This window comes from Camelus ferus, chromosome 28 (genome assembly GCF_009834535.1).
Source record: "Camelus ferus isolate YT-003-E chromosome 28, BCGSAC_Cfer_1.0, whole genome shotgun sequence".
NCBI classification, from domain to species: domain Eukaryota; kingdom Metazoa; phylum Chordata; class Mammalia; order Artiodactyla; family Camelidae; genus Camelus; species Camelus ferus.
The window spans coordinates 8468103-8612281 of NC_045723.1; positions in this window are offsets into that span (position 1 = coordinate 8468103).

Below are 144179 nucleotides of genomic sequence, written 5' to 3' on the forward strand. Positions count from 1 at the left end.
ATAGATTTTAATGAAGAATGAGATAAACAAGAATATACAAGTCCAATTTTAATTGATTCATTTCTCAGAATGCATTAATAATCAAAGCTGACCATGTGAGCTAGGAGTTCATTCCTCTGATCAAGATGATGTCAGTCCAGCTTTTTGTCCCCCTTGAATATATGACTATAGATTTGCAGCAAAGTATAATTAACCTTACAAAACAGAAGTAAAAAGAAAAAAAATCCAAAGTGTTATGTATTTTTTTGGCAACTTTATTTTCATGAAATTGTATTTTCTGCTTCATCTGTAATAGTACACTCAATTTTTAATTATGTATTGCAAAAACAAAGCTTATTTATTTTACTCCTTCAGTTATCAAATATTGTTTAAAATATGCCAGACAGTCTTCTTGGTACTGAAGATCCAGCAGAGAACAATCTAAAAAATGTTTTGTTTTCTTCTTTCTTAAAACTTAAAAGCTTATATTTTTGTTGTTTCTTCTTAATTCATGCTGTTACATTGTGAAACCAACTGGCAGGATTCTGCTCTGTTCTACTTTTGTTTTTCTTCCCTTTGGTGAGTCCAGAGCCAGGGGAATTTTCATTCATATTTCTATTTTTTATAGTAGCTGAGTTTAACCAAAGGAAGGCAATCATGAAATTCTCTTTTCCGCCCATTTTATTTTGATGAATCCACAAACTGTAGCACGATTTTTTTCTTTTTCTTTCTTTTTTTTTTTTTGCAATAACTAGAGTGTAAAATAATTCATTGATTTTGTTTGAGATTCTCTTCTTGAACCTCATATTTTGCCTTCTATAATGTTTAGGAAGCAGAAAGCAGTTTGTCCAAATTACACATCTAAATAAAAAGTGAAGCCAAAACCGGAAGGAAGGACTGTCACAATCACAAGGACATTGCAGAGGATCACCCTCCATATGGCTATTATTTTTAGTGTTTGATATTAATTTCATTTGCCTCTTAGTTGATATAGTCATTTGAAACATTTTCTTAGTGACTTAACTAGATTTTAGACTCAATAATCAAATGGCACTAAATTTCCAATTATTTATGATCAAGAACCATAAAAAATTTCAGGATTAATACATAATTATTATCTCTATCTACAGAGAAGTAGAGCCTTAAATACCACGGCAGGTCACTCTGAGTAGGACCACGTATCTGAATTAAATCGTGAAGCCATAGTCGAGAAACTCAGCAGTAATATTTAAATGAATTAGCTTCCATTAGTGAAGTTTCAACTCCCTAATAAATTGATATTATATAATATGTAACTATATTGAGTTTTGAGTTAAAAGAATCTAGCTCAGAAGCCACAAATTAGAGTGGTTAATATCATCACCACCATTATCACCACCATCATCATCATCAAATAGCAATGTTCTTATCTCACAAACTAAGGCAGGCGATGCCAGAAACATGTCTGGATTCACTTGTTATGCCAAGTTAACATAGCTTTATATTTTATCTCCAGTGTGTATCCATCCTATTAATTGTTGTAAAGAAAGTTTCAGCTGAACTGTTTTCATTATAAGTAAAGATCCTTGACCACATTTTTTTTTAACAATCTAAGACTAAAGAAAGGACAGTCCAGTGTCTCAAAATCCAACAGTGTGAGTGAAGAATAAGCTTTATGAGTGTGTAATTTAAGTCGCATTTCCTCCCTTTAAGGTAAGTTTCTAAACTAGTACCACTTAGCTAGACTAAGAGGTAAGCCACAAAGTAGCTAATAATTGTCTGTCAAATACTGTTTATTCACTGGTGTGACTGAGAGTTCACCACGGCATGTGAGGATCTCCATGAGCAGAGAGCATTTCCTTGAAGCACGTGACTAATCCGAATGACGGATGACCGTGATCAAGACCGATAAAGGCAAGGGGTCCAACTTTTTATTTATTTATTTATTTTTTTAGCATTTATATACTGGTCCCTTGGGATGGGAGGAGAGAGCCTCAGCTTGTCTCGTTAGCAACTGGAAGCCAACAGAGGAACCAACGTGAGCAAAACCCTTGGGTGAGGAGGTGACAGGTTGTGTGTCTGTGGGTAAATATTTCATTGTCCATAGACTGTAGGTATGTTGGTTGTAAGCGGGAAATGAGACTGTAAGAACACATAGCATCTAGGTTTTTAAGTGTCTCAGATACACTTGCAGCAACATGGGTGGATCTGGAGACCGTCATTCTAAGTGAAGCAAGCCAGAAAGAGAGAGAAAAATACCATATGATATCAGTCATTGGAACCTAAAAAAATAAATAAATAAAAAGGACACAAATGAACTTATTTACAAAACAGAAACAGACTCACAGACATAAAAAACAAACTTACGGTTACCAGTGGGGAAAGAGGGTGGGAAGGGATAAAACCCTGGAGGTCAAGATTTGCAGATACTAAGTACATTGTATAAAATAGATAAACAGTAAGTTTACACTGTACAGCACAGGGAACTAGATTCACCATCTTGTAGTCACGTATGGTGAAAAAGAACATGAAAACGAATATATGTACGCATATGTATGACTGAACCATGCTGTACACCAGAAACTGACACAACATTGCAAACTGACTAAATTTCAATTTAAAAGAAAATTAAAAAAATAAAATGCCTTGAATAATTGCAATGATCAATGAATGGTACATTTTATTAAATTGTTTGCCCCTGGGATACTGACTAGAAAGAAGGAGTTGGGGGCTGGGAGCGCTAAGGGGTGTGAGGCTGAGCTGAGCTGGGAAGAGATTAGAAAATCTATCAGGGTGATTTTAGGAAACACACTCACGTGCGTTTAAGCTTAGACGTCAAAAATGCAGATGTTAAGGTAGGAAGTCTGTCAGGGCTGTTCGGTGACTTAAGTCACCTAGTCATTTATTTACTCCACAGATCTAACAGAGATCTGAACTCGAGGCATGGGACAGACAGAGGGAAAACTTTAACATTCCGCTTTATCCTCAGGGCTGGTGAGAATCCTAACTGTTCCCAAATTCAGACTGATCAGGAGCGCCTCAGCCCCTGACACCCTGCTTTGGTGCCTTTGGAAGGGGAGGGACCCAGGAATCAGTGTGTCTAAGATGTTCCAAATGTGGAGACAGAGGAACACCACTTACTATCAACTCATCATAGTCAGTAACACTTGTGCAACTGAATGAATCCAGATGCAAAATCCTCAGTGGCTGTTGCCTTCCAATCCTTCGCCTTCCCTTCCCTGGACACACAGAGACCCAAGCTCAGGCCCAGGAGGTTCATTTTGTTTTGGTTTCAGCAATGGCCCTGCCCAACAACACTGAATCAGGTCCGTACTTCTGCTGTTTCCACGCCTACATAGGACCCGGGTTTTAAGCGCTTCCAAACGTCAAGTTGTATAGTCCTGGGTAATGTTTCTGACAGGAGTGGTCATTTAATGGATTCATTCACCTATTCATTCATTCATTCAACACACCCAGTGGATTTCTGACCTGAGCACTTTGCCTCAAAGATCACATCTGTAAGGCAGAGATGCTGCGAAGGTCTCCTTCTTATTGTGGTGAGAGTAAAGATTTCTCACCACAATCTTTGGTATAAAATACGTTTTCTAAAACATCAGCTAATAATAGAGATGATGACAATAGGTTTTCTGTTTCTTGGGATGATGTGAAAAACACTACTTATCCTAATTTTAGCAATTGGGTGCCTGCCTTGATTCTCAAATGATTGACTCTCTAGTTTGTTACTATTCATGGTTTCTCAGAAACTGAGACGCTGTTTTCGCAAGAGCTCTCCAGGTGTGGAATATTTTTCTTAATGGAAAATACGGAAAGCGAGAATTTGCAGTTCTGGTCTCCTGAGGGGCAATTTGGAGATGGTGGTGGTTGAAGAATAGACCACAGTTTGTGTTTAACACACAACATCACAACAGCGGGTGGTGTAGTGCTTGTCCACCGACAGGTGTTTCCTGAGCTCTCGTGATTATAATGCTTCCAACATGATTACCTCGCACTGGGCACCTATCACACACTAAGCCAACGCTACAGGGATCAGCTGCGGCATGAGGGGTTTATCAGTCATCCCTCCTATTTTACAGAAGAAGAGAAGGGAACTAGTGAAGTAGAGTGATGTGTTCAAGGCAACAAAATCAGCGTGAGAAATGAGATTCCAACCCAGCCTTGGTCACATCCAAAGGCCATGTTCTTTCTGTGTCTCTAAACATAAAGCTGTTTTAATATCTTGCAGTGTGCTTATTGTCCATCTTAGATTGATTTATCGCCTAGGGGTTGGGATTCAATGTCCTGAATGCAAAGAATACCAGTTACCTTTGCACACAGTAGCTCACTCTGGGTATCTACTTTACACTGTGCACAGTAACTTCATTTTTTTTTAAATAAAATGTCTAAGTGGTAATGAACATATGTCCCTCATTACCACAGAGGGAGTAAATACACAAAGATTGTCTTGATCTTCCTATAAATACTCGTTTCCATATCCGTCAATTACTGCACAGCACAAGTTACTAAGGGCAGCTTAAATGGTTACATAATCTGAAGGATCCAGTTTTAGATTTTTAGCAAGAAGTTAAATCTTAAATTGAAGGGAAAACATCTTTAACGGTGGACTCCTGAGGGGCAAAAATGTTCTCTATAAAGGACTCAGGTTTGGTCCCAACCACACAGCCACCTTAGGAACTCCTTAAATCAGATAATCTTCTATAGTTACGTTCTTCAAAACACATCATTTCTATCCTGGAGTTAAACTAAGCAGACAGCTGTAAATACAACATGGAAGCCAAGAAAAAGGGGAGATTTCCCCTCCATCAGAGAGACCCTAAACGAAAGCTGGAGCAGGCGTCTCTCGTGGGAAACACTAAACCCCTGGATGAGAATAGTCTAAAATAACTCCAGTTGAACGCTTGGTCTATTTTTCCCCAACTAATCTCATTATTGGACATTCCAGAGCAAAGTGTTCAAGACTGTGTGTGGCTTATTCAGAGAACTCCTTCCTAATTTCCTTGTGAAATAAAACAGAATTGAATGCCTTCCTATGATCTTGATTTGCTAGGGGAGTTTATTTCATATTCTTGTGCATTCATTTATCATAAATTTAAGTGTGTGCTAAGTAAAATCAAATGGCTTAAAGAATGGCAACATAATGACGTTATCTACTAGGCAAATCCACATCAATCATTTTAAATAATGCAACACACAACCTTCTAAAGAGGAGAAACTGTAGAATGAAGCTGCTCTGAAATTATTCTGTGAGCCCACGAGTAAAGTTGGGAAGGATGCTGAACACCATAGATTTAAATCGGAGAACTGTTTGGTAGCCACTCGCCGAGATCATGCTCAGCTCACGTAGCATGAAATGACGTGTAGTTATGGTTCTTCTAGTTATTCGCTGGTACCACTCACAAAAGAAAGTGTAGAATGAGAAGACGCTAGGCAGAGACCATCTGCAGAGGGATATCTGATTAACCCTCATCCTCTGTTGAAGACATGGACACCCACTGTGGTATACACCTGCTTATCTCTTCCAGATTCATTTAGTCATTTTAATTTTTATTCTTTATTTTTGACCTTGTGATCCCCAATATTTAATAATTTTGAACACCAACATGTCCTGTTGAAAAGCGATAAATGCAGTCCATTACTTAGCCTTTGTAGCTACCAAATGCTATTCAGACTGATTTTTTTCCCCTCCTAACAAGTGCTCTGATTATGCTGGCACCATGCAGAAGTCAGTTCATTGTGTCTTTACCATCAGTACAGGCATTAATGCCTCACGGCCTGATGACAGGCTTCCAGAGTAGGGTGAGGACGTTTGACAGAGAGCCAAGCCCAGAGGGTGGGAAGGGGAGGGGTTCTCTAAGGGGGGGATAACGGCAGATAAGGAGGCAGAGATGCTGAGGCATAGATGGGAGAGAGGACATCAGGCAGCCTGCCTAGTGGCAATACACATTTTACAGCCAAATATGACTTTTTTTTAAATTGAAGTATAATCAGGTACAATGTGTCAATTTCTGGTATACAGTGTATTGTCTCAGTCATATATATATATACATGTATATTTATTTTCATTAAAGGTTATTACAAGATATTGAATATAGCTCCCTGTACTATGCAGAAGAAATTTGTTTTTTATTTTTCTATTTTTTTATATAGTGGTTAACATTTGCAAATCTCCCAAACTCCCAAATTTATCCCTTCCCATCCCCTTTCCCCTGGTCACCATAAGATTGTTCACTCTGTCTGCAAATCTGTTTCTGTTTTGTAGATGAGTTCGTTAGTGTCCTCTTTTTTCCTTCTCTTCTGTTTTTTTTTTTTTTAGATTCCACATATGAGTGATATCATACGGTATTCTTTTTTCTAGTTCTTGCTTACTTTCATTTAGTTATTTTTATTCCTTGGATTTCCCATATAACCCCATTTCAGAGTATCTCAGACTTCCCCAGTCTTCATTTTTACACTTTTCCTTCCTCTCTATAAGAATTGAGGCAAGTTTCATACATTTATAATTATAAAGTATAGGCAGATGTTTTGATATTAAAAACATGTTTAATGATAAATCATAACTATGAATATTTTCTAAACATAACAGAAAAATTATATGTGAAAAATCATGCCTTGTTTTTCTCTCTTACTTCCTTTTATTGTAGTCGAAATTCCAGTGATGGAGTTTGTTTCAGGTTCTTGGCTTTTTTTGTTTGTTTGTTGTTTGTTTTTTTGTTTGAAACAGTGGGTTGACCTTGAAATAGGAAGAGATGAAAGCAGAGGACACTCAGGGCTCATCTGACAATGTGAGGTCTTCAGGGCTCCTGGCTAAAGCGAATTCGTCAACTCCGTTTCACACACCTCATAATATTTTCAGTGCGCTTTCTGACAACCATCTTACATATTCAAGATCTTGAGTTACCACCCGGACTCTGCTTTTCGGAGCTCCTGACATTATTTCCTTTGTCCTGCTATGTCCTAAGTCAATTCTGTTAACTGGTTTCTGCCTCTGATCTGGTTGCCAAAAGGTAGATTTTTTTTTCCCTCCACCCATGACAAGCCCTGAGGATTAATTTTTTTCTCAGCAGCTTATTAGAACTGGCCAAATTGTACAATAAACGTGAATATCTACCTATTATGCTCATATTATACACACACACACACTTTTTAAAGGATGAAGGATAAATACATTACAACCATCTATATTGATTATTTCCAATTAACTGCTACACAGCACGGCAGTCAGTGACTTGGGGTCCAGAAAGAAGCAGTGGGTTTAGACTTTTCCAGGAATAAGGGAACATGCAGGAGCGAGAAGTTTCACAGGAATGCAAAAGCAATTCTTTATTATATTATATTCAGTCTCCGTCATTTTATGTTTTCCTCTCTCTGCCGTGCCCGTCCCAAGTCTTTTAAATTTAAGAATGTTCCTGGAAGAAGTTGATTGACATGACGCAGACTTTCTGTCTGGGGTGAAGGAAAGTGGGTTTGTTGTTTTCATGTGATTCTACTGGTGGGAAAGCACCCAATTCTCCCCCGAGACTATGGCTTCTCTCAGCGTACGTGGCGACAGGCAGGATGAAGATGCAGGCATTTCTTTATTTATTAAAAAGAAACACATGATGGCGCTAGATCGTGACATCCGCTTCATAGTCACTCTGATATGTGTAGACAGTTTTCAGGAGAATTAGTGCCCAGGTAAAGACACGCTATCGTTGTTTTTGTTTGTTTTGTTATTTGGGGTTCATTCTGACTAATATTCCACACACCATTTGTTCCCACTAAGTACAACATGGCCCTATTCCAGGAGCACGTGAAGGTGGGACCAAAGGTCGGGGAAGAGAAAACAGAAAATTCCGTCTCCCATTTGAGTAATGCAGCCTTGGGTAGAGGTGGAACTCCGTGGGAGGGAGACCACAGGCACAATTGTGGAGATGCTGCAAGCGATGGTTCAGAGAAAGCCACCAAAACGAGGGGCCTGGGAACAGTCCTAGGATGCAAGCCAATGGCAACATGAGAAGCCACAGTCAGCTGACGGGCGTGTTGTGCTGGGCCACAGGGCACCTTTCCCAGCTGGGTCTGACTGGCTTCCATAAGCAGCACGTGCATTTGTCACTGCATCCTAGTGTCTTAAAAGCATAGTCCAACTTGCCATTGTCAACTCGTCAATTCGTCCTTTAACAACCACCTTGAACTGACCCTACTTCCTGGAAGCATTGGTAACCATGGCACTGAGTCAGTGCACTGCCGCGAATGCTTTCAGATACGCATCGAACATCAGCTCCTTGATTGTTCACTTTTGCTGCTACGTTGATCTCATTTCGCTCTCATGATCACCTCAAGGTGAGAGACTCATCCTCAGCTGAAACCTTCTTAATAAACAGAAGGATTTTACTTGGCTCGACTTGACTAATTTCATATCTGTAAACAGATAATTCGGTGCTCATTTTAGAGGAAAACGAGCAATATTTATTTTGTGGAATTGAAAACTTTGATGTAATTGATCACCAGTACCATACACCTTATTATCAACATAAACCCTGGAAAACATTTTTTTTTTTTAAATTTGAATGAGTGGCACTTAGAAAGTTATCTTTAAATTTTTTTTTTCCAACACCCATTCTGCATTTAAGAAATTTTCTAGCATTGCCCTATCTTCAGGAAAAATATCAGGGCAGCTAGCCAATGACTACTAGCTTTCCGGGCCATGAGTAATTCCACGGCAATTGTCTGAGTGTTTGGAATAGCAGGGGATGGACAGCAGATTCATTGCTGGGAAATATCATTTCTGTAATGGCCTTTGTCACATTTTGCAGCATATAAAACATTCCTGGGAGACAAAAATGACTCACTTAGTTTGCAGCTAGCTCTTTAGGGTCCATCCGTCTTCCCAGATGTGTCAGTAAAGACACTAACGTCATGGCGGAGTGTGTTCTTCAGGGAAGTTTCATTTACTCTTTAATGCAACCACCATTTGTAAAACACAGCTGGAGAAAACAGCCATTTCAAAGAAACTCATCAGCGGCAATCCCATCTTGTTCTGAAAGCCGGTTCGAACGAACGAAGCCAAAGCTGACTGAACTTTCACAGGGGTGTCCTCTGCTGATGAACCCCCTTCCGGGGCAGGAGAGCAACCCCAAAAGCTGGTGTTCTCTTCGCAGTTCCTGATGCAATGATGTGGCCCTGCTGGAGGACTTTCTTCCATGGGGTTCCCGCACTTGACAAGGCAGCTTTTCACACCCTTGTTCTCTATGGACTGCATCGTAATCATCTCACTGGGAAGCAGATGTGGAAAGAACATATTTGTTTATTTTGGACTGATAATGAGGACACCAAGCACCTTCTGCTCCCATCTGCAAGATCCGGTACGTTAAGTCAAATATACCGTTGGACTCACTGCATTTTTCAGTCTGGATCGTGTGGGTCTGCCATCTGAAGAGAACATTATCAACCGCATCCTTCAAGGAAATACTCACTTCTCATGAGAACCATTGCATAGGATGACAGGATGCCCACAGCACCTCAGGGAGTGATCAGTGATGGGCACCTTTACCATTTCTACCCTGTGGGTCACCTATCATTCAGTGTGAGCCCTTAGGTGTGCTGAGCTCACTCATTTTTCTACACTGGAAGGAGGCCCAAGATGCTCAAGTGATGGACGAATCCAGATTAAGTCTCAGTGCGGCTCTTTTGTTGGAGAAAAGGAAGTACAAATTGAGCACACAGGATCTTGGACATCCCATTTGGAAACTTCATTCAAATTAGAGGGGGCTGTATTTGGGGCTTACTGGCTCGCTCTCTAATAAATGAAAGCCATAGTCAACTGTGTGACTGCCGGGAGACAGTGCTCTGTGGGTCTCTCGTACCTCCAGCCTGTTTTCTGGATATATAGGCCTGTCACTGTGTTTGTGATGAGCAGTCTTGAGGAATGAGATAATGTCTCTCTGCAGAAAAGAGCAGACTTACTGACAGGCTGCTGCAAAGCAGTGGATTCCCTGGACACAGTCCCACTACATGCCCAGGCTCCATGGTCTGCAGAACACAGCCCGCCGGCCAGCATCTGTCTTGGCCAATGTTTCTCAGCTGGGGTGATCTGACCCCCAGGGGCACTGGGGCATATCTGGAGACATTCAACTGTGGTAATGTTTGGAATATACACATATTTTCTTATACAGATATACACACACATATATACATACACTCAGTGCATGTGTGTATATATATATATATATATATACACACATTGTTACACACACACACACACACACAGATAAATGGATGCTAGTAATGTCTGCTGCTCTTAAAATATGTAATATTTAGTGATCTGAATTTGACACCTTGCAACGGCATGCCACCATGCCTGTGCTGTTCCTGGCCACCGGTGACCCAGGCCATTAGCTATCTTCTTGAGGTAGAGACAGGACTTGACTGACGGTAAACAAAACAAAACAAACAAACGATAAACTCACTGCGCTCAAAACAAGAACTTTTATCGACTCCCTGGATAGCTACTTCATTTAGGTGACAATACACTTCAACTAATTTATTCAATTTGATTTAGACATAAGTGATAAAGAGGGAATCCAAAAAGTTGCTGTGATGGCAGTTAGAATGGGACACAGAGCTCCCAGAAATTTGGTCCAACATTGTGTTAGGTGTTCTCTGAAGGTGATGCTGGATGAGACTAACTTTTCACTGGTAGAAGATGTGAAATGGATCGTCCTTCGTAATATGGGTGGGCTTCGTCCAATCACATGAAGGCTTGAATACATTAAAATGTTGGCCTTTCCCGAGCACGAGCATGAGCGTATTCCTGCCTGATGGCCCTTGAGAGGGACCATTGCCTTTTCCTGCTTACACAGCAGCTTCTGACCTTCAGACTCGAACAAGTTTGGTTGTTTCTCTGGACAACCTTGACTAACACAGTTCTTTAGACATTAAAAAAACATTTTTTTTAAAGGAATGATCTTTTCCTTTCGACTCTGTGTTCTCCTTTCCTTTACACTTTCCTTGATATACATACACATCTTAACGATATTTTGCCTATTTATGTATAAAATATGAGACAGAGCAATGTCTTATTTACCAGTGTGTTTCCAGCGTCTTTGATATCTGGGACACATGCACATTCATTTTTTTTTGCATGATGCCAGTATGAATGAATATGTAATTAAAAACAAATTAATGTTAATGCCTGGATTATAATTCTTAATTTATTCTAAAAACAGTTTAAATAATGCCAGTAGCAGCAACAATTATCTTCAACGGGTAAAGAAATTATTCCATTGCATTCTAGGCTGAAAAATATGAAATGGATCAGACCACCAGCCAACATTTTGAGCAATATATTTTTCTACCCACTCTTCCAACAAATACAGTGGTTTACAGTGCTTTTTTTTTTTTTTCCTCTTTTTTTACTGCTTTCTGAACAAAGTATATAGTGAGAACTTACAGGGTAAGTTCAACCATTTCCAGGATTACCTTGATTCTTTACAAGATTTTTTTTCCAAAGAAATTGCACTTGTGTCAACCTTTCCAAAATTTTGCATTTTGCAGATGATTTTTTTTAATGAAGTATAGTCAGTTACAATGGGATAAATTTTGGAGTTTGAGATTCGCAAATGATAACCACTATATATAAAAATAGATAAACAACCAATTTCTTCTCTGTAGAGCACAGGGAACTATATTCAGTATCTTATAAAAACCTTTAAAGACAAAGAATATGAAAATGAATATATATATATACACATCTATGTATGACTGGAACATGATACTGTACAACAGAAATTGATACATTGTACATTTTACAGATAAATCAGGTCTTTTTAGTCTCTCATTCAAAACCCATAAAGGAGTTTCCACCACACTTAGGGGGAGAAATATGGCCTCCAGGCCCTGCTTCAATTTTTCAGATGCCTGGATTTACATTAAGATTGCCTGGACTGCTTTGATGATATTTCTATGCTCAGGACCTACCTGAGACCAGATAAAGCCCATTCTCTGCAGAAAGGTCTGAGCGTTCTCTTTCTCCCCTCTCCCCGCCGTATAGCTCCCCGGCATTGAAAATCATCCTCCCACATGACCTGGCTCAGGCATGCCTTTCTGAATTACTTCCCTAACATTTTCTTTCTTGCTTATGTAACTCGGGTTCCACTGATTTTTTTGTGGTTCTGATGCTGGTGGATCCAACCGGTGTTCCAGGTTCTTGTCCCGTCCCGGAAAGAATTCAGAGACAGGACACAGAGGTTAAAAAAAAAAAAGTGAAGTGAGGATTTATTAAGGGGTGGACAGGACACTGTCAAGGGGAGAGCGGGCAGGCTCAGGCGAGCGGCTGCCTTGAGTTTCTTTGGCAAGTTGGTTACAGAGGGTATAAAAATGAATGGGCGGAATAGTCATTGTGGAGGGAAGGGCTTGGAGTCATATTCCCTGATTATCATCCCAACTGCACCTTCCCAAAGGGAGGAGGGACTTTTGTCCCTATTTAGTCTGGATCAGAGGTGTCATGGTGTCCGTGCATGATGGGTACTTCTGATCTGCAAGGCTAATTTTATTGAAACGAGGGCAGCATAATGAGCAAAAAGGTTACATTCGGACACTGGAAATTCCTGCCTTTTCTGACCTTTCTTTGTTGGTCTCCAGGCCAAAAGGTGTGGCCCCTTATCAGCCTAAAGATTCCTGCTTTTCTTTCTCTGCCCAGGGACCCCTGGTGCTCACATGATGTGTGCATTTGGGCTGTGCCCCTCCTTTCTGCCCAATTCCTGCCCTTTGGTCTGTGTCCCCCTTTCTCTGCTCATATCTAGCTCTCTGCCTGCTCTGACAGTTCCTTGAATAACCAAACTCGTTTCCAGCTCAGAAACATTCACTTTCTGTTTGCTTGTGTTCCCCCAATATTGCTCATTTTCTCATTCCTCTCGAGTCTCTGCTCAAGAAAAAAAAAAAAAATCCCATTGCACGCTGAGTAGCAGTCTTACCAAGGGTTGCCCTACTTCGTTTTTCTTTATAGCACTTGTCACCCCAACTCGTATGTAGGCACGTGCTTCTGTCTCTTCCTCCAGAACACAGGGGCAGGATCATTTTCTGTCCAGTCTTTGATCTAACTTTAACCCTTAAAACTTTCATTAAAATACAAACACTTCATTAGTAACACCACATGGAAGAATATATCATTGGGACCCTCCAAGCAAAAGACAGGCAGTGATATCAGAAAATATCTGATGACCTGATGTGTGCCTTTTTCTCAGATAATAATCTACTTGGCAGCAAATACAGGGGTGAGAGTTCAGGAAACGTGGAACCAGGGCACTGTACCAGGAACCGATCTTGTAGACCTCTAGACTGCTTGCTGGTGTGGTCTGGTAGCTGTACCAGCTTCGAATGAAGATAGTCTGTGGTCCAAAAATTATTAAATGAATAAGCCAGTATCTTAGTATTGTATTTCCTCCCTCCATCAAGCTGAAAATGAGATGCACTTTCTTATCTCATGCTTACCTCTCATGGAGAGCCGGGGTGAACATTTTAGAAATACTTTTGTTTTTGAGGATGTGGATTTTAAAGAGAAAAAAAAAAGTATGGGGTTGTGGAGTCACATGAACTAGAGATGGGGTCTGACTTCACTGTTTGCTGGCATGATCTTTAATTAAACATGCATGGATATTACGATCGACATATAGTAGGTTTGGCTTATGATTATAACTAATGAGGGAAGGAAGAATAGAGAATACTTTTCACCTGGCTGTCTGCCTCCTGCAGGTAGCTGGATCCCACTGCTGACACACCTGCCTGCTTTTTGTTTCTTCCCAAGATGCCTGCGTTCATTCACCCCTGTCACACGTGATTAGGCACTCTGCATGTCTGCACGCCGTTTAGCATTTCCGTGTTGATTTGCAAACTATTCTTATGGCTAAACGCTAGCAAGTTGGAAGCAATGACACTGTCTGCCCAGTTCCAATTATAATTTTTACTACTGCGTCTCCTTCTTTCAAATAGTTCTATTTTTACTCAGAGAGCAATACACGTTCCTTTGCTTTCTCTTTCTCTTCAACTGTATCGCAAGAAGTTTTCGTTACATTTATGTAACTGGAATGATCTGTGGTGATGGTTCATAAAGGGGACAGAGCACAGTCTCGAGGTGTGTGCATTTCCTTCTATCACTTAGCATCAGAGATTTCAGCTCCAACACCTTCAGTCACTTTCCAGCAACATTCAGCTACTTGCTGGAGGACACAGTTTTCAGACGCCTCACCCTTGACTGGACATCGTCACCGGCTATAAATCTCCAGTTTCAAAACTAACTCCTCTGAATCAGTTTTCTATCAGTGTGAGCTAAATATGAACCGAAGATAAGCCTTGTATATAAAGTGTCCCACCAACCGAAGGGGTCTCAAAATCGCCTACTGTCACAGAAACTGACCCCTTTATAAAATAATTTTGCCCACCACCTTCACAAAGCCCCTCGATTGCCACCTTCATCATTGTTATTTGCCATATGGTGTCAGTGAAATTAAAGAGAGAAGATGTTTTGCCCACAACCTCTGAACTTCTAAGTGAAAGAGATTTCATTTCTCCAAAATCTCATGACACGCCCCCCCCCCCAAAACAAGGCTTCTTTTACTTAAGTGTGATGGGAAATTTCCCCATCTAAATTGACATGTTTTTTCTAATTCGAAAAGATACCTGCACCCCAGTGTTCATAGCATCACTATTTACAGTAGCCAAGACATGGAAGCAACCTAAATGTCCATCAACGGATGAGTGGATAAAGAAACTGGATAAAGAAGCTACACACACACACAATTCCATTGTGTCTGTAACATATATACACAGTGGAATACTACTCAGTCATAAAAAAGAATAAAACACTGCCATTTGCAGCAACACGGATGGGCCTGAGATTGTCATACTAAGTGAAGTAAGCCAGAAAGAGAAAGAAAAATACCATGTGACATCACTTAGGTGTGGAATCTGAAAAAATGACACAAATGAACTTATTTACAAAACAGAAACAGACTCACAGACACAGGAAACAAACTTATGGTTACCGGGGGCGGGGGAAGAGGGGGGAGGGATAAATTGGGAGTTCGAGATCTGAGGATACTAACTACTATATATAAAATAGATAAACAACAAAGTTCTTTTGTATAACGCAGGCAATTATACTCAATATCTCTTTAGTAACCTATCATGAAAAAGAAAATGAAAAGGACTATATATGTGTGTGTGTGTGTGTGTATAAAAATAAAACACTATGCTGTACACCAGAAATTAACACACTGTAAACCGAATATACTTCAATAAAAAAGGAAATAAAATAAATTGACATGTTTTTAACAAGGGTCAATGCTAGGCCACACACACGTCTGTGGAATCACACTTCTGTTTCTCCATGTCTTGACCTCTCAGACCAAAAGTGTCCTTGCCATCTTCTCTCACACGTGCCCTCCCTCCCTGAACGCCATGCAGACATTTAACCGCCCTCTTCGACCCCGCTTGCAGTTTCTGGCTCTGGCTGTAACCCAGTAAATCGATCCCAGTTGTGCTGTTCACCAGAAGGAAACACCTTCCATGTTCATCCTTCAGCCATCTTTGTAACTTGTGGCTATTCCATTAAAAAAAAATAAGAAGCCAAACTCTAAGTTGCAGTCCCAGGAGGCAGATTTAAAGAGTGAAAATGATCTCAGAGGGAACCACGTACAGCCCCTTCCACCATCTGTCAACTTTTGTTACCTTTTCTTATGATCCATTTGCTTGCGGTTGATTTTTCAAATTGTTAGAGTTCTAATGTAATAATATTAAAGAAGATACTGAAATTATCTATAATAATAATTGAGACGGAAAAATAAACTATATAAAGAAAAATCACAATATTTTCCTCAAAAGCACTTTTCAAACGTACGGATTGTCAAGTGTTCTGGCGGCTGTTTGTTCTCAGAGGCTTACGTCGCTAATCATAGTCTGCACTTTGTCGTTTGCCTGGGGTTAGGCCCTACTTCTCATGCCAGATGGATGGGCTCATTCCTGAAAGAGACTATTAGACCCCTCTCTGGACTGAGGCAGGGCCTAGCCCTGTCCCGACTGCAAAGGGAACGATCAGGCCAGATCATACGCTTTCCCTTAATGACGGAGAATCGTCCGTCTCACCTCCGCTTCTGTCTCCACCTGGCTGCAGAAATTGTCAAGTTTGCAGATTTCAGGCTTGCAACCAAAATGCATTGTGACTGTCAGACCCAGAATTTAGCGAGCAATTATGCCTCCAGAAAAGTACACAGGAAGCTCACTCAGTTCTGTGGAGTCTATGATGTTGCCGGAGCACTTTAAAATGGGAAGAAAATAACTCTAAAGTAGATATTCACTCCAGGTACCTTGAGCAGTGATTTTCGGGAGGGTTAATGTGATGGAACAGGGTTGGAAGAAGCCAACCCTGTTGGTTGAATCTGAGCTGCTGATTTTTTTTTTTAATTGAATTGATCTTCCCCTCATTCTCCTGCAGTACCTTCCTCCTTCCTCGCAGCACCTCCGGTAATCAAGGGGCTTTATCATGCAGAAGGAACGTTTGCAAAGCTGTTTTTTTTTTTTTTTTTTTTTTTGGCCTTTGCTTAATGTAAAAAGGCATCACAAGGATTTCAACAGGGCAAACAGGGATGTGAGACAAATGGAAAGCAGCAGAAACAGACTCACAGACTTAGTAAACAGTCTTATCTCTTATCGTACTGGGGAAAGGGGGTGGGAAGGGATAAATCTGAATGTCTGAGATTTACAAATGTTAGCCACTATATATAGAAGTAGATTAAAAAAAGGTTCTTCTGTAGAGCACAGGGACCTATGTTCAATATCTTGTAATAACCTTTAATGAAAAAAATGAAAATGAATATATGTATGTATATGCATGACTGGGACATTGTGCTGAACACCAGTCATGGACACATTGTAACTGACTATACTTCAATTAAAAAAAAAAAAATATATATATATATATATATATATAAATAAAAGACATCCTTGTCCCCTTTGCTGTGAGGAAGGAGAAAACAAAAGGTAAATTTGTCATCTTTGTCCAAGAATCAGGATGTATGTAAACTTGTTTGCTAAGTCCACTGGGTATTGATTTGGAAATTAGTCTGGCTGATAATTTCTGTGTCCCACTTTGGCCCACAGACAGCTTAGGCATCTCAAGAAGTTATGTTCTATGGGTGACTCCTGGAGTTCCGTTTTTGCCCTCTTGCACCCATTTATGACATTATATTATAAGCATTGTTCTTTCCTCAAGCCCAGTAGCCCTGGCAGGATCTATAAGTCCTGCTGCTTGACATTTTCAATACAAGAAATATTTGCTGATTTCTTATTTAAAGGATCACCTTGTAAACATCAGAGAGTGTCCGCTTTGGGGCCACTGAGCCATGTGGGCAGATACGTGGGTTCTCAGTCACTGAAGTGGTCTAAACTGGTGGTATTCAATGGGGGAGGCAATTTTGTCCCCGTGAGAAGATGTGGCAATGTCTGGAGACACTTCTGATGATCACAACTGGAGAGGGGGTGCTGCCGCCTAATGGGTAAATTCTAGGACTGCTGGTAAACTTCCTAGGCTTCACATGATAATCTCCTCTTAAGAAAGAATTATCTGGTCCGAAGCGTCAATAATGGAAAGCTTGAGAAACTCTGGTCTAGGCCAAAGCTGCATGACCACCGCTTAACAGGGATGCTAAATTGATTTGGCCTGGGTAGGATTTTGAATTTTGTATATTGGAGTTTCATTCCAACTTCAAAATATACGTCTTTCTTCCTCCCTGCCCTCCCTTAGTAAGGTCAACTCATCCACAAACAATATATTTGCAACAAAACATACCTATTAATGTTCAAAACCCCGGTATTTCTTACAGTCTCCATTTTGTTTTCAAAATACTTGTTCTCTGATACCAGCCACATGGGGGTCCACCCTCTTGTATTAGTGTAGTTGGACTCAGGAGTGGAGTTCATCTGCCCATCCTTGCCATCTGTCTGTTTCTGTATCCACGTATTATCTCTTTAGGGTTTTCTGGTTGCTTTTCACTTCCTTATGTTGGTTTTAGGCTTCCAGAACCCAATCTTGTTCCTACAGTTGAGCCAGGATCCAGCTAACTCTCCCTGAATTTCTAGCCTGCGGTAGGCAGGATTCACAGCACCACGCTCAGCATAAGCGACTAACCTGGTTACAACGCTGTGATTTCAGTATTTTCAATTATTTCCCTGACCCACTGAGCAATAATTCTTTAGGATGAATGCACGACATTCGGAGGAGGGCATATTTTAAAAGGCTAAAATTTTAAACCAGATTAACTCCTTGGAAGTGGGATTATGTCATCCCTAAATACATAGTCTAATTAATTTTCTTTGAAATCTTAAACCCGGACCCATCAGCAGACACGGAAGGGACTCTAAGTAACATATTTGTAGGCTGCTTAACTCAGGGATATGGAAATCTTTTTTTCGTTCCTTGAGAAATGAAGCAATTTTGTGTTCAGCGACCGCAAAGCCAACTGGAAATTGGTTCTCAAGGTGGAACTGTGAAGCTGCAGTCATTTCTAAATGAGTGTCATTCTTGAATAGAGTTGTTGGTGACATTTGCACAAATATCTGTCCCCTTTGTACCCAGAGAAAAGAAGAGAAATTAGTGCTTTTGCGATGTACTTCATTTAATTTCTTTTCTACTTCTATTTTGTTTGTTTGTTTGTTTGTTTGTTTCAAAACTCATGAAAAATATGAAGGGCAGGGAAAGCAAACTTAGGCAGCTGACAGAAGCCCTGGCTGAATTAGTAAGGAGAATAAGGTAGTTAATTTTTTTTGTCCCTACCTATTCCATGACTACTTCTATACAACTCTGCTAATGAAAAAAAAATGCAAATCCAAAGTTACAAACTTCCACTTATAAAATAAATAAGTCCTGGGGATGTAATGTCAGTTTATAATACTGTATTGCAAATTTGAAAGGTGCTAAGAGCATAAATCTTAACATTTATCATCACAAGAAGACAAATTCTGTAGCTACATATGGTGACGAATGTTAGGTAGACTTACTACGGTGATGACTTTACAATATATTCAAATACCAAATCATGATGTTAATATCACCTGAAATTAATGTCATGCTGCATGTTCATTGCATTGCAGCAAAAAGGCAGACACATGCAAGTCATCGCAGACACACACTTACTTTTTTTCCCACACCCTCCTGACCAGTACTTGTGGGAGGAGCAGCAGATCAGTAGTACTTACAAGCACTCATGAGTTCACAGAACCAACTTCTTTCTTCTTTTTTTAATCATTCAACAAATTATTTCTTTTTTGTTTGTTTGGTTTTGGAATTTTTTTTTAATTGAGTTGTAGTCAGTTTGCAATGCTGTGTCAAATTCCAGTGCAGAGCACAATTTTTCAGTTATACACGAACATACGTATATTCATTGTCACATTTTTTTCCACCGTGAGCTACCACAAGATCTTGTATACATTTCCCTGTGCTCTACGGTAAAATCTTGTTTATCCGTTCTACATATGCCTGTCAGTATCTACAAATTTCGAACTCCCAGTCTGTCCCTTCCCACCCCCCGCCCCCTTGGCAATCACAAGTTTTTATTCTATGTCTATGAGTCTGTTTCTGTTTTGTATTTATGTGGTTTTTTTTTTTTGTTTTTTTTTTTTTTAGATAGAACCAACTTAGCTCTTTATGTTCTGTACATTCATTTTATCATTCCTTGCTTAGAATTTCTCCTGGTCTACATAAGGTTGAAATAAAAAGATGGACCTTCGGGCTTGCACATGAAACAGTAACTAATATTGACTCAGGAGATGGAAGGATGTTTTATGATATTTGACAGGGAAGGAAAAGCCAGGGAAACGTATAAGAAATGTTGAGTATCTTCAGGGAATGGGATTCGCTTTACTGACGTGGTCTGAACGTGGTTCTCAGACACAGGAGGAATACAAAGAATGAGACAGTTCCAAAAAATCCAGAACGTCACGTTGATCATCTCTTTTATTTCACAGGTAACAGAAGATGAGACGATTAAGTTAGGTGCAAAGATTGGACAACCACGTTCCCTCTCGCGCTCATCACCCTTCTGATGGAAACAACCGGTCTGCAGCCTCTATTCAGAGGGCGTCCCTGCTGACCCCGTTTTCATAGAAATGATCAAGCTGCTTCCACCTGACCCCCACCATCTGACTGCAGCTAAACCAAAGGCATGGGGAGTCTGCGGTTATGAGGGCGGTGGGTATAAAGGTTCTGTTCAAACCTAGACACTGGCAATTGCTAAAGTTAGCCAGAGGTTTTGTATCCAGAAATTTGACCAGGTGGGGCCAGGAGACTGGAAGTTTGCAGCAGGCATGGAAGAAGAGAAGACATGGAAGATACTCTAAAGGAGCCAGGACAGGGGAAGACAGCCACATTAGAGGAAACGCACAAGCAATGGAAATGAGCAGGACTCGGCTTTGCACGGAGCTCTTGAGCATCACCGGAAATGACGGAAGGGAGGCGCACGGGTGCCGGGGTCTGCTACCTTTGTGTGAAAAACGAGGGGGTACATGTTCACAGTTTCTTATATTGTCACAAACACTAAAAAGATACACAAGTGACAAAAACATGCCTCTAGGAAAAAGGAAATGGGTGAAGTTGAGCAATATGGATGGAGACGGGGTGCTACGACCCCTCTCAACTCTGAGAATTTTTTTTATCTGAGATTTTATTCCTGGTTATTCATAACCTTGTAAGATAGAGTTTAAACGTTGGGAAACGTGTCTCATGCCTTTTCTGTCTACAATTCATTCTCCTCTTCAGGAAAATTATTGTCTAAGTCCTTATGAAATAATTAAGGGTAGGCTTATGCCCTCCCGAACCACAATCCCCCAAAAGGGATTCAACTGTCTCCCTTTCTGATTATTTCGGCTTCTGTGATAAATCAACCCGAAACAGCCAGACTTGGAATCGTCAGATGGTCTCTGTTCTCCCATCAAGTTTGCCTGAGGCCTCGGCTAGAGCCTTGGCCAGAAATAGAATCTTCCAGGAGAAAAATCAAAGAGAGTTAAGTTAGCTTTAGGTTCTCGATGAAGAGGATTATATCAAATATTCTTGGCAAACGATGCTTCAGGAATATAGACTCCTGGCTGCATCCTTCCCAGCAAAGCTAACCGGAGTGAGCCACCACTTGATAACTGAGCTAGGACCCTTATGCTCAGGATTTCTGCGAAACGGGTGATGAAAATAATCACTGTTCCTCGAACAAGACATAATTACAACACTTAAGGTAATAAATAAAGAAGGAAATTCTGCAGCATATTTTGAAAAAAATTTTTGGAATATTGTTCGTTTTTGCTTTTCAAAAACAGGCTTTTAAAGAATAGGTTTAGATTTACAGAAAAGTTGCAAAAATAGTACAGAGGATTTCAGCATACTTCATACCCAGGTCCCTCACTGTTAACCTATTACATTTATATGATACATTTGTCACGATTAATGAATTGATATGTTAATGAACCAATATAGTAATAATATTGATATATTATCATCATCTAAATATTAGACTTAACTTAAACTTCCTTAGTTATTCTATGTTGCCCTTTTTCTGTTTCAGGACTCATCCATATCAGCACGTTCGGTGATCATGTCTCCTCTGGCTCCTCTGTCCTGGAATAATTTCTCAGACTTTCATTGTTTGTGATGAGTTTGTCTGTTTTGAGGACTGCTGGTCAGGTATCTTGTACAGTGTCTGTCAGTTAGGTTTTGCTTGTGTTTTCCTGATTACACGGAAGTGATGGGCTCTTAGGAGGAAGACAGGCAGATGTGGAGGACCAGTCTCATTGCATGATGTCAAAGGTACGTGTAATTAACATGACTCGTCACTGTTAATGCTGACCTTCTTCACCTGCCTGAGGTCGGTTTGTACGGTTGTTACAGAGTAAAGTTACACTGTTTCCCTCCTTTCCATACTGTACTCTTTGGAAGGAAGTCATGATGAGCATTTATTTATAGTTTTTGGTGTGAACACAAATTTTCACTTATTTAGGGTTAAAACTGGAAAGTACCATCCTGGGTAATATAGTAAGGTAACATTTAGTTGTATAAGAAGTTGCTCAACATTTTTCCAAAGTGGCTGTACCCATTTTACATTCCTACCAACCATACACAAGAGATTTAGTTTCTCAGTATTCTTACCAGCACTTAATGTTTTCATTTTTTTCAATTTTAGCCATTTTGATTGGTGCGTTGTATCTCATTATTATTTTAATCTGCATTTTCCTTATGGCTAACAATATTGGAAGTCTTTTCACGTGTCATTTGCTATCTGTTTGCTTTCTTCTTTGCTGAAATTTCTCTTGATATTTTTGGCCAACTTTCTAATTGGATTGACAGAACTTGACTATGGCGGTGGGTAAGTGTACCTGCACGAGTGATAAAATTGAATAGAACCAAATATGCACACGCTTGAGTATAAGTAAGACTGGAGAACTCTAAATAAGATCAGTGGATCATATTACTCTTAATATCGTGCTTATAATAATATTATATAGTTTTGCAAAAGGTTATCACTGGGGAGAATCTGGCAAAATGCACATTGCTGTGTTTTTATTATTCCCAAAACAGCATGAAAATTTACAAATATCTCAAAAACATTTCAATTAAAAATAATATATTACTAGTTTATGCCACAAAGAGTATAATATTCTGTCTAGAATGAAACCTGAGAAATGCATTCATTGCTTTAATTCACAACTTTCTTTACATGATAGAAAGGAAAACAAAGTATTAGGGTACTCAGATATTCCCCCAAGTGTGTCTAAAGCAAGCTGGCAAATTAAAATTCAAAATTACTTTTTGCTCCCCTGTCTTTTCTCTTCTACTTATATGCAGGGAAATAAGATCAGTAAAATAGGAACTCTACATGTCTCTTTAGAATATAAGTAATTTTGCTCCACACAAGTAGTAGATGATCATTGATTAAAGTTTTAGTCTGAAGTTTTTATCTTGAATCTTCTTTGTGACAAAGAAAGGTTTATGTAACTCAACAGAAGACATATGTGTAGTCTGTTTGTTTCGACTTGACATGCATCCCCTTGTACCAGAAGAACAATTTGGATACAGTATGGAAATAACACTACGCAAAGCAATTTAGAACAGGAGGAGAGGAGCCAGTATCCACTGGTTCAGAGATCGAAGGTAGGAAAGAGTAAGTTGAGATGGGGTCGGGGCGAGTGGTAGGGATTCTCAGTGATTTTTCTGGAAGTAGTTTCTATGAAATGTTAGGAATTGACCACGGATTGCTCTTCAGAAATGAACGAGTGATGAGAAAACAGCAGAAAGTGTTGAATATATTTCGCTGCCGTAGACAAGAGATTGCAATGGAAACTTAAAATGAGACTGGGGGAATTCTGGCCAAGATAAGTCTATAGTTCATGCATTTAAATGGTCCCTTCCCTTCAAAAATGGCCATGTTAAAAGTACATAAAAATGAAACAAAATGAAATGATACAACTACAAGCAAAAAAAAAAAAAAAAAATTCCTTGGACCAGAATGTGAATAGAAACATGCCATAGCAAACAAGAGCAGAAGCTGTGTGCCTACTGGGATCAAGGACGGAATACATCAGAAGAGGGTCAGGTGTTTGAGTTCCTGCATGACAAGGTCCAAAAGCACCTTAGGCATTACTGAAGATCAAAGTCTGGCTCACCTTGTGAAACCAGAGGCTGGGGGCTCCCTACCTGTTAAAAGACACTGAAAAACCTGAGCCCAGCTGCCTGAGGTTTAATACAACTTCTTGCCTCAGTTGGCTGAAGGAAATAAACAAAACTAGCAAAACGTGCATGGCCAAGCTGGAACTAAGCTAGCCCCACGGTCAGGAGGCACCTCAGAGGGGCAGTGAAAGTCAATTATCAACCCAAAATATGGAATGTGTGAATATCAAGAGATGCTCCCCACTGACCTCTTTGAGGATCAGCCTGAGGATAGAAATGTCAAAATAAATGACAGAAACTACTATTCACATTGACAGCCGACATCTGCAAAAGCGAGGACCTACATTTACATTCAGCAATAATGAAAATCTGAATTATGATATGAGAAGATATATTTTTAAATTCCTTGGATAGATAGCCATGGGACTGACATCTATAGTACAATGATTCAAGGGGAAAGATTTTATAAACACAAATAGTAAGGTGTGAATTACCAACAGAGACAGATGAAAGAAAACAGACAAATATGAAAAAGAACAAACTAGACATTTGGAATTCATAAGGATAGTCATGAGAATCATAGACAATGGTGTGCAGATTGTCTATGTGTGACGTTGGAATTTGTAAATAGGGAGACAATAATGAAAAATTCATTCTTAATTAGCACATAAAAAACTTGGTGGTTATGAAAAGAGAAAAACATAAACAAAATCTCTAGTCTCACCTGGCCGTAGTTATCAAAGGAACAGAAGACAAGGTGGAGATCTCAATGCGATGGGGAAGGTGTGGATGCAAAGGCTTTACGTATGAAATGATGAGCTCAGCACGCGATAGGCAGCTGGGTTCCTGCACCTGACTCTCCGTTTCAAATAGAGATTTGAATTCACAGGGATCAGGATTATAGCTACCAAAAAAACCCCAAAACACAAGACTGAAAAAAAGACAAAGATTGGTGCATGGACGTCAAAGAATAATGATTGTAAAAGGAGAAAGAAACACGGGGACTGTTTCAAACTATAAGGAACCGAAAGGGCACACCACCACATAGAATGCAGAGTTTTGGATGAGGTCAAACGATCGGGTGCCTTTGAATATGGGCTGCACATTAGATGATATTATGGAATTTCTATTACTTTTGTTATGTGCAGGCATGTCATGCTGGGCCATATATGAAAAGTTTTTTAATATTTAGGACAAGTATATATGATGTTATGATGTCTACAATTTATTTCAAATGTCTTCAGCATTAAAACATAAAATTAACACAAGTAATATGATTGCAGATAGCCCATAGCGGAGATCGGAAAGTAAAGCTTTGAATTGTGTTTGCTGCAGATTCAGCAAGGATATTCTAACTGAGAATGATTTCTTACTTCTCTGAAAGTTTCTCGGTTTTTTAATAAGGGCGAGTGCTTTGGGGCCTTTTGGAGTGATTATAACACAAGGACCGCAAAGAGGGTATCTGAGATCCTAAGAATGTTCCCATGAAGTCACATAAATTGCCTCTACTCATTACGCCCAAGCAAACATGCCCAATAGTTAGAGCTGCTAACTGCTTCCGTTTGCTGGGACCATCCTGGTCTTAGCACTGAAAACCCCGCATCTCAGGTAACATATCAAGTAGTTAATAAGTTCCAGGAGGCAGAAATTTTATAAATGAAGCTTTGACTTTGCTGCAGTCAGTGCATGAATGCACACGAGTTGTAACTTTGTTTCCATAAAGGAGCCCTGTGTACATATTTGTTTTCATGCCCACGCAGCTCTCATTATTAGTTTTCTGATATTAGAGAAATCTGATTTGCCTGTTCACTTATGTAAGTTATGGCAGAAGTCTTTCCACATATATCTGCATTATAACATGCACAGAATGTTGCAAATACCCGCCATAACCCAAAAAGTTTAATGAAGTGCAAAGTAAATATATATTTTTGATATTATCTCAAATACACCAAAATCCTAACATTTTAAATTTTAGTGAAACCCTATATTAATTTTATATTTTATAACATGTATTAAATGAAGATTCATATGCAAATGAACATGATGAAGTCAAATTTTAGAGCAAATTGATTCATTTTATTGAGAGGAAAACTGCTTAAAAATGTATTTTATATAAATGCTATCAGTAACACACTGATTACAATATTCTTTCCTTTAGTTAGATTCAACAGCATTTCTACGTGGCAAGAAGTTGTTAGCTTTTTGTTAACTCACTCTAAATACTTGCAAGTAATGAAAGTAAAATAATGCATGTGAAAGCATTTTATAAGGACAAGAGTATTATGCCCGTGTTAGTTATGATCTCCTCACTCGAAAAGTACATTGTAAGTCTATTTTTCACTGAGTCAAACCTCAATTTCCGACTAAGTTAGAATTTACTGCAGAAGTATATGCTAATTCTATTTGTGACTTATCTCAATTACAACTATTTCATCTTGACAATTCAGCCTTTTCTCTAGAACTGTATTTAAGTTTGCAAAGGCATTACCTTCAATAATATAATCTATTTTGGCTTGAAAGATATGTTTTTTTAATTGATTTTCCTTTAGCATCAAAAGGAAATTATGACTGTGTACAGCTTCTCTTTTAATAAGATTATCAGACTAAATATAAAAAAAAAAGAGTCTTACTCTATTTTCTCTTCTATTGCTCATAAGATGCTAAATCTTGTAGGATTTATCACTGAGTGTCCAATGTAGGGAAGCTGTAGGCATTTAGATGCCAGTTCTTTCTAGCTCCTCTGTTCTTTGGCTTTTGCTTGTCTGTCTCTGTACCTGGGATATAGAAAGGTGCATGGGGCACCAATGGAATTTTACATCAAACATAATCCCATCAAAACTATTTCCAACAATTTGATGGACACAATTATTTACACTGTCTTCAGACACCTACTGTTGGACCTAAAAGGAACAAAATACCCGATCATTACAAAACAAGAGACTGTGTCCAGGAGCCCAGTTATCCAAGTGAGGAATTTGCACTTCCTGTTCCCAGACCCGTAGGATCTGTCAAATAATTGTCCCCGTTTCCTTTGGTGTGGGAGGTGGTGGTGGAATTCTGCTCTTACCAGGGGACAGAGTGGGGTACTCACTGAACTGCAGTCTGGGGTTATCACAGTGCTATTTGGGGCTGTACTTCTTGGGTTACTAGCAAAGGAACGAGTTATATTACTAGTAACCCGCCTGATCATCTCAAGGGTGACTGTGGGGGTAGGTTTACTGCCCCCATGGGACCCGTCAAGCTGCTTCTTGGTGCTTCCGTGCCCAACATTACATGAAAAATGGTCTGTTTGTGCAGCCATTTCCACAAGGACAAAGGACAAACCAGCTAAGTGTACAGACCGCCATGGGCTCGCCATGGCCTGTCCCTTCACATCAACCAAAGCGAGGACCACTGGTGAGGGGAACGCAGGCTAGATGGAGGAGGACAGAGATGGACAGAAATATTGACAGCTGTATTCTGCTTCGCTTTTCTATTTAACCCTTTTTGGAATATTTCAACTGGTGGAGGTGATCTTTAAGGACTGAATATATAGTCTCCTACCACTGAGGGCAACATTCTTTCCTACATGACTCAACTACACAAGAATGGTGCAAAAAATGGCCTTTACCAAACCACGTTATGTGTCACTCAAGTTATGCTCAACCTATCTACTTCTCCAACGTTAGACCTTGAATGCTTCCTTGTCCCCAGAAGGCCCTAGAGATGGTTCTAGCCCATATTTCTGACCACAAAGCAAGGATCTCACATGTGCGAAGTAACTGATAAGTTGAGACAGATGCATCTGGGCACCATTCAGTCTGGATACACAGAGCCTCTGACATCTCCAAATGCAAAGGTGAGGGGTCTGGTAACGTATCTTAGACATACAGATTTGTTAATGACCTCTGGGTGGATAGGCTTTGATTAATGTGGAATGGAAGCCGAGAAGAAGCCAGCAAATAACTTATTCTCTCATCCTACCTCCCCGAATTTCCCTGAGATACAGTGGTTTTATTTCGGCTTTATTACGATGTCCTACCGTCAACTGTGCTTACTGAGAACTAATATTCCTTTTTGTATTTTCTCGTTCAATTTTCCTGTCTCTCTCTTTTTTTTTTTTCCACTTTTGCTCCCCTCTGACTTCAAACCTCTATAATCTGATAGCACTGGGAACTTTCGCCCTAGGCTCCGTTATCTAGGAAACATGAAATACTTCATTATTTTGTATCTGCACACTTCTCATATTTTCCCTGTCATTTAACTCTTTTGACTCACCAATTTGAATAAGAAATTTGAGATGAAAAAGATCAATGTACACTCTGGACAGTCAGTAGGTGGCAAAATTTTATGAGAAAGATTAGGACTAATTATGGACAAAATCAGAATTTGGCAAATACGTTCTCTTGGTATTTCTAGGCTCACCCCTGGTGAACAACTTACCCCCCAATCCTGCCACTTGGTACCTAAATCTTTCCATGAAGAAACAGTGTCCTGCATTTCTAGTTACTACCACCATCCCATGTAGTATGAAACCAATTTTATTCTTTAATAGTTGTGATGATTTAATTGCATGCAGCCACACCAAGATAAATTATTAAGTGGCAAAAAAAAAAAAAAAAGGAAAGTATCAGGTGTATATAGGTCTTTAAATTGCTTCTTTTCAGACAATACAATGTACATCCTATTAACTAAAGAGTATTGGAACCAGCATCCCAGAATTATTCTGAGTATATGAAACTTTGATTGGACTTTTATATGGTGGAGTTGAATAATAAGTCTCTTCTTTGAAATGAGAAACATAGAGAGATTAATTTCCTTTACTTGATAGCCTGCGGATTTTCCTACCTATGCAATGCTCTGTGCAAAAATGACCAATTCTGAGGTTTAATCCATGGAGAAATTAAGCCACTCCTGTAAGAGTGATAAAGTATGTCTTGTCAGCCTCTGGGTCCCTCAAATGTCTCTCATTTTCTCCCAACCAATCATCCTGGCAGCACCCATGAGTGGTGTTCATTTCTTTCACAAGAATATATTCAATTAATGAAATTCCAAGAGTAACTGTTCTGAATTCTTTTTTGCTTTAAGCATACATTCCCCATTCCCTGGTATCAGGCTGTACTGTGAGAGTTAAAAAAAAAAAATTCCCCTTACAAAATAAAATATCATGAGATGGGTTTTATAATAACAAAAAGGGCAGCTATATTTTATCAGGCAGAGGCTTAATCCATAGTTGGCATATCAGGATGAACCAACTTGTTTATTACTATTTGAGAAAGTGATTATTATTAAAATTAATCATTCTTCCGTAGTGTCATATTCATCCTTCTGAAATCTGGAGTATGCGCACAAGGAAGGATTTGTTTTGTGTTCAGTTTACACAACATTGAGAGAGATCACAGGAGTAAACAGGATCGTTTCTCTACGAGAATTTAAAGACCAGTCTGGTGCTATTTAGAAGCACAGGCAGAGAGAATAGTGACGTGTGGTGGCTGCTGCCAGCTTTCACTGTTATTTTTGTTGGTCCATTTGTTTGTTTTCACATTTGAGTGTAAGCCTCTAAAGCTGGAGTAGCAGCTTTACCGGCCGAGTGACAATCCAGAAATGCTGAAAGGGACACAACTCTAATAAAGGATTCAGATGGTGCTCCTCGTCACTGTCATTTCCCAATCCCTTAGTTAATCCCAGAACTTGGTTCCCAGATTTTCTGCCTGTCCCAGCCTCTGCCATCATTTTGAGAGATGCTGCTATCCAGAAGGACAGTCCCTTAATCTTGTAAACAATATTCATTTCAACACGATTTCATCTCTATGTAACTATGGTGGCATACCAAGACTTGTCCTCGCAAACACCTGTACTCTCTCAGAAATCCTCAACTATAATTTTCATCCTCTGACATTGTAACCAACAGTTCTCTCATCTCCTGCACTCCTTTCTTTTCTACTCTTTTGTTTTCACTTCATCTGTTTAGTTCTTTGGGTTCATTGCTGTTTCCTGCAAACCACCAGCTTCATTTTTCTTGTTTGAGAGCTATCTGCAGATTGGATACTGTGTTTAGTGAGACATAGGATAAAGTATTCAACTTGCTGTAATTAGCAACAATTGAAATGTAATACTATGTGCTTGAAGGAATATGCAAACAAGAAATTTGCTTCATGATTATCGATAGAACTTGGTCAGCGTAGTAAATTATTTCACTGAAACCCTAACAGAATCCTGAAAGGTAAATGGGTGAATAACGCAAAACTCAAGTTCCCTGTCCTTAAATTTTAGATACTTGAATTTTTGTTCAACTCATGCAACTTTGTATTCATTATAGAGTCTATCAAGAACGCAGAAAAGGTAAGATCCCCAGCTACGTCCTAGCAACCTCATTGCCTTGCTCCACTTGCTTCACTGGGAACGTTTTGTACAATTTTATATATTGCAATCAGTATAAATGTTCTGTGCTCAGTATCTCCTAAGTCGTCAAAACAGAAATCATCATTTGCCCACCTTCTAAGTGCCTCTATCAGTTACTACTTCTAAATTTGCCAATTCTTCAAAATCTAAATCGTCAAGTTCCGAACTCCCAATTGCCTACCAAATTTCCAAATGTGTCTTTCCCATTCCTTCTTCAGTCCAGATGTAATCTCTCAATGTAAAGGTAATTCTACCATCTTCTGCCCTTTCAGGGCGGAGAGTGGTTGAGTAATTTCTCTCTTCTGTTTAATGCATTGATGATACAAACCACAGATGTTAAAAATGATTCCCTTGGTCACGACATGTAATCACAGGTTCTCTTCATTTCTTCTGGAGTTGGACGTTGATGCTACCAAAATAAATGAACGTTTGAAAGACAGTGGGTGATACCATAAAGTGTTAAAGTAATCTTGTCTTCTAAGACACTGTGTCCTATGCAGCATGCATCTTACTGCTTCTCCGAGAGGAGGAAGGGCAATGAACCAGGAGATGGGTCAGTACACTAGAGGGTGAGGGGGGAGGACTGCTCAGGAGGATGTCAGTGTTTGTGGGGAACACTCTCAGTCGTCAGTGGGATGACTGCTTATACAGTCACTCTGGGGCTGCCACTCTGTCAGTAAAATCCAAATGTCTAAATTCTCCCAAATATACTCTGCTGGTAATACCACAGTCTATTTGTAGATGGAGAGAACTATGCTTATTTTTAACCTGGAGGTGTGAAAATGCATTCTCCTGTATCAACTCTGAGCACTACGATTCGATGGCCACTAATCTCCATTTGATTCCGGTACTCTGTTCAATTGAGAAAACGAACGGCTTGAATCTCTTTAATCCCTGTTGATCCAGAATGGAGGAGCCCTTTTTCCACTCTTGCAGGCAGGCTTTTTATGGGACTCAGCTGGAGGAACGAGAGATTGTTTTGTTTGTTTTAGTCAGTTTGCCATGTTGTGCCCATTTCTGGTGCACAGCACAACGCTTCAGTCATATAGAAGCATACATATATTCGTTTTCATATTCTTTTTAAACATAAGTTACTACAAGATATTGAATATACTTCCCTGGGCTCTACAGTAGAAACTTGTTGCTAATCTATTCTGTAGGAACTGGGTTTTAAAGGATGGAGCTCTCTGACAAGAAGGCAGAGTGAAAGTGTTCCCAAGCCGGAAACTTACCCTCTTAGCTTTCACAGCCCAAAACCTCCTAGTAAACTAAGCAAAGCCTCAACAAGACAGTCATATTCTGAGGAAAGAGAGACTGACCTAAGCAAAGGCCTTTTATAGCATTAGGGAATAAACTCCAGTTAGAACCATCATTGCCCTGTTTTTTTGTTTGCTTGCTTGGGTTTTTTTGTTTGTTTGTTTTTGGGTTGCGGGTTTTTTGTTTGTTTGTTTGTTTTTTGGCAATTAATCCTCTCTTGAATTTTAATCTTAGAAATTCTAGTCTGTAGAACAAATAATGCCAGGGTTCCTGTGTTTCAGCAGGGCAGGATCCTGTAACTCCATCCCCCACTTCCCTTGTCTCCCGATGGTTCTGTGTGGAATCTTTTAGGCTCTGTGAGCCACATTGTGAAGACATCGGGGCTAGACACAGAAGTTTAATCCTGAATGCTGGATTTAGAAAGTTTTGTGAACAGCTAAGTGTTACGTGAGGAAAACTCTAGACTGTTCCTAAGCATCCATGGTTAAATAGTTTGGTAGCCAGGACGGGTCTTGTATTGACAAAAAAGTGCTTCCCGGTCTAATTCAAGATGAAAAAAAATTAAGAAAAATATTCTTTGGATTCCTCAACCTTTAGCAGCAGAGATTACTAAAGTGAGACCCTAGAAAAATCACAGGTGAAACTCGTTATTGTATAAATTACTAAATTACTTTATTTTCTTTTTGAGATAAGATCATGATTCTAGTATTTATTTTAGAATTAACATAGAAAAGAATATTTCTCGTGAAAGCATAAAACAGGTGATCAGGGGTAATAACGGTGCCTAATAATAAGACAGGGAAGATCTTCATAATTTAATTAAAATGAGTAGGAAGATGTATTTCTATACGACAGGCAATTACAAATGGTGATTCTGTCAGTCACTGTTGGCTTTCCTTTCCCACTCATTACCTTCTTCGTTCAAAAGTGAAACTTATATATGTATCACAGAATAGAAGAAAAAGTGCATCCATTCATTCAACTGAACAAAACACACACCTAGTATCTAATGTGAGAGAAGTACTAACGCTGTGCCAATATTAACGGATTGATTTACAAGAATAACAGGTTGTAATTATGTATGAAGTAAAGATAAATGGATTTTAAAGAATAAAGGAAAAAAGGGCAACAAGGAAAATAGTGAGAAAGAGAAAAGGATTGTTTTTAGTCTTCTTCTTGTTCTCAATTGATTGTGACTAAAGGACCCAGACTGAAAAAAAAAATAGCTTAATTCACAAAAAAATCCAGTAATTAATACTCAGGAAAATAAGACATACAGAACTTTTTACGTTGCTCAATTTGAAGGTTTTGAGAAGTAAATTATCCAGGTAACTGCTCCATGTTCCATTCTGTAACATCTATGGTTTTTTATCTACAGGCATATGGAGGCTTGAATTTTATTTACATGAAATACATAATAAAGTCTCACTGAAATTGTCTGAAGGTATTTAATGGCAAAGGAAGTTGAGCGAGTTGCTTAACTCTCTTAACTCAGGGAAATTGAAGAACACAAGCACGTGACGTTGATAATTATTTTGAACTGAGAATTATGAGGCTGATGGTCGTCTGGTGTAGGTTGTCAACACAATTCTGTGATTATATGAAAACGTTGACTGACAACTACTAAATTGGATTAAGGCATTTCATTTGGGCTGTGTGAATTCCAGCCACTCAGTTCAGTCTAACGATTATATTTGAGCTCTACATTTTTGCTGAATTCATATCTAAGACCTCTCTTGCCTCCAGCAAGTTTCTCAGTCACACTTTTGTGCACCTAACCCCAAAGTGCAGATCTAGTTTGGGAAACTCAAACAACTTGGTAATTGGTTCCACCATAATTTTTAACACCCAACTTCAACTGGACTGTGTTGACCGTGAAAGGTCAGTTGTGAAGATTCATTCATTCAATAAATAGTCAGTGAGCATCTACTCTGGGCCGTACACTGTATGTGGTACTGATGATGTAGCAATAAATAACACCAACCAACATCCAGCTCTAAGAGGACTTACATTTCCTCCAGCTGATCCAACATTCAATCTTGGCAACTATAGATTAGAGTTCTGTTATGAAACCTGTGTCTTCTCTTTAGTTTGATAATTAGATACTGCAGATAATATGTGAATATCCATCCCACACTTCTGGTTCATGAGCACAAGAAATTAAGTAAGACAACATGATGCGGGCGGGCAACGAAAAGACCCTGATTCCCATATGACCCACCTTTATGAAATAATCAATACAGAGTCAGTCTGTTACACCCCTCCGATCGGGGTATGCCTTATCAAGCAAAGAATATCACAAATTTCACAGTAGTTTTCTTGAAAACATACAACAAACATAATGTTGGTCATGGCTTTTTGTAAGTGAAAATTGTGTCTGAAGGTGTGGGAGAAAAACTTCACTGGACAGAGTTAAACAGGTAAGACATTTAATTCAAGACTGTTTTAATAAAGGTTAAGAATATTGCCAGAGGGAGAGACTGAACTTGATTACAGTGGGGGAAAAAAAAAAAGATGAGGGAACTTTTTAGTATATTAGAATGAGCTAATAGAACAGTACTGGAGGATGTTGGTGGGAGTTGTGTGTGGGGGTGTCGAGGATGGGGGACAGCGGTCTAAGTGATAAGGCCGCAGGTGTTCAGTAGTTGGCTGTGGCTGGAGTTGGTCTCCTACTATTCCAAAGAGACTGAGAAATAAAGGGAGCTCTCTTTCCCGGGGATTACATTCCAAGGCGCTGGCTCCCAGGTTCTTGGGAAGGACACTCCTGGGTTATAAAACGAGCAACAGGCTGGGAGAAGATGTGCCCCTCACGGAGGCAGAGAAGACAATTACAGTCATAAACTGTCTAAAGTAACTGCCCTAAGGAAAGGGAGAGCAGAGACCTACGGTCGAGAGGAAACCTTCCTGAACTTGAGTCAAGTAGGAATGAGGGCGGATGTTACAGCCATCTTTGTCAAAGGAAAAGAAATGTATATAAACTGAGTGCAGATTGATTTTTTTTTAAAAAAACTGAAGCTTAAAAAGCCACTTTCTCATATTCATCTATTAGTAGTGACAGAACAGAAATTAAAATGAATCTTTGTCTTTTCTTATCTAAACTGGCACATTTTCTTGCTGTTACTCTCTTTCAGTCCCAGTCCATTGCTCATTCTTATGTTTTCTGTGGCAGAGTACCTGAAGCAGAGTAAGATAAAGGATTTTCAGGTTCTGAAAAATTGCATTGCTCTCCCTTGACAGAGTTCAGAATCAGCTCGTCAATAGATTCAGAGGTCAGAGGGGAGGAGGACACACTATTACTTTTATTACTGATAAATGACCTGTCACTATGGTCCTGCTGTCAACAGAGCAAGACTTTTGCTCTTCGACCAGTTACTGCTCCTTTGGGTGTCATCCTGGGACCAATGATGCTCAGTGTAGCCTTCACCCCAGCAAGGTTCTGAAACTAGTTAAGAAAGTCCATTAAAATAAACTTGTAGCTCACTCTGGTCTCAAGAATAAAAAATTTACTTCCTATTTTATGCCTCATCCTTAATTATTTCAAACCAACATGCTCCAAAAGAGTTTAAATGATGATTTGCAAATAGACGAAAGGGCAATATTGTCTAACAATTCAACGCCACCTCCAGAAGGCTCAATTTTAAGTAAAATCCTCATCTAATATTCTCAATGAGAAGTTCAATCAAAATAGCAAATCATCTTGCAAATTAAAGTTCAAAGAGTTCAAATCCCAGTAAATTAAATTTAAGTTAGCTTTCCCTACATATTCTTCTCTGTTTTGGACAGAGTAGTGCCACTCCAGTCCCCGGGTGGATGCTGTTTCTTTGAACAGTTCCAACTGGACCACTCTTCCACAATGATAGGTGTGTTTCTTGTAGGTCTTTAAATGCTGAACTAATCTTTCAGGGCTTCTTCTAGTAAGGAGTGCAAAGATGTCAAAGAGCCCTAAGGATCGTAACCCATGCTAACACCGAGCCCAACTGCAGCTGCCTCAAAGTGACGTTCTCAGAACAAACACAGCTATTGACTCCTCGTGGGTCCAGGTTAATGATGCCCCAGCCAAAGGTACAGAATCAGTGATGCTGAAGAATTCAATTTTTTTCTGTTGTTGTTGTTTCAACCGTGTTTGAATGCTAGTCAAAATACGATAGTATTCATTCATCTAAAAGTGGATGCTGTAAGAGATAAGTATCAAAATTTTAGGGGCTTAAGCCAAGAGTTTATTTCATGCTCAAATAAAGTAGTATGGGAGGAGAAGAGGGAGGCATCACTGTTAGCAGACCTGTAGGGATACCTCGGACTTCACGGTGAGGCAGGAAGCCCCAGGAAAAGACCAGGAGGACCCCCAGGCAGGGCCACTACTTTCCCACCAATGCCATCCGGGTCCCTGGCCCTGTGGCATTAGCTCGCTTTTTGCTTCTGTTAAACAGCTTGCTTCTAGGAGAACGGAACTTACCCCTAAAATTCTATTGGTTCCCAAAGCTCACTCCTGATTGGTCCATTTCTAACATCTCATTTGCATAAAACTCACCCCTGATTGATCCATTTCTATCACTCCTGATTGGTCCATTTGTTATACCTTATTTGCAAATGATGTTGCAAAATGTTGCAAAGTCTAGACTGGGTGCCTATAAAAGCCTGTGTAAACCTACAGACGGGGTCCAGAGCTTGGAGTATTAGCTCCTCTGGGCCTGCTGGCGTAATAAACCTGAGTTCTCCAACACTCTGAGTGCTGCTTGGTCTCTCATCAGGATCGTGGTTGCTGTAACACTGAGCTGTAACACACTTTGCTATAACAACGGCAAGGCTCCTTCCTCTTAAGAGTCATCAAGAATATTCATTTCCAACTGGCCAGAGGGAGAAAAGAGAGAACTGTAGCTCATGAAGGCAGGTTTGATGGACCAGGCCTACAAGGAGTGTATACAATTTTTGCCCACGTTTAATTGGACAGTCACATGGCTTATCTAACTATAAAAATGTTTGGAAAATTACAAGGCTACTTGGGTGTAACCTGTCCCCCCACCCCTCCCCAAATTGTCTCTACAGTGAGTGAGTTTATGCTGAAACGACTTATGAGCTTAAATTAGGATGTGTATCTGTCATCTTAAATTAAAGCTAATTACGACATTACAGTGGACCATAACTAGGGAGCTGGGAGGGAACCGCCTAAGTACATTGTCTCCTATCTCAGAGAGTGACTTTCAGTATTTCTACTACATTTAGAAATCTTCAGGGTTAACAACTTCATTCACCAGTCTCATCATGGTGTTACTCTTTCTAAATTAGTGTGCTCAAAACTTCTGTTCCTTTTGTGAGAAAAGCTTTTGGTGTTTTGATGCTGCATTGAGTGTGAGCTTTACCTAACAACACATCTCCCACCCTTTGCTTTGAGCAGGCATGTTTCTGTGCTTCAGGGGGTGTTGTGACTACCCTTTCAGTAGGTCTCCCTATGCCTGTAAAAGTTGCTTCTTGGAGAAGAAGGCTGCTCATCCCCACATACATGTCTGAGTTAGAGAGTTGCCTTCAACAGATATGTGAACTGAAGGCCTTCTGATGCTTTAGAAGTGTTTGTTCTCAGTGGTCTATGAAGATCCCAAATTGATGCACTGTTCTCATGGAAACACTGCTCTTTCTGAAACAGCAAGTGATTTTGAATTTATAAACCTTTGTTACACTTTAAAATTTTTGACTGAATTTGTGCAACATTCCACTGACATTCTCTTTTCCTATGATGCTCCACTACCCCTTTTAGGAAAATTACTTGATATTCCATCACTTTAATCTTCTTCTTAAGTTAGCTCCATTTCCCTCTGTACTATTTCTTGTACTATTTCCTAGAATTGAACCATCATTTCCTCTCCTGTCCTTTGCTTTCTGAATAACGCATTATTTTTTTTTTCTAATGTATTCTTCCAGATTTTGTCTTAGGGACTCTCAGAGTAAGAGTAATGGGATTGAAAAAATCCCATGTCTACCAAAATCAAGCAGGATTGCAAACTATCCCAACCACCTTCACTTTCTTCAGCACATCTGTGTCACGTTTAAGAAAGCTTTCCATATCCCAGGTCGTAAAAATATATGAATCTAGATTTGCTAATGAGAGTATTCAAGTTTAACACTTGACAAAGAAGTCATTATTCTTTTTTTTCCCTGAGGAAGCGATCTGATTTCACATTGTTTGAATATAAAGAAGGAAGTTTTTGCAACTCCATTTTATCGTAAAGGATCTTATTTCACCACTGATTTTTATATCCTCCCTTCGTTTACATGCCAAAATTCTTTCCATGTGTTGGTCTGGTTTGGGACACTTATTAATTCATTGAGAGGTGAACCAACAACACACTTAGTAGGACAATAGTCCTAACTTCATAACATATCTGGTAGATAAACCCTTACTTTTCTTATTCTGATTTCTCTCAATAATTTGCACTTTTCTTTTAGGTATATATATATATTTTGAGTCATCTGATCATGTTCCATGAAAAATCTACTGGGACTATTATTGGAATTATATTGACTTTCTGAGTCAATCTGAAATTAAGTAACAACTTTAAAAATAGTCTTCTCATTAATAAAAATTGTATATCTCTTAAATTATCTAAGTTGCTTGCTTTACTTACTAAAGTTCTATACTTTCTATACACAGGAATCTTAAATGTCTTTTGTTACAGCCATGGGTAAATTATATTCACTAGTCCTTCCAAAATACAGGTCTTTCTTCTATTATGTTTTCAATTCATTTTTCCTTTCCACTGAATTTTTTGTTTCATTTGCTTTAAATGACCATTTATATCACTACTTTAGGAGGGGGGCTGGTTCTGCCAAATGCTTAGTATTTTTGAAGTAAAAAAAAGTTTAACTATGTTACATTATTTAAAAGCTGCACAGCAGGACAGTTGGGATTTTTAAAAATTCATTGCATTACAGAGAACCTTGCAAAGACTTCCTTTGGCCTTGAAGATGATACGGAGTGCAGGCTAATTTGAATAATGATTTATTTTGTGTCTATATATGCTTGCCTCTAATGTACTTTATTTCACGTAAAGATACAGAAGTATATTATGAACATCTTTATTTCTCTCTTCCTTCTTTCCCACCTTCCTTCCCCTGTTCTTTTATTTTTCTTTTTAAATGTTTATTTGCTTACTTAATGGTTGCAAAGGAACAGAGATGCCAGGACATTTCAAGACAGGACTCTGTGGAGTCTGGAAAATCCTACTATTTGCCCTTCTCCTCTGCCTCCTTCCCTTCTTTCTTTATTCCCCCTGAAAAAATAGGATAAATAAAAGGAAAATCTGTAGTGTTACAAATCTGCAATATCTCTTTATGTTGAATAAGTTAATAAATTAAATTTTGAACACAAAAACTAAAATGAAGTATGACTGATCCATAAAACCACTACAGGAATTTCATATGAAATAAAACATGGTGCAGGATAGGTAATGTCACCTTTAATGGGACAGTTTTAAAGATACAGCATGAGGACTTGTCAGAACTTTGTGTCTCTCTGTGGCTCCAGGATAACTTTGGGAAATATCCCCAGAGGTCTTACATGACGGTGACTTGGAATAAGTGACAGTTCTTGCCCTCCCTTGCCTCACCCCTATGATAAGCACTGGGCCTGGCCCTACCAGGGCTGCTGATCCAGCAAGTGGCCGATCTACAATCAGGCCTCGGCAAATATACCCTTTCACTGAAGGAGGATAGTTTTACTTGTTATGTAGGGGAAGTTGACCGGAAAAGACCATCAGTGTTGTTGGAATTAGAATCGTGACCCTATCAATACTGGCAAGCTCCTGTGTCAAACCTAGAAGTGTCATTTGTAACCTTTGGGAGGTTTCACCAATGCAGTGACCAGAGAACTGAGTGATACACCAAGAGAGAAGAACAGATACCACCAATTAGGAGAGAGGAGAGGGAAAAATGATCTTCTGACAACCCTTGTGTACCCCATCCAGTATTATCCCCATGATTTCACTGCTGCAAAAACAATAAATTTATCACGTTCCTTGGGACACATTTCCCAGCAGTGCCTTTGACTGTTATGGCATGAAAAAAAATACGTCTTTCTTATTTACTTGGAATTCTTATTTCGTTGAGCTATTCCTTGCCCTAGGTGAGTGGATATTAAGATTGCACTCCGAAGACAGAATTTTATGGATTTTTTGAAGCAGGTACAAACCTTAAAGCTACTTAGGAAAAGCTAAAAAGCTAAACTGAATCTGATCTTTCAGTCCACAAGGTCATCTGGCAGCCCAGCCCTACAGATCTGCTCAGAATTGAAGCAACTGGGATGGATGGGCACGGATGGAGCTATTTAACTGGTAGGTCAGTAGGACTGACTGCACTGGGTGATGATCAAAATCATACATTGTGGAGTGAGGTAATCCCAGTTCAAATATTAGCCTAGCCGTCTATCAGCAGGGTGGTCTGGGGTAACTTTTTTTTTTTTATACCCCTTTTAGTTCCCTCTTTTGTCAAATATGGATAAACACCAATCTCTTGGTGAAGACTAAACAAATGCCATGTGTTAATAACCTAGAACAATTATTGTCAACTACCACTATTATTTGCTATTATTATTGTTGTTGTCGATATTTTTACCATTACTTATCACTGATATATGGTAAGACAATAAGATATTACAACTGGTTTATGCTTCCTGATGCAAAAGTATTAAACCAAAGTGTTTACACAACATGGACTTCCAAGGAGGCATGCAGGGTAAACCATATTCTGCATTAAGCAAGCATAAAATGGTAGTTTAAAAAGAAAAAAAAAAATCAGTAGGGAAAACCCAGTTTGAGAGATTAACAATTTAATATCAACTACTTTTCTTAATATCATTATGAACTTTGAATTTTTTTTCTTTACAACTCCTGGAGTGCAGAATTGTTATCCTCTTTTTGCAAATAAGCACATTGATGCGAAGGAGGACATTCAACTTGCTGAAATCCTTAACAAATAATGGGTGAAAGACTCAGGGTTCAAACTCTATAAGTAAAAAAAAATTAGTGCTTTTTCCCAGCCTTTAATGTTGGAAATGGGAGGGGCTTCAAGTCACTTTACTTCTGTTATGAGATGACGCGTACTGTAGGTTTATAACATCATCAGTAGGCGGTCTTCTCTCCAAATCCTAAATCACTGCCCAGATTTCTCGGCATGGCTTGGGCTCACATTTACAACATTAAAAGAACAATTAAAAATTATGGCATATTCATCACCATATGCAGTGTATGCTTTAACTACAGAGCAGTGTTATACTTGGGCGAAAATTTATGGTGTGTATGCATTTAATTGTAACTAATTCTACACATTCATTAGCAGGAAATTAAAAAATGTTCTAGCGGGTAGAAAGTTTCCTTAAATATTTATTTTTTAAAAAGCAGTTTTCTTTTAATTAATTGAATTGTTTATTATACTCCAGTTAGAGTGAGTAAGTTACAATAATCAGTGTCATAATCAAGGATTGCTTTGGCTGATTTAAACCTGGCAACCCAACATCTCTACAGGTGAACTCCAAGATAATTTGAAGCTTAATAAAAATATTGGAGAATCATAAGTCTGACTGAATTGAAATTACTGTCTATATATTCATGTATATGTTAGTATTAGAATTGTTATTATTATTTTTAATTTCAGGCTAAGTTTTTTTCAGCTACTGGTTATTTGAACAAATTCATTAGACCTCATTTTGTTTGATAGAAGAAATTATACTTTCTATCTTAGTAGCTGTTAACTGGAATTTATAGATTTGATGTAAATATTATGCAAAGTATGCAATAAATATCAAAATTAAACTAGTAACAATGCAAAATAAATATTTTGTCTTCTCCCTCAAAATCTTCTATATTTTCAAAATTATAACTTTGCAGCTTTTTAGTGTATATGAGATTTAGTGTATAAGGAAAATTTAGTAATAAGACTCACTGATATTTATAAGAACAAAAATAATCACTGGTTAATTTCTCCTCTCTGTCCTTCTCTAAACTATAGATATTAGAGTTCATCTTTTGCATGTGATTAAATAGATTGATTTTGAAACTTAATTAAAGTCCCTGTAAGATCATTTGCATATGATAAATAATGATATTAATTTGTACTATATGGGTCATATCTTTATGTCATGACATTTATATTTAGCAAAAACAAATAATAGACAATTATTATTTTTAAAGGACTTTACAGCTTGACTCTTTTATTGGAACTCTTTGTCCCCTTTAAAATTTATTTTTATTATTCGTATCAACAATAGAAAAATATCATCATATTATTCATATATAAACAATTTAAAGGAAATATAATTTGTTCTTACATAATAAATAAAAAGCTATTTCCTTGAAACTTGCTCCTGTCACCCTCCAAGACTCAGATGATAAGGCAGGATAGGAATCTAGTAGTTTTACTCAGCTCTACGTGATGCAAAATCAATGCCCATGGTACCAATCCTCTCTCTTTTTCTACTAATCTAGCATTTTCCCAGAGGATAATTCTGTAAATTGTGTTGACCTCAAATCATTTTCACGAATTTATATAGAGGATTTATATTAGGTTTAGGAAAGATCTGAATGTGTGTAAGATTTCTTTTATTAGGAAGATACAAAGCGTGTATAAATAAAATTTTTTATTTGAACACGTTGATTGTTTAATGAGGACTGAAACCATCTACGCTCATTCAGATGAGTGTCTACATTTAACACCGCTTTACTCTTTGGCTCTCTTCATGAATAAAATTCCACTGTCTTCATCAATATTACTTTTTAATATTCCAGAAAATTCTTGTCCAAGCAGATAAAGGTTTAAACAACATTACTGTTTTGTTTCAGGGACTTGCTGAATAACCCACTTAAATATACACAGGATTGTTCAACTTTTCAGTAGGTAACAGCAAACAACTGTTTACTCTCCAAAGCTTTTGAAATGTAAGTCCACCAATTCTGAAATATTACATCATATTCCTTATACAATCCTAACCAAATTCCTGCACTGAGGCATCCACTTTAAACCAGACCAGGAAACCTCACCACTGATACTAAAGCTCTGTCAAGGTAGCCCTGTTCCTTACTGCAGCATGCAACGAACCCAGCGCTGACTTAGAAACGTGTTGCTTTGGTTGTATTTTTGAGACGCTGGCACTTGACAAAACTTGCCTACTTGCATTTTCTACTCGTATGTGCATAATGCCTTTTGAAGGTGAACAAGCTACTTCAGTTTGTATAAATCTCAAAGAGGGAGTGTTAACAGGATTTTAGTGTGATGTCCTCCTGGTACACATCTGCAGTTCACACCTGCAAATTCTTAACAGAAGTTTTTGTATCACAGTTTGTTTCATATGTTGAACTTCAAATCAGGATTCATTACAGGTAGAGAGTATTTTATTAACACATTATCTTCAAATTGTAACCAAAAAGCTGATCCTAGACAGTACACATTTTTCCAAGGTCACGAAGCAAGTAAATAGAAAAACAAGGACTTCAACCAAGGTGTCTGGACAAAGGTACCAGTTGCAGCCTACCTCGAACAGGTGGCAGGCATGATTTTCCATCTGTGGAATTAGCCACCCACGAAATTACTTCTGTCCATTTAAAACATTCAATCATTAGAAAGATAGACTCGTGTTACAGAGATAAAGTTTTAAGAATCTTCACTTTAAATTAAACTGTCTGGTCCAAGGACACCATGTCGCTTCTGACATGACTTGCAATCAGGAATCTGAAACTTCCTCAGTTGACTTCACTCCTGCTTTACATTTAGAAAAACTAGAGGAATAAACCCATATGTTTAATCAATTTGGAGAATTCTGTTGTTTGTTGTTGGATTCCTCTTAATTGAAAACACATTGCGAAGCATTGTTAAGCTCAATCAAGCTCGACTGTATCATTTATCCTCCTGATAGGTCATGTCGTTTAATATTTGCTAATATTATTTTTTTAGGAAATCATCATTTCTGGCTAAAAGAAAAACACACACCAACAACTGCGCTAGGAAACAGCAAAAAAAAAAAAAACCCACTTATCTTAAATTATGAATTACAACAGTGCTGTCTGGCACCTTTCATGAAATTTTACAGCAGTGAATTCTTGGTAACTGTTAAATGAAGGGGAACGAAAACTGGTTGTAGCTCTTCCCAATAATAAATCTATTTAAACAATTTTTAAACCAAGAAAAAATGATTTATTTTTGACAAGATAAACTGAGATAATGAATGGGCATACAGGTGTGCCAACTATTCATGAGAAGAGAATTAAAAATGAATGGATACTGTGATTCTTAGTTTTACCTTTATATTACGTGTGTCAAGAGTATTTCAGTTTGCATTTTAATTTCTTAAATGTTACAAAGGCCCTTTCTGCGACTCGATGGCGGGTTAAAATGTAGCTGCCCAGATCAGAAAATGGTTCAACTCAAGATCTCCCTGACAAGTGAGTGCACAGTTATGGTTAAGTTAAAAATGATTCCTATTGTTGAATGAGAATCTAAGGAAACAATCCTTATTACCCATTAGTGGTGCAATTCAAGAAACTAAAGGTAAATTAAAAGTCAGAAAAAGAGTCAATGACAGTAGTCAGCAAAGTAAAAGTCCCTTCTAAGATACCTGAAATTTTAAAAATGTTTTGCCTACAGAAACAGAGTAGGAGTACTTTGAAGAATTGTAACTCTAAATGCCTTCCTCCCAAACATTGAACATTTCTTTAGCCCAAATTGTAAAGGTGAAACACTTCTGGACAAAAAGCACTCTTTTTCCTTCAAGCATTTCTCATTGTGGCAATAGGGTAACACACCACGATGCGAGGTAGTATTTAAAGGTTAAGGTATATTCCAATTTTAAAATTAGCTTAAATACCAATTTTTCCTCCAGCAAAGCATTTTCCTCTACCTCCCAGGAAGGAGAGATGGCTCTTCCATGGTTCACAAGACAGACCTCCTAATAAGCAACACAGACAGCTCATGCAGGGTAGGGGCAGACCCCAGATGGACTTGGCAAGGGGAGGGGATCTAAGGCTGAGGATCAAGGAAGCTCACCAGGGCAACTGGTGGCTGACATCACAAATCAAAAACTAGTGTCTAAATGTGTTTGCCAGAGTTGATGGTTGCAAGCATTAAAAACTATTCTTGTTTTTTAAGCAAAATAATAAATAAGCAAACTGCTCACGACCAATCATGTTCTCATAGAATGGGTAGTTGTTTAGAGGACTGGAGTTGGGAAATAGGCGAGATACGAGGTAACCCCAGAAGGACAAGAAACAGCACCGTAACTATCTGGTCTGTGAAACACAACCATTTGTGTAATCCTGTACAGACCTAACACGCACATGGACACACTGGTGTGTCCACATGTGCACAGACACATGCACACATGCACACGCTGACGTTATTTTTCATTGATTAGTTTGCATAAAGGAGATTGTACTGTACAATCTTTATTGCATTTTTCTCACTCATGACACCTTTTAGCAATTCCTTCCTTCCAGATCTTCTGATGCAGCTCTATTGCTTTATGTTCCCAGTGACCATATAATTTCCCACATACCATAGTTTACTAATCCACTTCACTTAGATGGGCATTCACATTTTTGGACTCTACCGAATTGCTATAACAGCTTTGTACCTATTTCCTTCTGGGTTGATTCTTTTATTTCTCTGGCACGAAGCCCCCACAGTGGAGTCACTGGAATGCATGTTATACACATTTCTAATTTTAGGTAGGTTCATTACATTAGCTTCCAAAATTGTGACACTATCATGTGCCTACCATTGATTTATAAAAATATGAAAATACCCTTTCCCTCGAACTTCCTCCCTCACCCTCCATCCCGTCTAGGGCATCATCAGAGCCTCTGTGGTTGAAGTAAACAGACATCGACTTCCTTTTTGTTTCTAGCCTCCTGGAGTTCCAGAGCCCATATCCTGACTGTACCAGCCATGCGCCTCTTCTGTGCTTAGGGGGTGGGGGGAGAAAGCATTTTTCCACTTCAGCTCCCTTAGAACAGAGCAGGGAATTAATCTCCTCAACACCAACTGCAATATATAACAGATGATTCCAACAAATAGGAAGCTAGGACAAATTAATCTCATTTATAGGTCTAACCAGGAGTTCTCTGCCTAGAAATTTCAAATTTCCAAGGATGTGAAATGCCGCCTGCATATACCTATCCACCTCAGCCCGGAGGCTCCTGCTTCGTCTAGCGTAGAGAATGTGCGTTCTTGAATTCTGTGCTGAGCGGCTTACAGTGATTTGAAGCAAATAATGAAGATGTTCAAGTGCTGGGAATGGCACGATCTCAGATTGTCAGTAGAAGCCTAAGCCACTGAGACAATTGCGCCGTTAGAAACAGCGAGATCTTGCTTAGTCCATTGTCTCAGTGTTTAATTCAGCACCAAGGACAGCGTGGTTGCCTAAGTCTTTGTCTGAGGGGCAGTTCTGTGTATTGTAGGATGTTTATCCGTATCCCTGCCCCCCCACCCCTCCGGGGCCAGTGGCCGTCTCCACACACTTCAAAATGATGCCTGGGGGACAATACTGCCCTTAGGTTGAGAACCACTGGTTTATTCCATATAAAAAGGGAAGATCAGAGTTTGATAATTTGCCCTAACTAGTTGCCTATCTAACTCACAATAAGTAGTAGTTCAAGGTTATGTATTTTGCTAATTTTGAGTAACAGCTTCGGTGAAACTCTGACAACCGTGTACCTCTCTTGAAACAGACAAATGAAATAAACAGGTGATGATACTGCCTTGATGACGTATAGATTTTTATTCTCAACCGTTTTCTTATTGCTTTCTCTGCAAGGTATCTGCAGAGAAGATTCAGTTTTAAAGCAACACCACAAGCATGAATAATTCCGGCATCTTTGGCTTGAAAGATGGCCAAGTCTGAAGGATTTATTGCTGGAAAAGTCAGAAGAACAGTAACTCCAAAGCCCAGCATCAGCAGAATTCTATTAAAACTTGGCAATGCATCTTGCCGAACACCTGAAGGTCTCCATTCTATTGTAAGGCGGAGACTCTCCACGGAGAGAGATTTGCACGATTAAAAAGTTGATGAGGAAGGCTGGGTTTAAATGAGAATGATTTATCCCGTACTTTATTTTGTTACATTTAAAAGCACGCAAAAACAAAATTAAATATCTATTTACGTGTATTTATATGTATATATATTAGAATAGCAGAGTGAACTTCCAGATCATTATCTTTGAATTAGACTTATATATACCATCAATCAACCAGCAATCATTTATTGAAGACCTAGCAAGTTTAAGTCATTATCGTAGCCACTGTTGCGGGGGGTGGAGGTAAGGAGAGTGAAGATCTAAGAAATTAGATGATACAATCCACTTCCAAACTACATCTGGAATGTCGAGTTGATGGTAAATGTGTCTAAAGATACTGCTGTCTACTGGTCCTTTACCATTAATTGTCAAAGAAGTGTCATCCAAAATTCTCAGAGGTGCCTGATATGAACTCCTTTTAGATTTCTTATGAGTAAATAGTATTTCAGAAAATAAATGGGACCATTGCACATGATCTGCAATCATGTTTATGTATGAGAAATTTCAGTTTTGTTATCCCCAAAGCACTTGACTTATCAAATTTCCTTTACTTTATAATTCTATTATCCAACATTATAAACACAGGCAGTTGGTTGATTGGTAAATTTATATATGTATATGTATGTAAATACTTAAAAATATATAATGTAAGCACATATCTATGTATATTTACATTGATATTCTAGTTTGCTGTATGCACAGTAAATTGCTAAGTGCATACAGCCAAGATCTTAATCATGCCCCTTTTAATGAATTCAGTTAAACAAGTTTGCCCACATGCAAACTTAACATTTTTTGAATGTGAGATGTTTCTCTTTTGTTTTACTATCCAGGTTTTTAACTAACATATGAGTTAGAACCTTTTGGTTAGGTGCTTGTTAACCAAAGGGAGATGTTTTCAGAATTTCAAATGTACTGTTTCAGATGTTACACATTATACCTTTTCCATTGAAACACACTGAATGAATTATCTACGAATGTTGACAGAGGTTTTTAAACATGACAAAATAATTGTTTGAAAGAAAATCAAATGGCCAGAGAATACAGTAATAGATGAAAAACTGACTTCTATTTTAAAATGCCATCTGCTTGATATCATGAAAGAGAAGTGAACCAACTAAAATCATCATCATCAGTAATCCTACTATTCCTAAAATTCCTGACTATATCAACTAAAAAGGATTACTCACACCCAAGGAAAAACAATGAGAGAACTGTGTCTCAACATACATTTCTATGCTTTTAAAAGCCATTATTACAAAGACAAATGCCTTAAGATATCTAGGCATTAAAAAAAAAAAAAAAAAAAGGAAATCAAGTTGCCTACAAAGAAAAGAAGAAAAAAAAAAAACGAACCTCAGCTGATGTCAGACTTTTGATTACCACTCTGTGTTGGAACCTAGAAAAGCATTTGTAACAAATCCATGGAGGAATAGTTTCTGTGTCAATAATTTTTTATCTAGTAATGGGATCTTTCAAGTATGAAATCAACAGAAGTGAGTTCCCATATGAGCAAAAATGTGCCTCTCAGGAGATACTCCAAGAAGTGAATTCACAAGATATATATATAATAATAAAACAATACTGGAGAAATGATGAAATAAAATATATTGCAGAAATTATTTAATGAATTCTGAACTATCAAGCCAAGAATAGATTTGCTCACATACTTTGAATTGGATGCTATAAACCCAGTGCTGGAGGGTGGCCCTTCAGAGACATTCCTAGCACCCCTGTTTCTTTATGTTTATCTTTATTTTGAACATGGAAAAGTACATACACAATAATTAGCTTATTGACAGTTCCTTATAATAACAGTGCAGTTTAATCCAAGTATCAAATCATTCAAGGGCAATAAACAAATGTCTTCTCTAGGGAATATAAATATCTTTATGATTATTACACTTACAATTCAATGTATAAATACTTTTTTCAGGCATTTAAACGTATACTTACAAAAGAGTGGTGGGATAAAAGATAGCTTGTGCTTATAATCGGACAAATACATCTCTTATTAAAAAACAAGCACTGCTTTAAATATTCAGCATATATACATAAACATAATTGCATTTAAAAATTCAGCAATTTCACTGGAAGGGAAGTATTTGAAAAGTTGGCAGTAGTTTTTAGTGGCACTATGAATTCTTTTTTTATAGTCACCTTTTCTTTGGACTGTTAGATGACACTTTTTTTCCTGATCTATTTGATTTGAGACATACAAAAATTAAGCAGCAATTTTAAGACTAGATATAACAAGAAGCATCTTAAATATAGACAGCTAACTTAAGAGATTCTGCACCCAAATTTTAGGTGAGAACCTAAAAGGTCTTCGAATTTCTCAGTGTATGTCTACAATGACTAGCTTTATTTTGCTTGATAAACAAGATTAATATTCTTTAAATCTGTCACTTCTTGAATTATATTAGAAAACACTAGATGACCGAGCCACATGATTTGCTTCTCACCACAAACATACACGCACACAAATAAATAAAATAAAATGATAGTCAATGAGTATATGCACTGACTGATGTTTTTAAGTTTTTCTTCATGACAATTAAATACTTTTGAGTTTTATTAAAATGATTTCAAAACAACAATAATAATAAAATATTAAGTTTAATGATGCTCTGTGTTGATAAGCAAACATTAATTCTTATTTGATATGAGTGATGTGGGTTTAATCTGAATCTAAGATTTCTTGCTTCAGTTTTTAAGCATCTCTCCAGGAGGCAGTCCTAGCATGAGGTAATCTGTATCCTTCTATATTGCATATGTATATACACACATATTAGATTTATTTAATTAAAAAATCCCCTTAGGATAAAATTGTACATTTGTCTTCAACTGAGCCACTTTCCTTTAATATTAGCATAATTTCAATTCTAAGGATTTAACATGAATGCAATTCTAAAAATTAATTTGACCTATTGACTCGAGACATGAAGGAGATTTTCAGCGGCCAAGTGCCCAGTAAAAAGAAGCATGCTTCAGCGCTTCTGACACGACTGTCAGGATGTGTCAGTAAGACCCTAGAGGAGTTCTCCCTAGTCTTTCAGGAATAAATATTCCAATTAATGAAGTAAAGTAGCAGATTGTGCTCTTTATCTTCCTGGTAACGATGTGGACAGTATATTTTGGAAAAGGTGTTGAATTAAAATTTAGAAGCAAATGTGAAACACTGCACTCAGAAGAGTTCGGAGAGTTTTGCTTTGTTTTTCCATTTCTTTTCTTTTTCTTGTATTAGTTTTGTTAGAACATATATTTATGAGGACCTAGTTTCACATGCCCGACTTGTCTGTAAGGTAAATAGAACAAGAACTCTTTTAGGAGGGAGGGTATAGCTCAAGTGGCAGAGCGCATGCTTAGCAGGCACAAGGTCCTGGGTTCAATCCCCAGTACATCCTTGAAAAATAAATAACTAAAACTAAAAAAAAAAAAAGAAGAACTCTTTTTCCCCTCAGCCCCTGCCATGCTGATTGTTTTACAGAAAAGACAGTTAAGTGTAAGGGTTTTCCTCAAGGTTGTATAAATAATGATTGACAGAAATCATACCCAAACCATATCTTTTACTCTAAGCCATATGGTTTTATCCACTGTATCTGAGGACTCAGTAAGCTAAAAAAACAAACAAACAAAAAAACTTTGCTTTTCCTGAATAATTCTCCTGTAGTTTTTTTTTTTACTCCTTTAGTTGAATCATATGTTTTTGATATCTAAGCTAAAATATTTAGAGTTTTTGACACTGTGCTTACAAAGAGCCCTGCACTTTCTATGTGACATCAAAGCAAGCTGGGTTTAGAATATTCGAGTACGCCCATCATCTTCACAGTGAAGAAGCAGTCACGTCTCTGGAAACTGCCTGTAGAACTTCCCTTTTTGCCAGTATATTACTTAACGTGCGGTTACTGTCTGTGTTAGTTGGGATTTTCCAGAAAGCCAGAACAAATACAATATATATATTTACAGAGAGAGAGAATTTTATTTTTAGGAGTTGACTCCTATGATTCTGGGGACTGGCAAGTATGGAAGTCCTGCCAGGGGTCAATGTTGGCGTCTTGACTCCAAAGGCAGCCTAGAGACCGAATTCCCTCCTTGTCGGGGGCCCCTCAGTCTTGTAAGGTCTTCATCTGATTGCACGAGGCTAGCTCACACGCTGGAGGGTAGTTTTTATTTAAAGTCCAGCCATTTACGTGTTAATCGCATCTAAAACAGACTTTCTAGCAACATCTAGACTAATGGCTGAACAAAAAATTGGGCACCATAGGCTAGCCGAGCTGACACACATAAAATTAACTGTCACGTAGTATAAAGATTCACACGGTCATTGTAAGCATGAGAAAAGCGAGCCTCGGACCAGTCTGTTTTTAACACTCTACTCCAAATTTACACACACGGCATAACCTGCTATAAATAAATATGTGTTTGTTGACGGAACAGAAGGAAGATAACTAAATACACTGTCATATAATATTTTCATTATGCCATAAAAATTCATGAGAGACACATGAAGATGCCTCTTTAAATGTAATTAACGTATTTTTCAATCAAAAAATTAAACCAGATGAAATTTTAAAATCGAGCCTCTGGCTTTGCCATTTTGAGCCACGTGAGTCACTTTCTGTGGATTTATTCCTACACAGAGAAAATACACATACTCATATAGGCACGCGTGCACACACACACACATGCACACACGCACATCTCCTAACATTTCAATTTGCAATCTTCATTCTCAGACCTTCGTCCTGAATGCTGGCATTCTGATGGTCCTCCTGGAAGCAAGTTTAGATTAATTCCCATGGAATGGAATCGAAGGAATGAAGAAAACTGTATAGTGTTCATCTGACAACAGGAGTGGGTGTTAAGTTCAGGAAGACCAGGCATGAGTTTAAGAAGAATAAGAAAGAAACAATGCTGAGAATACTACTTCCAGGGGCTCGTGAGAATCGAATGAAAAGACGGATTTCACAGAGCCCCTTTCCCCTCACCCTAAGCTTTCAAATCAGTTTGAGAAACACCAAGGAACGTGGTTGCTGGGTCATATGGTAAGAGCCGGCTTAACTTTGTAAAGAAATTGCCAAACGTTCTTCTAAAGTATTACATAATTTTACATTCCCACCAAGAATGGGTAAGAGCTGTTACTGTAAGTCTCTTTAGCAATTTGTATTCACTGATTTTTTTTTTTTTAATTGGAGGCATTCTAATTGTTACGGGGTGGTATCTCATTGTTATTTTAATTTGAATCTCACTAATTGCAAATAATGTTGAGAATATTTTCTTATGCACAACTGTCATCTTTCTACCTTCTTTGCTGAAGCATATGTTCAGATATTCGCCCATTTCATTTTTTTTTTTTGGTTGTTTATTTATTGTTGAGTTTTAAGAACAGTTTGTACAGTTTGGGTACAAGTCTTTTGTCAGATATATGTTTTGCAAATATTTTCTCCCATTCTGTAGCTTATCTCTTGTCTTCAGTAGAGCAGAAGTTTTTAATTTTAATGAAGTTCCAGGCATAGGTTTTTTTCAGGCGTTGTGTTTTTTTTGTGTGTGTCATACTTAAAAATTTATGACCAAATTCAAGGTTATATAGATTTTTCTCCTAAGTTTTTTCTGAAAGTTTTACGGTCTTGCATTTTACATTTAGACCTAGGAATCATTCTGAGTTAATTTTCGTTAAGGGTGTAAGGTCTGTGTCTAGGTCTTTTTTTGCATGTGATTTCCAATTATTCTAGCACCAAAAGTTGAAAAGACTATTTTGTCTCCATTGCTCTGTCTCTGAGCCTTTGTCAAAAATCAGTTTACTATTTGTGTGGGTCTGTTTTGGTGTTCTCTGCTCAGGTCCATCCATGCCTGTATCCTCTCACCAATAAAACTGTCTTTATTACAGCACTGTTACATTTGGACTGGAAATCATATACTGTGACTCTTGCAACTTTTTTCTTCTATTCAATATTCCATTGTCTATTCTAGGTCTTCTGTTTTTTCATATATATTTTAGAATATGCTGTTAATATATCTACAAAATCATTTGCTGAGATTTTGATTGGAAATGCAGAGATTCAATTGATTGATTTGGGAAAACTCATGTCAGAATGCTGAGTTTTGCAATACATGAACATAGACTCTCTCTCCATTTACATGTATCTCTTTTGATTTATTTCATCAGTGTTTTACTGTTTTTTTTTTTTCATATAGAGATCCTACACATATTTTGCTAAGTTTATAGCTGAGTGTTCCATTTTTGCTGCTACTGTAAATGACATACAGTTTTTAAATTCAAAGTCAACTTGTTTACTGCTGGTAAATAGGAAAGCAATTGGCATTTATATATTGATCTTCTATCCTGTGACCTTGATAAGTCATTGCTTCCAGGAGTTTAACTCCAGGATCTCTGAAATTTTTTATATAGACAATGATGTCATCAGTTAATATCTGTTCACGCTTCATTTGTTTTCCTTGTTTTATTGCACTAATTACAACTTCTAGTACAATATTGAACAGGAGTGGTGAGACAGGATATTTGTACCTTTTTTTTCTGTCTTCGATGGAAAATACCTAGTCTTTCTCCACTAAGAATGACATTAGCTGTAGGTTATTTTGTAAATATTCTTTACGATGTTGAGAACGTCCCCATCTGTTCACACTTTGCAGATCATTTTAATCATGAATAGGTGCTACATTTTGTTACTTTTTTTCAATTGGCATGATCATATACTTTTTTCTTTTTTAGCTTATTGATATGGTGAATCACATCAATTGATTTGAATGTTGAACCAGCCTTGCAGATCCAGAATAAACTCACTTGGATGCAGTATATAATTCTTTTTATACTTTGTTGGATTCAATTTACTGATATTTTTGAAGATTTTGCATCTCTGCTCATGAGGGATATTGGACTACAGTTTTCTTTTCTTGGAATATATTTATCTGGTTTTGATACTAGATTAATGCTGGCCTCATAAAATGAATTAAAAACTTTGTTCTGCTTCTATTTTCTGGAATGGATTTTAGAAAATTAATATTATTTCTTCCATAAATGTTTGGTAGAATCTATAAGTGAAGTTATCTGGGCCTGATGCTTTCTTTTATAAAATGATATTAATAATTGATTCAGTTTTTATATTTTTATATTCAGTTGTTTTGTTTCTTCTACCTGAGGTAGTAACTTCATTTCTAAAGTGTGGGAACTACATGGGTAGTAAATTTTGGTATACAGAATCACCTGCATTTGGAGTGGAATGTTCCATTACACTCCCTGAGTATTTTATTCTTTCAACAGTGGAATTATTACCATTTAGAAAGACGTAATACAAGTGATTACACCTTGTTTATTGCATGGGGCATATTCAGGAGGTCCAGAAACTTCTTTTACTTTCCTTTGATCTCTCTAACTTTTTCAATAGTGTGAAGAGAAAATCATGCTATTTAGAGTCACAAAACCATTGCCCAAGAATGATATAAAAGGCCGAATATTACAGGAAAAGGACATACATTGACTTAACCGCACACTAAATTGGAAATTACCACTATGGGTTCCCTGAGACAGGATACAGGGAAGAGAAGTAAACACAAAAATGCTGCCAAGTAAATATGAGTATGGGACACAGGGTTGCTATGTGGGAAAGAAAAAGAGAGAGTCAGGGAAAGAGAAGTACGCATAGTAATTTCTTTGGCTATGTCAGAAAAACTCAGCACGAGAAAGAAGGAAAAAACACAGGTTTTGTTTTTCCTAACAGATTCTAATTCTTCTTCTTTTTAAGTACACATATGAGGATGAAAGGAGAGAGAAAAATTCAACTGAAATCATTAACATTTTCATTTCAAAGTTTAAGGAAAATGTTCAAAGCATTTGTTCTGGGTTTTGTTTCTTTTTTTAAGACAATAATGTAGTAACTCTTTTGCTCAAATGAATTTTACACTCAACAACATAGCTCCTATCCATAGTTATTAAACAGAGTGTGGTCATTTGTACCTTCTTCAATTAGTCATTAATGCCTGTCCTTTAAATTAAAAGCCATATAATTACTGTTACCATTTAATGAAATCACATAATATGTTAGTCATTCAGTTATCATGGTTGTTGTTAAAATCACCAGGGGTTCAACATAAGGTATTCTGTCCCATTTATCTGAGAGAACACATGGCTATTAAATGGACAGTTGTGGAGACATGGCCCTCTGTGTGGTCAATGAATTTTTCATTGTAGTGGAAAAGATTAGTTTAAATGGAAACTAAATCCCATGGAAGAGTTTACAAAATCGGTCAGAGATGAACAAAGGCTCCCTATCACAGCAGAGGCATGGCCTGATTTACCAACTGGCCTGTGAGATAAGAGTTGTCTCCATGAACTTAAGAGCCCACTACAGTGTACTTTCTGAAAAGAAAAAACATTCTTCCTATCCTTACCTGTTTCTCATTAGTCCTGTCTCAACTCAGTTTCCCACCCACAGCACATACACAGCATATTCCACACAGATACTAGTAAAAGATCCCTTTTCCATTTATTTTTATTAATGAATGCAACACTCCCATCCTTCAAAACGTAGGCCACCCACTCCTTTCATGTTACAGTCTTCCCATGAATAGAGTTAGTTTCCTTTCCTGAATGTTTCCTTTGCTTATCGCAATGCATAACACATTGGAACGGATGACTGAATGGCTGGTGAGTGATTTCATCTCTACTTCCTGCCTTTTCTATGCTTATCATTTAAAGCATCATTTCCTTCTTTTGTCTACTCTTTGTGCCTCTATAACTATTACATACTATGTAGAGAGAGAGAGCAGGTTGATTAACTTTTAAGGATTTTGGTCTCTGGAGCAAGAAAAGCCATATTTATATCCATATGGAGACTCCACCATGTCTGTACTGAATGGGGTATCTGTTTGCATCTTTGAGGAAAGGGTAAGTGCATTTGTTAATAAGAAGAATAGACTCAGGATGCTTTCCAAACTTTCCTGACCCTTTCATTTAATGCGTGGCCACGTGAGATGCTAGGGTTGGTGAAACATAAAAAGATGTGCTATGTGTTACTTCCATGCAAATGCTTTAAGCGTTGCCAGGGTGCTGTTGGTCTTACTCTTGTTCTTGTGTATTTTCTCTCATTTTCTCCTGCTATGAGAACTATCGAAGTGCAAGTCAAGAAGACATTCTATGAGGCTGGATCCTTGATGGATTAAAATGAACAGAGCAAGATGGCCAGCTACTGTTCAACTTGTAGCTTGAATGAGAAACACATTCTGTGATATTATGCCACTGAGACTTTGGGCTCATTTGTTACTGTAGCATTCCTTGCTCAGCCAGACCGAAATACATACTTCTACAATCTGATCCTACCTAGTTCCCATTCTGTGTTCCCTTTCTCGTTAGCACTTAACAACTTTCTAACAGATGAAGCACTTTTTTTAAAAAAATTTAAAGTTTGCTTGTTTCCCTATCTTCCTCTACAGCAAGAATAAAACTGAACCAGAGGGTTGTTTGGATTATAAGAAAGTACTGGCATGGAGGGAAACATATAAAATATACTAGGAAATCAATTTACCTATTGATTGTAAAAATAAGTGTATATTTCCATTTTTTTTAATCCAAAGGGATTAAAAGTAAAATTCAAGATCAGTGCTGTTCAATATGAAAATCACTACCCATTTTGTTATTTCAGTTTAATTCAATTATAATTTAAAAATTAATTTAAAATTGTACTTTCTCAGTTACACTACCCACATGTAAAACTACCACGGGTCACATGGAATGAATCAGTGACTATGTATCAACCAGGGAAGCTGCAGGATGTTTCATCACTGCAGGGCATGCCGGGGAGCAGCTCTGTTCCTGACAACAAGGACCCAGAGGAGAGGACGCTCAGTCAGGAGCGGAAGCAGCTTCACCACATTGTGGGTGAAGGGTTAAAAGTACTAAGCACGTCAGATCTCCGAGAAAAAAATAAGTGATGTAAAAATTGAGTGCTGAGTATCAAAAGATCAGAAACAACTTCCAAAGTGGCAGATTTTTTTTTTTATTAGAAGCTTTAGAGCAAGAGCATGATGCTGAAGATTATGAACTCCATAGCATACTCCCTACCTACTAGCTTCATGACCGTGAAAAAGGACCTTTCTGTGCCTTGGTTTCCTCATTTGTAAAACTGGGATGATACCAGTATCTATTTCACAGGTTCACGTGGAGATGAAATGAATCATATGCATAACCCAGGGCATTCTATTGTCTTAAGAAAGAGGCAAGTTGTAGGCAGCTTTAAAACTAGATTAACGGCTTTTTGATAGCGCTAAAGGGGACAGTCACTTTTTTCTGGCTTTGTTCATGCCATCTTCCTACAATGTGTGCATAAGAGCAGGCTTGTGTGTGCTGCACCCTCAGATGAAGCACTGGCCACTGGATTTATGAGATCAGCAGATGACAAGGCACTTTGGGGACACCTAATTGATGAAGAAAGGGGATTTAGTGTGCACTGTCCCAATTTCCCATCGTGAGAGATGAATTAAGAAGAAAAAGGAGGAACTAATGAACTCATCTACAAAACAGAAACAGACTCACAGACATATGGTTACCGGGTAATCTTATGGTTACCAGGGAAAGGGGGTGGAAGGGATAAATTTGGGAGTTTGAGATTTGTTAATGTTTTATATATAAAAATACATAAAAAATACATTTCTTCTGTATAGCATAGGAAACTATATTCAATATTTTGTAATAACCGTTTATGAAAAACACATGAAAATGAATATATGTATATGTACATATGCATGACTGGGACATTGTACTTATACCAGAAATTGACACATTGTATCTGACTATACTTCAATCTAAAAAAATTAAAAAAAATTTAAAAAAAAGAGCTCAGTTCAATCCTTACAAAATTTCCCAGACCAACATAAACTTGAAATATTAATTTATCCATCTTTTGAATCAGTAAAATTTTTATTTTTGAGTCTAACATAAGGGTTTAAAATGAACCTCTCCTTCATTTACTAAATACGCCTGTGAATTTTCTTTTGATTTCAAGAGCATTTCAGTACACAACTAAGTGTCCTTCAAGTAGGTTTCGAAGCCAGGCAGGTTATTTTCCCAGATGTGAAGGGAAGTACGCTCTGCTATGTAGTTTTTATTTCTGTTATTCAGGAAATGATACAACTTTCTGTAGATACCTCATCGTCCCGAGAGCAGGAATTTATTCTGTAGGTTATTAATATGGGACACACCCTTAAGAATAAACACCGCTATTAAAACTGAAATTCAGATATGAAAGAAATTTAGTATCTTCATGTAGAAATCCTTATTTTTATCTGCTGTACACAGAGAATAAAATTAAATAGCTAATAGTAGGCTAAAATCATAGCAGGGAATGCTGAAGAGAGACTAAATCCCTTTTGAGGAAAGTAGATGGCTTGAGAAAGTGTTATCTTATATACCACCGCTTTCTATTGAGTTCAAGGACATAGAGACACACATAGTTTGTGATAATCACGTCTGTTTCCCACACATTTGGCTTATAAAACATCATTATGAATAGCAAATGTGCCCAGCAGTATATATTTATGTTTATACTTCTTTCAAACATCTTTTGGCAATGTGCCCATAGCATGTACAAGTCAATAATTTAAAAGCATGCATTTGCAAACCTGGGCTAATACTAAAATTTTATACTTTCAGAGACTCCCAACTGAATGGGTTTTGGAGTAGAATTACTGGATTTTATCACCCAGAAGCTACCGAAGAAAGATTACAGCTACCGCGGAGAGAATGTAAAATGCTTGTGACTTCTGGATATTCTGAATCTATCTTCCCCATCTACGGCTGTCCATGTAGTACAAAAGAAAGGCTAACATAAATCAAGAAATATTAATACAGACACACACTTTCACAAAACAGAAGCAAGCAGAAAAAAGCATACTCTACTTTCTGTAGAGAAGAAAACTGCTGGTTTTATTATTGAAATTACTGTTTACACAACACATAATTGCTAATAGTGGCACTCCACTGATACAGACGTAAATCTGAAAGAAAAAGAGACAACTCTGCCGTTGAAACATGTGAATGTGATTTCTGGCTTAAAATGATTGCTATTTCAGACCCATGCTGTCATAGTTTGTAAAATCAGAGCACAGTATACGTATAGGAATATGAAATGAGCTCAAAGATGTAACAAACCTTCTGTAATTGATTTGTAGCAGTAATTAATTCTCACTAAAATATATTTAATTTGATATGAAAATAGGAGCTAATCTGTTAGCTTTTTCTGGGGAACAAAACTGCTCAAGGTGTAATGCTCTTTGTGTAAATACTGCCACAGACCTGGGCACACTAGGCAGTTAATGATTTTGAGAATTATGAAGATGAAGGTGATAATATGCCAAATCATAGAACATGAGTTCCAAATGCATGAGAAGCTCTATGCACCACTGTATGTATCCCAGTGAAAAATGTATTTATGTTTTTGTATTTACGTAACCAAACATTCTACTAAGGATTTAGTTTTCAATTTCTACAAGTTATCTTCTTGTTGTATAAAACTCACTGAAAGAAACAAAATCAGGGAAGATATATAACGTGTTGCCCGGAGGAGAATGAAATATAAGAGGCAAAGTTACATTTTGCAAGACCCCATAATAAAGTTAAAGTTATAATAAATAATAAGAGAAGTTTTAAAGATACTATGTTAGCATAATTTCTTTTTTCCTAAATACCTGTAATAAGAAAGTAGAACCATATAGGAAATTAAGAAATTAAATAAAACAAGGCATGGACTCTAATAAAAACAGAAAGTTGTATAAGGAAACATACACTGAATATCAGAGTCAGCTGAATGACATCGTTATCATCATAGAAATTAATCAGTAAATTATCAGAAATTATCTCTGTTAGAATTTTGAGGGAAAAATGGATGTTGGGGGGAGAAAGGTTAGCTACAGGAGCGAAGTTCTTCACTTGCGTTGATAAAGCATAAAGTAACAGTACATTGTTTAGAAATATTAAAGTACAAACTTACTATAAGTAGTCAAAAATACTAAAATTGTACATGAGCATTTAGCCCCTGATTTAGTTGCCTTCACTTCTCCTCCCCTCAGCACCTCCTTCTCCTACCATTCCGTATATAAAAATACAAACATATCCACACGGCCAGTTGTGATTAGGCTGGGAGGGCACAGGGAATTCCTGTTTTGACCATGAACTTCTTACTCCGCATTTTAAAATAACATGCAAATATTCTACAAAATACTTTAAAAAGTAAAGGCAAATGATAAACTAAAAATAGCAGAATTCGAGAGTCATAAACAAGTGTAAAAACTGCAGGAAGGAAAACAAACAAAAAAGGGTCCTTTTTTTTTAAAAAAGGGAATTTAAAAAAATTTGGATAAACAATGAGTTTGTGTGTGATTTTGGAAAAAAAGAGTCAATGAGAAGACTAGGGAGATGCGCTAAGCCAGATCGCAGAGTTGAGGAATGAATGGGGTGGGCTGATGTTAACTGTCAATCTCTTTAATAGCTAGTGGGGCAGAGAGAAGACAGAGGACCATCTGATGCTGTGAAGCGGCGAGGATGGACAACACAGAGGTATGGCTGACGGGTCGCTAACAGGAGGATGGGGAGATACTCTGCTCACCTGACAAAATGGAAGGGACAGGGACATAAGGGAGGCTGTAGGTGGAATGGCAAGTTGTAACAGCATCAGGGTGATATCCTCTGTTACTTTTCTGGGACCAAAGATTTGCTGTTCTCTGAGAGCAAGTGCTGATCACGAGTGCTGACACAGGAGACAGATCTGAAGACCCTCTGGAGGCAGACCCTTGGCCATTCTACGTTCTATTGTATCTCTGGGGTGCCACTTCAAGTCTTGCATACAAATGTCCAATAAATGGGTTTTGAGTGAATGTATAAAAAGAAAAAACACCCCTAAAGAAAAAGAGAAAAGCTAAATCTAGCTATGCAAATAGTAACACATTTGTTGACAACTTCGAGGCTCCAATTTTTCATTATTTCCTCCATGGTAATTTTTTTCTACCTTTAAGTAGGCCTTTCAAATATTTTAAAAAGTAGAGAGAGGGCTGGCATCATGGACACGTGATCTGTGCTGATCTCCAGGACCCTGGGTGATCTGGAAGGCAGGAAACTGATTTAATGCTCTGCCGTTACAGATTTGAAATTCTTAAAAGAATTTACAAAGGGGCCCCACATTTTCATTTTACACTGGATTCCACAATTCATGTAGCTGCTCATCACTAAGGGATCAAGAAAAGTTTCTTGTCATTAGAAGCGTCTTTCTTTGCTGTGCACAGTTTTTACATCAGTACGTTTTGTATTAAATTGTTTAATCAAGAATTTTTCTTTGTGTTCTGGAACATTTCAAATCTTTTGATCTTGCTACAAGTACATCATAAGCACATTATTATCAAATACATTTCTCCATTATAATGATGTTATATAATTAGAGGTTAATATGTTTCATTTGACCCAAAACCATAGATGTATTTGGCCCATGTTTGAAGATTTCTCATTTTCTTCTTCCCACGTTCTTCCCCCATCACCAACCCCAAATGGTTGAATCTGTCTCTGTGGACTTTAATTTTAAAGTTTTGTGTCATGAGCCCTTTTGAGAAGAGAGTTTAAGCGATTAAGCCTCTCCCTAAATACATGCTCACGTGTACATGACTAACACATACAGTTGAATAAAGCATCTGTTGGATCTCAAATCGTGATTCACATTTACAAAATTTCTGATCAGAAGCCTCCATTATTCCTTCGGATCATGTGTTCTGCTCTGTCTTTTCCTTATTCAGTCTACTTCTGCATTGAACTAAACAGAACTAAAACAATTGTGCCTAGTGGGTAGAACTTAATAGGAAGGGAAAAATTCAGGGTATAGAATGGGGTTTGAAGTCCTGAAACTCTAAACTTTGATTCAAAGTAAAAACTGACGTGCACCTAAAATCTACACCCTCCACACCTTCCCCAGTCTATTTCCTAACTTCTTGCCACTTGTAAACACTGACACTGCTGAGGATAAATACATTTCTCCCCAAGAAATCTGAGATCTGGAACTGCTGCTGTCTTGCAAAATATATTTCTACAAAGGGAATGGATTTGGGGAGAAAGCTAAATCCTTTCTGAGGAACTGCATTTTGTCACATGCCATGATTTATTCTGTCAGGAAAACAGATTCTATGAAGTACTGTAAGTCCCTTTGGCAAGAAAATTCATTTAGTCAAAAACTTTAAACTATCCTGGTGACAAAATTCTCTCTTTAGTTTATTGCTTAAAAATTGAGTTTTATAACTTCCATGCACTTTGCAAAAAAACAAGATTGCCATTTTATGAGGATCTTATGGCAATCCTAGGTCACATAAAAAGTAATTGATCACTATGTAGGAATTGAGATTTTGTGTCTTAAAAATGGGTGGTTAGTTGTGAGGTACATAAGTATTTTTTTCTCTAAAATATGTGAGCATTTTAAATGATTCCTCATGAAGTTTTAAATCTGCAGATCTCAAAACAGCCACAATATCCTTTAATGACATATTGGTCATTAAAGTTTCTTATGCTAAAGCTAAGTTTTCTAACTATCTTTAAAAAGAAAAAAAAAAACACCTAAACTTTTGTCATCTAAGTCGCAGTATAAATAAATTTATTCCACAGAATAAATTTCGAATATCTGGTATTCTAAATTGGGTACAATGATTAGACTTTTTTGGAACTCTTAATAAGAACCTCACTTCTCTACACATCTCCAGGCTGATTTAGCCAAATTTATTGCTCTTGGAAAGTAAAATATATTTTAATATAATTTGTTTCCTTTAAAATCCTAGGTATTTAATTGGAAACATTTTAAACACATTATAATATATAAGGGCGCATAGGTTTTACCAGACTGCTGGAAGGGTCTACGAAATAAAAAATGGTAAAGAACCCCTATTTGGGAATTTTTCCTTAAAAGTAAGCTTATGCCGTGGCTGCTATGCATGCCCTTATACAGGGATTGAAGTCATTCATACGTAACACTGAATTCAGTTTTTTCCTCTTGGTCCAGTCGAGCCCACACTTGCATGTGTAATGTTATAAATACATTACGCTCTTTCCTTCAGGGACTGCAGCAGTGAGCCCCTCAATCTCGGTATTAGTGTCCTAGCTGCACGATGCCGCTGCCTACAGCTTTCGTGTCAGGGGAGAACGAAGCTGACTGCAATATTAGATCTGCTCCTTTGGCTCTAACCCTGCGCTCTGCTTCCTGTGCTGAGTCATGCTGGTTCTGCTCCTTTAGTAAAAGGATGTTGCCAATCTCTTAAAATATACAGGACAGCCCATTCTCAAGGCTCTGACCTTTAAGGGTATAACCCTTTTCCATTCAGATAGAGATAAAATGTTGCATAACAGAGAACAACGTTTGTCTTGTTGGAGGTTTACCAGGACATCATGACCTTGTAACAAGGAATCTGAACACCAAGAAGTTTGCAACAACCAACCACATCCCCTACCCTTTTTAGTCTTTTCACTTGGGTAAGATGGCTCTCTGAGGCATCAGTCCCCCATCTTCTCAGTCTGCTGGCTTTCTGAATTGAGTCGTAATTTCTTGCCCCAACACCTCATCTCCCGATTTAATGGCCTTCAGTGCAATGAGCAGGATGAGTTTGGACTCAGTAACACTTTGGGTGGTCATTAGGGAAGAACTGGAGACGAGCTACATGGTACCATGGCATCAGATCTCCCAAAAACCCAACAGCCTAACCTAACCTGGTCTTCCAGTTAGGTCATGGCCCACATGACGGCCGTGGTGTGACACTTGACTGAGGCAATGTCCTGTCTACCAACTTTGATTATGAGCACCTTCTAGGGCGTTTTGGACACTTCTCAGAGCCTGTTGATTACCATTGGGATCTACTTCCCGAATAAACATCTTGAAACCAAGGTCCTCTAAAATCTAGTCCCCTTACGGAGTGTATGAGTAATCCTTCTATCCAAAACTTTATTTCCTTTCTTGTCCCCTCTGACCGCAATCCTCTGCTAACTGAACACTAACCAACCAGAATCAGATGACTAAATGTGCTGTTGTTGATAACATCATTAATGCACTAAAATTGCTATTACAAATATCATCATTAACATACCAAATCAGGTTGTTTCTCCCAGGCAAGATGAGCTAACAGACCCCTGAGTTTTGGACCACCTGGCCTGAGAATTGTAAATCAGAGACACCCTGGCTTCCAAAACTGTCAGAAATGTCACAGAAATGCCACAGATGATACGATTAAACCCAGCCTCTTCGTTCTTCACCCTTTAAAAAAAAACCTAACTCAAAGATAAGTTCGTGTGGACCTGAGACATGTCTCCACTGCCCTGCTTGGCACCCTGCAAATAAATCCTTGCTTTGCTGCAAACATCCACTGGCAGAGTTTGGAATTCTCTGCTGAGGCCACACCAACCCTTGCTCGATTGCACTCTTAGCATTCTTAGCATTTAGAAAAGCTTGAACACGTTCTATAGCATTCACGCCAGGATAATAAATTCGGAAAAAGTAACAGGAGAATCGAGAAAGAGATGCATCCACTCATGTTCAATTGTGGAAATGTGATATTTCCTGTTCTTTAAACGTTATGGTTGGTTTGCTCAGGACAACTCTGCTTTATATTTATGATCTTTAAGTTAATGCTGAAATTTTTGTTTGTTGAACAGTCGCATTTTTCTGTTTAAAGTTATAAATGTCTATTTCACTTCCCCATGTTCTTTTAATCTTACACAGTTTCTGTATTTTCTGTATCTGTGATATAGTCAGTTTGCTTAGATTTTTTTCCATGTCCATTAATTTGGAAGGTATTTTGCCTTTAGGTCGTGACACCGATGTCTAGAGCTTTACATAATATACTTAAATCTACATATTTATGTTTATATAGCTCATTTATGACTCTGGTGATACATTCAAATCTGTCTTTCTAAAATGGTCAGTTTCAATAATGTAATACTACATATGGACACTGAATATAAAAGATAAATTATTGACTGTCTACATACCCATAATTTATGTTTTCTCTCTGTTATTTTTGTTAATCCATTTATCCTGGGATTTTGGCTTTGTCTATTATTGTCAATCTAGTTATTTTTAAAATTAGATATCTCACTGCATTTTTGTGATAGTTGAATAAATTATTTTTTAAACAAAGCTCCACGTTGACGTCATGATTTAAACTGAGCCTATCTTTAGCTGTACTAAATGTGCTACGTTGATGATTTCACACAAAGCTTCACAACTTGCTGATCCCTTTGTTTCTTTTTTTTTTTTTTAAATTTACACTCTCTGTGGGAGCAGGAAGAGTAATACATTTCACAATCTTTTGTATCGCTGTTATTGTATGACTGTTTACTTTATGAAAATAATTTGGTAAGATTTGTCTTGGGACTTGAACTCTTGAAAGTTACTCTTTGCTGTTAATTATTTGTATAGAAGACGTATCAAAAACTATCCTGAATTTCTTTCCTTTTTAGGTAACATTTTTTCTTATAAGTAAGTGGTTATTCACTTAATTAGAAACAATATATTTCTATTCTAGTCTTTTGTTAATTTTCTTAGGGAAGAAAAAAAAACTACATTTTTTTTTAGGATGCTAATAAAAACACGTATCTTCTTGTGTTTGAGAAAAATTACTGTACGTATGTATATATTTTTTTTTCCCACAAATGAACATTATCCTTCATAAGACATCAGAAATTTTGGTGCGATGAACTTTGCCCTCCAGGGTTACCACTTCCTTTTAACCAGCAACGATTTTCCTGGCCATTTTGCTTATTAAGCTTACCATTTATGGACTGTGTTTTTAGTGTCAAATGTAAAACTCTTTAACCCTACATCCTGAGGTTTGTCTCATGCTTTTCTAAAAGTTTTATAGTTTTATATTTTACACTTAAACTCATGATCTGTTTTGTGAGACATATCTTGATTAATTTATTTTTTTGCTTTACAGATGTACAATAATCCAGCCTCATTTGTTCCAAAAGCCGTCCCTTTTCCATTTAATTTCTTCTGTATCTTTACCCAAAACAAATTGGACATATTTGTTTGGTTTTATTTCTGAGTTCTCTAGTCTCTTACATTGGCCACATATCTATCTTTTGGCCAAAAATCACACAGTCTTAATTTCTGTCCTGAACGGACATTCATTCAGGATGAAATTCTGCACGGGCAGTTTTTCATCACTTAAAATAGATACCATTTCATTCCAGCCTCCGTAGTTTCTTTTGAGATATTTGTCACCTGAACTGTTGTTTTCGTGTAGGTGATGGGCTGGTTCTTTCTCACTGCTTTCGGGATTTTGTCTTTGTCTCCAGTTTTCTCAAACTTAACTCTGTTGTGTCTTGGCTTGGGTCTTTTTTCCAAGTATCTAAACTGGGGTTCACTCACTTTCTTGCATCTATAGTTTTATGGCTTTGCTAAATTGGGGACATTTTCAATATTAATTTTTTGGATTACTTTTTGGTGACACTTCTTCTGAGATCCCAGTGACATAAATGTTTAATCTTTGTTATAGTATAATTCAACATGTCTCTGAAACTCTCCCTATTTTTTCTGAGTCTATTTCTCCCTTTTTCTTTTTTTTTTTCAAGTTTCTTTTTTGGGGTAGGGTAACTAGGTTTATTTACTTATGTATTCTTAGAGGAGGGACTGGGGATTGAACCCAGGACCTCGTGCGTGTTAAGCACGTGCTCTTCCACTTTTTCTCCCTTTTTTTAAGGTTGGTTAATTTCTGTTCCTCTGTCTTCAATGTCACTGATATTTCCTTCTGCGCTCTCCATTCCACTGTGGAAGGATTCATGGAGTTTTGTGTTTTTGTTTCAGTTTGGTTTCGGCTTTTGTATTTCTTAGTTCTAAACTCTCTGTGTCTTCTTTTTTATCTCCTATTGATTTGCTGAAACTTTTCAATTCTTTATCGCTTGTTTTAAATATACCTGCAATTGCTCACTAAAATATTTGTATAACGCTGCTTTAAACCCTTGTCAGATAATTCTAGCATCTCTGTACCCTTGGTGTTACCTTGTTGATTGTCTTTTCTCATTCAAGTTAAGAACATCATTGTTCTTTGTATGATGAATGACTTGTAATTAAAATCTAGATGTTTTAGGTATTATGTTAGGAAACTCTGGATCTTAATTAAATTCTGTGCATTCGCTATCCAGACATTACTACTGCAGGAGGAGATCCTCCCCATTTACCGTCATGTGGGAGAAAAATTCCAAGTTCTCCCCCTTGACGTTCATTGACACCTGGGACAGGGAGGAAGTCCTTGTCACTACTGGATGAGAGTGGGAATTTAGGCTCCCCGCTGAGCTTCCACCAATACCTTCTTGACTGGGAGGGGAAAGGACACCTTGTTATTGCTCCTTACTTGGCTTCCACTGACACTGCAAGGAAAGGGTGTCCCTACCACTGAGTAGTTGGAAAAATCATGGCATTTTACTAGGCTTTGCCTGAAGCAACCCCAGTGAGGGGAGTAAGGAATTGTAAGTAACATCCTGTTACTCTTGGGTAGGGGCTGAAGTCTGAGCTCCCCACCTGGTCTCCACTGGCATGTCAGGGTTGAGGGTGTCTTGCTGAGTTTGGAATAAAGTTTTATCTCCTCATTCAGCTTTCTTTAATACCACCTCTTCGCTGGGGGTTTTGAGATACCTCGCACAGCCTGGTGAGTGCAGAGGTCTAGGATCCCCACTCAACTTTTGTTGGGCAGCTTTCTGGGTTGCTGGATTTTCCAGTATCCTAACTGGGAACTCACCACCATGTCATGCCCAGGAATCAAGTTTCCTAACAGATTTTTCAGCTTCTCTCTGTTTTTAATATTCTCAAGTCCGTTTCATTTATAATATCCAGGGGTTTTTAGTTCTATGTTGTGAGTAATGGAGAAAAGTATGCCCAATTTATTTTTCCATAACTGAAATTTGGAAGAATATTTTGTGGGTAACCTTTTTTGCTCATGGAAAATTTCTATAACCTTTCACTGAGAATCGAAATGACAGTTTTTACATAAAATATGAATTATATATGGATTACTGGACAAGGAGGCTAATGGCAAGATTTGAATATGAGAGTCAAAAAAAAAAAAAGAGTCCTAAATAACAGAGTTGAAAAAGTAGTAAAACTGATCTAAACTTATATTTAGGGAAATCTTGAGGCTCAATATGGTATAACTAAGAATATCTGATTGGTTCAATAGATGAAGGGAAAATCACAATTGGGAGTGAGATTAAAATTTTAGGATCACAGTCAAAAATCAATACAACAAAACTTAATTAAAAGGAAATAAAAGGGAGTCGTCCTTTGTAAAACTAGTACTTGTTTTAAGGATGGCAGGCATTTGTCCTACCAGGCTCACCCTTTTTCCTTCTAGACACAAACTCTTCTTGGGTAATTTGCTTACATCTATCCTCTTTTTAAGAGATTCTTTTTCCAACAGTCCATGCAATGCAATGCAAAGAAAAATGACGGATTCCATTTCCCAGGCATAGTTCTATAGAAAAGGAGACAAGATGTGGTACAACTGGTCCAACAGGGTTGTCTTTCTTGATGCTTTGGGATTATAATTAAATAAAAAAATTTTTTTTTCTTGCACAGTCTGCTGAGCTCCTGATCAGAGAGGCTGTATAAAGCAGAGAGAACTGAAGCAAAGCAAACCTAAAGTCCAAATAATAAGAATCCTCTCCGAAAGAAGTTCAAGCTTCACGTGGCCTTGGAGCAACTGGGAGAACAGAACAGCTCCTGACTTACCAGCTTCAAGAGCAAATCTTTCAGAAGCCACACTTCGATTATTGCCTGTGAACTTTATAACTTATTTCTCTTTGTTTATGGGAATTAGGTTTTAAAAAATGTTAATGAAACTCTCTCATTTAGATAAATGTTATTCTCTAAGTCCTCAAAATTCAGTACAGCAAATGGTATTGTTCACATGCCACCTCTTGACTTTCATTTTAAGATTTAAACTGTAATTGGTAGCCTTTTCTTGCAAAGCTTGTAAGTTAAAAAAGAACAGAGTGTAAAGAAACAAGAAGTCTAAGGCTTGTTTTACAATTTAGCAGCATATAAAGTGACATTTATATATATAGGGTCAATATGGTATATATTGACTCTCTCTCTCTATTTTATATATGAGATATATACATATATATATACACATCAAGTGAATGATAAAAAACATAGTGGAGAAAACATTCAAGACTAAATTTCTAATTAACTCAGAAAAAAGCAAAGTGCAACAATGGCAGGATAAATAATAAAGTGTACATAAATAACTGTTTAATGCAACAAGGTGAGATATTACAAGTCAAATTAAGGGTTTGTATCAAATACAAATAATATAATAAATCATCTGGGAGATACAAGGTAGCAGAACCATGTTGGGCTCAGAAAGCTTCTGGAATGTTTAGGAAGTGCTGGGGGGAAAACGGAGAAGAAAATTACTCTAATTTTGAAATCAGCATATTAAAATTAATAGGGTTGTTTTAAATACCAAAAATATAATGTTACAATAACCATAAGGAACAAGTGGTTTACGGAATCCAGAAAGATCTGTCACCCAGGGAGCTCATTTAATACAGGAAAGTGTCTTATTTTTGAAAAATAAATAAGTAAATAAATAAATCTATTAATCAAGACTGGAAGAAAAGTCTGGTTGTGCGTAGGTCATTAGTGACCCCAGACAGTAACATAGCGCAGTTGTGTGATGACACCAATTGTAAAAATGCGGTGCTGCCCAAGAATGCCTGCTCAGTGCTAAATCCGCACTTCCACTCACTGGCCTTTTGGGATGACTCTCATCCCATCTCCACTCCTTTGTGATACATTTTTTGAGACACAGGGGAAATTTTTGCTTGGAGGACAAATGTAGCTAGTTCTTACGAAAACCCTCAGGCACACCACAATTCTGATTCTCTATTATATCCTGTCTTGTGAAAAACAGAAAAAAAAAAAAAAAAAAAAAAAAAAGGAGCTTTCCATTCTACAAAGACATCTGGAAAGGCGTTTTGATCTATTATGCCATAATTCTATACATATAAATGCCAAAACAGTCGTCACTATGGAAGAAGAAAATAGGGTGTAGTTAGTTCTTTTATTTATCAAGTTGCCCCAATCCAAATATGGCCATTTTTTTTCTAATCACCACTTTTTAACTGATGGGAAACTGTGTCTGGAAAATGTGAAATAAAATTTTATGTTTATCATTCTGCAACATAGATGTTCCTACTCAGTAAGGCTTTCTGTGTGTATTAGAGATGCATGGGGCCAGGATTTTTAAAAATGTACATGAGGAGATAAACGGCTCGATAGAAACCTTTATATTAAATGTTCATACTCCCATATTTCCCATAGCGGATGTACTCCCATTAAAAAACAGAATAATGAGAAATTCATCCACTTGAAGCTGACATTTCAGAACAAGGGTCTGGAATTAGAACTCTTAAGCCAGGCATGTTCCAACATAAGAGAATGAATCTAATGTTGTTTGGAACAAACTGAATTATCCATCTTCTAAGGTATAAGAGTAAAACTAAAGAACAGATGACAAAATTCTAAATTAAGATCTATGATCTTATTGGACTCTATCTATAAAAGATAGTTCAATTTCCCCCCAAAGAAGGTAAAAATTAGTTTTTTTGGGAAAGTCTTTATATCAGTCATGCTAACATCATACAATCTCATCAACCATCATGCTGGCCAACATCCCACTGGAATAGTATCATTCTCTAAATGTACCATGTTTATAAAATTCTTTTTTCAAAATAAAAAATTTTGTAGATACTCAATGACTTGTCATACATCACCATTTTATAAAGCTCAGATCAATGTATTTTCACAGAAAATGTTAGAGTACAAATTGAATGCTGGCTCAAATGAGCTCAGAAAGTTAATATAATAGCTGTTTACTACAAGATCATTACTAAACCAATATTTAAAATTTTTAAAAAACCTATTTACATCGTCCCAGACACAGCAAAGGAAAAATTGACCTCTGTAACACTTCAGCCCTCACCTGATGATGGATGCTACCAAGGAAAACATATCTGGAATCTTGAGGCATGAAAGAGAAAGTCTTCAGAAACATCAAATATTCTCTAAAAGTTGCCAAGGATAAATCATTACTGGAGAGATTTAACAGTAAAACATCTTGCAATAAACAGCCCATTTCTTCAACTTGGCTAACAATGTAGCCGTCAGTCTAGATTCCTCCTTGGCTCTTCCTCGCTCACGCACCACACTCTTGCTCCGTGTCATTTTTCACTCACTGATGCGAAACCACTTTCTGTTGCTAATTCATCTTCTCTCACTTAAGCTACGGCAGTAATTCCCTAGCTCCTCTGGTGGCTTTCAATTTTCTCTCACCTCCTCCAGCGCACGCACTCCATCTCGACTTTCAATCACCGCTTACAGCCTCAAAGTGTTTTCCCAAAGGATACCCGCCAACACCTACTATTACCTCCAACGAATTTCAGAGATGCTCAGCGATCCACAGAAGCTTGAAGACACGGATGCTTTGATGAAAAACTCGAGGTAACATACTGTATTGCAGGTAAAGGATAAGATATACGAACAATGCATCAGAATCTCAGAGAAACTGGTAACAGGTAGAGCAAAGCTGTAATCTTACATAAGGTGTGGAAATATTGTGATGTAAATATCTTTGCATGTACTTTTGCATACATTGTTGCAAATACACTTACTCACGTGCATAGAATATAGGGATTAATGAGGCTCCTTTCTTACCCTGAGTGGTTTCACACTTAGCAGGGAGACAAAATTCATTTGGATAGATATTATGTAATCAGGAGAATATGCAGTCAGTAGAAGCACAGAGAAATGACAGCTCAGTTCAACCCGGGGCAGTCAATAAAAGGACTGCCCTTAACAGGCACGAGCTTATGAAGTGACATTTTGGCTTCAACCTCAAAGATCAAAATGAATGTCTGGGTGTTGCGGCAAAAGGCCACATTCAGCTGTTTACTTAAAGGCATGTTTCACCTGTTTATTCCAAGATTCTTGACATTTAGAAGGTAGTTACGGTTTCTAACTTATTTAAATTTTCTTTTAAATTCTATATTGTTAAATAACATATATATAAAGTGTATATGATGTTTATGTATATAACATATATATAAACTATATATATATACACACACACACACACACAAGTATATATTATGCAAGTATTTATAAAATATACATTATCTAAATGTAATATCTGCATGGTTATAAAATAGCTCCCATTTTAACTTTTCTAACCCATCCGCTTCTCTACCCCACCTTCTCGCTTCTCTGTCGAGCCAGTGATAGAGGTACATCGATGAACTGGGATAGCAGAAAGCTACTGAGCAGCATCTTTTGATAAGCAGGGTCAAAAGGGGTGTGATCTTTTATATCTTTGGAGGTAGAGATACTTGAAATTGAGCCTCATTCCGATGCTCACTATGCAAATATTTTGCTTCTAATTTTTATGGCCTCACTTTTGTGCTTTCAATGATTTCTCAAACGGAAGACTAACATTTACCCAATGCAGGCTTTTGATTTAAATGAGCTTGCACAAATAAAAATGCAACAGCGAGGTCTTTGACAGAGCTTCCACACCGAAAATGTATTAAGCATCCCCTCCTGACCGTCCCTAAGAAAACTGATTTTTACAAAATTGAAGAGTCTTTTTAATGATTTGAACAACTCTGGACACCAACGTTGATTTAGATTTATGCCATGTATTCAGGTGTGCTGTTTCCTCTGTTGTGTACTTAGCATTGTTGTTATGACATAGCATTTTGTATTTTTTTTATTTTTTTATGTGTTTGGGATGTTGTCCTTGGGAGCCCGGGAGGACGGTGGTTAACTGAGAGGTTCTTAGTTCAAACAGCCTATCTCGGCGCCCTGGCTCCGCCTCCTGTCACTTCCGCGGTGTTGGAGAAGGAACTTCCCCTCTCTGCTCGGGAGCTTTCTCAAGCATAAAAGAGGCAGAGTGTGCGACAGCCTGCTTCATCAGGTTACTGCCAAGATGCAACACGTTGCTGTGTGAAAAGGGCTTACCACCATGCCGGGCATACTTAGGGCGCAGTAAGCATCAGCCTCTCCTGCTTCTTTTGCTGTTGTGTCAAAGGCTCATTTTCTCCCCTTCAGCCAAAACAAGAGACCCCACCACGGTTACCTACACGACGTGGAACCGGGTGGGTGGGTATGTGCATTCTCAAGCAGCATATAACAAGGGCCAAGGAGAGACAAAGAAGGTTCACAAGGTAATGAAGGAAGAAATAATTAAACATTTTTAACCGAGACGATTAAAGAGCCTTTAAAAGGAGCGTGGGGCTGCACCCACGCAACGCCACCTGGCTGAAACGGCATGATGAACGCTAGCTGGAATGTGTAGCCTGAGCAGAGAATATGTAGGGTTTTGATGAATGAAAACAAAAATAAGACAAGAAGTGGCTAATAAAATGGGCCATGTTAGTATAAAATTTAGAGCTATTTATTCATGGTTCTGTCTTTCTTTCTACCTATGAAACAACTTATAGGGTTTCTATTCAAAAATTAACTAACTGTTTATAGCAGCATTATTCATAAAAGCCCCCAAGTGAAAACAATCTGATTGTCCAGCAAATGAGGAAGGGGTAAACACAATGTGGTACATCCATACAAGAAAGCCTTACTCAGCAAGAAAAAGAAAGGTGGGCAGTGATGTCAACATCATGGTGGCATAAGATGTTTCTCCTTTTTCCCCCCTTTTTAAACAGCTAATTAGACATTTTCCCCATGGACAAAAGTGCCTTTGCAGGACTTGTGTGATCCAGTACTATATGACAAGGGACCCACAGGTAGACTTTCCCAAGTGTGCGTTCAGTAATAGGCAGACAGACCTCAGGATGGGCTAAGAAGCCAGCAGAGGCAGAAAACCTGTCCCAACCCCTCTCACTGCAATCAGGAAAAAACCTAGGGTGTGCTGACCTGTGCAGATACCTATGAACAAGAAAGACTTTGAAGAAGTCCAGCCTTCTTGAAAGGAGATTCCAGCATGACGCTGGAGCAAAACAAAACAAAAAAGGCAGTGGCGATGGGGAGATGCAGTTTGAAATCAGGGAAGATGGGGAGATGGTAAAAAGCAGAAAACATTGCTTTCCCACTACTGCATGTTACTCTTTTACTCAGAGTTTACTCTGTGTATCAGCGACCTGGAACCACCAGCAATAAGCAGTCGTGCTGACAACTGTCATCGTGGGCTGCTGGCACTGAGCAGTGGTTTCTTTCTGTTGACACATACTACTTAGCTGCTGGCATGACAAGTTGTTTTCTCATTGAAGCTTCAGTAAAACACTATTGATTTTTTCTCAATGGCTGGAAAACAGACACTATCTTGTTATTGTCTCTCTGGCATCGGCCATGGGACCATAATTTTCCAACCTCGGCAGAGCATGGCTAAAAATACCAATTCTACCCATTAAAAAGTGAAAACTACTAATAATTTCCCCCTTTTATTATTTTTTTTGAGCACAAAGAGGAAAGTCCTTCAATTTTTCATACCAATATCTATTTACCTGAAGGTAAGAACAAAATACGAATTGTCACAGTTGAATGTGCTCATTGTACATAAAGGTTTGTGGTCATCAGAGGAGAGATTTGTACACTGTAGTAGTGGAGACACGAGGAGCAGCTTTCTCCCTGAGAAACTCCCCTGCAAGATGTCTTTATAAGGAGACCTGCAGCTCAGGATCAGTTACCCACATTCCAGCTGAAGATCAGCAGTAGAAGAGACCAGAGGGGACGAAAAAAGCCACTGCAGTTGTCACTACTATGGTAACCGCCAATACTATTGCCTGTGACTTTCCACCTGGCACCGTCTTGATCACACGTATGCATTTTCTGTACATTCCCTGCAGAAACACAGTGAGATCAATTTTTTTTATTAATTTCACCCTCCAGTTGAGAAAATGAATGATCAGAGATTTTAGGGAACGTGCTTTTAAATTGCACTGACAGTATGTAATCACATGGAACCTAGATGGGTCAGAAGGAAAGCGGGTACCTTAAAACACTGTGATACAGCCCCTGTCCCTTCTCTGCTCAGTTTCTCTATCTCTAAATTGTGTGGGTTGGTCATTTGGTGACATTTAAGGTAAGCTTTCCTCATTGAACGCCCAACTTGAAAAAGAAAAAAAGAAGAAGAGAAAAGAAAAGAGGGGAAGGGAAGGCACCCCAAGGTCAGAGAAAAGTGTGTGGGCGGGGAGGGTGGGTAAAAGAAATGGCGATTGCCAGAGAGAATATGAAATCTTAAGGTACAGCCATTGTTCCTTAGCAGTAAAGGGCTGTACATAGCATAGAAGGTATTCTAAGGAAAGCAGGGAACTTGACCCAACGGGGTCTAATATTTCCCCAGAGTTTTTCTCAGTATAGCTCTCTTGACAGAAATTAACAATTTTCATAACACAAGAGTTGTATATTAATAGCCTTCCCTGCAGAGGTAATTCTGAAATGATAGACCATCACAGCTACTATCTAAAGCCTGTTACCTGCTGTTGAAGGAGGAGAAAATTGAGACCACAAGAACAGTTGCTCTTCTTTTTAATTACCCTATTCAGGATTGAAGAAGGTCTTCTGTCTCTCCAACAAGATGCCCTTTTCTGTTTCAGATCAGGAATCAATCAAATATAAAAGAATAAAATGTGACTTGTCTAGCATATTGCTGGCCTTATTTTTAGTATACTTTGTCATATTAGTGTTATATTTTAGACGATAATATTAAATACATATTTGAAACTAGTGACAGAAAAATTTAAAATGTATTAACTACACATTCTCTTATTTTGAGACTTGAATGTCATAATATTTTATTATGAAAATTGGGATTGAAAAAACCTGGTGAGAAGGAGATTATAGTATGGAAAAAGGGTAACGCGTAATAAAAGTATTTTGGTCTATAAAACAAGACAAAAATGCAAGGAAACGACTAATAATAAGTGGAATCAGCAAAGGGGTAACAGTACAGATGTGCAAGGTGGCAAGCAGCGGTGGAAGGACACGGTGACACGAGTTGTACAATGTATTTTGAATGCTTGTGGACACCATAACTATAAAATAAAAAGAGACATGGGATGACCTTTTACTCATTAAAAAAACCTGTTATTCTCATTAAAAATAGTGTAAAAGTCTGGTAGGAATTTTGAAGTCCAATGAGTATACACTTCAACAGAGAAGGTGTGAGTCAGTTAATAGAAGAGCAGAGGAGGGAGAAGGGAGGTCCTGTACTGTTCCCAGTGCTTCATTCTTCAATCTCCAAAGGCACTTGGTAATTTTTTTTCTTTTTTCTTTTTTGGTTAGTAGACTTAGCTTGAGTTGAATCATATTTAATGGTGTAGTTGTTTGAGGATGGGAAAAAGAATGCTTAGAAAAGAAAGAGAAAGAAAAATACCATATGGTATCATTCATATGTGGAATCAAAAAAAAAAAAAAAAAAAGAAAGAAAAAGAAAAAAGAAGACACTAATGAACTCATCTACAAAACAGGACCAGACTCACAGACACAATAAACAAAGTGACGGTTACTAGGGGGAAAGAGGGTGGGAAAGGATAAATCAGGAGTTTCAGATGTGCAAATACTAACTGCTATATATTAAATAGATAAAAAAAATTCTTCTATATAGTATAGGAAACTATATTCAATATCTTGTAGTAATCTTTAATGAAAAAGAATATGAGAACAATTATCCGTATGTATATGTATGATTGAAACAGTATGCTGCACACTAGAAATTGACACCTTGTAACCGACTATACTTAAATTAAAAAAAATAAGAATGTGTAAAAAAATGGGGGTGAAAATAATATTTAAAATATTCATACATAACACGTGGCATTGTAGAATGAAAGGAAAAACATTTGCACACTATAAATAACTACATATGACACATTATTATTATGTTTAGGATGCAAAATAAACAATGTTGGCTAAAAAAAGAAACAAATGACTTAAGATAATTGTCACATTGAGCGTTTACCTACCACCAAGAATTTAGCAACTGGGCAACACAGCTCTGTCTTTTTCTAGGTTGTACAATAATAAAATAAAAACAACAAAAATAATATTTTTGTAAAAAGCACTAAAAAGAAACTTGAATTTGGATTAATCATTGTAAAAACATAGATGTAATGATTCTGTTCGATAAATTTGTAGCATGTAGCTTCTTTTTACATAGCACATAGGCATCATTATTTTCATTCTAACTCTGTGTCGATCTATATTTGCTAACAGGAACTGTATCTTTAATTGTATAGTTGAGTGAAGATGAGCTTAAAAAAACACATAAAATGATTTTGGGAAAAAAGGGGAAGATAGACTAAGAATCAATTGAAATTTTAATCTAGTCAGTAAGGCAACGCTATAATACACAGATAAATCAATGAAACAGAATGAAGAGTCCAACATTAGATTTCACAGATGGATAGATAGATAGATCTATAATGCTGTAGTTTTCAATCTTTTTCATTTGCATATATAGCCTATTGCTTTTCAAAAAAAGATTTAAAAATAATTAGGTAGGCAAGAAATCATGTTTCGAAAAATTTAAGGCTGGGAAATTTGGTTCCAGTATTGGTTAAAAGGTAAGTATTAGCCATTATTCCATCACAGACACAAATAGGAACTCAAAATAGAGTCTTACAAGATAAAACTGTAAAATAATCTGGTGATCGGCAAATCCATTATTATGTAGGGGAACTCAACACTCTGCTTTCAGTAACAGATTAAAAAGATAGAAAATCAGTAAGGATATAGTTGAACTGAGTAACATTATCAATCACTTTGTTCTATTTGACATTTATAGATTTCTCCATCCCAAACCAGCTTAATACACATTCTCCCCAAGCTCACCTAAAACATTTACCAAAATTATAACATTATAGCCCATTAAAAAAAACACTTTAATAGGGTATTTTAAAAGAGAAATAAATTAAAATACATCCTCAGACTAGAATGGAATTAATGTAGAAATTTTGTAATCTAAAATTTGTAGGGAATCACAAAAGACCCTGAATAGTCCGAGCAAACTTGAGAAAGAACAAAGCTAGAGGTATTATGTTCCCTTATTTCAAACTATACTGCAAAGCTATACAACAGTAATCAAAACAGCATGATATCTGAGAGAAAAACAAGCACGTAGATCAATGGAACAGAACAGAGAGCCCAGAATTAAACCCACAATTATATGGTCAGTGAACCTGTGACAAAGGAGGGAAGAAGATATAATGGGGAAAAGACAGCGTCTTCAATAAATGATGGTGGGGAAAATGGACAGCTACGTATAAAAGTATCAAACTGGAGTAATTTCTTTCACTATATATATTTTTTTAAAAGCCCTCAAAATAGATGACAGAGCTAATTATAAGATCTGAAATCATAAAACTGCTAAAAGAAAACGTAGGCAGTATTTGACACTGGCCATAGCAATATTTTGGGGGCTCTATCTCCTCAGGCAAGGGCTACAAAAGCAAAACTACATGAGTGGCGAGCCTGAGGGCTGTAGGAAACCAAGACTCCATTCTTACAAGGTGCATGCATACGAACACTCACTTGTTCTGAGTCCCAGGACAGAGGCAGCAGTCTAAAAAGCACCTGGGTTATACATGGAATAGATTTATGGACTAACTTTAGAGCTAGTGCTGGAAGGGCATGGATTTGCTGTAGCTTCCTCTCGGTATAGAGGAGCTGGTGTGTGCCGTTGTTTTGTTTATTTCCGGCCGGGTGCTGGCAGGTGCCATCAATGACTCTCCCCATCTAACCTATCAGCACTACTCGCCCCACCCCGCGTTCACCTGGCCACCCTACACAGCCAGCACTCCTCCAAAGTGGGCCCCCCTGTGCCAGACTTGGCAGCCACCACTGGTTGGCAGCAGAGTCCCTCCAAAGTGACCCTGCACCTTGGCAAACCTGGTGGCTGCCCTTGGCTAGCAACAAAGCCCCTCCAAAGTGGCTCCCCCCACACCCAACCAATTGCAGCGAACTCCCTTGGGCAGCACCACATCCCTCCAAAGCAGCCATCCACCATTTCGGCTGGCATCAAAGCTTCTCTAAAGGGACCCTACACCCCACTCGATTCGGCAGGTGCCCTCAGCTGACCTTTCAGTCTCTCCAAAACGGCCCCTCCCCCCAGCAGTCGCAGCAGGCACCCGAGGAAGGCACTGGAGCCCCTCTCACGTGGTCCTCCACCCATCCACACCCATTAGGCACCCTCAGAGACAATGGATTTTTAATAATAATTAAAAAAAAAACTAAGTTGGACTTTTAGATCACATTTTAAAACTGCATTTCAAATTTAGTAACAGTAAAAGAGCCCAATGAAAAAACCAGCTTTCTATTCTGACAGATTTTATCAGGACACGTGTGAACCAAAAATGAGAACTGGGAAAAATTCTCAGCATCTCAGAATGACTGGTAATCGGGAGCATGCAAATGAATAGAAGGAAGAAAGTAGTATCTGGACGCCGGAAGACAGTACAGACTGAAAACAGGGAGTGAGGAATTGGAAATGATCCCCTACCAATTGGTTCCTCTGCCACAGGATATTGCTAGACTTATTGGCATTTCAGATTGCTCATCTAAAAATTATGGAATTGAGCAGGATTGTCTCTGAGTCACTTTTTTTTTAGGGGAGGAGGTAGTTAGGTTTACTTATTTATTTTTAGAGGAGGTACTGGGGATTGAACCTAGGACCTTGTGTGTGCTACACTAAGCATGCGCTCTACCGCTTGAGCTGTGCCCTCCCCCTTGAAGTCACTTTTAATCCTAATATTCAGTGAGTTTATGTTCAGTAAGAAAGCTAAATAAATTATGTATTTTCTTTTCTTTTTTTCTCCTGACTGCTGCCTTCATTCAACTTCTTTGGATAATTTCTGCAAAGTGATAAGAAGTTATCTGAATACCAATATTGATCAACAGTCTGAGTACTTTCATGTGCAGTTTGCAGGAGGAGCAAAAGTGCTATTACCTTTAAAAGAATTTTATCAAAAACTGGCAGAAATACAGTCCTTGATTTTCTAAAATGGAATGGTTATAATGCCTTTGTTATTAATCTAAACATTGCGAACTGAAAAATGTATATCCCAAATGTTACCATAACTTAAAATTTTTGCTTAAAATATGTCCCCGAAAATTAAATTCCACCCTGAACTGGGCCCTGGGGCAAAGATGGATCTAACTATAAATTTTATAGCTAAGGTATAAAACTCTGAAATTGCTGTTTTGTAATAAGCACACTGACAGAACTTTTAAACTTCATTTTTCTATCCATGTTATTATGCACCTGTAAGTTCCAGTCAATATCTGAAAGTTTTGGTAGTAAAAAGAATTTCTTAAGATGGCATTAGTGACCAATATGTTTCAACAAAATAGGATGTCCTTAATCTCTGTGCACCCAAGTTGTTCCTCCCAGGACAGGGATGGATAATCTGGAGCTGCTCCTGAACACCTTATAGGGACTGAAACTTCACATCCAAGATATTTTTCTGACACCATCATCATCTATATTAAGCACAGACAAATGTAAGTGTGCAAAAAACAACCCTTAAAAAAATCTGTTCATAAAGATGCGAAATACAGTGAAAAATCATTTTACTTTTTTCATGGCATCACAAATAGATTTTAACACGTTAAATCTGCATCACTTGCTTAGCATCCATTTGGAAGAGCTGTGTTGATGTCCAAAGAAAGCACAGCTTTATTGTGTCAAGTTGTACGGCCAGTGTTTTTGCCACAAACTTGTTTGCCCCAAACAGTTTCACCACACCACTAACAGGTTGTAAGACAATTTTGCCATAAAAGATAAAACAACAAAAATTAAAAAAAAATAAGTATGCAACTTGGCTTTATACTCTCTTATATCACACTTCCAGTAAGTTTCCTTATCACAGTATTTTCTGTCAAGTCAGTATAAATAGTTATCTCCACTATTTTAAGACCATCGTATCTACTTGTCACTGTATAGACTAATATGAGGCTTAAGGTTTATATAATATAAAAATAAGTCTATGGTGCCAATGGAGAAATGAAATCAAACTGCCAGCTGGCTGTCAAATCAAACTGTCAATCAGTTATTTTATCTTTTAAGGTAGAATTCCCTTACCGCCAGTTAGTTGTGTGGTTAAATGGCTTGCAGCAAAGATTATTATGGAAAATACATAGACCCACCACGCTGATGTGTTTTACCCTAAGAAGTTATGGGGCATGACAGAGACTAAAGCACATGGATCAGCTAAACCAGGCGTCCCCAGGACCATTACGCACAGAGAAAAGCTTCGGTAGCCGGAGTAAGTTAATAATGGTACAAACGACTATCCATGGACCAACGTCAAAAGAAGGATTGCAAGGAATGCAGTAAGCAGGGAAATGAGTCTAGAACAGAATAATGGGATGACAAAATTAATAGTGAATATAGAAATTGGTAAGCGTAAATTTAAATCTGAGTGAACATTAATTAAAAAATTAAATTGGAGAGGCAGTGAAAAAAAGATGAGACTGTAATACAAATCTAAGGGATAAAAGATAAGATACTATTTTAAATGGGGGCATTTTTATATCACATGTATATATTTTAAGGGTTACCAAACCAAAAAACAAATAAAATAGACAGCATATCTAATTTAAAAATCAGAGAAAAGAGGAATGCCTTAGAGACAACAAAGTAAATCCAACAGAAATCAGCCAGAGAATGGAAGCAGAAACACAGACAAACTCGCTAATTATGAGACATAAAACAGAATTTTTAAAATAATACTTATTAGTAATCCAGTAAATTAAATTCAGATTTACAGAACAGCAAATTTAAGCTAATCAAAGTTTGTGAATCTGATTTGATGTTAAGAGGAGATGCACCTAAAATATTATGAGTGGCATATTTTCAGTTAATGTATGTAAATATATACCATAAAAATATTAACTGAAGTGAAGCTAGCAGAATCGATATAGAACTGAGGTCTTGTTTCTAGCATGCTCCAGCAGACCTCATCAGAGATCCTTGTAGAAAGAGCTGATTTTAGGACCGGTGCATTGCCTCCTCTAATTCATACTGGTGGTTTTGCCTTCTAACTTCGGTGTTTTGTTTTCTCTCTCTTGGCCTGACATCGCTGAGTTCAGTGACAAAAGCTCCAGTTTAGCCTCAGACCCTTTTTCTGGAATCTCTTCACAGGGACCATCAGAACCCTCCTGAGGCCAGGATGCTCCACATCCAGGGGGCTGGAGAGGCTGCTCACTCTGGTCAGAGGTATTAAAAAAAAAAAAAAATCCACATATTGAGCAAAATGAGGGAGACAGCATCTCCTTCGTCTGTGGTGTCCACTCCCCATCTTTCTCCTTGTAGGTCGTGGTGCTGAGCGCGGTGTGTTCCCAGGGTGGCATCAACAGCCGGGTTACATCCGGCATGCAGATTCGCCCTGCCGGTTTTGCAAATGTTCCCCCATTTTATTTCTTTACTTGCTCAATCTCTCTAAACTTACAGCTGCTTTCTACTTTTCTACAAAATGGGATTAACTATACCAATGGGATCGCATGACAAAATGAAAATAGAGTATCCTTTGTAAGACTTTGTCTTATGTTTCTAATTAGGTTAAAAGACTCCAAGGGAAAACATTACCAACTCCTTTGCCTTCACCAGCATGAATGCCGATGTGAATCCATCTGAACGTCGTGGATCTTAACTAACCTGCAGATACACCCACTCAATCTGATGAATCTAATATAATGTTCAAGAGATTATGATCAACTGCATCACACATTATTGTTAACAATAAGCAGATTTCATTTCTGTTGTTGTGATTACTTGGTTGAGTTTTTCACTGTTATGTTGTTTTGTTTTCAATGTATTAAGACAAGCATACTAGTATCTTACTTGTCAACAATTGTTTGGCATCCGAGAGACCATTCACTACCGTCAGGGAGCAGCTCACATCACAAGTGAATTTAGTTCACTATTCTAAAACCTTTTCCCAGAAAGTAGCTAAGTTCCACTGTAAAAATCCTGTGTTCCTAAGATAAGAAAGAGCTGTTTTATTAAAGAACCAAAGTCCTTTTTCTATTGATAGGCACGTCCTCAGGAGATTTGATCCCAAACAGAATGGTTTTCAGTGTGCAGTGTTACCAAGAGCCCTTCAGGAAAGTTATGCTATACAGGATTGCAATGATGCATGAATGGCTGAGAATTAGAAAAGAAAATGGAATTTTGATGTCAAGGTAGCATTCCTTTTTAGAATTTAGAATGGCTTTGAAGTTTTTCCTGTCTCCCTCGATTTTACTCTGAAGTCATGAAAATAAAATTTAGCTTATTCGATTTTCATAAACTATAGATGAGATATTTTAAGACTATTTAAACGTCTTTTTCCTAAAGAAAACAATACTTAAAGTTTACATTATACCTCAGGCATGAATTAACGGTCCCTAGAGGCATTTGGTGAATCAATGTTAATAAACGTAGCATCAAATATTCATAACTGTTGAAGTAATATCTTATTAAAAAGCTTATGTTCTTTTCCTTTCATTGTGAGAATCAGTTTTTCCTCATTTGTGGAGATTCCAAAAACAGAAAAATGTTATCAGAAACTGTTAACACGGGTTAGCCCCACCAGAATTTTTTAGAATGTTAATTTACTGGGATGCCAAGGTATCAGTGTAAAATGTCACAGAGAAGAGTTATTCCACATTTCCATCGGCAGTTCATCACAAAATTGTAAACTATAGTTGTTTCCTTCTCCTAACCATGGAAAGACAATAAAAACCAAGTGAATTTAAAGCAATGGTAAAAAGTACACCCACCTTAACACACAAAATCACCTTACTTAACCCATTTCTGTAGAGTGTAATTCTCTGCACATTTAAATATTGCAAAATCGGTTGTCAGGAGTTGCAGGCAGCGGATATTTTGATTCTGAATAATGCATGATATAATGTTTGCGTAACTAGAGATTTGTTTAATTTTCCAAAATGTTAACCCTTTCTGATGGCTCCCATGGAGTTGTCTGGTTCTGAGAGTTTCAGAAAAGATCAATAATTATGAAAAGTGTGAAATATTTTGCCAACATAAGATTGTTAGCATTAAACCAGACTTTCTAGTTATATTTATGAGTTCCTCTGTTTTCATGGAAGTGAGTAATTAATGATTCCAAATTATAAATAATGCTTGTGGGTAGATGCTGGTTGTTGTCAACGAAGCATACCCACTCTTCAACTCAACAAAATCCTGGTTTTCTTCACATATTGTCTCTTCCAAGAGATGCTTTCTGCTTCAGGTTAGGCTCTGATTGGTTTAAACTTACCACAGCGGTCAAGTTCATCTTACCCGTAATTGGTTTAGCCATGGAGATACGATAAAATTTGGACCAACAGGATGTGAGGATAAGTATTCCAGGGGATTATTTGGAAGGTTTCTGCACAGATCAGTAGCACACAAGAGATATGCGCGGAGAGCTAGTGTCTCTCTTTCTGCCTTATACTGTTACCTCTGCATATGATTCCTGGAACAGCCACTCTCCTGTCATGAGGGAAACCAGCATGAAGATGACAGAGCCTAACACTGAACAGAAACCAGATGAAGCCAGAGATGATTTACATAAAATAACAAAGTGAGCGTTGTAGCTTCAACCATCAGCTCCCAGTAGTCCAGAACGAGAATTCAGAAGGTTGTGAAAAAGGAAATAGAATGATCAACGTTCGTGTCTTAAATGTAGAATCTTCTCAGCAACTTTTAAAGTGCTTTCTTATATGTGACTACATTTTACTTTCCTTAAAACACACATAATTTGTCTACCATTCCATTGGCAACGAAATTGAAATTCTGAAGTCTTATACAAATGATCTAAGGCCATACACATTGGAAACATGGTCAAGACTGGAGCCCACGACTTCAAACTCTGGAAGTGATACTTTTTCTACTTCCCTATGGTGGGAATAGAATAAAGAAAAGAATTCCAGTTGACATTGGTTCTTAGTGGATGCACTGACTTGTCATCCGCTAAGCCAAAGAGGAAGAAAAAATCATAATCATAATGGAAAAACAAGAACATACCACCTTTTGTACTGGGGCAGTTCTTTGCGCAAGACACCCCCACCATTAACATCCAGTTTCACGGGCTAAACAAGACTTTCCAAACTGCTTTGTCTCATGTTTCAGTCATCCTTCACTTCTTAACATCCAATCTCCTGGATTCTTTCTCAATATCTCCCCTCTACCATCTTGCATTATATCTTCCTTAATTAGTCTTTCAATTTTCTTTGCAAGTGTTCAATATCCCATCTTTTCTGTCCCCCTTAGTTTTTAATGTATAATTAGTTCAGCTACTTTAGAAGCCGTTTCCTCTGAACTATGTGACTTGAACATCTCTGAGAGTGGTTAACAGACAAGGATACTGTGTTTTAATAAGAAACGTTCCTGCCTGCCTTTGATTCCCTATTTGCCTCTGGCTATACAAGACACCGACTCCACATTCCTTTTGTCATTCCAGGAAGACACGGAGAGCTGAGCACTGGGGATTGCTTTTGAGTAACTGTTAACATTCTCACCCTATTAGTATGCCGCAAGCAAGATTTTACAGAATGAGCGCCCGTGAGGGGCACCGCGTGATCTAATCAGCTTTGGCTCACATGCCAGGTGAGACGCCTCTCTCCGGGAAGGCATGCAAATCGTGCATTATTCAAGTCAATCTTTAGTGGAAAAGAAAAATCAAACGACTCTCTTCTCGAAAGCTCACCCTGTGGTAATATTGAACCACGAATATTTCCAATCCCCAAATCTCCCCTTGTCTGTCTTACAAATCAGCCTTGTTTTGCCATCAGTTACTCTTTGGAGCAAATCCAATCAAGGGCAACTTTAGTGCAATAATTGCTGTTTCGGCTGCTGCCATTTGCCCATCTCCATGGGGGCTGGCTTCAAAACATGAAGGCTCCAGCACTCACTCAGTCTCATCTCCCTTCAGTTCCACCCTGCAAAGCTTTCCCCTATGCCCATTGCCAGAAGCGAGAGGATTTTATCTGCTGAAGTCCTGCCGGAGGGCATACTGGAAGTAATAGGACGTTCTATGGCTGCTCCCTTACTGCCTCTCCACCAGCATCAGGTTTTGGTGTCCACACCCTATCTGCATCTAGTGATGCTAGAAACCATCTGCCTCCACCTCTGCCAGTTGCTAATCCCCTCAATCTGAGCAGCAATGAGGGCTGTTTGGGTCTGCGTGCTGAAGCTGTTGGTCTTTGGGTCTCCACTGAACAATCTTCTATAGTTTCTTAAGTCGGGAATTCAACAGAAGCATAGCTACCACCCCTGTCTCTATTGAGTTATCTATTTCAGAATTTCTCACCTGGGCCTCATTACCTGGTAGGCAGTCCTAACTGAGAAGGTAGTGGCAGTCATGACGTATTTCCCCATCTCCTATTTACTACAGAAGTCCCTAGACCCACAAGCAATAAGGAGCCCCCTCACATGAAGGGTAGCTTTTTTGGAAAACTTAATGCTTTTCCCAATTCAGCGAGTGCTGCCCCCATCCCATGGCCTTTTACTTAACAGCGAGTGGTACCAGGGTCTGCCTGCGAGTCCTGACACTCAGCCAGCTGTAGATGGGGAGAAGATGCTAACCCCTGCTATCTCAAGGAGAACCAACTGACCAATGTTCTCTGGATTTTAGGAGATACCCAAACCGCGGGACTTTCAGTCCTAAAACAGGGGACAGCCCGAACAGCTGGGCAAAGCTGCCCACCCTACCTGCTCGCATTCATCTTCAAATTTCATGAACAGATACGAGCACACGGACAAGACAGTCAAAGCTGGACACAGGCTCTCCCAAAGGACCTCTTTCCCCTTCCAGTTCCCTCGACTGGTGTCAAAACCCAGAGGACCCCTCTGGGATCCAAGGTACCTTGAGAAAATCTGCTCCAGGAATAAATTAGCAGCTGACGTGGTGCCTCCTTTTATTCTCAGGGGTGAGCTGTCACTCATGACATTTTAGTCTTTGGGAGACTTGAGTAACAAAAGAAATCTCAACCTTACCTTATTTAACCTTTAAGCAACTCTACTTTCAGCTTCCTGGTCTCCCAAATATATTATAATCATTTTAAAAGCAGAATGCATCCTGTGTTCTTTACTGTTACAGCTAAATTTTGCTTTGTTTTGTATTTTCCAGCCCATTTGATGTATTTGTCAAAACCAGCTTATAAACATATATTTTCCACCCACAAGTATCCACAAGCTTCCTCAGGAGCCTCGTCTCTTGAATGCAAAGCACAGCGAATTACAGAAAGAGTGCCTTCCCATGCGGAGAACAATTCATTCTGCCTCATTTTTTCTTCCCGCATCGCACCTCCTTCCCTGCGCCAAAAACAAAGTCTGCTGCCTCCGTTAATCCATCACCAACTTTTTTACATATTTCTCCCCACCGCGGCCTTGCTTATCAGACTCTCAGGAGGCTTTCTGACATGCGGTCTGTTTCTAACTGAAATGTATTGTATTTATCCTGGTGACTAAAATTGCCAGTGCACATCCATAAATAAACTCATTTCTTAAGCATATTTCATTGGGGCAATTGATGTTTTATTTAACCTGGACAAGACAGATAACTGCTTTGTTACTGAACAGCGTTGTGCTGTGGTCAAGACAATTCTGATGCTAGTATATCTAATTTTTTGCATTTTCGACTACCCCGTCCTCCCAGGCGCAGTACCATACAGGCATTTTGGGCAAGGGAAGAAAAGCATTAATTTTTTTCAAGCAACTGTGGGGAAATTATTCTATCTGTCATCAAGGTCTTTCTGATTTCTCCAGACAGCACCTGTCTACTTTGATTGCATATGAGGAAAATCCTGCTGGGTTGACAACCTATTGTGAAACCAAGATTGGAAGAAAGGAGAGAAGACAGAGGGTTGGCTGGGTAATTTTTAAGAGGCATTTGCAGAGTTGATAACTGGTTGGTTTACCCTGATCCCCCACCTTCCCTAAAAGTCACTTGGTATAGATTAGGGGGCCTTTTAAACAATTATCTTTGTTATCACATCACCCTTTTGGAAATACAAAACTAACAAATAGAAAGACTCTTTGAGAAGAAAGTTTGTCAATTATTTAAAACAGAAAATATGTATCTTGGAATAGTCTCTTCCGGAAATGAAACATTCCTAATTCCTTCAATATTCCTTATGCAAGATGTGTGTGTGTGTGTGTGTGTGAGTGTGAGTGCATCTGAGAGCTGAATTTGAGACACAAAATCAAGAGGAACATAGAGTAGTATAAATATATATATTTTATCATATATATTTCTTTGGGGAAGACTTCTCTGATCTCCCTAAGATTAATCCCGCTCGTATAACCCCTCACAACATGTATTTCTTATTTACGCCCTTTGTCGCAATGGAATTTCACATTTAGCCATGGGATGTGGTGATTCATGGCCCTTCTATCTTTATACTGTAAACTCCTAGAGAGCTTGAGTTATTAAAAATGGTTGTGCAGCATATGGCATTAACACTAATATTGGTTTAATGAAATTAAGTAACTATTGGTTGAGTGAAAGTGGATACGTTCATGTTTTGGATATTTATACCTCTCTGTTCCCCCCTTAAAATACAGTGTGTCCAGAGCTGAATATGTGAAAATGGAAGTGACACGGCCCATGCAACCGGCGCACAAGCTGCTTTGCTTCTAACGATGCTTCTCCTGAAGCCCACTGATGGCTAACCCGTACCATACAGCTAGCTTACGCCCAACCGGATTTCACGTTTATGTGAGTCCATCTATTTTCCTTGCCCCATTACACTACTCACCAGGATTCTGTCTTTACTGAAACATTAACTTAAATTCTCATGGATGCAAGCCACAGTGGCTGTTGACTCCCACCAGTCCTTACCGTACTCCCTGTCTTCAGAGATGTATCTATTAGCCATACCTGGCCTATTTGGAATTTTCGTATGTATTATTAGAGAGTCCTGCGTCACAGTTACTCTCTAAAAAATGACTGTAATTCTTTTTGTGGGCCCTGGCTTATGGTACCACATCATTACCTATTATGGACTGAATTGGGTCCCCACCCCCAAATTCATGTTTTGAAATCCTAACCCCTAGCACCTCAAAATATGACTGTGTTTAGAGATTGGGCCTTTCAAGGCATATTAAATTTACCACGAGGCCCTTAGGGTCTTCCCTTATCCAATCCGATTGGTGTCTTATAAGAACAGGAGATGAGGACACACTGAGAGACCCCAGAGGCAGCCCTGCGTCTGAAGGAGCAGAAAGAGAAGAGCCACACACCAGCCAAGGAAGGAGGCCTCAGGGGAGATGAAGCCTGCAGACACCTTGATTTTGGACCTCTAGACCCCAGGACTACGAGGAAATGCATTTCTGTCGTTTAAACCGCCCAGCCTTTGGCATAGTCACGGCAGGTCCAGAAGTCTGACACGCTGGTCCACCTGCTGACTCGGAGAGAAACCTCAAGGTTCTCGTCCATGGTTCAGTCCCTTCTTCATCTGCTTCATCTCATTAATCACAAGGTACTGCCATCACATTGCATCGCACAAGCCTTCGGGCTCTGCCTGTCTCTGTTCCTCATGTCCCTTCACCTTCAGCGCCAAGACACGGCTCATGCCAACAATCTCGCAGACGATTTCCTTGACGCAACGATCCCTTGACTCTAGGTCTTCTTTCAAAACATCATCAATAAAATGGGACTCTCTTCACTCTTTCCTCCCATTTAAAGGTTTTTAATAAATATATTATATTTAAAAAAATCTCCTTTGCCTATTTTCCCAGTTATCAGAAGAAGAAAACCCTTCATGCATTGGTCCGTCTTCTTGAAGGAACCCCTACTGCCGGTTCTAAGTCCCTTCACGTATCATATCCTAATTCCAGAAACAGCCAATTACACAAAGGTCCCCTAAATGTCACACGGTTTCACGGCACCAAGGTTTTGTTCATACCTCCTCTGCCCCAGACTGCCTGCCTTAGAAAGGCCACAGTGTATGTCACATAGTTCCCTACTCTTCAGCTCTTTAGCTAAGAGGGCTTTCTGGTTTATGGATTTCCACAGGAGGTTCCACATTTCTTTTATATAACAGTCTCTGAGTTATACCTGTTCTTGCAACTCTTCCTCCACAACTAACCTGTGAGCTCCTAAAAAAGAAACAGGATGCAATTCATTTCTCTTTGTTTTCTCTGATCCCTAGCATAGCAGCTGAAACAAAGGAAAGGGCACAATTCATTGCTGTAGGACTGAGTTAACTTAAAGACCTTTTTCAGCAAAGAAAATAGGAACCAAACAGATATTGGGCAAAGCGATTCAGTGGGGAGGCTGACGCTGTGACTCCCGCCCCTTTAGTCCCAACATCCAGGTGGGTTCAGGCATTAAATTCATCAACATTAAAGAGATGCATATAGGTTTAGAACTAGGTGGGTCCAGTTGCGTGTGCTATCATGCGCTTCTGTATTAGAAAGCGTTCCCCGTGTGCTTGGGTTGAAAGCTCCACGCACAGCACACAGTGGGTAAAGCTGGCCGTGTGGGGACGCAAGGCGCCCTCCCAGGTGACAGCCGCACTGGTCACCGTCTGCAGTGACGCCGCAGCCAGGTGCAGCCGCCACTCTCGGTGGCTCAGTGAAGCGCGTGAGTCAGTGGGTCTCATGCGGTGACTCTTCTCCAGGTTGGGCATCGCCTTGAGGTCTAGTCCCTGCATCTCTGGTTGCGGGTCTAGGCTGAAGCAACAATTCGTCTTTCACATCCCAGTGGTCAAACCTGAATTAATACAATCTAGCACAAGGGCACTAAAAAGGGCAATATGCCCTTTCTGCCCTTCTCGTTTTGTTGCAAATGGACCTGAAGGCTTCCTAGGAACAGCTCTTCACTGTAAACATGCTGAAAATATTAAGCTATTGAAAAAAACAAAACAGAAGAAGAAAAGAACATGAAATTCACTTGTGTGTGTGTGTGTGTGTGTGTGTGTTTGTTTTTTCTGGTTACATTCTCTGACTTACGAAACATATGGAGAAAGTTAAATAACACATAAGGATGATGAATTCTGCATATACTGCATCCATGATTAAGGTTTGGTCAGAGGTCAGAATATGGAAGATTCCACTTTTAACTAGTTATGGGTCATGAAGCCACGTGTCCCACACCTGAGCCCTGTGTTTCTGCACAGACAGCCGCGACTATAACCAAAAGGGCAAATCACCACAATAGTTCTTTGTGCAGAGACTAGAGTTAGAAACACAAATAAATCAAAGAAAGAACACGTTGCCACAATCCAAATATTACATACGCTCAATATATTATTTTTTCACACCACTGTAAAAATAAAACGAGTCGTACAATTTTCAGTCAAAACCTTTGCCCAGATACTAAACCAGTTAAGAAATAGAGGCGTGGCAAGGGCACCCTGGAAATGAAATCACATGTCTGCGCTAAGCGTTACACAGCACAGCCTCCTTATATTATAAGTTGCATCTCCTCTCTCCCTAATGTTTTATAAAGCTTGTATAAATGTATATCATGTGAAACATGACATCTTAAATTAAATAATGTTTTCTGATTGCAAATGAAAAACAATGTAAGTTTGAAGGTAAAATACAAGCAGTATTATATTTTTATGTTGAAAAGCATTCACTATCTGCATAACTCTTTCCTTTTTTGTTATACCGGACTTTATCATAATAATGCCAGTCTAACCCTATGTTAGAAATGCCTTGGCAACTCGAATCACTAAAAGAACTCTCTTCATTAAATGAATTTCTGATTTGGAATTTTCTTTTGAATCAGGAAATGACTGACTTGTCTTTTCATAACATAATCATCTATTCCCTACAAAAATGATTTAAACGTCGAATACGCTAGATGGTAAGTACACTGCTGTAATAATGGTTTATTAGTGACTTATTGCAATTTTTTTTTAATACACTGAGAGATCCACAGGTAGAAGGCTCAGTAGGAGTCTAAAGTTACATTTTCTTAAGAAAAATACCTTCAAGGAAATAAAAGTTTTAATTTGGCATAAGTGAAAACCATAGGCAAAATGATGGTTTCTTTGCATGGTGAAGACCAAACTTGGAGCCCGGCTGCCCACCGATAAGCAAAGCACTGCTTCACAAAATATTGTTTCAGATTATGGTTTCATGACTCCCTGCCCAGTGTTTCATTTTGTGAGAGACAAGGGAATGCACAGCAAAGAGGCTGGAGCTTGAAGTTCCAGTCACATGCGTTTAAACAGCGACTCTGTAACATATTTCCATAATCTTTCAGCCTTTTATTCTTACAATTATTAAAGTGAGGCTAAAAGTATCATCCTTGCAGACTTGTATCAAGATAGTTAATTGAAATGTAAGAAAAGCTTATGAATACAAATCTTACCAAGAAGCAGTTACTATTGTAGTAATGAGATAACGTTTGATTTAGTGAAACCTCCATACTGTTCTCCGTAGAGGCTACACCACACCACAGTCCCACCAACAGTAGGAGGGTTCCCTTTTCTCTACACCCTCTCCAGCTTTTATTATTTGTAGACTTTTTGAAGAGAAGATGATATAAGAAAACAGAAAGATACCCGCATGCTCTTGGATTGGAAATGTTAATATAGTTAAAGTGGCCATATTACCCAAGCAACCTACACATGTGATGCGATCCCTAACAAATCCCATGGCATTTTCCCCAGAACTAGAACAAATAAACAAATCCTAAAACAAACAAACCGTAACATTTATATGGAACCACAAAAGACCCAGAATTGCCAAAGCAATCCTGAGGAACAAGGACAAAGCCGGAGGCATGAGCCTTCCTAGACTTAAGACAATACTACAAAGCTACAGTAATCAAAACTGTGTGGTGCTGGCACAAAAACAGACATATGGATCAATGGAACAGAACAGAGAGACTAGAAATAAACCACAGATCTATCTATGGTCAACTAATCTTCCACAAAGTCAGAAAGAATACACAATGGAGAAAAGACAGTCACTTCAACTAGTAGTGCTGGGAAAACTGGACAGCTATGTGTAAAAGAATGAAATTAGAACACTCTCTAACACCACATGCAAAAATTAACTCAAAATGGATTAATGACCTAAATATAAGACCAGATATTATAAAACTCCTAGAAGAAAACATAGGCAGAACACTCTTTGACATAATTCCCAGTAATATTTCTTTTGGAACCATCTCCTAGAATAATGGAAATAAAAGCAAAAATAAATGAGATCTAATTAAACTTAAAAGCTTTTGCACGGCAAAGGATCTCATAAGCAAAATGAAAAGACAACCTACTGAGTGGAAGAAAATATATGCAAATGATGTAACTAACAAGGGACTAATTTGAAAAATATATAAACAGCTCACACAGCTCAATATTAAAAAAACAAACAATTTAATCAAAAAATGAGCAGAAGAGCTAAATAGTCATTTCTTTGAAGAATATATACAGATGGCCAACAGGCACATGAAAAGATGTTCAACATGGCTAATTTTTAAAGAAATACAAATCAAAACCACAATGAGGTGTCACCTCACATTAGCCAGAATGACCATCATCAAAAAGTCTACAAATTTATGCAATTTTATTTTTTTATATGAACATTTTTTATTGATTTATAGTCACTTTACAATGTTGTGTCAAATTCCAGTGTAGAGCACAATTTTTCAGTTATATGTGAACATACATACATTCATTGTCACATTCTCTTTCGCTGTGAGCCCCCACAAGATCCTGTATATATTTCCCTGTGCTACACAGTACAATCTTGTTTATCTATTCTACATTTTGAAATCCCAGTCCCTTCCCACCCCCATTCCCCCGGCAACCACAAGTTTGTATTCTATGTCTATGAGTCTGTTTCTGTTTTGTATTTTTGTTTTTTTTTTAGATTCCACATATGAGCGATCTCATATGGTATTTTTCTTTCTCTTTCTGGCTTACTTCACTTAGAATGACATTCTCCAGGAGCATCCATGTTGCTGCAAATTGTGTTATGTTATTGGTTTTTATGGCTGCATAGTATTCCATTGCATAAATATACCACATCTTCTTTATCTAGTCATCTGTTGATGGACATTTAGGCTGTTTCCATGTCTTGGCTATTGTAAATAGTGCTGCTATGAACATTGGGGTGCAGGTGTGATTTTGAAGTAGGGTCCCTTCTGGATATATGCCCAGGAGCGGGATTCCTGAGTCACATGGCAAGTCTATTCCTAGTCTCAAATTTATGCAACTTTAAATGGGATTTCCCTTTTAGTTTCTCTTCCTGATCATCCATTATTACTGTGTAGGAAAGCAATAGATTTCTGTATATTAATCTTGTATCCTGAAACTTGAATGAATTCATTTATTCTAATAGTTTTTTTGTGTGTGTGTGTGGAAACTTTAGGCTTTTCTATATAAGGTATCACGTCATCTGTAAATAGTGAGAGTTTTACTTTTTCCATTCCAATTTAGATGCCTTTTATTTCTGTTTCTCATCTGACTGCTGTGGCTAGGACTTCCAATAATATACTAAGTAGAAATGGTGTGCGTAGGCATCCTTGCATTGTTCCTCATCTTAGAGGAAAGGATGTTAATTTTTCACCCTTGATTATGATGTTAGCTGTAGGTTTGTCATCAATGGCATTTATTATGTTGAGATATGTTCCCTCTCTACCCAATTTCTCAAGTTCTTTTTTATCATAAATGGATTTCAAATTTTGTCAAATGCTTTTTCTGTCTGTTGAGATGATCATATGATTTTTATCCTTCCTTTTGTTAATTTGATGTATCAGATTGGCTGATTTGTGAATACTGACCCATCCTTGCACCTCTCGAATAAAACTCACTTGATTATGATGTATGATCCTTTTTATATATTATGAAACTCATTTTGCTAGTATTTTGTTGAGGAGTTTTGCAGCTGTATTCATTAGTGATACTGGCCTCTAATTTCATTTTTTTTTGTATTGTCTTAGTTTGGTTTTAGTATCAGGGTAACTGTGACCTTGTAATATGTATTTAGGGGTGTTCCATTCTCTTTAATTTTTTGGAATAGCTTGAGAAGTTTAGATATTCGCTCTTTACATGTTTGGTAGAATTCCCCTGTGAAACCGGTCCTGGGTATTTGTTTGCTGGGATATTTTTTATTCCGAGTTCATGGGCAGAAGTACCAACCTGATCTCTTCTCTTCCATTTCTACCTGATTCTGTGTGACACTTTCTTATAGGCTTGGTTTTACAGGAGTCTTTCTGCCAGTCTCCAGTTAGTTTTCAGTGAGAATTGTTCCACATGTAGGTGTATTTCTGATGTGAATTTTTGAGCTGAGTTCTATGATCTCTTATTCCACTATCTTGATCAAAGTTTGGAACAACTCTTCTCTTATTAACAATATATTATTTAATGAACCTTTATTTCTGTCCTCTGGTCTAGCAGTCCCAAATGTAACACAAGTAATTAACAATTCTGAGATATAAATATGGCAGTTTTATATGGCTTGACCTAATACTTTATTCTTCTCTAACTATAAAATCTTTTTAATGTTTCTTTGAAAAAATGTTCTTTTTAAGCTTACTGTAGCTAATGTCCTATCCTTTGTATGGCTTTTCTGTTAGATCCTTACCAAATAGTCATCCATTCTAGGCTTCAACACATAGAGCATGTTATGGGCTCAACTGCGTGCTTCCCAGATTTGTATGTTAAAACTCTTAACGCCTGAAATCTCAGACAGTAAGTGCATCTGGAGACACAGCCATTACTACGGTGATGAAGACAAAATGAGGCCATTAGGGTGGGTCTTTGTCCAATTTGCCTCATGTCCTTATAAGAAGACGGCATTTGGGTACACAAAGAGAACCCAAGAATGTTCCGCACAAAGGAAAGGCCATATGAAGACACAGTGAGAAGGCTGCCATCTGCAAGCCAGAGAGAGAGGCTTGAGGAGAAACCAAACCTGTGGACACCTTGATTTTGAACTTCTAGCCTTCATAACTGTGAGATATTATTTTTCCATTGTTTGCAGTATGTTGTAATGGTAGCCTGGGCAAACAAATGCAGAGGCACAAACTAATAGCAGAGGGAAAAAGCTACGCTTGTTAGGGGTCTGTTTGGTTAAAACCTTGGTTGAAAACTTAGAAGAACAGGCCTTCATGAGTCTTAAAGTTTTATTTGCCTCAACAATTTTTAAGCTCTGTCATATTGTTAATCCACGTTACAGCAACATTTGAATAAGCTCTGAATTTATTCAGCAATTGCTGTGGGTCAGAATACACCGTCAGACTCGTCAGACACAAGGAGGCTTCAATCTGATGCTGCACGGACTTAGTTTTATGGAAGAAGAAAAGGACTGAAGAGGCGTCAGACAGACTTCAGTTTCATTAGGAACCAGCAGCTCTGCAGCTCTGCACCTCTTCTGCCCCTCGCCCCATGGTTATGCAGGACCGCCAGAGACAGACACTTAAAAGCCGAAGCAGGTCGCCGTGACACAGAGAGTGTCAGCTTCTCACCCACTCTACAGGCTTATAGTTTGCATGCAAATTCAGTTCGCTCCATTTAAGGGAGTTTTACCGATTAGAAGTTTACAAAGCAGAACAGATACAAAATTCCACGTTGATTTTAAATGTGATTTCCTAGAAAACAAATACTGAGATCATTCATCAGCAGGCCAGTGTCAGCCCAAGCCAGGTGTTAATCCTCTGCTCGCAGGTCTATTAGAAAAGGTTGAAGATCACGCGTGATAAAATGAGAAGGTGTCATCTCGGGAAGCCTCCCAGACAGAGCAGTGTTTCCTTCATTACAAACCTAAACTCACCCTTTCTTACAGTCTTGCAGGCTCAAAGATTCAGTTTTGCTAGTTTCCCAGATTTGGTAAGATGCTAGGATACTAAACCAGGGTAAAGCGGTACGTGCATAAAATTGGAATTCATTGGAGTGTACTGAGCAATGAACTTTCAGCAGGACCAGAGAACCACCATCAATGGGCCGCCATCAACGGGCACGTCCCCCCTGTGAAAAGCTGCTCAGTTTGTAAGACAAAATCCTTTAGAGAAGGTTAGAAAGTGTGGAATTAGGTAAAATCTATTACAGAAATCACCCACTGACTGGCATCTGACTCCGATACCTTGGATGTTCATCGCATGCCTTCACGCCCTCCACATCCGTGAGATGTGCCAGTGCTGACGTCGGTCCTAAATGGTACCTTGTTCCAGTTCTCCGGAAAAAACTGCATGATTTCTATCAAAATTGGCTGCATGCTGATCCCTGTTCCCAGCAGCTTATCAATGCCCTCTCTATGCTACTAAGTGTGTCTGAAAGAATGTCGCTGGAAAATTAGGAGATAAACTGTGTTTTGACTTTTATTTTATTTCTAAATACATATTGTCAGGTCTTTGCTACATGGAAATTTGCTTTCTCTGAGCTTCCACTGACTTATTTTCTAGAAATTGCTCAACCCTCAGCTCTTCACTAAACCTTAATTTTTTTCACTGCTACATGCAAAAATGCACTGTCCAGTCCTGCTTTAAACCACTGTGGCCAGAGAGAAAGGCCACGTTAGACTCACACGGCATCTGGGGTCCATCCTCGTTACTGGTGAGGCTCTCAGGGGAAGAATGCCTTGGGAGATGAGCAGTTACAACATTTCAGCCTCCCCAATTCTCTTTCGGATACAGGTTAAATCATTAAATATTTTTTGCATACGTTAAAAAAATTTTTTACCTGTAAATTGCAAAAATCGTGGTTTTTTTTTCTTTACCAACTGAATGAGTTTCGAAGCTTCATTCAGAAAAGAATGCTTTATCTTGTCACTGGAAATTTCTCTCTATGTTGTCAGGAACTAACCGATTCTGTTGAGATGACAGAATTTGGGACTGCCATCATATAGAAACAGGTGCATATTTATTTGGGGTTAGCAATGTTAGTTCTTGGTCATCATTATATTCTATTAAATGTTCTAATATTTATAAGCTGTTTCAATGTCTAGTCTGAATACTGTTAAAATGACATCTGAGTTTATCCATTGCCTCAATGTATACCATTCAAGTTCATAATTTTTCAAAAATATTGGTAGACTTGAATTACAATCTATTTAGTATTTAAAATAGCCTAAAACTATTATATCAATATGTGTTTGTTCTTGACCACAGTATATTATCTATGAATTTGCTGGCTTTTGGCCAGTGCAAAATTGTCAAGTACTTTTCTACTTATCGACACATGATACTTTATAACCAAGTTTGCTAAACAGGAGTTAAACTCTTTAAAACTGAAACAGAAGCCCATTTGTTTTGTAGCCTGATTTGTATTACCCAGAATTGAATTTCTTTATTCTGTTGCTCTCCAGAAGAGTACACACGATTCCATTAAACTCTAAAAATAGGGGCTCTAATAAAAGCAGCTTCTGTCTCATTGTCTTGTTGTTAACTTAAAAATTTTGATCTAATGAAAGAAATATATCCTGCTACGATGTACGGGAATTAGGGTATGGACCCCTGTCTCAAATTGCTGGCTTGAAAACTGACCCTTCCTCACTTTGTTGAGATTGATGCCAAAGATGTATCTATTCATGTGCCTCTGGAGATCACTTGCACATTGCACAGGAACTTCAGCTTTACCACGCCCAGTTGCACTCATCCCACTGCCACCAGCTACCCGTGCCTCAAAACATACGAGCCAAGAGACGAACCAAAATTTCTGTTGGTCATTCATTTATCAATTAAGTAAGTAGCTCTTATTAGAAGTAAATTTTTTACATTCTCTCTGATGGGAAAGAGAACACTTAGAAGGCGGGAGCAATGACTTATTTTAAGTGTCAACTTTAATGAATGAAACCAAGTCATTGTTTAAAGACTATTTAATTAGTTGTGTTTTTAATCCCATCACTTTGAATGCTTTCTTGAACTTGGGCAGTAAGATCTGGCTACTCGATGATAAAAGTATGTCTACATGTACACGGAAGTATTTCTTCATTTGTGTCGTATGGATGGGAACTTCACCACTTTTTCTAGTATGCAGAGAAAGTATCTGGATATTTATTAAGACACAAAAAGCCCCAATATTATCTACTTTGATATATAAATTCGAAAGCATTAGTTACGCTTCTCGAACTCCACCTTTGCTACTTAAATGCTGTAGATGCAAGTTTACCTGCTCATGTGATTACTTCTTCCTATCTATACCCTAAGATGCTCAATTTCATCCCTACAAGCTGCTGCCATGTACAGAGATATGTGACCCCTTTGTTAAACAGTGTTGATCATCTCTATCTGCCTCACCAGGAGCACACAGGGACTAACGCGATGATTTATATGCAAAGCACTGCAAGCTTGCCTAGCGCGGTCCAGCAAACACCAGATGTTTGCTGAGGGGGTACCAGGTTCCTGACACTTGACGTGGAATGAGGCTGTGCTTGTGGCCGTTTGGAGACTGAAGCTTATGAAAGTCTCCTCTGCTGTTCCCTAAATTCCTTATGGTGTGCAAATGTAGGGTCTTGCAGAATTTAATAGAGTTCTGACAACTTTCCTGAATTTAGACGTTTTGAATAAACAAATTCAGTGGAACTTCCCAATATACAGCTTTTACCGGTTCAATGACTTCCTCATACGTGTGTGCGTGTGTGCATGTGTGCGTGTGCATGTGCGTGTGTGTGTGTGGCATTCAGCCTACTCAGTGTCAGGGAGACAAGGCTTTCGATTTGCAATGAGATAAATTCCAAAAGAATAATGGCAGAGGACTCTGGCTTAGAGTTTTCTTGGCGGCAACATAACAGAGAATTACACTGTGTTTTATTCTATGAACACAATTAAGCAAAAAACCAAACTATGTTAACCTTGAGAATTAATGATAAAGAGAAAAATAAGAAGAAAAAAAAAACCCTATTATGCTCAGTAGGAAACAGTGGTCCTTAGTTTTAAAAGACTCTGGCAGGAGAAGGAGAAATCAGCCCACGCTTGACTTGCATCCCCAAGCCAAAATTCACAGCAGTGTTGCAAGGAGGATGTGACACGTTTATGCTTAAAAACCTGTCCATAAAAACAGAATCTAACATAGTAAGAAATCTTATGTCAGCTATCAACAGAATTTATCTCAGGAAAATCAGAATGGACCAATTTTATTAACATAACTGAGTCAATCGTGGTTTTTTTTTCCTGTGGACTGAATTGCATTTTTCCAACTTCACTGAGGTGTAATCGACAAAGGGAAATTGTGTATATCTAAGTCATGAAACAGCGCTTTGATACACATATACATTTGAAAATGACTACCACAATCAAGCTAATTAACGTACTCATCATCGCACACACTACTGTTAATTTTTTTCTGTGAGAATACTTCAGATCTACTCTCTTAAAAAATTTCAAGTATACAATACAATATTATTACATATAATCACCATAAAGGCTTCACAACTTTTTCATCCTGCATAATTGAAACTTTGTAAACTTTGACCAATATCTCCCTATTTTCCATCCTCTCTGGTCCCTGGCAACCAGAGGTCTACTCTTTGCTTAGATTTTAGCTTTCTAGATTCCACACATGGTGAGACCATGTACCTGTCTTTCTGTTTCTGGCTAATTTCACTTAGCATAATCTCTTCCAGGTTCATCCATACGGTTGCAAATGGCAGGGTTTCCTTCTTCCGGGGATGAAAAATATTCCAATGTGTGTGTGTACAAATGTCTGTCTGCATGTGTACACACACACATATGTGTGTACATCACATTTTGTAATGAATAATTTGAAAGTTTGTTCCCTGAGTTTTTGCCCAAACTACAGAGATTTAAAATCTAATTAATTAAGCAGTAGTAACATAGGAGACCATGTAGAGGACTCATGTCTAAAACTGTGATGTCTTAAAGGCCCCAAACACTCTGCAGGCAGAGGCTAGAAGAAAGCAGTGAAAGGTTTTTTGATTATATTTTTGTTACCACAAAGATTCCATATTTTTTTTAAATTGAAGTATAATTGGTTTACAATGTTAGCTTCAGGTGTACAGCAAAGTGATTCAGTTATACACATACATACATATATATATTTTCTTTTCAGATTCTTTTCCATTATATGTTATTACAAGAAATTGAATATCATTCTCTGTGCTCTACAGTAGGTCCTTATTGTTCATCTATTTAATGTATAATAATGTATATCAGTTAATCCCCAACCCCTAAATTACCCCTCCTCCCCTTTTCCCCTTTGGGAACCATAGTTTGTTCTCTATGTCCGTGAGTCTGCGTTTGCTTTGTAAATAGAATTTGTATCATTGTTTTAGATTCTACATGTAAGTGATAATCATATGACATCTAACTATACTTTGAAAAGACATATGTACTCCAATGTTCACAGCAGCACTATTTACAATAGCCAAGACATGGAAACAGCCTAAATGTCCCTCGACAGATGACTGGATAAAGAAGATGTAATATATGTATACACAATGGAATGTTAGCATAAAAAAGAATGAAATAATGCCATTTGCAGCAACGTGGATGTAGAGATTACCATACTGAGTAAGTCAGAGAAAGATTCCATGTTTGACTAAATTTGAAGTTGTATTTAGTAACAACTCTTTCCCTTTACATTTAGTAAAAATAACCTCCACGAATTGAAAAATATTGAAAAAATATTTTTGAATGGTTAAGGTGACTCTATTCAATAAAAATGAGGGCATCCTTAAGCTAAGAAAATTACGGTACAGTGGAACACGTCACAGCCAAAAATGTACCTTTCCGTCCAAAGACAACACGAATCCTTGCCTGCTATGGTGTGTAACAGTATGAGAGGTGCTTTTTCAAGCTATTTTAAAATACATTGTTCTCAACAAAACATTTGGCAAATAAATTATAATTATTTCATAGTTTGAGCAACATACACCCAGAGAATTATAGGGAACTTGAATAATATCACCACCACCCCAACAAAAATGTTTTCGGGGAGACAAGTCATTGTTAGCACAGGTGATAGACCAGATAGCCAGAAGCAGCGGAAGGTCCAGTGCTCCGAGACATGCTCACGTGCTGGGTGAACGGAGGCCAACACCCGCACTGCTTCCCTTCCTTCCTTCCTTCCTTCCTTCCTTCCTTCCTTCCTTCCTTCCTTCCTTCCTTCCTTCCTTCCTTCCTTCCTTTCTTTTCTCCTTCCTTCCTTCCTTTTTCCTTCCTTCCTTCCTTCCTTCCTTCCTTTCTTTCTTTCTCTTTCTTGTCTAAATGCATTCAATAATAGATATACAAAGGGATAAAGGGGGATGGTTTTAGCAGAGCTTACGAGACTAATGGGTGAAGCTGAGTTGACCCTTGACCATTTGTTAGTTTGTCACTGCAGGATTTAACAGAGGACAGCAGTATAACCAAATCCTTCATAAGCTCTGTCTTGAACCATTTGCTTAGTAGAAGCCATAAAATGAATTTTATTTTCAGTGAATAATTAGCAGACTGTATATGTTAACTGAATAAATGACACTGACATTCTTTTGCATCTCCTAAAATTTTTTAATATTGTCAAATAATGAATTTCTTCTCCCTTAATCATCCTTAAATTACCTTTTTTTCTCTTTTAATATTGCTCAAATAATTTTCTTAGCATTTCAACTTCTAAGAGCTCTTTGTAGTTCCTAAAGATCCTTCTTCCATATAGCATTCCTGTATGTGTCTGCATGTATAAATGCACATTTATGTACGTGCATGTGTATCATTCAGCATACATATACACTGCATGTAATACATGTGTATTATAATATTTATAATATATTTTAAACAAACGCATATATATAAATACAGGCAGACATGCACATGCATGCACATATACATCAGACATTGACTATTGATCTAGGCATTTTAAGTTTTTTTTCCTTTACTCCTCTTTAAACACATGTGAAGTTAATCATTTATTCACTTAACATATAACAGGATAAAGTTTTAGTAATATCTTGCTCTTTACTACAAATTGTGGGAGAGCTGATTATAATTAATTCTTGTATATCAAATACTCATTCCATTATACACAACTTTACTCCTAAAATCCAAATACAACAAGAAAAATCAATGTTCTTAGCATAATTTTATAGATGCACATATAAGAAAATATAAATATTCATTTTTCTGTAGTCTAATGGAAAGTCTGAGGTCTGAAAGAACAAAATCTGTTCAGCTTCCAATATCAACGTCTACTATTACCTCACATGGTAACTATATGCATAGAAATGGGTTAACCCCCCATAAGCTATGTGAAGGTGTAGCTCATACCCCTGGTTGAACACAGGAAGCAGTTTTGGAACACCTGCCACGGGCCATTTTTAGAACACCTGTCACAGACCTAAAAATCAATCTGATTTAAAATTTTTTTGCTCTCATTTTATCAGTTTAAACTGGATACTCTTAACTCGTAAGTAATTCCAGATGAATACTAGGAGAAAAAAATTTTTTTTCAATCTTTTCAAAGCTGTTTTATAATGAAAACAAAAAAGGGCCTTATGTTTAGAAACCAAAATTCAGCAAACCCAAGTTATTTTATTATTTAAGGTACAGCTGAAAACAATGAAGAATTCATGAACATACGCTCTTAGGCCCACTGCATTTATGAAGAATTCAAACAGAAACTGCTCTCAGAATCCACTGGGAGTCTGAGAAAGATTTCTAACTTTGTGAGCATAAAGGCATTTCTTTCAACAGAAGACAGAAGCCAAACTTCTATATTATAGGTCAGAAAAAGTTTCAACTGGCCAAAACAGGGCAAAGGGAGGTTTCCCTTGAGTTTAATTCACCAGAGATCTAAGGGTTTATAAGAAAATATCTTGTTGGTATGACCTTTCTTGAAAACATTCTAAATTAGTTGAGTCTGCTTGATAGTTGCAGGTCAGTTAACACTAATGAATGTGAAAGCTTCTGAAAATGAGGATTTCATCCCAACACAGGCATCTGAGTATCTTCACTGGAGTCAGAGTCATAACTAAAAAGCAAATTCACTCTGTGACCTTGAGACTGGTGACTTTTGCTCCTGGGGAAGTGCGTCTTTCCTAGAACTAACATACATGACTATTTGGTTTTGTTTTATTGTGTGAAAAGGAAAAGTCACTTTGAGCAATGTTAAGAAGGGGAATGAATATCATAAGAGGTATCACATACTAAAAATCTAGACTGAAAAAATCTCCCCTAGAAATTGGCGTCTTTGGACTGTTGTTAAAACTCCATGGATAGTTTATCTGGTGGCTGGCAAACTCAGTCCCGTCAAAAATGCTGAAATCAACAGAATGAAGTTTCTACCGCAATTCTGAAAGAAATTACTTTGAATATCTTAAACTAGTAAGGAGAATGCAAAGAAAGTTTTTATTTAAAAACCCTTTTTACCCCCGGCTGTGCTGCAGGGAAAATGAAATTGAAGGATCTGATGAGCAATTCCTGTTAGTCTATGGACTTTTCCAGAATAATAGACTCATTCAAAGAAAATGAAAACAGCACTGTCTGTGATGTCTTTGATACAGGAAAATCACATTTTAGCAACTTTGGAAGCTATTCTTTAGATAGAAGAATACACACCAGGAAAATACTCAGGTGCTTAATGTTGTTACAGAGGACTTTTTAAAAATAAGATTATCTTATTATTTGTTTTCCTTCTATATGTCTATATCATTATATAATATTTGGTGCTGATTTATAATGTGATAAAATATTCCTTAAGCAGGATTAGTTTGGTTTTTGAATCTGACAATAAATTTTACATACTCTGTTCCTTGTTTCTGGGAAGAAACAGGTGATTTTTGAGGTTGAGAAGGTGACTTAATACTGCATTTCAAGCCAGAAGAAAGATGATATAGAAATGGTTACTTGTGTGTTTTTTTTTATTGCTACTAATGGGAATCTTTAAGGCAGGAACGAAATAAAATTAGAAATTACAATAAAGTGGGGGAAGATTAGAGGATATTGTTCTTGGCAAATAATGGAATATCTTTTACTGAAAAAGATTAAAAACACCTGGGCTCCCGCCTTGATAGTAAACTTATTTTCAGAGAAAAGTGATTTGCCTAAACTTCAATAGAGAGTTGATAACAGACCAGAGACTCAAACAAAACCAACTTGCTTGGATCCCTAACCAAGTCCTCATTCTGTTTGTCACAAAATCTGTAGCTTACATTTGTAACTTAAATTGCATACAACCATGTTTTAAACTGTGGTAGATTAGCTGGTGAGAGTCAACAGTACTCATGCAATTCTTGATTAATAATGCCAAATCTTCTGCTCTGAGTCACTCTTATGTATAAAAAATGTTGATGGCTACATAATATGATTTAAAAGGGGTCCTTCCCAAATGCCCTCTGTCTGTGATTTACATAAACCCTGATCTTACCAGTAGCTCGTGTTTTGTTTTTTTTTTTAACACCAGCATTGTGTAAAAATAACAGCTTATAAGGGCACGGAATTCATTTATGAATCATATTGATGGAGATGATTATCAGATTGATCGGCCTCAGAGAGCAGAACCTTAGGGGAAGATACAGGGAAGGCGGATGCTACCGTTACCTCTGGGAAACGCCGGCCGCATCAGGTTCCACCAGGCACGCCCTTACGCTAGCATTCTAAGAAACACCAGACGGAATTCTTAGCCACTCATCTATTATTGGCTCTTGAATTTTCATACTTAAGTATTAATTCGCTTTAGAGAAACAACTGTATTTTCCTGCAGGCTTCTTTGATGAATTTATAATAGGAAATACGTGGACCCAGAAATTGAACTGAAATGTAATTCTGGGGCTTCTACTAACTCACACTAAATATTTACAAGCTGCCTGCACTCTTTGAAAATCAATTTCCTACTATGTAAAATGAGAAAGATGTAATACCCAACTTATGTAGCTATTATGAAGAGTAAATATGATGCTTATACAAAGTACCTAATTATGATAACAACATTGCCAGGCGATGAGCATGAATCTCTTCCAGCCGTTTGTAGATAAGCGCTATTATTATTTCTATTTCACAAATCAGTAAACTGAGAGGAAGTAACTTTTTTTTTTTTACATGACACAGCTAAGAAATGACAAGACCTAGAACTAGAACCAGGTCTCTCTGACTCCTAATTTTTGATGCACTGAATCTCTCTGTTCTATTCCTTCTCACACAGCGTGATAGGTAATTTGATGTGTCAGCTTTAACTGGACTAGGGCATGCCCGGAAGGCTGGTGAAATATTTCTTGGTGTGTCTGCCAGGGTGTCTCCAGAAAAGATGAGCATTTGTTTGAATCCACAGACTTCATAAAGATGACTGCGCTCATCAAAGAGGGTGGGCATCACCCAATGTGTTGAGGGCCTGGATAGAAGGTGGAAGAGGGGCAGCTTCACTCTCTCTGCTTCAGCTGTGATTCACATCTTCTGCCCTTGGATGGCACTCCTGGACCCTGGGCATTCAGACTCAGATTGGCCCCCTGACTCTCAGAACTTCCTTTTTGGACTGAATGACATCACTGATTCTCCAGCTTATAGACAGCAGATCATGGGACTTTTTGCTCCCATAATCATGTGAATCCATTCCTATAACAAATCTCTTTCTCTCTTTCTCTCCTTCTCTCTCTTTCTTTCTCTCTCTCTCCTCTCCTCTCTTTTCTTTTCTTTTCCCTTCCTTCCTTCCTCTTTCTTTCTCTCTTTCTTTCTTTTTCTTTCTTTCTTTCTATTCTTTCTTTCCCTCCCTCCTTCTTTCCTTCCTTTTCTTCTCCCTCTCTCTTTCCCTCTGTCTCTTTCTTTCATCTCATTTTCTCCCAAACATCCTGACCAACACACAAAGACTGACAAAACTTAGGTGTTAAGAATAAAGGGGAAAGATGTCAAGATCTGAAACATCCTTCAAACCAGAAGTCTCCTTTGATTAAAAGCAGACAATCTAGTAAAGCATTCCTTGCCCTGGCACGAGTGACAATCCCTTAGAAGCATTACATGGAGAAAGGGGCTTCATTCTGAGTCTTATTGACTAGCAAGAACACTTCAGCAATGTCCAGACTTGAAAAAAGTGATCCTGTCCCATCCCAGCCCGTAACATGTTTTCAATTGGATTTAATGCAGATAAATATCTAGGCTTCAGGACAATGGACCTCCAACATCTAAACAGACACACACAGACCTCCTCAGACTCTAAGAAGGAATGTAGCTCCAAGAGAATGGCGAGCGCTGTGGTTGTGACCGTGACACAGAAATGTAAGTAACTGGCGTGTGGAACACAGAGGGAAGAATGACAGCCAGCCCAGCAGCCTCCGAATGCCTCTGCTAAGCGTGGATATGACAGTGAAAAGGGTGTAAGACAAATGAAGGACCGCGTATTGGAGGAGAAAGACTTAAGGACTGTGTGACTCCCTAAGAGTTCCAACTAGAAAACTTAAACCCAGAATATGATAAGCGCTGTGAAAGCACGGAAAGGACCACAAGGGACCACTGAAAGGAGGCAAAGCAACACAAGTGAGATACGCAAGCTCAAGCGGACACAGAAACCTCCCTTTTGCTTTCAGCTCTAGCTGGCCCTTCCCTTTCATTACCTTTCCTCACGGAATGCTCTCCTTTTTCACTTAGCTAATATCTTCATTGATATTGTCCTTAAGTGCAATCATCACTTCTACCCAAATTTCTGTACCTTTACAATTGTACTCAGAGGCCCCTATTTGAAGCTCCGTCATATTACACGTGGTATTGTAACTGTCATTTTACTCAGCAGTCACTAAAATTAAAGTTTCTTAAGGGCAGAGATTATATTTAGTATTTTATACCTAGGTCTGAGGAATCCATGCTGCAAAGAGTGGGTGATCACTTAATGTTTGTACAATAATTCATAGTTTTTACAAAGTCACCATAGATATATTAATTAATTTTATTTATTAGAAAACCCCTAGAGAGGAAACATGTTTCTACCCTCAGTTCTCACAGAATAAAAAATGAAGTACCCGTAACGTGCAGTTGAATTTCCTGACTCAAAATCTGATGCAGTTTCCATTAAATTTTATCATACAAAAGCAATCCAAGGCTGGATTCCCATAATAAATAATTTCCATTCCAGCGTCATGGCTCTGACAGGTAAGTTACTTCAGACAAGCATCATTATTCAAATGTTAATTCAAATGTATTATGGACATGCAAAGGAGTCAGAAAAGTATCAAAGATAAACAGATCTACTCAAAAAATCTTATATTATGAGCACAGTGGTATCTCAGTTTCTCACATCAAATGGCTTCCAGTTGAAAACTGTGTTCTGCTGCTTGAGTGATTTAAATGTATTTTAAAGTGACTTGTGATGCACAGCGCCAATATTAATCTGCTACCTGACTTACTTTTCCACATTTTAAATTTTATTTTGTTTTGATCAGAATGTTTTCTACCCAAGCTTAGTCAACATGCTGATTTCGAACTTCCTCATATAAGTGGCAGGGTCACCACTCACCTTAGCGATTTAATAAAGTATAAGGTGAAGGAAATATATTCTCCAAAGATCCCCAGGCATGTCCTCCTTTTCCATGACATTTTTGTACTCACTACCGAACTTGGATTTGCTTTCTTGAAGTCTACTAGAGACACGTTAACCCGAGTCAATAAGCATTCAGACAAGGGCTGTGTATTCTGTGCACGCTGGGAATTTTGCACGTTGCATTAAATTACCTGGATACTTTTCATGTCTAAAATGAGCTGGTTTTAATAGACTATCTTGAAGTCTCTTTTCAGCTCTATGTTGCTTTAAGTTGAGGCAGAGATTATTTTGAAATATATGTGTAGGACACACTCCTTTACAGTTAGAACATAAGGTCAGACATTGAGAGCAAAATGTAGTAACTTTTCTCAGGCTGTATTCACAGAGATAAATTATTGAGGGTGTGAATGAAAAATATTGGCAGCCATAGTAGTAAACAAAGGATGCTGTGGCCATCACGTCATCGGCCACTGCCCCTGCCCCAGACACTCAGGATGCAGACGAGCGGGCAGCCTGGCCTCTGCCGCCACCCTTAACGGTGCCCCCTGAGGGGACTCAGGATGTGGAAGAAAGGGACACTGGCCCCAGACAGCTAGGTGCACATCAAAGGAGGGAGTTCAGTGAGCGCAGACCTTCGCACCTTCCCATACACAGAAAAGCGCTGAATTCCTCACCTTGAGACATCTGGCTTTCTTTAACTAACAGTAATCTTTGGATGTTCCGACTACCTGTCTTTGTGGTAAAACTCCTATACATCCTGGCTCCTCCCCTGCCTCTTTGGAACAGTCTCCTGGAGCGATCTAAGAGGCTGCCTTGTGGGTCTTCAAGTCCACTAAGTAAAACATACCTCTGCAATTTTAGGTTGTGCATTTTCAGTTGACGAGGGGAAAAGAAAGGGTTATCCACCTCTATAGAATATTTCGGTCAGCGTTGATTGCCACTCCCCGCTTCTGCTTCTAACCGGACGGCTCACACCGTGACGGGGGGAGTGGGCAGGGGTCTGCTCCAGGATGCCAGGTAAATTTTACCAAGGTCAGGTGCATATGCAGTTCCTCGCTTCCGATATGGATTTCAAATTCCTTGCCCTGAAGCTCGTTTGTCAGCTATGTGTCTGACACCCCAAGCCTGTCATTTTTCTTCAGCGCAATACGGGTTTGCCTTGTATGAGTTGGATCTCTGACTCACATTTTGGGAACATATTTTGTCTTCCTTCCTCCATTTATTTTGTCTCTCAGCTTTAGCCAATGTATTAGGTTTCCTGGATCATCACAACCCTACTCTGTTCACTGTCCCGGGTCCACGAGGGACATCTTTCCTCCTGCCATCAATTTTTCCTAAGATGTTGGCAATTTCAAGTGACTCATCAATTTTTTTTTTTTCTGTTTCTCTTCAGGTATTGAATTTCTGGAGTTTCTGCTCGCTCTGTTCCACTCCATGTACGTTAGGGTCAAGGCCATTATTTCTCACCCTCTCTGGGTTCTAAATAAGGGGGAAAAGGTATCCATAGGGTCACCAGAGGAAGCAGAAATAGATGAAGGTGCTGTCTTTATTAGCTGAGGTCCAATAATTGCCAAAGTGCAGGATATTGAGCAAGGTAGATCGCAGAAAAAAAAAAATGTGTTACTTTAAGTCCAAGTTGACCTTCTCTCTACTTTCTACAAAAATCAAGATACTGAAACCGACCTGAAAGAAATATGAACTTCCAGGGAACTACTGCTTCCCATTCACCCAGCTTCCTGTAGCACAGAAGGTTTGACCTCTAAGACCTCTCCTTGTTTTCAAGGCACATGCAACACAGAGAAAGCTTTCCCAGTAGTGCTTTCTCAATATAATACGTCTTTGCCTATTAAGGACGCCCATGAAAGCCAGTTTTGCAACAATCAAAGGTAAGTTTGGACCAAACCAGCCTTGACATTCCCTTCTGCTTGACTAAACGTCAGATAGATTTCTTCCTGACCGTCGGCTCCTGGCATCCTTTGTCTTAAAACATCTAACGTATAATTATAAATTCTCTTTCTTTGAGATGTAAATTTTATCCCAGACTCTAGACTATTTTACAACCCAGAATGTCCTTTTTGAGGACCTGGGGATGATGCCTTTTGAAATGTAACCATCAAGGACGGCACCATGACTTCAGTACCTGTGGGGAGGTAGGGAGGATCCTAACTCTGACAAATGCCAGTTAGCACACGCAGGTGGTATAATGGTATTGAACGATCTCCCTCTAACGTCCCAAAACACTTATACTCGCGTTCACCCCAGTGCCTAAATGTCCTCCTGCCTTTTGACTGCAGTGGAGTTGAGCTCAGTCTCTCCCCACTGTTGTAACAGTCTTGACACCTACTGCAGTAGCCCAGTGTAATCTTTCTTTGACGGTATTCATATTTCTTGGAGAAGAAGCCAATAAATGAAAAGTGGGAAAAACTTGAAGGATTCCTATGGGATAGAGGGAAGCACATACATGATTTGTAAAAACAGGAAGAGCAGAAAGATCTTTCCTTCCCTCCACTCACAGCAACTCTATTCAGACTTCATTTTCCTGGAGTAGAATACAATCTGACTGCCCCAACACATATGAAGGAGAACATGGTGAGAAAGTGAAAAATTATGACTTCTGTAGAATGTGGGGAACTTTATTGGGGTTGGGGTGGAAATTCAGCAGGGTGCGTGCTTATAAGCATCAAATATGTGAAAGATTTGGAAACAGAAAAGTCATCAGGAAAAGGGCTTCATACCTGTTTTATGTGTCCCAGGGAACAGTTCCAAGACTAGCGTATGTAAGTGAAAATGGAAAATGTTTCAGTTCAATTAATGAACTTTTCAAAATCCTGAAATGTTCAAAAACGAACTATGTTCCACAGTCTTGGAAGGCAGTGAACACAGTGTCCAGGGGTATAAACACACAGTGGGTGAGGAAGTCTTGACTGAAACGTTGAGGAGAAATTCAATGTCAAATACCACAAGAGTATGTGACAGCCAGGTGTGATTTTCCCTCTAGCCTTGGTTTTTTTTCCTTCTATTTTTATTTATAATAAGGAAAACAAACTTACGTGAAATTGACAGCAGGAACACGGTGTAAAAGTTCCTTTGTAACAAGTAAAAATACTAAATAGTTTAATTTTCACACAGAGAGACACAAACACACAAAGGTACACACATACACACTCACACACACAATAACGTCAATTGCCATCTCTGAAGAAGCTTTTCTGAAAATACTTAACTGGGAAATAGAAAAAGGAAACATACAAATGTGCTATTAACATAAATTCAGAGTGCTATGTTACCGTGACTCCTCCGTTAGCAACTTACAGTCCTTGCCAGGATGAAAAGAAACATTTTTGTTGCTGTTGCGTCCTTTATGGTCATTAACAGCCTTTTAAGCTGAAAGTTCTGCATCTCAAAGTTCTTTCCTTCACTTCGCCTCCTTAACGGCATCTTTCACCTCCAAGCTAAATTAGGCTATCCATCACAGGAAACATAAAGGAGACCAATGACCTTAAGAAATTCAGAAATGGTAGGATCTTTGATTTTCAAAATAGATTAAAAATAGGATGACTTCAGATGGCCCTGTTGAATGGCTCCTCTGGGAAGACCAGCCCGTGACTATTAGTGTGATTTGTCTACTGTGTTGGACTGGAAGGAGGTTGTGAATTGCCTTGCAGAGTGTGCTTTGCAGAAAGCTTCTCTGAAATGTTTAATAGCTTCAGCAACTGAACAGAAAATTACCAGGTATTTCCTGGTCACCAAATAGAAGAGGTCAGATATCGCCCTGCTATGAAACAAGGTTATAAATCCAAATCAAACAAAATTCTCAAATTCATAAGATTTCTTAAGATTCACGGGTACAGACTTGCCCCCAGGCATTCCCTGATTTTCACTGGCCAAGGAGAACTGGACAGAACAGACTCACTGGCACGTCAAATGCCAGATGAAAAACGTATGTATTACTGATGGGAAGTTGTCAATAACATGTGCATCAAATAACAACAATTTTATTAGTCGTCTGTTCTCTGTGTGACACTATGAGGGTACAGAGTTATACAACAAAGGGCACAGAGGATTTTAACATCTCTAAGTGTGTGTGACTTTCTGTACAGACAGGACTATCAGCATGGAATCACAGTGCATAATTTCAGTACAATATACTCAAGTCTTATAACATGGTTATGATGTAAATACGATTTTTCCCCATTTAAATAGTTATTTAACTGATTAATAAAAAGCTGATGCTTCAGAAAGGAAAGTAGGTGAATGGAAAGTGCTACCTTCCTCCTTAGGAGTCTTGCCCTACATGCTTCTTTCATTACTTTCCACCAAAATAAAAATGAGCGCACCTTGTGCTTCCCAAGATGTATACCCATCGCCAACTTAGACGTAACACAGAGAGGAATCTTCAAGTACATAAAGTGCTTTAAAAATAGATAATACAGAGCACTGACGCTCATCTGAGATTCCACAGAATGTCCAGGCACGCGCCCCTTTTTGTGTTCTAAACAGTCTGTACTCCCTTCAACAACTCAGGTCGCCCAGCATGTCGGCTTACACATTCCACTCTTCTGCTGCTTCCAAACGTCTCCAGCGCTGGGACTTCTCAGGTAAATTAAGGTGCTGATCTGAATTCACTTGGGGTTACAGGCCTTGCTCTTTATCTCTTTAAAGAGAATGTCCTCTAATTACTTTGCGTTAAAGCCAAGAAGGGATCGAAATCTGCAGCATCTCCTGCTCCCTAACATCTAGGAAGTTTTATCATTTTTTTCTCTCCAGACACAGAAGCGAGAGGGGAAAAAAATTATTCAGGCTACAGAACCAATGGAAAATCTCAGGTTTTTGTCTTAAGGCGTATAATTTTCTCTATTTTTGCAATTCAATATCATAGCTTTCATTGCGTGATTTTTGGCAGCATTAAATAACTCAGAATGGATTTTAAAACTGTATCTTCTTATATCTTTGAATTGGAATTTCTAGTTGTTTAAGATTGTTTTTTCAATCCAGTGTCTAGCATGTAAAGCTGTTCTCAATACATTCATAACAATGAAGAGATTTTTAATCAGGATATTGTCTTTGATAAATTAATTGTTTGTATTAAATTGACAGGCATTCTTTTTTTTTTAACAAAAGTTCTTAAATGTGTGCATTTTCATTTCAAAAAAATACAGTGAGTGCCTTGAAAACCAACTCCCTTGTGTTCACAATGAAACTCTGTTAAGTTAATTGTAACGGCATTTCAGCCGTGGGAGGAGTGGGCACGCTGCCCTCTGACACGTTGGTGAGTGAAACTGGACCTAACACTACGCTAATGAGCAGAGAGGATGCTCAGGAGCCAAGATGGGATGCTGGAAGATCCTGCATTGTACTGAGAAAGTAAAACGGTACCAAACGTGGGGGAACTTGTGAGAGAAATGATTATTCTCTTTTGCGTAGTTCTGAAGATTTAAGACTAATCTAGACCTGTGCCATCTAATAAGTAGTCAGTAGCCATAGATGATTATTTAAATTTAAATTTGAATTAATGAACATTTAATTTCATTAAAAATTAAGCTTACGAATTGCGCTAGCAACATTTTAAGTGCTCGGTAGCTCACGTGACTAGTGCTGCCTTCTTGTACAACGCTGACAGGGCACATTTCTGCTGCAACAGAAAACTCTACTGGACAACAGTGATATCAGTACAACTGAACAGTGTTTAAGCCAGGGGTCTCCTCCTCAATGTCCTCATACGTGGTATAATTTCTCATGCACTTCTTAATCCCGCGTATCAATGTTCTGGATATCCACAGAATGATTCTAGCACAAAATACATAGTTATCTCCCTCTGTCTTCCTTCCTTCTGATAAACGGTAAATCTCACTCTCCTTCAAATATCCCGATGCTCCTTTTCCAGATACCTGCCCAGCTGAGCTTTAGGAAAAGAAATCTGCTTTCAAGTCACATAAAATTTAGAGTGACTCTCTTCTTTCCTTATCTCATTGAGACACATCACACTGTATCTTTTATTTAAGAAACATTAGTCATCCCATTCTGCCAAGAGATCATTTGGGAAGAAAGGGAGATTTTTCTAGCAGCCTTAATTAAAGCAGATATTTGCCTATTTGCATATCTGGTACAAGTGCTAACGCCTTAGCTTTGATGGGCTTTTATGGAAATCTGTCTACCAACTGGCTCTGCTCTCCATACGTATCATCATGTAGAGTACTCAGCACGAACAGCGAACTGAGTGAATTATTTATTCATATCATTTATTCCTTCAGTAAATAGGCATTTATTTACTCTGTGGCAGGCATTTGGTTAGTCCAAGACTGAAAAAAATGCTTAAGAAATTCTTCCTGTACTTCAGGAGCTTACAATCTAGGACAAGGAAATATTCCCTTAAATAAAAATTGACACCTTAAGCAATGGTACACCATTTTCTCTACCTGTAGAGGATACATGCATTTTAATAAATAATTACAGCGATCACTTACTGATTGCTTACCACGTTGAAGACATACAGGTATCAGATAGGCACACGAAAGGATGGTGAACATCACTAACCATCAGAGAAATGCAAATCAAAACCACCACGATACCTGTCACATCTCACACCCATCACAATGGCTATCGTCAAACAGTCTACAAATAACAAATTCTGGTGAAGATACGGAATAAATGGAACCTTGCACACTGTTGCTGGGAATGTAAGGTGGTGCAGACATGACAGAAAACAGCATGAACTTTCTTTAAAGAAATTAAAAATAGAACTACCATACGATGCAGCACCCCACGTCTGCATGTATGTCTAAAGAAAATAAAATCATTGACTTATGGAGATATTCACTCTCATGCCCACTGCCGCATTATACACTTTAGCCAAGAAGCAACTTAAGAGTTCGTCAACAGGTGAATGGATTTAAGGAAGTGTAAATAAATAAATAAATAAATAAATAAATAAATACATAAATAAATACTATCCAGCCTTAAAAATAAAGGGAATTCTGGCATTTGCAGTGAGTTGCATGGATGAACTCACTGGGCTTTTTTCTAAGTGAAATAAGCCAGAGACAGAAGGACAAATACTACATGGTTATCACTTATATATGGAATCAAATCAAATCAATCAGTCAATCAATCAATCGCCAAGAAGTCGAGCCCATAGCTCACAGAGACAGGAAATAGAAAGACAGTTTCCACAGGGTGGGTGTTGAAAGCAACAGGGAAAGGTAGCTAAAATGACAGACTTTCTGTTATGAGCAAGGTGTAAGTTCCTAATGACATGATGACTCTAGTTGATAATACCGTATTGCATAAATTAAAGTTGCTAAGAAAATATCTTTAAGTGCTGTAACCAACAGAATGTAAACTTGAAATATGTCAGGTAACGGATGTTTTAGTTAGCTCTATGGTTAGGAATTCTTTTTACAATGTACACATAAACGAAGTCATCATATTGTGTTCTTCAAATATACTTCAGTTTTGTCAATTATACAACTATAAATCTGAAAAAAATGTAATGGTCACTTACGTCTTTAGATTTGTCAAGTCATTTGCTGGGAGAAAGAACGGTAAACCGGACCACGAACATTGTCATTGATAAAACAGGCACGTTGCCTTCAATCCCACTTGATACCATGAATGCCAGACCTTGGGCAAGACTGCCCCTTGCTTTGAATGATTTGTTCACCCCCCCTCCCGGAAGTTGGTGGTTCTTCAATGATCAGTTAAAACTTATATTCCAGAAAAATCAAATGAAAACAATAGCAGTCTATTCTTTTTACCAGGCACTTTATCATAGTAAAAACAATTAGATTTAAGTTAAAAAAAAATCTAGCATTAGTTAATTTTTAAGGGAATCAGCCACCTTCAAACACCATGGGTGGAAATATAATCAGTAAAGCACGTTCTTACCGACAGGCAAGTATGTATGCACGCATAATATATGATGAAGAGCACGCAGTCACATACCTGAACCCGTGGGGCGCCACAGGGTCGGTGCACCAGCCCCGCCTCCGTGTGACCGCACAGTAAGGCACCGGGCCTGTTGTAGATGCCCGTACTCAGCCCGCCACGCGCCAGAACTCCGCTCACTGCCCGTGTGTGCCAGAGGCGGGGTCCACAAAGAGTCCAGAGAGAGCACATCCATCCTCCCTGCTTGGGGTTGTAAACAAACCTCAGTCCTGCCCGTGGTTGCACGGCCGCTGGGTGTGGATCCTGCTTTGGCCCCATCTCCCCACAGCAGTGATGGCTACCACCGGCCCCGCCTCTCTTCTCGCGAGAACACGCCAACAGCGGGGCCAAGCGGAGACGGCGGCTGCGGCGTGGCTGTCAGCCGCTCCCCACCACGCACGGCAGCAGTGGTGCTCTTTTATGGGCGCCCCAGGCTGCTCTGTGCTGCACACCCCCCCCAGCCAGAGCTCACCCCGCCCGCCAGTGCCCCGAGGCTGCCTCTGCCTGCCTCCTCCCCGATCTCCAGCAGCCAGTCCTGGCCCCTCCCTGCCGGCTCGGGTCTAGGGCCGGGCATCGCAGGACCCTCCGTGCCTGCTTCTCTTAGTTCTCTCCGCCAAGCAGCCGCCACTTGCTCCTCCGAGCCTCAGAAGCTCCACTTCTGCCTCTGCTGACCTCCCGGCTGGAGAGGGGGCGTCCCAGTGTGAGGGTGCCTTTCCTCCTATGCCACTCGCTCCCTGCAGGACCGGCACTGCACCAAATTTAGTTTTTTCTTTTTTCTTTTTTTCTCTTACTGGATTTTGTGAGAATCCTCCTGTATTTGAAAGTGAGAGGCACTCTGCCAGAGTTCAACAGGCGTTCTGTGCAATTCAGTGGGTTTGTAGAGGTAATTCACGGTGTATTTGTGGGAGAGGGCGAGCTGTGGGTCTCCTTACTCCACATCTTGGCAACTCCCTCAGTTTCTCTTCTGTCTTTCTTGATCTAGGAGACTTTTACTTATTTCTTCTTTCTTTTCCTTTTTTTCTCTTGTATTATATTGACATTTTTGAAGAAATCAAGCCTGCTGGTTTTTAGAAGTCCCTCAGTTTGCATTTGTCTGTGTTCCTCATGGTTAGATATAAGCTGAACGCTGTGGTGGTCCTGTTCCCCAGGCAATGCCTTTTCCCTCTCAGTGACATATCGGAATGTCATGGTGTCATTTTTACACATTATCGATGATCTTTGAATCACTTGGTTAAGATGATAGCCATCTGCTTTCTCTAATGTGAGGAGAAAATTAGTATCCATGTAATTAGCCAGTTTTCTGTAGAACGTCTGGGTTTTTTTTTACAATGAGAACATCAACAGGACAACATGAACCAATGCACACCTCATGGTTAAAATAAACACACAAACACACAGCAATAGATGAAATAGGTCAATACGGAGAAAATGAGAAAGATTGCCTAAGATCTTTCTGTGGAAGAGTTTTGAAAATTACTATAGATTACTATAGATATTTGATTTTTTCTTTTGTAGTGAAAAGGTATGTGGAAGCGTTAGAAGTAAATCAGTTATAGCATGGCATAGGATGGTGAGAATATCTGATATTAGGTAATTATTTGCTATTTGGTAATAAAGGAAGTATAAAGTAATAAGTGCTAATTTGAGAATATCTGCAAGAGATTGGGATGAATTCAGATTTTAGGATTTCATATGAGTAAACAGTGAATATAGATGCACATAGTTTTAAGTCTGCTTAACTCAAAGACCAATGGCACCATTAACATTGTTTTTTAGTCAGTAGGAACGGGGTGTAAGAGGAGGATGGTTACTACTCAGGTTTAGTCCAGTTGCATAAGAGATGCACGATGCCATTTTGCTGAAGACGTAAAAAGTGAGTGATTACTCAGAACTAGAACCACAGAAGGTAGATTTGGGTGTAACTCGAATCGAGATACAACTTGTAACCATGGATGTGATTACGTACTTTGAAGCAAGAATGATTAAAAGGATGAAGGTTCGAGTGCTGGTCTCTGGGCACTAATCTTCAGGGCTGCATTCTTTTCAAATGAGTTAAGAACAAACGCAAACAGAGCAGGAAAGGAAATCATGCTTAGAGAAAGAGGAAATACTCGATCACATTGTAATACCATGGAAACGTACTGAAGAACGTCGGGAAGCCTGACAAGTTATGAGGCTAACTAATCAACTTTTAAATGATGAAAGTAACTAACCAAGAATAATTACGGAGAAAATTGAGACAGTTGGGAGATACTGTGGAGTTCTGAGAAGCTATTTCAATAGTGGGAGGGGAACGAAAAATCCGACTGAGAGATAATAAGGAGATAATCTGTAGTGCAAAAAACAGGGAGGGTATTGGGGAGTACTTTTTATGGAGAAAAAAAATTTCAGTTATAACCATCATTTACATTAAAATTCTATGACTATCGAAAATGTTTAGAACATTCTGGAAATGTATCTTGTTAATTTCTTATTTTATAAAGCTTTTTAAAATCTATAAAGTCTGTACAACAGTATAGAAAAAATTAATATGTTGATACCCCCTTGATAGACGTTTATTCAGAGATCAGACATGTTGCCCTTAATATTTTCAGTCCAAAATTTGGGGGCTGGTTCTCCCTCTTCTTTGTCCAGAGAAGCCCAGATCTTCCCACTGGCTGCCCTGCCCTGCACAGCTACTTCAGTGAGCATAAATGATTATTAAGCCTCTCGCATAAATTTATAGCTTGCAATTGTAGGGCGCAATTTGAAGTTCCAGGAAAGAAACGCAAATTGTTAATCCGTGTTTATAGAACGTGAAGTTTGGCTGGCAATCTTCATCTCTGTATGAATGAGGTCTCTTCAAGTTCAGCATTTAATGCACGAATAATGAGGCTCTCTAATTCCTGGGAGCTCTCAGCAAACTTTATCTCCATAGCTCTGAATTTTTAATAACCATTTTCTGTTCTCACATTATCATATTTTTAACAAAGTTTTATTCCCAATTTCTCCACTTTCCCTCTTTGAAAATTTCTGAATATCATTTGAGCATATTTCCAGTAATGAAGGCTTGTGAACATTATTGTGGTTATAAATGGGAGACAATTGTGGTGGGGTTTTTTTTTTCTCCTCCATATCCAGTGGCAGAATATTTAACTCCTAAAAAATATGTGCTGGAAAGTGGAAACCTGTTTCGAAGTTTTACAAACAATGGCTAAGAATGCCAGATAAAACCTAGAAAAAGACTAATTAATTTAATTATTAGGAAGGGCTAATTAATTTAATTAGAAAGGAGGGTGGCAGGGCTATTTTCTCAAGTGGAGAAATGGCGAGACAGTGTCCAAAACAGAAAAAAAAAATAAATGAAAGAATGAGAGAGAAAGAAAGAAAGAAAGAAAGAAAGAAAGAAAGAAAGAAAGAAAGAAAGAAAGAAAGAAAGAAAGAAAGAAAGAAAGAAAGGAGAAAGGAAGGAAGGAAAGAAGGAAAGGAAGGAAGGAAGAGAGAAAGAGAAAGAAAGAAAGAAAGAAAGAAAGAAAGAAAGAAAGAAAGAAAGAAAGAAAGAAAAAGAAAGAAGGAAAAAGAAGAGAAAAGAAAAGAAAAGAAGGAAAGAAAGTCTGTCCACAGATCTCTGCTCACACATCGCTTCCAGCCTTGCAGTCACTGACCTCGTCTTTTACAGTGGATACAATGCACCAATGTGGAAGTGCAAGGCATATTCTGGGCTTGCAGTCTGCCTTGGGTGGCCACAGGATTTATTTCTGACAAGTGGCACGAACCAAGAAGCAAACACAACATGATGCAAACGCGTGCTGCTTGGCCTTTAGGAATTCCACTTTTCAGTGGTGTTAGAGGCAACTTGTAGTCCTGGATTCAGGTGTCCGGAGGTTGGGGCACTCAGACACAACTGTGATCGCATGGAGAGTGATTTGTCAGCTCTGACCGTCAAAGATGGGAGGGGACATATTAGTCCCGGGGCAGTGACAACTTAGTACCCTTGTTCTACTGGCATGACGTATGCAAATGATATTTTCAAGAAAGGACACCTGAAAAGGAGAGACCCAATTATAAATTATGAAAGGATGAATAACAAGAATATATATCTTACGAGTTTTGGAGTCATCTTACCCTAAAACTGGCTAATAATAATTAAAATAACCATCAGCTCTCATTATTAATATGTTCAGTCACCAATACCCACACATATCTCTCTGTGTCTTAAACATATTTGATTAAATTGCCTAGGAATTCCTTCCTGTTTTGGATTTTCAATATATAAGCAGAGTAGAAACCGTTAGTTGAAAGGGTATCAGCTGGAAACATATTGATTGAAATTATGAATATTTCAAACATAAATATTCCAGGTGAATTTTTGTAGGTAGTCAACACTTCATTGTTCCATGAAGTACAGTCGTTTTAAAGTATGCTTTTGCCTTTTGCGAATTTTTCACAATTTGTTTGCATTCATTCATTCACTTTTTCATTTTTTGACCCACATTTATCAAGTACTTTTTACTTGCTAGACGCTCAAATGATGGACTTTTGCCATAGACACTTGGTAGAGGTTACAAGCCTTAATCATCAAACCTATTCATGTAAATGAATTACGCTATTTTGCTCTTTAAAATATTTATTTCGTTCCGAGTCAGGGATATTTTACCCACTTATATATGTGTTGCCTGTATAATTAAGTATATGTGTATATACATACATATATATACTCTAAACTTTTAAGCAAATTTTACAGAATATAATCAATAGCCCACCATGACTTTATAATGCCAAAATTTGAAGACTTAGGTCACATTCAGAAACAAAACTATAGTGAATAGAATTTGCAACTTCAACTTGGATTCAGTTTCAGTTTTGCTTTAATAATATAATGATGTATAAAATTATTAATCATAAAAGTATATTTGCCAATAAAATTGGGCATTTTATTCAAGTATAATCTGAAACCATTAAATATTTCAAAGTTATTATTCTTTATATTTTACCTATAACCAAACACATATATCACTGCCTCATCAATGTCTATAGAGTTTGAACTTCGAGATCTGTTTCAATAAGTAGGTGTTTTCTGGTTTTTTCTGTCTTGGATTTGCATAGACTTATTGGATGCAATTATTGGTAGATATATAGATTGTAAATTATTTAGTGCTCCAGGCAAATTTGAACAGTCATATAATTTTGACCATTCAATAAATTTTCAACAATTTGTCTTTCTCATTGTAAGTGTATGTGTGTCATCTTATACGTGTGTTCGCTGTTTGTAGGGGAAACAGCCATTCCGACTTCTAGTTCACCATCTCTCTCTCTCATAATTCCCCAAAACCTGATGTGACCTGGACCTTGGAGTCCTTTCCAGAGACTACAGTTGGAGAGAATTTGCCTTTATTTTAAGCCCTATTACGTTAATTACTCTCATGGTATTTATTTCATTTTGTAATCTTTATGTTTACTGGTCACATCTGATTAAAAGATAAGTTTTTTTTTAAATTGTCAACTCTAGTATTGAAAGGCCCCAACAGTGTTTTGGACCAAGTGTTGAAAACAAATGAACTGAAATATATTAAAATGCAATCTAAAGCCTGGCTTTGTATGCTTTGAATTAAGCCACCTCTAATTTCACAGAATGAAGTTACAGTGTGACTTTAGGGTATAACAACATCTTTAGAATGTGGGATCTAACACAAACTGAAACTGTGAACAGGCCGTTGGTAAAGAATAAAGAACAGCCAAGAACAGCTGAATAACCTAGGCTTAAATGCATGGAAAGCCAGCCTGCAACATGGTCTCAGTGAATCTTGCCTTCGTACCCTTTGCGTAACTCCCTCTGACACTGAATAGGACCGATGTTTGCAATCAATAAGATACGGCCAATACGACAGAGCATAAAGTTGTAGAAAGAAGTCAAAAAAAGGATGTATGGATTCTGTCTTTCTCTTTTTGGATTGTCTGGTCTTGGGGAAGCAACCCTATGGAGAGTGTCATAAGAGGGACTAAGCCTTCTTCCAAGAGCCAGCAAACAACTGAAGCCCTCCTGCCAACAGACACATGAGTGCACCATCTTGGAAGCTGGTCCTCTGACCCAAGTCAGGATTTTAGATGACTTCAGCCCTGACCAACATCTTGACAGTGACAAGTGAGAGACCTTGAGATGGAGTCTAAGCCGCTTTTGTATCCCTGATCTTCAAAAACTACGTGAGATAATAATTATTTGTTGTTTTAAGATGCTAAATTTTGGGATAATTTGTTATACGGCAGGGATAGCTTTTATGATACTCAATCTGTCAAACAACAGAGCTAAATGCTGAGTGTTTATGATGGACACAGTGCTAAGCTAAGCACTTGCTTTGCCTTGTATCACTGATCCTTCACAAAGCCCCATTTGGTATTAATCATATGGGACAGATAAACATTATAAACACTTATAATTTTGCCCGAATGTTGTGCCCCCCAAGAACCGCTAAGTGATGGAGCTAAAATACAAACGTGCTTAATTTCTGCCTCAACCCAACACCTGTGCTCTAACCTCTAGCTGAAGGTAAGTTTCCTTTCTTTAGAGAGGAACACGATGAAAATGTGTACATGACATGATCTCTGATTTAAATTTATCATTCGTGAGGAAGATAGCAGAGTTATTACGAGCATTTAGGAAAATGTAAATGCCAAGATGAATTTTTGAATTCTATATGATTTCAGAAGTATAAGGGCTCAATATGCACTGGAGATAGCAGTGAAATTCCACTATAAAGAGGGATTTTTGTTAAATCTTGAAATCTTGAGGGGTGGCATGATAAGGCAGGAGAGGATCCAAACTTGCATTTCACAAACACTTATTTTTTTCTGGTGTCAAGAATAATAATTGTTTTTATGAGAGAAAGAGGATTTTAGAGGGTGTATTCGAAAGTGGTAGAGAGATGAGATGGAAAGGTAATTTGAAGCCAGGATTTAGAAAGCGACAAATAAGAGTTAAGGTATTTTATCCTGTACTCAGTAAAGAGTTGAACACTTCTGGTCAGGAGAACTATCTTATAAAGGGAAAGGTTAAGGAGGGTAGTATCAATTTGTGTGCGAATACACGGAGAAAATTAAATTGGAGAAAATAAATAGAAATGGGTAAGCAAAACATATTCTTGCTTTCTCTCTCTATGAACAAGGGCTCCTCTGAGAAGGGAGGAAGTAGAAAGTAAGTGATGACCAAGGACATAATTAGTCACTCAGTGAATTATTTAAACGGCCTGATAAATACAGGTGCAGGTTGGGCTGTCCTCGCTGAAGGACATGCAAGAAATGGCTCTCTTCATCGCTTAACAAAGACTTCAAGAGAGGTAAGATTCAACCCTAAGAGAGCATTGATGAAACTGGCTTAACTGTTTCAAGATACTAACAGGAAATCAAAACAGTTCTATGTGCCCATGATTTGTAACTCATCCTCTAAAAGGAAAACGACTTGTTTAACCATGCAGAGAGAGTTCTTCCTGTTAATTCAACTATTCTCTTGGATCCATAAATACAGATTTCGAGTGTGTCCACAATGGAAAATTCCTTCTGGGTGTGGTGGCCTCATCATGATGTTACATAGTTATCTCTTTACCAGCTGGAAATCAGCAACCCCACAGCAGAGAATTAATCTTCCGTAGCCATTGACTTCATCCAGCGACCAGCCTCTACATATGTCTGCCTACAAAGTGATAAAGCATTCTGCTTTTAATCATTGTAAGAAGACAAGGTTCCATTTATTTCACTGAACAACAACAACAAAAAGACAACTAAGGCTTCTAAGATTCCTTTTTTGTAAGATATTTCGGTGTCCTGTAGTACAAATTCTAGTAAATGCAAACACTTTACAGTTCTTCTAGACATTGTTAAAGTTGGAATTGAACATTTCAGCTTACCTCATCTTATTAGTTCAAGATTAATTTTGAATATGAGAAGGTTTCACCCACTGGGGATGGTATAAGGTTTTCCTTTCCTTTTATGGTTTCTTCTTTGTCAGGCCTACTTGTCATCAGGCCCTGAGTTTAGGACACAGAGTCTTACTAGTTAGAATGACTAGTTCTGTGCAAATGCGTTTTCCCAGAGAGTTCCTTGGGCCACTCAGGTAGCCCAAGTATGCGTAAAGAAGGAGATAGAATTTTATGGTGTTCTTTTAATAGTTAATAATTAGACTCTCATGATCACAGATGGCAATATCCATAATTGAAATGTTCTGGGAGTTCAAATTAAACACTTCCCATAAGTACTTAGTTAACTAAATGATCGTTTCTCTTTTCAATGAGTCAGTATCAAGAACTCGTCCAGGGGAAGACCTAACCCAAACACTAGGAGAGACTTTTGAAGGAAGCACCTTCCTTCCCTGCCTAATCTAGCATCTTCTAAAGGAACACCACTCCTGCACAATGAATAAAGTCTATTTGAACAACGGGGATTGACTATTCAGCATTTTGAAAACAACACCTTAATTCAGTGTGTCTTAACCCAAGATATAAATAAAGAACTCTGGTAGCTGACAGATATGTCGTTGCATAAAGCAATTTCTAAGATGTTTTAAATGAGGATTTGCATTTCAATAGTAATTTGAGCATACTCTAAATAATTTGTATTACCACAGTATACGTAAGTGGTCAGTACTTCACTTGCATTGCCTCTATTTGCTTTTAGATTTTATGATGTTTGGTCATCATCATTTATAGGGAAGCTTTTAAATTTTTCATGCCATGTTCCTCACATTGGTGCTCGTACAGGCCTGGAAGTCTACAATGAGAGTCTCAGAAGTTTATAATTTCTCAAGTTTGAGAAACTCTCAATTACACCTATTAAAAAGAAATGTTAAAAAAAAGCTGACTGTACTTTAGGAATAGTCATTAAAATCCATGAGTTTGCTCTGTGAACACATCCACAGTCGCCTGTAACAGGATCAAGGACTGTCAAGTTTGAGGTGGTTTCTCTGTTCACCTTAGAATGAGAGCTGAAAACGCAGGAACAGAAAATCACTTAGACCCTTTTCAGTATCTCAGCCTCCAAGCTTTGCTCCTACCGACCGACACTCACAGATCTTCAGACATTCCTGCTCTTCCATGAAGTACATCCTAAAACAATCATGACTACAGAATAATTGCTCTCTCTTTTTTTAATTTAAAATAACTCTAACACTTATTCTTTTGGAAATTCCATCCCTGGTGTTCTGACCTAGAAATAAGGATAGGTGTGATATCTGTGTTCCCCCAAAGCAAACCGTGAAGCAAGGAGGTGGGTTTGCAAGTAGCGCATTTGGCAGTAATTCTCCGAAGCACAGGATGGGCATGAGATGGAGGGGGCTGGATTACCGTAAAATGTCCATTATCTAAAAGTTACAGGGGTAGGAAACTAACGAGCCCTGACTCACCTGTGTGTAAAGCATGACTCGGAGTTATCCCAGCCAAAGGCAAGGGAGCCGGGGTGTTTATCCAGACCCCTGCTGTCAGGAACAGCTTCTTCTGCAGACACATGCTCTCCAGCTTTTCAGTACAGGGGCCAATCTGCAGCCTGGTGAAAAGATACAACAAAACGTGTGCTAAAAACTTGCCATACTGCGTCCATGGCATTTTATTTCCTCTAAAACATCAACAAACACGTGTGCTCGTTGAGGCCAGGTTTGGAGGTAGGAGAATTATGCGTACGGAATTGTTATAGCTGATATTAAAAAACTGAGTCTCTTTGATAATTTTCAATATTCAAAACAACTGTATCAGACTCATATTCCCCAGTATCAGACTGATATTGGGGATGCTCCCCCAAAAGCTCCCCTCCAAGGGAGTTTACAAAAAACAATTGCTTGAATGACAGATTTTGGTTAATCTTGGTAACAACAGCCAAAATTGAATAACAAAGTACCTAATTACTTTCTTATTGTAGAAAATATTAAGATGGGCTATAGCAACATTTACTATTTCTTTCCTTACTTTTTTCTTCCACTTTTTTTCCCCTCGGACTTTCCTGAGTCTCACCTCTACCTAATTCGAATATCTTTTTCTATTAAATATTGCTCAGTTGCCAACCAATAAGCTTATTTGCTTGAAAAGGAAAATTTTATCTAACTCACTGAAATTTGAATCTTCACGTGGAGTTCCAGAAAACCAAAACACGGTGTAATTGCAAGTCCATAAGTTGAAAATTTTGAGCCAGACATTTTTTTCCCCATGTCCTTCACAGCACTCGGGCTAGACAGCTGCCCACAGCCACACCTTCTGCAGATTAAGACATACGGCTTGCAAGCATCAATAATAGTTTTGAATAGCCACTCTGTTCCTTTTTTTTTTTTCTTTTTAAAACTTCAAAGCTCATAGCGGCATCACATTTATTTACCATGTTATTTCAGCCGGGGAAACCATTTTAAAAGCTGGAAATAGGTATATAAATGACACGTTAAATTTTCATCAGCAAGTCAGTGAAGTGTTCTCCTATTTGACACATCTTAGTGTGTAATGAAACATAATGGTGTGAAACCGCTAAGATGAAAGGAGCGGCATGTGGCCTGCCCAGAGTGTGAAAAAAGTCAGCTTTACAATATATGAATCAGAGGTAAAAGGGTAGTGAAACGCTTCGGGATTTTTTTTTTAATAGAATGATTCACGTGGACTTTTATACGTTTAGCACTTTTGAATTTTAAGTATGTATTTTTATACATTCTAGATAAACATCCCATTTTCAACTTTTTAATTATGCAAATAGGTTGTTTACTGATGATAATTTGAATTTAATTTAGACAGTGATTGTGAGCAATTGTTAATGAAAATGACCACAGCCACGACAGCAGATCTCTGTTTTGTCAGAACATCTATTTGTTTTACATATATTGGAACATTTAACTTTCAGAAGCTTGTGACCTAGGTACTATTGTTAGCCTCATGGTTTTCAAATAAAAAAAACCCCAAAAACTGAGGCTTTAAAGAAAGTAACTAATTTGCCAGGAATACACGTGGATAAGTTACTGAGCTGGGATTCAACACGCCCCTCTGCTCCAGGGACCACCCTTCTCACCCCAAGTGATTAATTGTGTCAGTTTCTTAAAATTTCTTGCAAATAGTAGGAAAATAAATTGCCACCAAGTAGCACAACACGGTTTTTAACGGAAGAGCAAAGAAAAATAGTTTTTGCATCTTTGTAAAGGATGTGTCATTTCATCGTGAGAACCGAAGGAGGGGTGTATTTTGGATACGAAATGGTGGGTAACAAAGAAATGGGTAAGCTCCCTAGAATAGTGAGCAGGTGGCATGGCTTGAGGTCAGGGGCATCCTGCAGGCAACTAAATCAACACAAGATGAATCTCATTTCATTTTTGTGGACTCATAAAATCAGCGGAGTTCTCACAGAGTGAAATCACACATTGTTAGATTCATACATCCTGAACACCAAGATGGGGGCTCCCTCAGACCAAAACCCCTTTTATCTCAACCATGAAGGCAGGGTTTACAGTATTTCTCAATCAATATTTTGCCTGAGCACCAGCATAGTCAATTCTCCCTACAGTCAACAGAGGCAGGCTCTCGAGCGTTGGCCCCTTACAACATGCATTCACTCCGCCACTGACTGGACTCAGAGCAGGGGTGGGGAGCCTTTATATCACAGTATTGGGTCAAACCAGGAGCTCTGTTGACCTCTTCCTGGTTTTGAGCTCAGTTTTCCAGCATAAAGATTGGGGAAGAGAGAAGAACATATTGCCCAGAATCACATCATCTTAAAAGGAATCTCTGAGGTTCTTCCAAAAGTGATAGCCCGTGGCAGCCTTACTCGAGCCAGACCTGGAGCATGCACACAGCAATGCAGTGCAACTGCATGCAGGAAGCTGCTGCCTTCTCTGTAAAGGAGTTAAGGATTTGGTCTGTGCGTTCTTAAATTAATCATTCATTGGTATATTAACTCACCGATGGTAATCCATCACAAATACATTTTATTATTTCAACCTGGTGGGATTTTGCAGATGTTCAGTTATGGAAAATTAAGTTATGGAAAATCAAGTTACGAGGCCCCCAACCAAAGGCAAAAATGCCCTTGCCTCTTAAAATCGACTTCATTTTCAATCAGGATGCTTATCAGAGTACTTTCCAGTTCTGAACAAAAGCAAGGTACAAATTATGGAAATTCATGGAGTTCCAGTCTGAGTCCAGTTCACAGTGAAAGCTCCCAGTAACGTCACACTCCTCTCCTGGCTGAAGAAGTCTCTAAAGTTTGCAAGTGGAAGGTAAGTTATAGTTATTCACTCTCACAATGGTATCCAGTGAGATGTTATTCAATTCTTCCAAGGAATCAGTTTCAAAACAGAGGAAGACTATCTCCTTCTTTCAAAGCACTACAGTTTTTAAAAATCTCATTCTTTACTATGATGATCTCATTTTTTTTTATTGCAAGTGTGTCTTTAGTTATGTCTCCTTTACAATATGACAGCATTGGTTATTATTTTCAGCATTGTTTCTAAACCTCATTTTCAGCGCTATAGCAGCTGTGGTCCATGATTTTAATGTGTAGCCTTTTTTGTTATCAATTTTAATTAGTAAAGTTACCATTAACACTTAGGACACTGAGAGTACACAAATTTATTACTAAGACTGTGAAAAATACATTCCATAAAATTGTCCCCTTTGCCACAAACCTCACTCATGCTTCATTATTCTGGAAAATATTAATTTACCAATATAGTTTTCTAGGCTCTTTTCAATGATACCCATATTTTACTATAGCTTTGTTATTCTTTTCAATATAATTATTTCTTCCTAAAGAGTATTTAGAAGTTTATTGTCTTTTATAATTCCTTGATAAAGGTAGTTTTTTCCCCTTGAATAATTAATGAATAAAACTATAAAAATATTCTGACAAATGAACTTATTTACAAAACAGATACAGACTCACAGTGATAGGAAACAGACTTACGGTTACCAAAGGGGAAGGAGGGACATAAATTAGGAGTCGGATTAACAGATACAAACCACTGTATATAAAATAGACAAGCAACAAGGACTTACTGTACAGCACAGGGAACCATATTCAACATCTTGTTATAACTTAGAGTGGCAAAGAATAAAGAAAGAATATATACACACAGAGCTGAAGCACTGTCTGTATATGTGAAATTAACACAATATTGTAAATCAACGATGCTTCAAAAAAATGTTCGGATCTGAGCCTGGCACACTTCTTGGTAGCACCTTTTTGACAACTTTCTCAATTGATGCCCTTACGGGTTGGTCCTCTAGGTATCTGCTTTAAAATCTCTTCTTGAGTGAACTGTGTAACAGGGAATTACAAGCCTGGCTTTAGGCTTCTCTGCATGAACACCCAATAACGAAAATTTTTTGTAACATTTTTCACAATGGTAAGGGAAAGAATGTGTTAACTAAGTATATTATGGCTTGAATTTTTTATTCATTTTTAAAGGTGAAAAACTGAGAGTTGCAACACGGGAAGGATGAGGATTCTTAATTATAATTTTCACGAGGCCTTCGCGGAAAAATAAAACAAAACAAATGATGTGAAGCCCTGATAAGTGATTTAAATAGACTCTGAAAAATTATTAGAGAACCCTATTTAAACTGACTAGTGGTAAGCATTAAATTCACTTAAAAACAGAGCTAAGATTCTAAAGAACCATGGGAAATAGAAACATAGAAATTAAATGCTACACATTTTGACAATTTAAATTAGAAATGTAACTAACAAATTTAGGTGGATGGAGCATGTGAGAAAAAAGGTGAATTAGTTAACTTTCTCATTTTTCTAGTGGTCAGTAAAATCTATTTTATGTTGGTTAATCAAGATTTAAAATCTGTTATTTAGAATTGCAAAGGAAAATCTGAATAAATGATATCAGTGAAATAATTCAGATATAGGACGATCGAGGGAAATTGGCGAGGAAAGTAACTGTCTTCCTTTCTCATCATACACGGAAGGGGCAAACGCCTCCTCCTTCTTCTCAGATTGAGATAAAGCTAAAGAGTTTTCATAACCTACTTAATACCCACACAAATGGCAGGTGCTGTTTTGCTTTTAAAACTCAGCTCTTCCCTAATTTCCTGCTCATGTTCCAAAATCCTACGATGCTCTGTCTTAGCATCGTAGACAGTTCATCCAGTACATCAATGTTTTCCGTTCTTTATAGAACCTTTAAGAGTTTCTAATCACTGATTCGTAATTATAATCAAAGTGAATTCAGTCAAGTTACATTGAATCATGGCATCGAACCTGCTTGAAAAATTAAAACAATCAATGACGTTGAGCTAATAATAATGTGGCAGCACAGAAAGAATCTGCTCTGCCTGGATGACTGTTTGTCAGAATAGTCAGAGCAAACGGATTGAGCAGTCCAGGATCATTGCTTGAGTTAAAAGCTTCTGCATTTATTCGGTGAGCTTTTTGTGTTTTCAAACAACGTTTATACTTACAAGCCCAGAAGAAGCCAGATATCTTACTCAAAGTCAAATAGCATTTGTAGGCAGAGGAAAAACTGGATTCTTGGCTTCCTGGTTTTGGTTTTAGGGTCTTTTGAAAAGAGCCTTTTTTTTTTTTTTTTAATGAGGAAGCTAACAGGTCCAATTTTGGTTGTCTTGACAAAGACACATTAGTTGCTATTAATGAGTCCTTCAGGAGTATAAATGATCTCCCATGATGGCAGAAAAATAAAGGCAATAAAAATCTATTCATGTATTCCAACCACCATCAACATTTTGCATCACATAGATCCAATCTTACCCCAATGTTAGCATCACTCCAATTTGGTACACCACAGCCCTTAGTATCATTTTTATTCTGACTCTCGCTAATCTCCTCTCAAATCTACCAACATTCACGGAGACACTTCTGGTGCAAGTTTTCTATTTTAAACTGAAAACCAAAATTCCCGCTCACTTCAGCCGCAATGCATATACTAAAATTGAAAAGCAAAAATTAAAGTACCTAAAAAAAAATTTGTAAAAAGAGGAGTTAAACTCAATTCCCCCCAAAGATTTGCTAAGCTGCCAAAAGAATTCTAACACAAAACAATGTTTCAAAGTAAATCAGAAAACCACATACGCATGAGATGAGGCTTTAAAAATATTATTCACCTGTCACCAACATACATCAGTGAAAAGCATCTAAGAATATTGTTTCTTCTCATCCAGAGATTGCTCATCTGTTCTAATGATTTCACGCAGGCTAGACTTACACGTCACTCAGTCTAGATGGTACACAACACGCTACAATCTCAGTTTCTTCCCATTTGTTTGTGCCCATTTCTCAGATTCTCCAAGGCTTTTTACAAAGAATGTCTCTGTAGCTTGGAAAATTAGAATTTCAGAATGGTGCATCAGTCCGGGTCTACATTTTCAGCAAAGTGGTGGGAACGATTTTCCTTTTCCCTTTGCCAGTCGGCCCTCAATTCCCATTGGGGAAAAAAACCCTAAAAACTAAAACAAAGTAAATACCTGAAAAAACAAATGGCCAGTGCAAGAAAGCTGCTTCAGACACGGAAAGTGCGGCTGGTATCTGGACGCCTCAAGCCCCTCGTGTGGAGGAGAAGCTCACAGGAGGTTGGCATTGGACGAGAAGAAAATAAAACTGTCTTTTACTGTCAAGAGAGGGGGGCATTCTCAAAGGTTGATCATCACTAGTGGCCGGGCCTGGGCATGCATTTTGTGGGACTGAGTGCAAAATAAAAATGCCAGTATTCCTTTCTTTTAAGTGGAAGGAAAGTGTGTTCTTTCTTGGCCTCCCCTGATGCTTTGTATTTCTATTCAATCTTGCTCGCCCTTGGGCATGGGGACACTCACGGGTTGAGTGCAGAAACTCACAGGCACCCTGAGTCCCGCTCTGTGGATAGGTGGGGGCTCAGGGCTTCCTTCCTTCACTGTGCCCAAGCCCCCGGGGGGGTCTGCACCCAGCGCTGGGTAGAGTCGAGAAACAGGCAGCCAGGAATATATCATCCCACTTAAGCTAAGAGATAAAATTGTCAAGCATTTCCAATCAGCACCCACAGAGCATTAAACCTCAAGCACGGGCCCTCCCTCTGTGACACGGGTCTCTTTTTGTGAAGCCATTCCTGCTGGTAACAGGTTAGTAAAGACGTAATTCCAAACACTGTACGTTTCCTACTAAGATAACAGAATTTGCTGATTAACTGTAACTTACACTTGCTTGATATCTTTATTTGCATCAAATGGTCCATTTACCCATAGTTTAGCGTGGCTTCTCCTACAGTTAATTTGTTACAAACATGTTCTGCCTAAAAATAATTTACTTACATTCTCTATACTTGATCATCTCTGTAAATAGAATACATAGTACGATGCTATTTAAATATTCTATACAGACATATGCATGAACATACTTTTGTTGCATATGTTATATATACGTATATTTATGTATATTTATGCCAATTGCATATACCCGGGTGAAATACATACATATCTATATCTTTATCTATATATATAACACACAGATCTGTTATATATGTATCTATGATCACACATAGAGATTCACATCATATGTAACTTTATTATTTTTGCTATAATTGTTATTAATTATTCATGAACCTCAACAAATTAAAAGTTGTACAAACGTTTTTTCTGCTATGATACTCCCTTCCCATGATCTGTTATATTTTAAAATATTATCTCTCTAGATGACATCTTTATTGAAAGTAATGTTTTCAGTGAAAACGATGCCTGGAAAACTTCCTTGTGTAAATCAGCCACCCTTCTCCTGTTTCTTTCCTGAATGTCTTACTTAAGTGCCCACCCTTCCCCCACTCTCCATTTGCCTCCCCGACTTCTTAGCTTGCGGTGACGTTACGATACTCCTTTGCGTTACATGCTTTTATTCCCCCTAAACGATGCTGAGTGAATCGTAACTGAAGACTTCCTGAACTCTCTGAGAGGGTTTTAGACAGCATAGGACATCAATTCCCTCTTTAACCAAACAGGAATTAGAGAGCCCTGGCACTGAGGTGGAGTTCAAGGAAAACGCGCAAAAGTGAATAAATCATTGCAGTATTCACTGTGTCGATCAGACATCCTGTTTCCCTCTTTTTCTTTTCATAACTTAGAGTTAGTTCATTAAATAGAGCCATAAAATCTATTGATCCACTGACTCTTATGAGACACTTATGTTAGTCAATCAATTCAGAATGGACAGTTATTTATTAATTGGTTCATCCATCATCCATTTAGCATTTTCACTCCGTAGCTCTGCCATATGTCACCGGATAATCTTACAGGAAGACATACTTTTCCTTCTATTACTTTATTCCTCTCCCCTTTCAAAGACAGACGAGACATCCGCTCCATGCTTTCTAGGGAAAGTGTCTTCCATCCCTGCCCCAATTCCCTTATCTTCTCCCTACAAACTCACTCCTTGTTTTGAAAGCTGCCAGACATACATTTTCAGCTTCCTATTTCTGTTTGTGTGAAATATGGAAAAGTAATTGAAAATGTCATTCTTATTACAGTAATTGCCAACTCATTTAAGTTAATTTGACCCGTGTGAAAAATGGTAATAACATTAAACGTGCAACCTGGCAGTTAAACGAGTCTGGTAGAAAGTGATTAAATGCAGTCCCTCCCAATTGGCATAGGCTACCACACTTTGGATTTTATTGGTGGCTGTTGTGAGAACTTGAACTTAACCACAACTTCTTATTTTAAGAGTTTTACCTTTCTGCTTGTGAAATGTCTTAAATCTGTTAGCCAAACGCATGAGATCTCTCTTGTCGCGCTAGTAATTTCTCTCTCCACCGTTATCCCATATTTCTTTCGGTTCCTGAGCAGTAAGTTTTAAAGCATTTGATTTTTTTTTTTTTACTTTGTTTATTGAAGTATATATATACAATGTTGTATCAATTTCTGGTGTACAGCACAATGCTTCAGTCATATATATATTTGTTTTCATATTCTTTTCCACCATATGCTGCTACAAGATATCAAATATAGTTTGCTGTGCTGTACAGTATAAACTTGTTAATCTATTTTATATATACCAGTCAGTATCTGCAAATCTCGAACTCCCAATTTATCCCTTCCTACCCCGTACCCCACTGGTAACCATAAGTTTGTTTTCTGTTTTTGAGTCTGTTTCTGTTTTATAAATAAGTTCATTTGTCTTTTTTTTTATATTCCACATATGAGTGATATCATATGGTATTTTTTTTCTCTTTCTGGCTTACTTCACTTAGAATGACAATCTCTAGGTTCATCCATATTGTTGCAAATGGCATTATTTTATTCTTTTTTATGGCAGAGTAGTATTCTATTATATAAATATACCATACCTATTTATCCAGTCAGATTACCAGAAAAAGTTAGTAAAGATGAAATTTTGAGAAATGTTATATAAATGGTGGGTTTTTTAGTCCTAACAAGGTAACTTTCCATTTACTTGGGCTACTGGTATACCACTAGAATAAGTCTCAAATGACCTGGAAATAAGAAAAGAAAATATTCAAACAGTCATTCATATGTTATGATCAGACATTTTGAGTTATGTTATTGATTCTGATCTCTTTCTTTTTACTCATTTTTCCTCTTTTTCAGTCCAAAAATAGGTCATAATTTAATCATCAACAATGTCTAAAATTACAACCAACAATGTTTGACACTGTACTTACATGCTGTGTGCCTGGTAACAAAATTTCCATACTTGACACCAACATCATTCAGTGAACACAAAAATCACTTTTTTAATGACACGTATATAGTTATTTTCAATACAATGTCTCAGATTTGATCAACAGAGTGGAGCAGCTTGAACAGCACTGGGTACATCCTCAGTGTCCTCCAGTCTCCCATTACTTCTCAGCCCCCGATCTCTTCATGCTCACACACTGTCTTATTTTGAACAGAATATTTTCTCTGAAACTTTGCCAAAAATGCCCATTAAGGTGTTTAACTTGAGCTTTCTTCATAGAGGCTTCTGAACTTTAATCGAGGGCTCTTCAAAAGGTTTAATAATATAAATCATAAACATAATAGAAAGAGAACAGATAACTTTAAAAGCATGTGCCTTCGCAGAATTCTTTAGAACATGGTGCATGAACTTACGCTACGTTTCTCGTTAGTATCTGGAGAAGCTGCGTTAGAGCTCGGATGTAAGTCTTTTGTCTGGAGCTGCCCTCTGGCCGAGACATGAAACATTGTTCAAGTGAGCCCTAAACTAGGATATACCTACGAGGCAGTAGAGCTGGAGAAGAGGAGTGTTACGACAGAAATCCCACGGGAGGAAGCAGGAAGGTTTACAGATGGGAAGGGAGAGAAGAAACAAGGGAAACAAGATGACTGAGATTTCAGAGCTACCTTCCGTCACCTCATATGAGTTCTTAACAATTTTGGGGGGGGAAAGACTGTCACCACATTTAGTTGCAAAGCATGTTCAGAGAGCATGGCTTAAAGTGGATTAACAGAAAGTGAAATCCTGCCTGTGAACGCACTTTATCCAGAATGATCAGTTGAGAGCAGAAATAGTCATATGAGAGCCTTTATTAGCAGAGTTCAATTAATGGAGCGATGAAACGCGAAGTAGTATCATGCAGAATTATGAAAAGGTAGCACCTGGGACATGTGTAGGGCTGCACTCATTTTTTAAAATGTTCCATCTGTATCTTAACTACTTAGAAAAGTGACAGCCTTTCCCTGGCACCCATCAGTTTCAGAAGCTTATGCTGCACACATAAAACAGCTTCCCTTGAAGGGTTTCCTCAGATACACTGTCAACGTTAGCTTACGTTCTGAAAACAAGCCATTGAGTAGAAATCACTTACATCCTAAATCATTCATGCTGCTGAAGGTGGAATATCGCTCATACCCAAGTGAAAAAATACTTCTTACAAAGATCTACATCCAAGGCACAGACGACTTCTGCACACAGAGATACTAATTGTTCTAAATATCCAGACGATTTGATCTCTTGGTGCCAACGTACAAATTATTTTGACAGGTGAAAAATAAATGAGTGAAGTACACGTGTGCATTTCCCAAGAAGCACTGTCTCTTCGAGTTCTTTATTGCAAATAACAACCCAGATGAGCCTGACAGTATATAAAAACCAACTTTTCTGAAGGATCATGCAACTGGCACTTTGTCTTTGCGATGCTAGCTCATTTGTCCATCGTTTTAAAACTTGTAACCTACACAGAACACACATCATAGATCCTTATGATGAGAATGAACTACAGTGAGGAAGAGAATTTTGTTTATTTTATTATTATTATTTATTTGAAGTCTCTCTTCTGTCAGCCATGAATCACAGGCGACGAAAGGTGGCAAAATCAGATGGGGCCAGAGGAGGAGTGGAATTTTTCTAACAAAGGAGAAGAATATGATTGAATTCACTGTGTGGGCTCACGGTACGTAACCATTATAGGGCCAGAAGTCCGAGTAGAGCAGCATCTTTGAGTCAGAATAACTGCATAAACCAATGGGATGTCAAAGCTGAGGAATGTCAGGGGGAGGGTATAGCTCAGTGGTAGAGCGAGCACCTGGCATGCATGAGGACCTGGGTTCAATCCCCACTACCTCTATTAAAATAAAAAAACCCAATTACCTCCTCCACCCAAAAAACAAAACAAAAAAACCCTGAGAAATGTCATTGTTAGAGCTCACAGATGTGTGCAGATATGGTGTAGGGTGTAAGGGAGTCACAGATAGCAAAGGGAAGAAAAATACAGGGAGAAGTGGACATGATCCAGTCCTCAAGCCTAGGAACATCCCTCAGAATTCTAATATGAACCTTGGGAACATTTACAGCAAGAGTTCTGAGTAAGCAAACCCGGGAAGACTTACTTCTATCACTTAATCTGTCACTGAAATTTTTGTTAAGCATTCAATGCTCTTTAAACTGGCATATGGGGGTGCAGACGGTCTGTCCCAAATTATGTCAGCATCACACCAGGGGGTTCCAGGAGCGTCTAGTTACCCTCCTCCAGGAGGTTCTAGCTACATTCAATTGCCAATGATTGTCGTTGTTAAAAAAAGAAGAAACAAACACGTTCGCCACAAATCACATCATAGACATTAGAGGGGAGAAACAGTGGAATGAGGTGGGACCCAGGAAGTGACTGAGGACTTTGCTCCTGCCTCAAAAACTACTGGATGCTAAGAGTTTAGAGCTTGTACGTGCATCTTGTTTTCAAGTTCTAAGATGTGCTGAATTAAACGCCATTGGGAAGAAGTAGGTGGGCACTGGGAGAGAAAGAGCTTGCGCATTGCCTTCTGAAATTATCCTCAGCAGCAAGAAGTCACACTTAAGGGCGCTGAACACATGCGCCATGGCAAGGGGCTGCCGCCACTATTTGCAAATGAAGGAGGTGATTAAAACCCAGCTTTCCACCCCTACGAGAAAGTAATCTTGTTTCTATCCACCGATTTTTATAGACAACTTGTGAGCCAAATAAAATACTTTTAATTTAACTATGTTTTGTGTGACAGAAGGTAAAAGCGAGAGTGTTCCATCTCAGGCTTTGCCTCTTGGGTAAATTTGGAGAAATAATTCACCTAGCACATAATTGTGACATTTCATTATTGACTAGGTAAGCAGCAATCTCCTCAGTGTTAATAAATTACTTCCTCCACGAGCACCAGTGGCAACATTATATCTGCGCACCAAGTACACAAGCATATTGCAAATGACAGACTTTGTATCTTTTATTCATGCTCGACACAGTTTATGGTATTTTTAGTCATTGAGAACATTAAACTGTATGTTCTTTTTTGGATTAAACTCCAACGGCCCATCACAAAGCAGCTGCAGCATTTCTAAAAGAGTGAATGGTGGGACACGTGAGCGCAGTTTTGCCCATTATCTTGGTTCTCAGTAACACCCGCTCTCTCCCTGACTTCTGGTTTCCTGTTATTAATGTCCATGGTGGCAGATAAGGTTTCATGGCATTTCTCAAAAGGAAAAAGGGAAGGTCTATTTCTCAGCGTTTTCTATATTAGAGCAAATCTCGTGAGCCCCCAACACAACCCCCAAATCTGGGCGTGATTTCTGAGTCATCCATCCCATCAGCCAGGACGCTGAGTGGAGTCTTGAGATGCCATTATCCCAGGCAGCTGAAGACGCATGCTTTAAAGAAAGTTACATATTATAACAAAAGGAGCATAAATTGGAATTGATTTCATTAGAGAAACTTAACACCCGCTAAATAATGATACTACTTTTTACTTTAGGGACACTATTGCATTACAGTTTTGCTCCACTAAATTAAAAGCACTATCAAGTTGGTAGTAAATTCTGAAGTGTGTTCCTGAGCAAAATCTAAAGGCCATTTGGAGGCCAGCAGCTCACATATATTATCAGCAGAAACGAATTAGACACAAAGTTTAAACTTCGACATTCATTACAGGAAACTTTGAAAACACATCCATATTTTATCTCTTTTTATTTTTTATTTTTTTGGTTTTTGTTAACACAATTATAATGACTCAGCAGACGGCTCTGCTGATGTTTAGCTGGTGAAGGAGGTAAATTTAATGATGCTGAATATTTGTGAGTTTAAGAATATCTGGACAGTGGACTGCTCTCCAGTAACTGGAACTTACTCCAAATGAGTGTTTTCTATGTTTGTTTTCTAGATGAGTGTGTAAAGGAGCCTGGTAAATAATCCCAATGAATACTGTTAAGAGCTGGTCAAATAAATGACCAGCCACTTTTATTTCCCGGGAAGTTACTGCTCTAGAAGCAGAAATGTTGCCAATATGAGAGAGCAAACACTAAACTGAGATGGATGACCGCATCATCTCGGGAAGAAGGATTCTGCCCTCCTTTACCACTCAGCCCATATTCTGTGTTTCTGATATTGGTGACTATGATTTTGGATTCCATAATTTCCCGTTTGGAATAGTTTCAGTTTTTTTTTTCTTTCCCGTAAGTTAACTTTTTTGTTCATTTGTCTGAAGATAATTTGTAATTGTTTGTTGAAGCAATTTTTATGATGGCTGCTCTAAAATCCTTTTCAGATAATTTCAACATCTGATTTATCTATGTGTTGGCTTTTTGTCATTAAAGTTATGATTTCCCTGTTGTGGGGGGGGGTGGTTATTTGTCTTGTAGCATGGACTTTCTTTTCTGGTAGGAATTCTGGGTTCTACTTAAACCCTTAATTTTGAGTTTAATGTACAGTTTTTGGCCAACCTTTTTGGACTAGACTTCCAATGACAATTTTTCAGAGCCTTTGCTGTGTGTTACTTCTGCTTGATTTACCTGGTGGTCCCTGGCCTTCCTGCCTGTGGTAGTGGAAGCAACTTCCCCAGGATGGGCCGCCTGGTACCTCTAGACACAGGAAAAGGATGTCCAGCCCACAGGAGCAAAGAGGCTCCCCTAGGCCTGGCGTTCCCTGTGGCAGGATTGTCTTGTTGCTGTCACTTGTCTATAAATGAGGGAGAGGGAAATCTGGGGTGCAGAGAACAGAGGTTTCCCGTGCCTGCCACACGTTATGGTTTAATCCATCCAACATCTGGAGGAGGGGGGCACCTCCTGACGCCTGTTCGGTAGGGGAGGTGGGTCTCAGACCCAGGCAGGAGGGTACGGGGAAAGAAGAGACCATCCCCTGTCAGCGGGGCTCCTGATCAATACCCCCTGCCAGTGCTGCCAGGCCCACCGAGCTTGGCGGTGGAATTCCCATTCATTCCTACTCAGGTCACCTTCAATTGCTAAGTTGGGGGCCATGAAATACCAGGCTGGGCCACACGGTTCTGTTGTGCGAGAATGGCGAGACTGCCTGTCCTGAGATCTCTAACCAGTTCATCTGTCCATCGGACCTTTCCGAGTTCTCCTTTGGTTGTCTCTCGCCGTGTTTCCAGCATTTAGGATTCCCATAGCGCGGAAGAGTCTGTGACATGTCTGGATATCAAGTGCTCTTGACTATTTTAAATACAAAAAGATGTATCTCTTTTTCCCACATTTTCTAGGGAAGGGGCAGAAAATAAACTAAGACCAGCATATCTGATCTTTAAATACGATCGACTGATCCAGGTACTTATTTCAACTACTTCTTCATGCCCCAGTGTAATTTAAAATAAAGTGATTAAATGAAAAAGAATGTGAAAACAAATATATGCATGTGTAAGCATGACTTGTGCTGCACACCAGAAACTGACACATTGTAACTGACTACACTTCAGTTAAAAATAATGACTAAAAATCACAAAAACAGTGAAGAAGATTAAAAAACATTGATAAATGAACTTAAATCTTGAATCCTTCATTATGTTTGGTTATTAAGAATTCTTGCCTTCTCCAATATTTAATTTTTCATCATTATTTTAATTTTTTCATCATTCTCACATCTAATTTTGTAAGAAACATAATTAAAGTATCTGTATCAACCTGTGTATTAGTAAGTAGCCAGTCTCTCTGAACTGCTCATTTGTATTACCACTCTATTTTGTTTACTTTAACAGTCATGTAAATAATAAATTCATAATGACTTGTACTTTTCAGAAAAAAAAGAAAGAAGTAAGTTTTTTGAGATCACACATGCATGTGCCTATATGCATGTCAGATTATACTGTTTGTAATGTACTTATTAATCTTATTTTTTTGTCATTTAAATATTCACTGTTTTTAAACTTGACCTGTTATAGACTAAATAAATAGGTCAGAATCATATTCTCAAGTGTGATGGTTAATTTTACGTGTCAGTGTAGCGAGGCCATGCTACCCAGATATTGGAACAAAAGGCAATATAGATGGGATTCACTGGCAAGGTATTTCTTAGATGAAGTTATTATTCAATCAGTAGACTCTGAGTAAGGTACTATAATATGGGTGGGTCTTATCCAATCAGTTGAAGGCCTTAAGAGAAAAAGACTGAGGTTCCTGTGTTACAGGGATTGTGCCCAGACTTTTTTTTAGGACTTAAGCTGCAAGATCAATTCTTCCTTGGGTCTCTGGCCTGCTGTTCCACTGTCCATGTTTCAGACTGGTCAGTCTTCACAAGTGCCTGAGCAATTCCTAAAAATAAGTCTATCTCTCTGTGTCTCTGTGTCTATCTCTGTTTCTCTCTCTCTCTGTTTATGTGTGTGTGTGTGTGTGTGTGTGTAAGTATGTATGTATATATATGTGTGTGTTTATATACATATAGGATCAAACAGAGATATCTTGACATCATTTGACTACATACATCTGGTAATGCACAGACAATTCTCTTATAAGATCATAAGTGTTGGGCGTCTCTGTCAAACACCTGTTCAGAGACACCCCTACTGCTATGGAAGTATCACATTCTGCTTTACAACCTCAGTTGCTGGGCCCTAAATCCTAGTCTCAAGATTTGGGGGAGAATAATGGGCAGAATAGTAGAATATTTCATCTTGGATGAGTTTTAATCTATGTTCTTCAGCACAGGTCAGATACAGAAGACAATACTCTTTTTGACGCTCATCCAATCTCTATTATCCATTTCTTAGTTATAAGCTGGTAGGAAGTTATTAATTTCTCCTAAGACCTCAATACAATTTCACTTAAAAACAAATACAGAAGCAGATACTTGGGATTGAAGCATTATGTGGAGAGATTAAGGCTCTTTGGTGATCACTTTAACACAATAAACTAGTATTTTTCAGTTGAGGTCAAAATCTATGAAAGATAGGAATCTTAATCCACCTTGTTCTCTTCTTCATCTTACTTCTACCACATGGGGAACACAGAGCATCCAGAACATAGTTATAGAATGATGTCCGTGCACACACAGACACACAGACACACACACACACACACAATTGATTTAATTACTTTTTCTTACTACTTTAAATTTTTCCTATGCCACCCTCTTCCTTGGATACAATTCACATTTGGCTGTAGTAACTACTCAGTTAATTCGGCGTGATCTTTGGATAGTTTGGATAATTTCCAAGTCATTTCATGTAGAAAAATCTTTATTTTTTTCCTCTTCATTTAAATATTAACTTGGATAGCTATTTACTTCTAGGCTGAAAATTGCCATGTACAAATATATGGCAGCATCAAATTTAAGGGAAAAATCCATCTCTCCATCAAAAATATAACTTAAAAGTTTTTAGCCTACCCAATATACAACTTTGTTTTTCATGGAAACAAAAATGGGTAATGCATGTTTAGAATGTTAAAGTCACTAATTTCAAATAACAGAAGTATTTGAAATAACATATTACCAAAAAATATGGTTTAGTTTGAAATACTGCTTTCTTACACTGTTGTTTCCCTAAACAGTTTGGATTTCCAATCTCTAAGGTGTCTTTAATGGTACTGTTTGTCTTAATAGAGATTCTTTTTGAGTTAGATCATTTCATATTCTTCCATTCTCTATTGAGAAAGAAAGACCTTTCTTTCTCTACATTTGAAATTCATATGGAAAGTCCACCCCAAGCTCAAATAGCCATTTATGTAACATTTTTCATTCATTCATGGGTGCATGTGTCTAATCTCCAAATCATACTCATTTGTTATATACTTGACTTTAAAAGTGTTTTTCCTCAAGGAAAATTCTATCACACCTACAAGGATCAGTATTAAAATTTTTTGAATTTATTTTGATCCTCATTTCTTTTTAATGAATCTGGACAGATCCCTCTGTAGGCTCCTAAATAAACTTTAATTGTAGGGTTTTCCAAACTAATGTCTCTTTAACAACCCTTATAAGGCTGTTAACAGTGAAGCAACTGAGAGCGTCCCATAATATTTAAATTATTTTAGTTAATATTGACTCATTAGTAAATACTTTGCTCATTATCTTTGGTGCAATTTTTATGTTTGTTTGCTGCAACATAAATTATGCAAGTACTAGTTTTGTTTTTTTTTCTTGACTTTGCTCAGTTCTCGGTGATTCTGTCCCATGTAATGACATTCTTTTTTCTGTTTTCAGGTCCAAGAATTTTTGTTTTTAATTATCCACCTGTTCTTTTTTTTTTTCTTTTCTTTTTTTTCTTACTAAATTCCTTATGTGTGTGATTTTTTTGGGCGAGGGAGGTGATTAGGTTTACTTATTTATTTATTTTAATGGGGGAACTGGGGCTTGAACCCAGGACCTGGACGCACGTTAAGCGTGCGCTCTACCACTTGAGCTACACCTTCCCCCTCTTTTTAGTGTGACTTTAGACATTTAGATCTACCTTGCATTTCTCACTGCTTTTCCTTTGTGCTTTATCGTCTCTTGCCCTTTTGTACCCTTTTTACCAGAGAGATGGCCGAAAACAATTGTGCCTGCCACTCGAACTGAACCAGTTTGGCTCTTTGTGCATCAAATGAAGTCTGGTTTGTTTTTTCCTTCCTTCCTTCCTTCTTTTCTTTCCGTAACATTTAACATTTTCAGATCTTTAGACACAGATGTTTATTAGTTATTTCGTTTCTTTGTTTTCTTCTCCCTTGCTCCCCAAAATGGCTGTATTATCTCATTTCTCTGTTAAGTTTCTCACCTTTAGGTGATTTACAAAAGCACCTTTACAAAGGCACCTCTCTTTTTCTGTAGTCACCGTGGATCCTCATTTTATATTTCCTATTTGTTGAAAATATTTCCTAAGTTGGCACTGATTTCTGCAATATACTAATGATCCTAAAAAGAGTTATGTATTATTTTACCGGTTTGCCTATTAGTTTTGTGTCACTAATACCAACAGGTGTGCCAAGTTTTACTCTGGGCATAGACTGTCTTCATTCTTTCAAGAGGTTGACAGTCATTAGAACACCTCCCTGCCTCTCTTGTGTACTTAGCATCTCTACTCCTTTAGCTCATGGTCAGAGGTGGTAAAATCCAACAGCATGACTTTGTTGGAGGCTGAACGATGCATGCTAAGAAGGAATAACTCAGAGAATGCCAGCTGAGACGATGCTCACAACACCGTCTCCCGGCAGGGCCTCGCAAAAAGTGACGGGGTCATCACCAAGAAGATGCAGCAAGTGTGAAAGCTCGGTCTAGGGAGAGGACGGGACCTCAGAGAGAGACCAGCGATGCCTGGGGAAACACAGCAGCAAGGCGTCCAAGAGAATAGCCAAGGGCTACACGAAACAGTGGCAGGTCTGCCACTGCCTTTAAAATTCTGCAGCATTGTAGCTCCTGCGAATGTAAGTTTTCAAAATATATGCAAAATCGAAAACAAACATAGTGAAGAATATCAGTACAATGAAAAAGCAGTTAAACCAGCAAATGTTAAACAAACACACATACACACACAATAAAGGAAATGCAATGAAAAGGTAACTCAGAAAAATGCTTTCCATGTTAACATGCTCATGTTGGGAAGTGTGGAAACCACAAATATGAACCATGAATAATAAATTTGGATGAAGAATTAATAAGGAGTCTTGGAAACAAACAAAAAGATAATTATGAAGCAGCAAGTTTATACTGTACAGCACAGGGAACTGTATTCAATATCTTGTAGTAATCTATAATAAAAATAATATGAAAAGGAATATATGTGTGTATATGTATGACTGAAGTACAGTGCTGCACACTAGAAATTGACACAACATTGTAAACTGACTAGACTTCAATTAAAAAGAAGTTTAGGCAAAAAAAGAGCTAATTATGAAAACAATGATCTCAACCATTCAGGATGGATACATGTGAAACAAAAATCAGAATAGGAC